The following is a 144,179-nucleotide window of genomic DNA, read 5'->3' as shown; positions in this document are numbered from 1 at the left end:
ATGGGGAATCTGCCTGCCGCAATGTGTAAAAAGGGGGAATCTGCCTGCCGCAATGTGTAAAAAGGGGGAATCTGCCTGCCGTAATGTGTAAAAAGGGGGACACTGTCTGCCGTAATGTGTAACAAGGGCACGCTGTCTGCCGTAATGTGTAAAAAGGGGACGCTGTCTGCCGTTATATGTAAAAAGGGCACGCTGTCTGCCGTTATGTGTAAAAAGTGTACGCTGTCTGCCGCTATGTTTAACAAGGGCGCGCTGTCTGCCGTTATGTGTAAAAAGGGGACGCTGTCTGCCGTTATATGTAAAAAGGGCACGCTGTCTGCCGTTATGTGTAAAAAGTGTACGCTGTCTGCCGCTATGTGTAACAAGGGCACGCTGTCTGCCGTTATGTGTAAAAAGTGCACGCTGTCTGCCGTAATGTGTAAAAAGGGGGACGCTGTCTGCCGTAATGTGTAAAAAGGGAACGCTGTCTGCCGTAATGTGTAAAAAGAGGAATCTGTCCGCCGTAAGGTGTAAAAGGGTCTCTACCTGGTGTAGTGGTGCTACTGTGAGGCGTAATTTGAATAATGGAGACTACTGTGCACAGTTTTATGAATTGGTATTATTTTGTGGCCACACCCCTTCCCCACAAAGTCCCTTTTGCATGCAGGGGTGGGGCTCTGATGCCGTTTCTTGCACACAGTGCTAAAATGTCTAGTTACGGCACTGTTGCTAGGTATCCATTTCTCTGGCCCTGAGCAGGTCCCCCTCACCAGATCCTCTCCAGGGGTGAGGGGGTGGACTTGGATGGGATGGGGGAGTGGGGGGGGCCCAAAGCATTTTGACGCACCTGGGCCCACTGCTCGCTAGTTCCGCCACTGATTATACAGATCTTGCTGAGCAATATTGTTACCCACCATATATGAGGTGATACTTGACTCTTGTTTTATGCAAATAAATATCTTAATTCATAAATACTGTAACATAAAAACGTTGTAGAAAATCATAGGTATAAGCTTATTGGTTGCTATGGGCAATTTATCTACTCTTTAGAAAGCTTGAACCATCACCCTCTATATATTTTGAAACAGTTGATTACTAAATGGAGGTTGTAGAAGTATAAGTAACAGTAATGAATAGATCTTATGCATTCTGGAACTCATCATAAATTGCTGGTCAAATTAGGAGTTATACAGTTCTGTATAATAGATCAGTGGGCAATCTGGCCATACAGAGGGAGGGTCATATTGTGCCCAGGGCCAGACTGCCCATCTGGCAATTCTGGTATATGCCAGAAGGGATGATGGGCAGGTAGGCCTGTCCGGTCCCAGAGAGAGCCTGGAAGGCCGCACGCCCCCGAATTGGAGCCCCAGTCCATCCATGATTGTGCCGATTTGGTTGCTTAGGATTAGACCGAAACACCAGGGTCCTCTGTATTATGGGTTTTAAATGAAGGCATACATATGATATATTCATCATGTAGTGTACTAAGGTTTCATGTACAGAACCCCAGAGTGATATTGGGATTGATGTATCACGCAGTGAAAAAAGTGGTGAAGTGGATCAGTGGAGAAGTTGCTCATGGCAACCAATCAGCTCTGAGGTAGCATGTATCAAGTACATTCTATAAAATGATAGGTAGAGGTTGATGAGTTGCCATGGGGAACTTATACACTGATCCATTTCTCCATCCTTTTCCCTGTTTGATACATAAACACCATTGTTCCAGACAGGTTGTTGAGATGTGTAGTGAGATTCAGTATGGGATCCCGGTGGCGAGCGCAGCGTGTCCCCTCGTGGGCTCGCTACGCTTGCCACGCTTTGGGCCCAGTGGTGAGCTATGCCCCCCACTAATTTATTGCCCCTCGGGGGGTGGCATGGACCATCCTCCGAATGGGTATTCCAGACCCCGGTCGGGATTCCGACCGCTGGGATTTCCCAGGACAAGCATTCGTCCTGGGGATAGCTAGATGTCGTTGCACAGAGGACATCTGGACAACCTCCTCCGGTAGGTTAGGGGCTTCTGGTGCTGCTCCTGTGCCCAAAGTCCTATGCTGGGTGACTTTGTGGCATAAAAAGTTATGTAGGAAACAACAAGCGGTCACCACCCAGTCAATTATTCCCACCTGCAGGTTGATTGCAGTATGGAAAACGCGGAAGCAGTTGGAGCGTATTCCAAAGGCATTTTCCACAATACGGCGTGCCCTGAATAACCTGTAGTTGTATATCCGCTTCTCCTTAGTCAGGTATCTTTGCGGAAAGGGCTTCATAATGTTCTCATGTAGCGTGAAGGCCACATCCTCCACGAACACAAAATTGAGGCCATGCTTGGTTGCCTCCCTAGTAGGCAACTTTAGGGTCTTTGCGGTGAGTCTCTCGTAGAACATTGTATTCTTCAGAGAGCCACCATCTGAAGCCCATCCATTTTTACCAACATCGATAAAGATGAACTGGTAGTTGGCATTTAATTGTAGTACACAGATCCACTATTGGCAGGAGGTGTTATGCGGATGTGCTTGCCATCAATCGCTCCCCTGCAGTTAGAGAAATGCCACCTGTTTTCCTACTCCTCTGCCATGGCTTGCCACTCTTCCATGCTTAAAAAAAGAGAAGTAATGATTAAAACGTGATGAAACTGTGATTTTTTTTAACAAACAGATGGAAAGTTCTGAGGTGGATGTCCCAGCACCTTGGATTTAAGTATGCTTGGGGATAACGAGGAATCCAGCACCACTCCTGTGCCTACACTGACAGAAGAAAGTACCACAACAGCTCCTTCTGCATGGCCACATACCCAGGCTACAAGGAAGTGCAGCAGGAAGCAGAAAAACACAGAGGACAAAGAGGACCTCATATTTGAGCAACTGAAACAGTCACTATCAAAACCACCTGACCGTTTTGATCAGTTTGCTGTCTACATGGCAAACTCCATGAGAGAACTGTTCCCCGACCAGGCCCTCCAGTTTGAAAGGCTAATTTGGGAAACCATGTACAAAGCACGGCAAGGACTCCTCAGCGATCAAACCACTTTGACCGAAACTCCCACCCAACCCCAAGCTGTTCTTACCGCCCAACCCCAGTATACCACCCCACCCACCTGCTCCTCGGCTATTTATAGCGCCATGTTGGCAGAAGAAGAGGAGCTGCCCGATTATTCATCTTTGTAAATATCAAATAATTCCCCATAAATATGGTGCTGTATGGGTATACGGTGTCTTGGTTGCGGATTTTTGATGGCTGGAGATGGATTCAGCCTGGGGTACTACTGACAGACACTGATTTTTCTTGTATGCACCAATATACAGTATTAAGAGTGCCAACTGTAACTATTTGAATTATTGTCACACAGACCCCTTCGGACTTATTGGGGGGAGATTCAAATGTTTGAAAGTTGGTTGGGTGTCTGCTTTTTCCTGTCTATTAGATAGGAAAAAGCAGACACCCAACTGACTTTTCAAACAATTGAATCTCCCCCATTATATATCTACACGTTGAATACATTAAAAGTTACATTTCAAATACTGGGATAGATGCATCATCGCTTGGAAAGTAATAAAATGGAGAGTGAAAAAGTACCAGCCAATCAGCTCCTAACTGCCATTTTTCAAACACAGCCTGTAACATGGCAGTTAGGACCTGATTGGCTCCATTTTATCACCGCCCAAGCGATGATGCATCTAGCCCACTATCTTGATTATAATATCTATATTCTAAAGGCTGCACCCCAAAAAAGAGTCTTCTGTCTCTCCTTATTTTATTATTCAGTTATTCATACTGACTCAGGGTGCACCACTTAATACTCATTCAAGAGATACTTATCATAGGTTTCACTATGTAGGTTACTTACTATATTTGCCTTTTAATGACTGGACATGAATCCAAAATACCCACTTCTTAAAAAAGCCTATTATAAGGGAATCCCCTGGTATTAGTCCACATTCTTCAGTGGCAAACGCAGGATTTCTAGAGGGGGGTTTCCAAATGCAATCTCCATATATTCCACTCTGCGGAACATTATAGATGATCTATAGCAGTGGTTCTCAACCGTGGTGCTCAAGTACCCCCTACAGTTCATGTTTTTCATGTCTCCTAACTAGAGATGAGCGGGTTCGGTTTCTTTGAATCCGAACCCGCACGAACTTCACTTTTTTTTTCACGGGTCCGAGCGACTCGGATCTTCCCGCCTTGCTCGGTTAACCCGAGCGCGCCCGAACGTCATCATGACGCTGTCGGATTCTCGCGAGACTCGGATTCTATATAAGGAGCCGCGCGTCGCCGCCATTTTCACACGTGCATTGAGATTGATAGGGAGAGGACGTGGCTGGCGTCCTCTCCATTAGAATAGATTAGAAGAGAGAGAGAGAGAGAGAGATTGTGCAGACAGAGTTTACCACAGTGACCAGTGCAGTTGTTGTTAAGTTAACTTTTATTTAATATATCCGTTCTCTGCTATATCCGTTCTCTGCCTGAAAAAAACGATACACAGCAGTCACACAGTGTGACTCAGTCTGTGTGCACTCAGCTCAGCCCAGTGTGCTGCACATCAATGTATAAAAGCTTATAATAATTGTAGGGGAGACTGGGGAGCACTGCAGGTTGTTATAGCAGGAGCCAGGAGTACATAATATTATATTAATTTAAAATTAAACAGTGCACACTTTTGCTGCAGGAGTGCCACTGCCAGTGTGACTAGTGGTGACCAGTGCCTGACCACCAGTATAGTAGTATATTGTTGTATACTATCTCTTTATCAACCAGTCTATATTAGCAGCAGACACAGTACAGTGCGGTAGTTCACGGCTGTGGCTACCTCTGTGTCGGCAGTCGGCACTCGGCAGGCAGTCCGTCCATCCATAATTGTATAATTATATACCACCTAACCGTGGTATTTTTTTTTCTTTCTTTATACCGTCGTCATAGTCATACTAGTTGTTACGAGTATACTACTATCTCTTTATCAACCAGTGTACAGTGCGGTAGTTCACGGCTGTGGCTACCTCTGTGTCGGCAGTCGGCAGGCAGTCCGTCCATCCATAATTGTATTATTATAATATATACCACCTAACCGTGGTTTTTTTTTCATTCTTTATACCGTCATAGTGTCATACTAGTTGTTACGAGTATACTACTATCTCTTTATCAACCAGTGTACAGTGCGGTAGTTCACGGCTGTGGCTACCTCTGTGTCGGCAGTCGGCAGGCAGTCCGTCCATCCATAATTGTATTATAATATATACCACCTAACCGTGGTTTTTTTTTCATTCTCTATACCGTCATAGTGTCATACTAGTTGTTACGAGTATACTACTATCTCTTTATCAACCAGTGTACAGTGCGGTAGTTCACGGCTGTGGCTACCTCTGTGTCGGCAGTCGGCAGGCAGTCAGTCCATCCATAATTGTATTATAATATATACCACCTAACCGTGTTTTTTTTTTCATTCTTTATACCGTCATAGTCAGTCATACTAGTTGTTACGAGTATACTACTATCTCTTTATCAACCAGTGTACAGTGCGGTAGTTCACGGCTGTGGCTACCTCTGTGTCGGCACTCGGCAGGCAGTCCGTCCATCCATAATTGTATTATAATATATACCACCTAACCGTGGTTTTTTTTTCATTCTTTATACCGTCATAGTGTCATACTAGTTGTTACGAGTATACTACTATCTCTTTATCAACCAGTGTACAGTGCGGTAGTTCACGGCTGTGGCTACCTCTGTGTCGGCAGTCGGCAGGCAGTCCGTCCATCCATAATTGTATTATAATATATACCACCTAACCGTGGTTTTTTTTTCATTCTTTATACCGTCATAGTGTCATACTAGTTGTTACGAGTATACTACTATCTCTTTATCAACCAGTGTACAGTGCGGTAGTTCACGGCTGTGGCTACCTCTGTGTCGGCAGTCGGCAGGCAGTCCGTCCATCCATAATTGTATTATAATATATACCACCTAACCGTGGTTTTTTTTTCATTCTTTATACCGTCATAGTCAGTCATACTAGTTGTTACGAGTATACTACTATCTCTTTATCAACCAGTGTACAGTGCGGTAGTTCACGGCTGTGGCTACCTCTGTGTCGGAACTCGGCAGGCAGTCCGTCCATCCATAATTGTATTACAATATATACCACCTAACCGTGGTTTTTTTTTCATTCTTTATACCGTCATAGTCAGTCATACTAGTTGTTACGAGTATACTACTATCTCTTTATCAACCAGTGTACAGTGCGGTAGTTCACGGCTGTGGCTACCTCTGTGTCGGAACTCGGCAGGCAGTCCGTCCATCCATAATTGTATTACAATATATACCACCTAACCGTGGTTTTTTTTTCATTCTTTATACCGTCATAGTCAGTCATACTAGTTGTTACGAGTATACTACTATCTCTTTATCAACCAGTGTACAGTGCGGTAGTTCACGGCTGTGGCTACCTCTGTGTCGGAACTCGGCAGGCAGTCCGTCCATCCATAATTGTATTATTATAATATATACCACCTAACCGTGGTTTTTTTTTCATTCTTTATACCGTCATAGTGTCATACTAGTTGTTACGAGTATACTACTATCTCTTTATCAACCAGTGTACAGTGCGGTAGTTCACGGCTGTGGCTACCTCTGTGTCGGCAGTCGGCAGGCAGTCCGTCCATCCATAATTGTATTATAATATATACCACCTAACCGTGGTTTTTTTTTCATTCTTTATACCGTCATAGTCAGTCATACTAGTTGTTACGAGTATACTACTATCTCTTTATCAACCAGTGTACAGTGCGGTAGTTCACGGCTGTGGCTACCTCTGTGTCGGAACTCATCAGGCAGTCCGTCCATCCATAATTGTATTACAATATATACCACCTAACCGTGGTTTTTTTTTCATTCTTTATACCGTCATAGTCAGTCATACTAGTTGTTACGAGTATACTACTATCTCTTTATCAACCAGTGTACAGTGCGGTAGTTCACGGCTGTGGCTACCTCTGTGTCGGCACTCGGCAGGCAGTCCGTCCATCCATAATTGTATTACAATATATACCACCTAACCGTGGTTTTTTTATACCACCTAACCGTGGCAGTCCGTCCATAATTGTATACTAGTATCCAATCCATCCATCTCCATTGTTTACCTGAGGTGCCTTTTAGTTCTGCCTATAAAATATGGAGAACAAAAAAGTTGAGGTTCCAAAATTAGGGAAAGATCAAGATCCACTTCCACCTCGTGCTGAAGCTGCTGCCACTAGTCATGGCCGAGACGATGAAATGCCAGCAACGTCGTCTGCCAAGGCCGATGCCCAATGTCATAGTACAGAGCATGTCAAATCCAAAACACCAAATATCAGAAAAAAAAGGACTCCAAAACCTAAAATAAAATTGTCGGAGGAGAAGCGTAAACTTGCCAATATGCCATTTACCACACGGAGTGGCAAGGAACGGCTGAGGCCCTGGCCTATGTTCATGGCTAGTGGTTCAGCTTCACATGAGGATGGAAGCACTCAGCCTCTCGCTAGAAAACTGAAAAGACTCAAGCTGGCAAAAGCACCGCAAAGAACTGTGCGTTCTTTGAAATCCCAAATCCACAAGGAGAGTCCAATTGTGTCGTTTGCGATGCCTGACCTTCCCAACACTGGACGTGAAGAGCATGCGCCTTCCACTATTTGCATGCCCCCTGCAAGTGCTGGAAGGAGCACCCGCAGTCCAGTTCCTGATAGTCAGATTGAAGATGTCAGTGTTGAAGTACACCAGGATGAGGAGGATATGGGTGTTGCTGGCGCTGGGGAGGAAATTGACCAGAAGGATTCTGATGGTGAGGTGGTTTGTTTAAGTCAGGCACCCGGGGAGACACCTGTTGTCCGTGGGAGGAATATGGCCGTTGACATGCCAGGTGAAAATACCAAAAAAATCAGCTCTTCGGTGTGGAGGTATTTCACCAGAAATGCGGACAACAGGTGTCAAGCCGTGTGTTCCCTTTGTCAAGCTGTAATAAGTAGGGGTAAGGACGTTAACCACCTCGGAACATCCTCCCTTATACGTCACCTGCAGCGCATTCATAATAAGTCAGTGACAAGTTCAAAAACTTTGGGTGACAGCGGAAGCAGTCCACTGACCAGTAAATCCCTTCCTCTTGTAACCAAGCTCACGCAAACCACCCCACCAACTCCCTCAGTGTCAATTTCCTCCTTCCCCAGGAATGCCAATAGTCCTGCAGGCCATGTCACTGGCAAGTCTGACGAGTCCTCTCCTGCCTGGGATTCCTCCGATGCATCCTTGCGTGTAACGCCTACTGCTGCTGGCGCTGCTGTTGTTGCCGCTGGGAGTCGATGGTCATCCCAGAGGGGAAGTCGTAAGCCCACTTGTACTACTTCCAGTAAGCAATTGACTGTTCAACAGTCCTTTGCGAGGAAGATGAAATATCACAGCAGTCATCCTACTGCAAAGCGGATAACTGAGTCCTTGACAACTATGTTGGTGTTAGACGTGCGTCCGGTATCCGCCGTTAGTTCACAGGGAACTAGACAATTTATTGAGGCAGTGTGCCCCCGTTACCAAATACCATCTAGGTTCCACTTCTCTAGGCAGGCGATACCGAGAATGTACACGGACGTCAGAAAAAGACTCACCAGTGTCCTAAAAAATGCAGTTGTACCCAATGTCCACTTAACCACGGACATGTGGACAAGTGGAGCAGGGCAGGGTCAGGACTATATGACTGTGACAGCCCACTGGGTAGATGTATGGACTCCCGCCGCAAGAACAGCAGCGGCGGCACCAGTAGCAGCATCTCGCAAACGCCAACTCTTTCCTAGGCAGGCTACGCTTTGTATCACCGCTTTCCAGAATACGCACACAGCTGAAAACCTCTTACGGCAACTGAGGAAGATCATCGCGGAATGGCTTACCCCAATTGGACTCTCCTGTGGATTTGTGGCATCGGACAACGCCAGCAATATTGTGTGTGCATTAAATATGGGCAAATTCCAGCACGTCCCATGTTTTGCACATACCTTGAATTTGGTGGTGCAGAATTTTTTAAAAAACGACAGGGGCGTGCAAGAGATGCTGTCGGTGGCCAGAAAAATTGCGGGACACTTTCGGCGTACAGGCACCACGTACAGAAGACTGGAGCACCACCAAAAACTACTGAACCTGCCCTGCCATCATCTGAAGCAAGAAGTGGTAACGAGGTGGAATTCAACCCTCTATATGCTTCAGAGGTTGGAGGAGCAGCAAAAGGCCATTCAAGCCTATACAATTGAGCACGATATAGGAGATGGAATGCACCTGTCTCAAGTGCAGTGGAGAATGATTTCAACGTTGTGCAAGGTTCTGATGCCCTTTGAACTTGCCACACGTGAAGTCAGTTCAGACACTGCCAGCCTGAGTCAGGTCATTCCCCTCATCAGGCTTTTGCAGAAGAAGCTGGAGGCATTGAAGAAGGAGCTAACACGGAGCGATTCCGCTAGGCATGTGGGACTTGTGGATGCAGCCCTTAATTCGCTTAACAAGGATTCACGGGTGGTCAATCTGTTGAAATCAGAGCACTACATTTTGGCCACCGTGCTCGATCCTAGATTTAAAGCCTACCTTGGATCTCTCTTTCCGGCAGACACAGGTCTGCTGGGGTTGAAAGACCTGCTGGTGACAAAATTGTCAAGTCAAGCGGAACGCGACCTGTCAACATCTCCTCCTTCACATTCTCCCGCAACTGGGGGTGCGAGGAAAAGGCTCAGAATTCCGAGCCCACCCGCTGGCGGTGATGCAGGGCAGTCTGGAGCGACTGCTGATGCTGACATCTGGTCCGGACTGAAGGACCTGACAACGATTACGGACATGTCGTCTACTGTCACTGCATATGATTCTCTCAACATTGATAGAATGGTGGAGGATTATATGAGTGACCGCATCCAAGTAGGCACGTCACACAGTCCGTACTTATACTGGCAGGAAAAAGAGGCAATTTGGAGGCCCTTGCACAAACTGGCTTTATTCTACCTAAGTTGCCCTCCCACAAGTGTGTACTCCGAAAGAGTGTTTAGTGCCGCCGCTCACCTTGTCAGCAATCGGCGTACGAGGTTACATCCAGAAAATGTGGAGAAGATGATGTTCATTAAAATGAATTATAATCAATTCCTCCGCGGAGACATTGACCAGCAGCAATTGCCTCCACAAAGTACACAGGGAGCTGAGATGGTGGATTCCAGTGGGGACGAATTGATAATCTGTGAGGAGGGGGATGTACACGGTGATATATCGGAGGGTGAAGATGAGGTGGACATCTTGCCTCTGTAGAGCCAGTTTGTGCAAGGAGAGATTAATTGCTTCTTTTTTGGGGGGGGTCCAAACCAACCCGTCATATCAGTCACAGTCGTGTGGCAGACCCTGTCACTGAAATGATGGGTTGGTTAAAGTGTGCATGTCCTGTTTTGTTTATACAACATAAGGGTGGGTGGGAGGGCCCAAGGATAATTCCATCTTGCACCTCTTTTTTCTTTTCTTTTTCTTTGCATCATGTGCTGATTGGGGAGGGTTTTTTGGAAGGGACATCCTGCGTGACACTGCAGTGCCACTCCTAGATGGGCCCGGTGTTTGTGTCGGCCACTAGGGTCGCTAATCTTACTCACACAGCTACCTCATTGCGCCTCTTTTTTTCTTTGCGTCATGTGCTGTTTGGGGAGGGTTTTTTGGAAGGGCCATCCTGCGTGACACTGCAGTGCCACTCCTAGATGGGCCCGGTGTTTGTGTCGGCCACTAGGGTCGCTAATCTTACTCACACAGCTACCTCATTGCGCCTCTTTTTTTCTTTGCGTCATGTGCTGTTTGGGGAGGGTTTTTTGGAAGGGACATCCTGCGTGACACTGCAGTGCCACTCCTAGATGTGCCCGGTGTTTGTGTCGGCCACTAGGGTCGCTAATCTTACTCACACAGTCAGCTACCTCATTGCGCCTCTTTTTTTCTTTGCGTCATGTGCTGTTTGGGGAGGGTTTTTTGGAAGGGCCATCCTGTGTGACACTGCAGTGCCACTCCTAGATGGGCCCGGTGTTTGTGTCGGCCACTAGGGTCGCTAATCTTACTCACACAGCTACCTCATTGCGCCTCTTTTTTTCTTTGCGTCATGTGCTGTTTGGGGAGGGTTTTTTGGAAGGGACATCCTGCGTGACACTGCAGTGCCACTCCTAGATGGGCCCGGTGTTTGTGTCGGCCACTAGGGTCGCTTATCTTACTCACACAGCGACCTCGGTGCAAATTTTAGGACTAAAAATAATATTGTGAGGTGTGAGGTATTCAGAATAGACTGAAAATGAGTGTAAATTATGTTTTTTGAGGTTAATAATACTTTGGGATCAAAATGACCCCCAAATTCTATGATTTAAGCTGTTTTTTAGTGTTTTTGGAAAAAAACACCCGAATCCAAAACACACCCGAATCCGACAAAAATAATTCGGTGAGGTTTTGCCAAAACGCGTTCGAACCCAAAACACGGCCGCGGAACCGAACCCAAAACCAAAACACAAAACCCGAAAAATTTCAGGCGCTCATCTCTACTCCTAACAGGACTGCAAGTGAAATTATTAGCTCCACCTGTGTCTTTTAAAATGTGTCAGTGAGTAATAAATACATCTGTTCAACTGCTAGGTGACCTGGAAACCATGAACTGTTGGGGGTACTTGAGGACCCAGGTTGAGAACCACTGATCTATAGTATAGGCTGTAAGAAACATACTTAAATTATATAAATAATATAAGTGGTCTGGAAAAGGTTAAACATACTATAATAAAGGCACAAACATTATGGAACTAGTACCTCACTTTCTAAGCACACATTCTCCCATCTCATGGTAAGGCTCCTGTCTCTTCTTTCTGGTAGCTACTCTTTGGTCCAGTGCACTGAATGAGGGCTCAGAACCACACACACAGCAAACTTTGTAGAAAAAGCTGCTACTGGGTACGTGCAGCAGCCGTGCATGATGCGGCGGCAGCTCTAGTAATCCTATTCTATACCATTGCTATTGTTGTCATAGTTTGCCACTTGCCAAGGGGAGGGGGGGGTTTCTGGGCAACCAGAACCCCCCCCCCCTTCCTGCGTGTGCCTATGTTCTTGTTGCTTGTGGTTTTCATTTCAGTGAGCTCAACCAATACAGTAAATGCACACACACGCAACAGAGATATAGGGAGGGCGGGGGAGTGAACCAGATCAGAGAGGTACTAAATCTGCCTAACATCAGCTAAGACTCCACAAACTCCTCGCCTTACGATCCTATAGGACAGGAGAAAACCAAACTCAGTGCCGTAACTAGGCACTTTTGCGCTGTGTGCAAGAAACAGGATTGGCGCCCCCCCCCCAGAGCCAGCCCTAGGCATAGGCAAACTAGGCAACTGCCTAGGGCATTTGGCATGCCTAGGGGCACCAGCAGCTTCTGCTGATTAAAATGATATGTGGCATGCCTATATTCTGTGTGTAGCATTTCGTATGCAGATACAGCCACAGTCGCACACAGTATATAGGCATGCTGCATACCATTTTATTCAGCAGAAGCTGCTTGTGCATCCTAGCCATACAGAAATGCAAAGAAGATGTATTTTCATTTAAAAAAAAAAGGTGTCCGACGTTAGGAGAGCTGCCAGCTGACTCACACAAGGCATCTCCTGCTGCATGGTGTATTGAGGCAAGATGTATGAGGACACATCTGTATCCAAGCAGAGGCAGAGATCACAGTGTTAGCAGCCATGTAAGTGCTGTATGCAGGTAGGTTGATTGTGCAATAGTATTCAGCATAAGAGACATTGGGGGTCATTCCGAGTTGTTTGCTCGTTGCCGATTTTCGCTATACTGCGATTAGTCGCTTACTGCGCATGCGCAAGGTTCGCAGAGCGCATGCGCTTAGTTATTTTACACAAAAGTTAGGTATTTTACTCACGGCATAACAAAGCTTTTTCATCGCTGTGCTGATCGTAGTGTGATTGACAGGAAGTGGGTGTTTCTGGGCGGAAACTGGCCGTTTTATGGGAGTGTGCGGAAAAACGCAGGCGTTCGAGTTGCAAAACGCAGGAGTGGCTGGAGAAACGGGGGAGTGGTTGGGCAAACGCTGGGTGTGTTTGTGACGTCAAACCAGGAACGAAAAGGGCTGAGCTGGTCGCAATGGCTGAGTAAGTCTGGAGCTACTCAGAAACTGCTAAGAAATTTCTATTCGCAATTCTGCTAATCTTTAGTTCGCACTTCTGCTAAGCTAAGATACACTCCCAGAGGGCGGCGGCCTAGCGTGTGCAATGCTGCTAAAAGCAGCTAGCGAGCGAACAACTCGGAATGAGGGCCATTATGCGTGTCATGTGTATAAATGCATTAATAATGTGCAGCAAATGTGTAAGGGACATGGGGGTGTCATTTCGAGTTGATCGCAGCCAGCAACTTTTTGCTGCTGCTGCGATCAACTAATCCCCACCTATGGGGGAGTGTATTTTAGCATAGCAGGGCTGCGATCGCTTGTGCAGCCCTGCTATGCTTAAAAAGTTTCTTGCAAAACTAGACCAGCCCTGCAGCTACTTACCCAGTGCGACGGATCCAGCGATGAAGGTCCCGGTCCTGACGTCAGACATTCGTCCTCCGTTCGCCTGGACATGCCTGCATTCTTCTTACCACTCCCCGAAAACGGCCTCCAACAGTGAGTATCCGCCCCGGAACGCCTCTCCGCTGTCAATCTTCTTCCGTCCAGCGATGCATCTTTTTTTTTCGCTGGGCGCTCCGTTGCCTGGCGACGTCCGTCGCCGGGCAACGACACACGTGCGCAATGCGCATGCTGTGCATGTGCAGTTCCAACCCGTTCGCACCGCAACGAAGAACCGCTGCGTGCAAACGGGTCGGAATGACCCCCATTATGTGTAAGGGCATTAATAAAGGTTGACAGAATGTGTAAGGCACATTATGTTTATAAGGACATTAATAATGTGTGTCATATGTGTGAGGGGGCATTACTGTGTGGTATTATGTGTATAAATGCATTACTAATGTCTGGCATTATGTGTATAAAGTGCTCTACTGTGTGGCATAATGTATAGAAAGGGCACTACTGTGTGGTCTAATGTGAATAAAGAGCAATATGATGTGGTGTAATGTGAATAAGGTGCAATTCAGTGTGGTGTAATGTGAATAAAGGGCACTACTGTAAGGAGTAACGTATATATTGTAAAGTGGTGCTACTGTGTGATGTAACGTGAATAAGGGACACTATTGCATAATAAAATGTGAATAAAGTTCCACCACTGTGTGGCATAATTTGAAGTGAGGGTACTATTGTGCGCCCATGCCCCTTGCCAGCAAAAACACACCCCATTTTGGGCTGTGCGCAGAATGTGCACACTGTTCCTATTTTAAATATAGGTGGTAGGAACATGAAAATGAGGCATGCTATGAGTGAGGGGTGATGGTGCTGGAAAAGGGGAACAGGGTCAGAGGCGGAAATAGCGGTGGTGCTACGGGGCACCAGACAAAATCTTGCCTAGGGCATCATATTGGTTAGGGCCGGATCCCCCCCCCCCCATACTTAAAATAGGGCCAGTACGTGCAACAAAAATATAGGGGTGTGGCTTCATGGGAAAGGGGCATGGCCACAAAATAATGCCAATTCATATTGCTCTGTACAGTAGTCTCCATTATTCAAATTACGTCGCACCGTAGTGCCACTTACACACATTACACCAGGTAGAGTGCCTTTTACACATTACACCAGGTAGAGCCACTGTCACACATTACACCAGGTGGAGCCCCTGTCACACATTACACCAGGTAGAGCCCCTGTCACATATTACACCAGGTGGAGCCCCTGTCACACATTACTCCAGGTAGAGCCCCCTTTTACACATTACGGCAGTTAAAGTCACATTTTACACAGTACTGCAGGTAGAGTCTCCATTTACACATTAGACAGGCAGGTAGAGTCTCCTTTCACACATTACAATATATCTATAAGCCCCCCCAGATATCCTGCGATTGCCCCTGTGCCTGCCCACCATCCCCTCCTGTCCCATGCTGTGCTGATTGCTAAGTTTACCTTATGTCCCTTCAAGTTCGGACTATAGCAGCTGGGGGAGCAGGCGGATCGCAGTTTACACAGGACGGGCACTGTAGCACATATCAGTCTGCACACAGAGGGGCCAGGCGCCCGGCGATGCAGAAAGATCCTGTGGGTGGGGGGTCGGGCATTGCTGCTCATGGTTTAGCGTTGTCACGAGGAGGGGGTCGGCCATTATGCGCGGCTCAACGTTACCACGAGGGGGGGTTTCGGGCATTAATGCTCGCGGCTCAGCGTTACCACGAGGGAGGTGGTTCGGGCATTAATACTTGCTGCTCAGTGTACCACGATGGAGGGGGGTTCAGGTATTAATGCTCGTGGCTCAGCGTACCACGAGGGAGGGAGGGGATTCTGGCATTAATGCTTGCGGCTCGGTGTTACCACGAGGGAGGGTTGGGTGTTCAGCCATTAATGCTCGCGGCTCAGCGTACCACGAGGGAGGGGGGTTCGAGTATTAATGCTCACGGCTCAGTGTTACCATGAGGGAGGGGGGGGGGGGTCGGCCAATACTGCCCATAGCTGCACTGTAAGCTCCGGCTTGGGGGAAAGGGAAGGCAGAGCTGACATTCAGGGACCTGTCAAATATAGATTGTGGTGGTTGCTGGTTGCGGCCCGGGTCATCCAGTGCACATACCTAGTAACGGCCCTGCCACAACTAACTCTCTCGATCTTAAAACAACTCCAGCACATTAAAGAGGCAATACAAAGAGAAACTCCTCATAGTTAATCTCTGTCATGTTTATTTAAATTCATTACCTCCAGTCATATTGAAATGTCTCTGAGTCAGGGGCGTTTCTACAGAGGAGGGGGCCCGTGTGCACCTCCGGGTGGGCCACCTCCTCTAAACGGTGCTGTAAACTCCGGCATTGTGCCGGAGTCTACTGCACATGTACAGGTCTCCGGAAACATGGCGCCTGCCATGATCCGGAGACCAATTTGGCAGCAATTTCTGCCGCAATCGCTGCGTCTGCCGCTGGACTCCGGCAAGGTAAGTATTTAAATGGGTGCAGTGTGTGCGGTGTGGCCCCCCTCTGGACCCAGGGGCCCATATGCACCGCACATATTGCACCCATTATAGAAACGCTAATGCTCTGAGTGTACTTTGTATGTTTTAATATGTTTAGTCTATCTATATATATTCAGATTTAACAGGAATAATAAGCAGTAAAAATGTGGTGGTATTATTATTATTATTAACAGTTTCTTATATAGCGCAGCAAATTCCATTGCGCTTTACAACTGGACACAATGATAAGACAAAACAGGGTAATAACTAACAGTCATAGAGGTAGGAAGGCCCTGCTCGCAAGCTTACAATCTATGGATTTATTGAAAGATGTAAAATAAATCATATCAAATATTAATAACTTTGGATTGGTAATGTTTGAGAGCATTAAATTATGGTTGATCAAGGTTTCTAATACATAGCAATGTTTCACAGTATTAATATAATAAGTAGGATTCAATTTAAAACATCAATGCAAACCCCCTCCCCCCCCCCCCCCAAATAAAAAACAAAAAAACAACAACATTGGTTTAACAAAAACAACAATAAAAAAGTTTAAACAAAATGTTTTATTTGCTTTAAAAACATGTTGTTTCTTTCCAACCCTGATTTAGACAAGTTAAAACACATGACAAATTAAAACACAAAGCAGGGAAAAAAAATTAAATGTTAAAATAAAATTGCATGAAGGCTTTTAAACCCTGCTTGTATTATCTCTTCATTGCATTGTATATCACTTTCTTTTCCCATTTATGTACCAATGTTTTACCCAGACCACATACTGTATCATGCAAGACAGCAGTTTAGAAAAAATACATCTTAGGTATTTTTAACTGATTTGTGGGTGATTCATTTTCTGTTAAAGGACTGCCCTCTAGATGTCAAAAATAAAACTAGGTAAAGTTGGTTATACTGTGTGTTCTAATTTTTTATACACAAATTCTAAACAAATTGTCTTACATTTAATAATAAGTTTATGTATATTTATTATTTTAAATTGTGTAAAAAAGCAATAAAAAGCTAAATATAATAATAATAATAATAATAATAATAACTAATGTAAAAATGCAAAATTGCACTGACATGCTTGAAACGTATAACTTCAGCCAATTCACCATGGACAGACATTTAATTGGAAAATAATTAAATGTATCTACTTATTGATTACCACTTCCTGAACAGAAAAAAAAATCTCCATAACCTTGCAAATCTTAAAACGGGCACTGAAAACCCACCTGTTCATCAAAACGTACCCTTCCACATAACCTAGTCTTGAGGCCGCTCTCCCGACCCCCTGCCTCATGCTTTAGCCATCTCTGCCTCGCTTTCTTCCTGACATCAGGCCACATTCTGCTTGCTCACTCCTCATGTCACCTGTCTGTCTCTCAACTCCCCCTAGATTGTAAGCTCCTTGGAGCAGGACTCTCTTCTCTCCTGTTCTCACAAACCTCTTCTCTCACACTCCAATTACAGCTCTCTTACTCAGCGACCGTCTACAGCCACATCTCCTCTCGCTTGTTACTGTTAATCTCTTCCAACGGCTGCCTGCCCCTAGTAGTACGCTGATTACTCCTTTGCTTCCTTTATTGTGTATTGAAAATTGTGGTGCTTATTATTTCCTGTATTCTGTTTTACTTTTTCAGTTACTGTATTGTTAAGTTTTGTGTACCCTGTATTGTTCTAATGTGTGCCGTATGTATGGAGCTACGAAACACTTGTGGCACCTCTCAAGGCCTCTCATGTGTGTAATGTTCTCTATTTCATTCTAATTTCCCACCAGTCCAGAGCCAGTAGACCACTGCTTCCCTTCACTGCCATTAAACTTCTTTTATCAGTCATACTGTCTCAACATCAGGTGTAAGATGGCGGAGCTGACGGGAACATGGTCACACATTGAAGTACATAGTATGATTACATTTCTGCATCCAAAGGGCACATCAGCAGCTAAAATTCATCACCAACTTGTTGAGGAGTACTATGATAACGTTATGTCATGGAAACAGGATTGGGTTTGGTGCACTGCCTTTGAAGCGTAAGTTGTTACAGTGCTACCATTGAGGGGTACTGGACCATCCTCTTACAACTATGAGCTGGCACTTAGTAATTTCCATTTCTGTGGACTATTGAAGAAGCGCCTGGGTGGAAGACGATTCGCAACAATTGTTGAAGTTCAGCAAGCCGCCATGTCCTGGCTTCAGTTGCCACTGATTTCTTCTATGCCAGGATAGATGCCTTGGTGTACCGTTGGAACAAATGCTTAGACAAGTATGGAGACTATGAGGAAAAATAATCTGTACCAAGGCCACACTGATTGATTATACGTATATGCACAAGTTTATTAAATTTACGCAATGAGTGGTCTAGTTACCTTATTTAATGAACCACCCTTATGTATATAAATATACACTCTTGCATATATACAGTATGTGTATGATGGAGACTGGACAGACTAGGGATGGTGTGACCATCATTGATAGCAAACTATACAGTGAAACTATGATTTCATCTAATGATGGTCATCCCTGCTCAGAACCTGCGGATGCCCCATCTGAGGTGCACTGGTGGTCAGAGCTAGGATCAGTGTCCCAATACCAACTAGGAGGAAAAAAATTCATCAGGGGCTCTGTAGCATTGGTTGGTGCAGACCTATTGGAACTCCGCCATTGATAGCAAAATGATCTAATATTATTGTTTAACCAACGATGGTCAATGGATAACCCTAGTACAGACCATCCACGATTTTAAATTTAAATATATATATATATATATATATCCCAAATGTGATGCTGCATGAGTAGAAAACATAGGTTGACCTCAAAAGGTTGACAGGGACAACGTTGACACCTGAAAAATGGGTGGGGGAACAGTCGACACCGGAAAAGGTTGACATGAGTTTTTAAAAAAATGTTTATGTTGTTTACTCTAGCAGGTCAACCTGCTAGAAGGTGCTGGTCACCTGACTATTATTGCATTACAAGACCTGTGAGTGCCGCCATTCAAAGACTGTATGTATATATATATATATATATATATATGTAAAATAAATAATTCGAATAGGCGGCAGTCACATGTAGGTGAATTCAAAGTACCAGTGCCCTCCAGGAAACCCAATGCTGGGTCCACGATACACCATACCCTTGGCGGCACTCGAATAAATAAATGGCAGGACACGCTGCTGGAAGTTCGATCAGTGTTTCGAAGCCACTTTATTGCCTCGTCATCAGGATAAGGAATACAGACCACGTAACATTGCATTATAGCACACCCCTCACCACGTGTTCAACTTCATTAATTGGGAGCAGGTGAAACAGCATCCAACTGAAGTGACGCCATCATCACCCGCCTCCAAGTCCTGAGGTATACACAATTAACATATATAACATATCAAGTGCATAATATACAAAAAACAAATACAATAGCGTGCAAATATATGACACTATCACCAATCAGAAATACACATGAAACTAGTTAAAAATTTACGGGTGCTCCAGGTATCACATACTGGTAATCAATGTAGCAAAAGTCAACATGAAATACAAGTAATAACAATAGTGTACACATGGTAACATTGTATCAGCCAGAACCAGTGGCGTAAGTTTGTCACAGTTGCCCGGAGGCTAGATAAATATTGGTGCCCCCCTATTTCCAATATTAAGATAAATGTATGTATGTATGCATGTATGTATGTATGTATGTATGTATGTGTGTGTATATGGAGTGTTCTGAAAAAAATGTATATACTGTATTTATACATTTAATTGTCTTGTATTTTAAATCACACATTTCTTAGCAGTCATACCCAGGATTAGAACCCATGACCTGTTACACTAACAGCAGACACTTTACTGATGGAGTTATTTGCTCCTATAGAGGAAGCATGAGAATTCTAACGATATGAAGTTACGTGTAATTGTCAGAGAAGTATCTTCATATAGTTAAAATTCTTATATTTCCTATACAGGAGCGAACAGCTTCATCAGTAAGGTGTCTGCTTCCAATGTAATCCTGGGTGTGATACTTGTAAAATGTGTATATTCAGTATAATAAAGAGGGTGTGATTTGTAAGGTGCAGGGACCAGTGAGGAAGTTGGCCACTGAAAAGAAAGCGACAGCTATCAATTAACTTAATTCAATGGTGTCACAGAATGGGAGGAGAGGTGCCCCCCTTCAGAGCAGGAGCCCGGCGGCAGATGACTCCGTTGCCTCCCAGAGTTCAGCCTCTGGCCAGAACACATACAGTGTTCTGGTTACAGCAATATATAGCTTTCATCCTGCCCCAATTGCAGTCGCTATATGCAGCAACTAAACTGTTATCTGATCATTATAAATGACCAATCTCAATCTGATGCAACCACTATCATAAGAAACTGTGCAGACCTCTTTGTTCATTTAACCCTTTCGGCACCAAAGTCCCGAGCCTGTGTACAGAGCCGGCCCTAAACAATATGATGCCCTAGGCAAGATTTTGTCTGGTGCCCCCTAGCACCACCACTTGTTCCGCTTCTGACCCTGCACCCCTTTCCCAGCACCATAACCACTCACACATAGCAGTCCTTATTTTGGTGTTCCTACCACCTATACTTTAAATAGGAGCAGTGTGCACATTCGGCGCACAGCCCAAAAAGGGGCATGTTTTTGCTGGCAAGGGGCATGGCCACACAATAGTACACCCAATTCAAATTACACCACACAGTACTGCAACTTTTTTCATATTTTATCATGCGATAGTGTCCCTTATTCACGTTGCATCACACTGTAGTACCAATTTACCTTATAAACATTACTCCTCATAGTAGTGCCCCTTATTCATATTACACCACACCATATTGCTCTTTATTCACATTGCACCACACAATAGTTCCCTTTCGATACATAACACCACACAGTAGAGCACCTTTATACACATAATGCCACACATTAGTAATGTCTTTATACACCTAATACCACACAGTAATGCCCCTAACACGTATGACAAACACTAATGTCCTTATAAACATAATGCACCTTACACATTATTCCAACCTTTATTAATGCTGTTATACACATAATGTCCCTTACACATATGCCGCACATTATTAATGCATTTATACACATGACACGCATAATGCCCCTTACACATTTGCCGAACACTATTGCACAACAAACCTACCCACAAGCACAGCACTCACATGGCCGCTAACACTGTGATCTCTGCCTCTGCTTGGATACAGATGTGTCCTGATACTGCCTCAATGCGCCATGCAGCAAGAGATGCCTGGCGTGAGTCAGCTGGCAGCTCTGCTAACGTTAGGCGCCTTTTTTTGATGAAAATGCATCTTATTTGCATTGCTATGTGGCTAGGATGCACAAGCAGCTTCTGCTGATTAAAATGATATACAGCATGCCTATATACTGTGTGCGACTGTGGCTGTATCTGCATATGAAATGCTACACACAGAATACAGGCATGCCGGATATCACTTTAGTCAGCAGAAGCTGCTGGTGCCCCTAGGCATACCAAATGCCCTGGGCATTTGCCTAGTTTTCCTATGCCTAGGGCCGGCTCTGCCTGTGTATCCAGGTAGCTTCACATTGTAATAGTCTTAGGGCTTTGTTACCACCTCTTATTGATGGTGGGATGTAATCAATTATGATATATGGCATGGTTGCCAAACTGTGACCATGGCTGGCATAATGCCAGACCACAGGTTAATCACTATGTCCTGTTTCGATAGCCGCCTTTATGGCGGACCTGTGCAATGCCATGTGTTCACGTAATGTCCTCTCAGGCTTCCCGACATATGACAGTCCGCACGGACATGTCATCATATAAACTATAAAGCGAGGGGTGCTTGGCAAACGGTGTCTAATCCATTATTTTTTGCCACTAGATGGATGAAGAAAGTACACACCTGCTGTCATATACCTACAAGTTTAAGTAGAAGTCTTGGTTATCTAACTTGTAGGTCTATGACAGCAGGTGTGTACTTTCTTCATCCATCTAGTGGCAAAAAATATTGGATTAGACACCATTTGCCAAGCACCCCTCACTTTATAGTTTATATGATGACATGTTAGACAGAAGGAGACTAAGAAGGTAATCAGATGTGCAAAGGCACAAGCTGAGGAGAAAATGGCCCAGTCAGTGGGTAAATGAGGCAAAACTTTTTTTAGGTATATAAGCGAAAGGAGAAAACCAAAAAGCGGAATAATAAAACTAAAGACAGAGACTAGGAGTCTTGTTGAGGGAGACAATGTAATAGCAGATCATCTTAATAATTATTTTTGCTCAGTGGGCCACAGTTAAGTTGCAAGGATATTCAGGAAAATGAAACAAGTACATTTACAGAGGAGAAGGTCCTAACAGAACTCTCAAAGCTGAAAGTGGATAAATCAATGGGGTCAGATGGGATACATCCAAGGATATGAAAAGAACTTAAAGAGGTGCTGGTAGCACCATTGACAGAATTATTCAACCAGTCATTAGCTACAGGCGTAATTCCAGAGGACTGGAAAAGAGCGAACGTAGTCCCACTGCACAAAAGTGGAAGCAAAGAAGAGCAAAACAACTACAGACCGGTGAGTCTTACATCAGTAGTAGGGCAATTGATGGAAACATTCTTAAAAGAAAGAGTTGTAGATTATCTCAAACCCAGCAATTCGCAGGATCTCAAACAGCATGGATTCACTGGGGGAGATCATGTCAAACAAATCTTATTGACTTTTTTGACTGTGTGACTAAAGTGATGGATAAAGGTGGAGCCGTGGATATAGCTTATCTAGACTTTAGTAAGGCTTTTGACACTGTTCCACATCGCAGACTGCTAAATAAACTTGGAAGCTTGGGATTGGATACTAGGATTATTGAATGGATAAGATCTTGGTTGCAGGATAAAAAACCTGGTAAATGGTAAATGGAGTGCATTCACAGGAGGGAGATGTTACGAGTGGTGTACCCCAGGGATCTGTACTTGGACCAGTGCTTTTTAATATTTTTATAGTGCGACATTGCAAATGGCATTAAAGGGAAAGTATGCTTTTTTTGCAGATGACACAAAGGTCTGCAACAGGTTAGACACACCAGGTGGGCTAAAACAAATGATTGAGGATCTAGGTAGACTAGAAGAATGGTCAAGAATGTGGCAATTACAGTTTAATGCCAAAAAATGCAAAGTCATGCACTTGGGTCTCAAAAATCCAAAGGCTAAATATAGTATATGGCATTATACTAGAAACTACTGAGAAGGAAAGGGATCTAGGACTCACTATTTCAGGTGACTTAAAGGCAGGTAAGCAATGTAACAAAGCAATGAGGAGGGCTAGTTAGATGCTTGGCTGCACTGGGACAGCAGAAAGAAAGAAGTAATAATGCCACTGTATAGGTCATTGGTACGACCTCATCTAGAATACTGTGTTCAATTCTGGAGGACATATCTTCAAAAGGATATTATTACATTAGAGACTGTACAAAGAAGGGTAAGTAAAATGGTGCATGACCTACATCACAAAACATACCACTAAAAGACTAAAAAAATCTCAATATGTATAGTTTGGAGCAGAGAAGGGAAAGGGGGGACATGATAGAAACTTTCAAATATATGAAGGATTTTAACAAAGTCCAGGAGGGAAACATTCTCCAAATGAAAAGAAGCAAGAGGACACGAGGACTTGCACTGAGACTGGAGGGAGGGGGGGGGGGGGAGGTTCAGGGTAAATATAAGGAAAAATTACTTCACAGAAAGGGTAGTGGACAAGTGGAATAGCCTCCCATCAGAGGTGGTAGAGGCTAAGACAGTAGAGCAATTTAAACATGCATGGGATAGGCATAAGGATATCCTTAGAAAGAAATAAGGATCAAATAAGGTTTGAGATAAAAAATACGGTAAAAAAAAGGGGCAGACAAGATGGGCCAAGTGGTGTTTATCTGCCGTCAAATTCTATGTTTCTATGTCCGTGAGGACTGTCATATGTTTGGAAGCCTGAGAGGACATTATGTGAATGGATGGATGGCATTGCACAGGTCCGCCATAAAGGCGGCTATCGAAACAGGACATAGTGATTAATCTGTGGCCTGGCATTATGCCAGCCATGGTCACAGTTTGGTAACCATGCCATATATCATAATTGATTACATCCCACCATCAATTAGAGGTGGTAACAGAGCCCTAAGACTATTATAATGTGAAGCTACCTGGATACACAGGCTCAGTACTTTGGTGCCAAAAGGGTTAAATGAACAAAGCGGTCTCCACAGTTTCTTATAATAGTGGTTGCATCAGATTGAGATTGGTCATTTATAATGATCAGATAACAGTTTAGTTGCTGCATATAGCGACTGCAATTGGGGCAGGATGAAAGATATATATTGCTGTAACCAGAACATTGTATGTGTTCTGGCTGATACAATGTTACCATGTGTACACTATTGTTATTACTTGTATTTCATGTTGATTTTTGCTACAGTGATTACCAGTATGTGATACCTGGAGCACCCGTGAATTTTTGACTATTTTCTTGTGTATCTCTGAAACTTGGTGATAGTGTCATATATTTGCACGCTATTGTATTTGTTTTTTGTATATTATGCACTTATTTGATATGTTATATATGTTAATTGTTGTGTATACCTCAGGACTTGGAGACCGGTGATGATGGCGTCACTTCGGTTTGATGTTGTTTCACCTGCTCCCAATGAATGAGGTTGGACACGTGGGGAGGGGTGTGCTATAAAGCAATGTTACATGGTCTGTATTCCTTATCCTGATGACGAGGCAATAAAGTGGCTTTGAAACGTTGATCGAACTTCCAGCAGCGTATCCTGCCATTTATTTATCCAAGTGCCGCCAAGGGTATGGTGTATATATATATATATATATATATATATATATATTTATTCAGTAATTTATTCAGGTGTCATACAAATCAATGGCACCTGAATAAATTACCAAATCGTGCCCCTGTGAGTGCCATGCTGATTTGGAGGACATATGCATAGACACATCTAGTAATATTATGTGCAGTACTTTATAGAAGAGGGTGGTATTCATTATGCCGGCTGTTGGGATCCTGGCGCTCAGTATACCGGCGCCGGAATCCCAACACCCGGCATACCAACAACTATTCTCCCTCTTGGGGATCCACGACCCACCTGGAGGGTGAATAAATAGCATCGCGCCACCATGCCCGCAGCGTGGCGAGAGCAGCGAGCCCACAAAGGGCTCATTTACGTCGCCCTGCTGCCAGCATGCTGGTGGTCGGGATCCCGGCGCCGGCATAACATACTACACCCATAGAAGACTGTACAGGTGGATATGTATATGTGTACATACAGAATACACTACACACTGAAGGCGCTCTTTGTTACCCATCCTTTGCAAACTAATTTTGGTGATTTTAGATGCAGTCATATCTGAGGAAGTCAGTGGACACCTCACTGTTAGATGCAGTGTATTTTATTACAAATATATATATATATATATATATATATGTGTATGGGGTGAACTGACAGCGCCAGAAAAATTTGTAGATATAGTTTTTCACAGTATGTCTATTATACTCCCCTGTGGAATGTTATTTCTCTATGATACCACTCCCCTTTCTTTATGGGGTGTCTGCTCAATCTCAAATAAAACCTACACTTGTACGTGTGTAGGATAAAAGAAATTTAGAAAAAGCGGATAAGATCAGAGCGACCACCGGTGGTAAAAAAGTATAAAACTAGAGATATATATTTAAAAGCACAGGCGGGATTTATTCAAAACAAACGTAATCAGTTAAAAAAAAATTTTTTTTGACACACATGTCAATATATAAAAAAAGGGGGTTATTTTTTCCAACAAAGTTTTCTGTTTAAAAGTGAACAGTAAAACATATATTCAGAGAAAAAGGCATAAAAAGGACATAAAAAAACATAAATGAGTGCTAAAAACGGGCCCTCATGGTAATAATAAAGGTATTGTGCAAAGTATAGATATATCTAAAATCAATTAGAACAAGAGAAGTAATGAATAGAATGAGTAGCTTATCTTTGGATTTTCAGTAATAGCAGGAATCACCCAACGCGTTTCGTCTTGTTTGACTTCATCAAGGGGTATATATATAAACAAAATGGAACAGCCCGGCACTCCACTCCAACGATAAGCAACTGCTGCGGTGCCCTCCCGATGGGGAACACGAAGTCCCAGATAGACAAGCAGGGTGGTGAGGGCGGCACTCAGACAGACTTCTCAACATGTAAAAAGATACTTTATTCGGCCAACATGTTTCGGGGACCAAACCCCGTCCTCAGGGCCAGACAAGGCTCAATGATTAACACAAACACTTATATAAGCAAATACAAAACAGACATTAGTGCAAATCGGACTCACCTGCTCCACGGCGCTGCCGCCCGCCAATCCGTCCGGCCACGCTGACACGTCGCCGAGCGATGACGTCACAGAGCGCCGTCCAGCAGGAGAGTAACCTAGGTAACCGAACGCTACCTCCGCTCGGTCACCTGAAAAGTGCAGAGAGTGCAAGATAAAAACAACATATAAGAATACCATAAAAACATAAGTGCATACTACATTAAGGAATCAGGGGCAATTGATATAATGGCCATATAAAGCATAGACCCCTTGCCCGCGTAATAATGAAGGAACACACAAGTATATAACAAGCATTAGACATTTAAACAATAATTTGTTAAGGAAATGATGGGTAAACAGAACCAGCGTGGCCGGACGGATTGGCGGGCGGCAGCGCCGTGGAGCAGGTGAGTCCGATTTGCACTAATGTCTGTTTTGTATTTGCTTATATAAGTGTTTGTGTTAATCATTGAGCCTTGTCTGGCCCTGAGGACGGGGTTTGGTCCCCGAAACATGTTGGCCGAATAAAGTATCTTTTTACATGTTGAGAAGTCTGTCTGAGTGCCGCCCTCACCACCCTGCTTATATATATAGTATATATATATTTATTTATTTTTGTCTAGAACGTTCCTTTTTTTTTTTTTTTTTAATATTTTTATTGAGGTAACAAAGATGATACAAGCATATCACAATAGTTACAATGTTGCTTTGATACTTCTAGTAACAACATGCGGTTTAAGCTGAATTAGTACATTAACACAGATTCTCATTATAGTAAAATCTATGATGCGAATAAGTCAATCTGAATATAACAGTAAATGTTCAAGGTGTACATCTCTAGATGTCGAGGAAATCTGTAATCGTCAACAGCTATGTCTCAAAATTAAATTCTGAACACAGAAACACCAATAAGACTGCGAGTCCTGAATCTCAATAATAGCCCATATGTACGAGTAGGTGTCTCTCTACGCCAAGGTTATCGGCGGGTCATGGGTTATCAGCCTGGTAAGATACCAAGTGGTGTCTTTAAGACTATGATGAATCTGATTTCTAGTGGTAAGTGGGAGCGTGTCTATGTATGACTCCCAGAGTGAAAAGAAACGCTCCACTTCTCTTTCCTTATGCAGGAGTGTCTCTACCCAGTCCATTCGGAACAGAAAGTACAGTTTATTAAAAAACAATGGTAACTGAGGGGGTGAATTATCTAGCCAACTTTGTAATATAGTTTTTTACCCGCTGCGCTTATGGCTAGTAGTAATTTCTTACTACCCGGGGTTATTCGATGCATAGGGTTAACCATTCCGAAAATTGCCCACTCCGGGGTAAATGGGACATAATTTGTCAGTTTCAATTCAGCATATCTGCGTATTAAATGCCAGAAATATTTTACAATAGGGCACGCCCATAAGCAATGGTAATTATCTGCCATCTCCTGATGACACCTCGGACAGTTATGAGTCGCGGAGGTACCTATATGATAGAACGTTCCTTAACCTCTTTGGACAATATTACTTTTCTTTTAGAAATTTGTATAGAGTTTATTTAAGTTTCCATTTGGAGCATTATATATAGATAATTTGTTGCACTGTTCACACACATATCTTAGTTAATATAAATATCTGTATATATATACTGTATATATATATATATATATACTGTATATATATATATACACTGTATATATGTAGTTGTGTGTATGTGTGTATATGTTACACTAACAAACAAAAAAAGAATCCAGAAAATATTGTCAATGCATTTTTCCCAGGACATATACGTGAATTGTCCTTCCTTAAGTATTTTATGTCTCAGGGCTCTCTTAAATTTCTGCTGTTACGACAGAAAGGATGTTCATAACAAGTTTTTCCTGTGTGATGTCACTGTGCTGCAAGCCTTTATATATACTGCAAAAAAGTTGGGAAGCATCTAAGCCTCAGACTTGAGGACAGAAGATCACATTTCACCAGCATCTGTCCCAAGAAGATAAAGACATGTCCAGCATCAGGCAAGGCATTAGGCTGAGGCTCTTCCTATTTGCCCTGTGTAGTTTAAAGGTCAGTGTTGCATTTCCCAATTCCTCTCCAGTAGTAAATTCAGGATGGGGAACACCAGACAGACTGATGCACCTGTACACAGCGACGGAATGGAACAGCTTCCACCTGCAGATCAATCACGATGGGCATATTGATGGATCGCCTCATCAGACCATTTACAGTAAGTCTGATCATTGTTATTGCACCTGACGGTCAAAAAATATATCACTAATCTATTGCTGTTATTTTTTTAATACTGATCTCTTTTAAGAACACTAATTGAAAAAGTAATTAAAAAGTTAAAAAAAGTTACACCAGTATAAAATTTTTATCTCTGTATACATACATACATACATACATACATACCTACATACATACATACATACATACATACATACATACATACATACACTGGATACTTACACATTAAACAAATACGATAATTATTCTTTACTGTCACATATTTTATTTTTAATGTTCTTTTATAGCTGAAAAAAGTCTGTATATATTTGACATTAAGAGAAATATTACTAGGATGAATTATCATTATCTTTTAGTTATATAGCACCAACAAAATACACAGCACTTTACAATCACAGAATTTTTATTCATTCACATTAATCTCCACTTTCTATAACATACACTAATTTATTCAGAAACCAATTAACCTGACTATATGAGATTTTAAGGACCTTGTTGGAAACTTTAGGAAATTGTACAAAGTGTATAATAGTATTGTGACAGCTTATTGTTAAAATGGAAAAAAATATTTGGAAGATTCTCTCAGTTGATGATATTGATTTTCCAACGCTTGCCCTGGTGGTTTCATTTATATAATAATTGGCTTGGCTATGACCTGTCCCATCCCCGTCATACACAGTGGGAGTAAGGGGCAAGAGGCAAGGAAGCCAAGGGGGAGGTGGGATAGACATCCTCAACCCAACTATTAATGGGTCAAAAATTCTACTCTGATAAAAAACTTTTTAAAACTAACAATACTCTAAGTCTAAGGGGTATATTTACTAAAGTGTGGATTTGTTGCCCATAGCAGATTCTAGTTACTATCTTCCAGAAGGCGATTGATGAATGACATGTAGAATCTGATTGGTTGCTATAGGCAAAATCTCCACTTCTAAAAATGTTAGTAAATATACCACTAATAGATTACATTTGCAGAATTTTTGCAGGAATGGGCTTGAGTGCTTCTTTTGACAATATTGAAGAGTTTCACACCCTTGATTGTGCAGTTATTCCAGAAATGTATTTCCCAGTAATTATAAGATCTAGAACATTTACTTTTCAGTTAACAGAGAACTCTAAGTCGGTATTTGTGTAGGGGAATTTCTGAAACAGGCAACTAAAGAAGAATCCTCAAGGTTCTATCTAGAACATTTATTTCCCATGGATGTAAAAGTTCTAGAAACTACCACTAATTACTAATAAGAGAACTCAAAATCAGGTGTTTCCAAGTATATGACATTTGCACAGCAGTTACGCACTAGGGAATCTGTCCTGATGTGCTATACCAAAGCATACATCACATTTAATGAAAGATAGGCTACAATAGCCAATTGGTGTACCATCAATATTCCATATTCTTATAATATACTGTATACTGCAAGATATATTGATGTTATAAGTCACCAAGATGTTTCATGATTGTAGAAAAGCATGAGGCTGCATGACTTCATACAGCTCTCTAAGGTCACTTCAAATATCAGAATTTACCATATAATGCACAACATTCATAGGGGGTAATTCTGAGTTGATCGCAGCAGGAACTTTGTTAGCAGTTGGGCAAAACCATGTGCACTGCAGGGGAGGCAGATATAACATGTGCAGAGAGAGTTAGATTTGGGTGGGTTATTTTTTTCTGTGCAGGGTAAATACTGGCTGCTTTATTTTCACACTGCAATTTAGATTTCAGTTTGAACACACCCCATCCAAATCTAACTCTCTCTGTAAATGTTATATCTGCCACACCTGCAGTGCAAATGGTTTTGCCCAACTGTTAACAAATTTGCTGCTGCGATCAACTCGGAATTACCCCCATAGTTAGCAAGGGTGGTCCTTGCGTATTTGCTAATACAATGCATACATTAAACTACATCAAAGCTACTAATCTGATAAAAGCTTTCCAAATTTGGACTTTAAAACAGAGCCTTTTTTTAAATCAAATGAATTGCCTCCGTTCTGCTAACCAGAGACAGCTTCCTCATGTTGGGACATAATAGGCAAATCTCTGATTATCAGCTAATTTTATAAATCGTCCATGGAGTTTTCTGTCCTTATGAAATTAAAGCATTCTCTCTCTTTCATTTTCCCTCCTGCTCTCTCTCTCTCTCTCTCTCTCTCTCTCTCTCTCTCCTGCAACACCCCCCCCCCCCCCCCCGTTCTTTCTCTCTTTCTCCTCCCTCCCTTCTATTTCCTCCCTTCTCTCTTTCTCTCTGTCTCCACCACTCCCCCTCATTCCCCTCTTTCTTTTTCTCCCTCTCTCCCCTTTGTTACACTAGAGATTAATTCACTGGTGACTTGTAATATCTTTATAATAGACAGCAGGAGAGTAAATATCCCTCATGTAATATGTTGCACTTTTATCCCACATTCTGAGATGTAACATGATGAAATATTACATTTGAGACACTGATTGATTGATTGATTGATTGATTGATTTAATTGTATTGCCTTTACAATGTATACATATGTTTTATTTTGTGTGTTTTCTTCCCTACAGGCGCATTAATGATTAAATCAGAGTCTCCCGGCAAGGTAATCATCACAGGTGTTAAAAGCGGACGTTACCTGTGTATGGATAAATCTGGCAATGTCTTTGGATCTGTAAGTAAATATGATAATAATAATAATAATAATAATAATAATGTTTATTTATATAGCGCTTTTGTCCAAAAGGATTCAAAGTGCTTTGCATAAAGTTTTTAGTAATACACAGTATTGTCTGGTCAGGTGCCATGTTAAATGCTGAACAATTATGTTGTAGTATATAATAAAGAAAAATACTAGAGGTAATAAATATTTTGCGAAAAACGTAATGCAGTGTTTACTTACATAATACCTAATATAGTTATGTAATATCTGGTTGTTGCATTTTTCTCTTGAAATCATTAGAGTTTGATGTTGCTTAATGGATGTTGAATTAGGATGATGCTTTGAAAAAACAGGAAAGTCTTAGCAGAATGAGATAAAGCCATATAACATAATGCTGAGGACTGTGGAGATTAGATTTGCATAATAATAATGCCCTTTATGTTTATAATGTCCATACAATTACATGTAGCACTTACAGTACATGTTTGTGCCACACAGAGAAAATAGAAAATGCAGGTGCATACTCTAAACACTAAGGAAACTGTCAATCAGAACAATTATAAAAAACTCTGCAATTTAACACAGAGTAAAGTTGAGGTTCTAAGCATAATTTTGGCCAAAAAATATGGGCCCCATCTGCCATGACCAGGTAACCTCATCTGGTGGGTCCCTAACATTTCTAAGGATCAAGTCCAGAGCACAGGATCCTCTGGGCCAGCACAACCAAACCATCCCAAAGTATCACACTAGTGAGAAGTAGCAGTTTAACTACTTGCCTGGCATGGTCGCATCAGATGCGACCATACCAGCCAGTGTTTTATCTGACCTGGTTGCACAGGATGCGACCAGTCAGATAAACAGTGTTTGCAGTGGCAGGGAAGAGAAACTTCCCTCCGCTGCTACTGTCTGAGGGGCCAGTAGGTCCCTCTGCCTCCCTGCACCCTCCCCCAGTGTTTGCCGTGCTGCCGATCATTGCTGATTGGTCAGCACGGCAGGACCCCCCACCCAGCGGCTGCAGACTATAGCAGCCGCGGGGAAAGTGTAAACCCCCCCCCCCCCCCTCCTAGCCACCCCCAACAACCACTACGTACCTGGCAGCTGTCTTGGGGGTAAAAAGTAACATTGCGATGGTCGCGATGTTACCGCTCTTGCCGACCGAAGTTCCGATGTTTTAGAGAACTGATATTTGAAAAAAAATTTTTACATTTTACCTTTTTTTGACTAAAATCTTTTGGATAAGGTTACATTTATGTTCTTCACCTAATTCACTCATAAAAAAACGTCAATTTTGGAGCTTTTTTTGGTAAAAAATCGTCAGTTAAGTGGTTAAGTGTCAAAGGTATTGAATTAATAGGAAGTATGAGCTCAGTACTAAAAGTGTTACATAGGTGAGAAGTAGTAATTAGAGTGTTAAAAAGTGTTATATAAGTGAAAAGTAGTTTAGGTACTAAAAAGTATTAGATTAAGTGTTACATTAATGATGCCCTGAAGCAGCCCAGCCACACCAACCCAGGGGGCCCCACACCCTGGACCCATTCCTAATACTGACATATTATATACATTTATCCAGGACTTACCATTCGTAGAGCCTATTCCAATATGTAGTTTGCAAATGCAAGGACCCTATACTAATTAAAAACACCCAAGGCACTTTTTAATACCTAAACTACTTTTCACCAATGAAACACTTTTTAGCACCCTAATTACTACGTCTCACCTATGTAACACTTTTAGTACTGAGCTGTTACTTCTTATCAATGTAACACCTTTTAATACTTAAACTGCTACTTCTCACTAGTGTGATGCCTTAGGCCGGTTGGGTTGTGCTGGCCCAGGGAGTCCAGTACCCTGAACTTGAACCTTAGGAATGTTAGGGACCCATCTGCTGAGGTCACCTGGAGATGGTAGATAGGCCCATATTTTTTGGACAAAAATTATGCTCAGAATCTTAATTTTAGTCCATGTTAAATTGCAGAGTTTATTATAATTGCCAGTGTTCTTAGGGGCCTATTTATCACCATCAGTATGACAGGTGATAAAATCGCCCAAACTCGCACTGCGATAATTGATTACATCACAGGGATGTATCAATTATCGCATGCAGGGACAGAGCTTGCGGTCAAGCTCTGTCCCTACGATGACACTCCGCAGCATCATCGTGGTATTTTTTTTGTCTTGCTGCACACGCAACTTCCGCCGCCTGGTCGACCCCCCCCCCCCCCCCCCGTCGCAACTTCCCCCGTGCACCAGGGACCCCCCTCCCAGCAGATCAATAAAGTTTCCTGTCCAGGGAGCCGGTCCACGCTGCTCCTGCTGGGCACCGGAACCTGTGTGCTGCGGTGACCCCTGGTGCTGTAAAGTGCGCTGCCGCTTTGCAGCGTCACTTTACTGCACCAGAGTCACATTGCAGCACATGGGCACCCGGCAGCGCTCACCGGAGCACCGGACACCGGCTCCCTGGACAGGTGAGTATGGTTTTTGGGGGGGTTTTCCATTTTTTTTTCCTTTTTACACTTTGATCAGCTTCTGTGTCCATCAGACACGCATAACTGATCACTGGAGCTGGGTCCCGATCAGCTTTCTCTGCCAGGTGCAGAAATAGCTGGGAAAATTTCTCCCTATCACAGTGCTGCCCTGTGATCTCGCCAGCCTGAAATGGCGAGATTATCACAGGGCACACTGCGGTATTTTTTCACTTTTTTTTTTTTTTTTAGTAAATTTGGCCACATCACATTTCCCATTATAAGTATGGGGAATGCGATGTGGCTTACTAAAAAAAATAAGATTTTACTTACCGATAAATCTATTTCTCGTAGTCCGTAGTGGATGCTGGGACTCCGTCAGGACCATGGGGAATAGCGGCTCCGCAGGAGACAGGGCACAAAATTTAAAAGTTTGACCACTAGGTGGTGTGTACTGGCTCCTCCCCCTATGACCCTCCTCCAAGCCTCAGTTAGGATACTGTGCCCGGACGAGCGTACACAATAAGGAAGGATTTTGAATCCCGGGTAAGACTCATACCAGCCACACCAATCACACCGTACAACTTGTGATCTGAACCCAGTTAACAGTATGACAAACGTAGGAGCCTCTGAACAGACGGCTCACAACAATAACAACCCGATTTTTTTGTAACAATAACTATGTACAAGTATTGCAGACAATCCGCACTTGGGATGGGCGCCCAGCATCCACTACGGACTACGAGAAATAGATTTATCGGTAAGTAAAATCTTATTTTCTCTGACGTCCTAGTGGATGCTGGGACTCCGTCAGGACCATGGGGATTATACCAAAGCTCCCAAACGGGCGGGAGAGTGCGGATGACTCTGCAGCACCGAATGAGAGAACTCCAGGTCCTCCTTAGCCAGGGTATCAAATTTGTAGAATTTTACAAACGTGTTCTCCCCTGACCACGTAGCTGCTCGGCAGAGTTGTAATGCCGAGACCCCTCGGGCAGCCGCCCAAGATGAGCCCACCTTCCTTGTGGAATGGGCCTTGACAGATTTAGGCTGTGGCAGGCCTGCCACAGAATGTGCAAGTTGAATTGTGCTACAAATCCAACGAGCAATCGTCTGCTTAGAAGCAGGAGCACCCAGCTTGTTGGGTGCATACAGTATAAACAGCGAGTCAGATTTTCTGACTCCAGCCGTCCTTGAAATATATATTTTCAATGCTCTGACAACGTCCAGCAACTTGGAATCCTCCAAATCGCTAGTAGCCGCAGGCACCACAATAGGCTGGTTCAGGTGAAACGCTGAAACCACCTTAGGCAGAAAGTGAGGACGCGTCCGCAGTTCTGCCCTGTCCGAATGGAAAATCAGATATGGGCTTTTATACGATAAAGCCGCCCATTCTGACACTCTCCTGGCTGAAGCCAGGGCCAGTAGCATGGTTACTTTCCATGTAAGATATTTCAAATCCACCGATTTGAGTGGCTCAAACCAATGGGATTTGAGAAAATCCAAAACTACATTAAGATCCCACGGTGCCACTGGGGGCACAACCGGGAGCTGTATATGTAGTACTCCTTTTACAAAAGTCTGGACTTCAGGAACTGAAGCCAATTCTTTCTGGAAGAAAATCGACAGGGCCGAAATTTGAACCTTAATGGACCCTAATTTGAGGCCCATAGACAATCCTGTTTGCAGGAAATGTAGGAATCAACCCAGTTGAAATTCCTCCGTCGGGGCCTTCCTGGCCTCACACCACGCAACATATTTTCTCCAAATGCGGTGATAATGTTGTGCAGTCACCTCCTTCCTGGCTTTTACCAGGGTAGGGATGACCTCTTCCGGAATGCCTTTTTTCCCTTAGGATTCGGCGTTCAACCGCCATGCCGTCAAACGCAGCCGCGGTAAGTCTTGGAATAGACACGGTCCCTGCTGAAGCAGGTCACATCTTAGAGGTAGAGGCCACGGATCTTCCGTGAGCATCTCCTGAAGTTCCGGGTACCAAGTTCTTCTTGGCCAATCCGGAGCCACGAGTATCGTTCTTACTCCCCTTTGCCGTATAATTCTCAGTACTTTTGGTAATAGAGGCAGAGGAGGAAACACATACACTGACTGGTACACCCATGGTGTTACCAGAGCGTCTACAGCTATTGCCTGAGGGTCTCTTGACCTGGCGCAATACCTGTCCAGTTTTTTGTTGAGGCGGGACGCCATCATGTCCACCATTGGTCTTTCCCAATGGACCACAATCATGTGGAAGACTTCTGGATGAAGTCCCCACTCTCCCGGGTGCAGATCGTGTCTGCTGAGGAAGTCTGCTTCCCAGTTGTCCACTCCCGGGATGAACACAGCTGACAGTGCTAACACATGATTTTCTGCCCAGCGGAGAATCCTTGCAGCTTCTGCCATTGCCCTCCTGCTTCTTGTGCCGCCCTGTCTGTTTACGTGGGCGACTGCCGTGATGTTGTCCGACTGAATCAACACCGGCTGACCCTGAAGCAGAGGTTTTGCCAGGCTTAGAGCATTGTAGATTGCTCTTAGCTCCAGTATATTTATGTGAAGAGACGTCTCCAGGCTTGACCACACGCCCTGGAAGTTTCTTCCCTGTGTGACCGCTCCCCAGCCTCTCAGGCTGGCATCCGTGGTCACTAGGACCCAGTTCTGTATGCCGAATCTGCGGCCCTCTAACAGATGAGCACTCTGCAACCACCATAGCAGAGACACTCTTGTCCTTGTGGACAATTTTATCCGCTGATGCATCTGCAGATGCGATCCGGACCATTTGTCCAGCAGATCCCACTGAAAAGTTCGTGCATGGAATCTGCCGAATGGAATCGCTTCGTAAGAAGCTACCATTTTTCCCAGGACTCTAGTGCATTGATGCACAGATACTTTTCCTGGTTTTAGGAGGTTCCTGACTAGATCGGATAACTCCCTGGCTTTCTCCTCCGGAAGAAATACCTTTTTCTGAACAGTGTCCAGAATCATCCCTAGGAACAACAGACGTGTCGTCCGGATCAGTTGGGATTTTGGAAAATTCAGAATCCACCCGTGTTGTTGGAGCACTACTTGGGTTAGTGCTACTCCGACCTCCAGCTGTTCTCTGGATCTTGCCCTTATCAGGAGATCGTCCAAGTAAGGGATAATTAAGACGCCTTCTCTTTAGAATCGGTCTTACCGAGCCGTCCGGCTTCGGTACCACAAATAGCGTGGAGTAATACCCCTGTCCCTGTTGTAGGAGGGGTACCTTGACTATCACCTGCTGAGAATACAGCTTGTGAATGGCCTCCAATACCGTCGCCCTGTCGGAGGGAGACGTTGGCAAAGCAGACTTTAGGAAACGTCGAGGAGGGGACTTCTCGAATTCCAACCTGTAACCCTGAGATACTACCTGCAGGATCCAGGGGTCCACCTGCGAGTGAGCCCACTGTGCGCTGAAATGTTTGAGGCGACCCCCCACCGCCCCTGAGTCTGCTTGTAAGGTCCCAGCGTCATGCTGACGCCTTTGTAGAAGCCGGGGAGGGCTTCTGCTCCTGGGAAGGAGCTGCTTGTTGCAGTCTCTTACCCTTTCCTTTGCCTCGGGGCAAATAGGAATGTCCTTTTGCTCGTTTGTTCTTATAGGAACGAAAGGACTGCGGCTGAAAAGCCTGCGGCTTTTTCTGCTGGGAGGTGACCTGGGGTAAAAAGGTGGATTTTCCGGCCGTTGCCGTGGCCACCAGATCCGATAGACCGACCCCAAATAATTCCTCCCCCTTATACGGCAATACTTCCATATGTCGTTTGGAATCCGCATCACCTGACCACTGGCGCGTCCATAAACTTCTTCTGGCAGATATGGACATCGCACTTACTCTTGATGCCAGAGTGCAAATATCTCTCTGTGCATCTCGCATATAAAGAAATGCATCCTTTAACTGCTCTATAGTCAGTAAAATACTGTCCCTATCCAGGGTATCAATATTTTCAGACAGTGACTCCGACCAAGCCACGCCAGCACTGCACATCCAGGCTGAGGCGATTGCTGGTCTCAGTATAACACCCGTATGTGTGTATATACTTTTTAATGTATTCTCCAGCCTCCTATCTTGAGGGCGGCCATATCAGGAGACGGTAACGCCACTTGCTTTGATAAGCGTGTGAGCGCCTTATCCACCCTAGGAGGTGTTTCCCAGCGCGCCCTAACCTCTGGCGGGAAAGGGTATAATGCCAATAACTTCTTTGAAATTAGCAGTTTTCTATCTGGGGTAACCCACGCTTCATCACACACTTCATTCAGTTCCTCTGATTCAGGAAAAACTATCGGTAGTTTTTTCACACCCCACATAATACCCCTTTTTGTGGTACTTGCAGTATCAGAGATATGCAAAGCCTCCTTCATTGCCGTGATCATATAACGTGTGGCCCTACTGGAAAATACGTTTGTTTCTTCACCGTCGACACTGGATTCAGTGTCAGTGTCTGGGTCTGTGTCGACCGACTGAGGTAAAGGGCGTTTTACAGCCCCTGACGGTGTCTGAGACGCCTGGACAGGTACTAACTGGTTTGCCGGCTGTCTCATGTCGTCAACCGACTTTTGTAGCGTGCTGACACTATCCCGTAATTCCATAAACAAAGCCATCCATTCTGGTGTCGACTCCCTAGGGGGTGACATCACCATTACAGGCAATTGCTCCGCCTCCACGCCAACATCGTCCTCATACATGTCGACACACACGTACCGACACACAGCAGACACACAGGGAATGCTCTGATAGAAGACAGGACCCCACTAGCCCTTTGGGGAGACAGAGGGAGAGTTTGCCAGCACACACCCAAGCGCTATAAATATATATAGGGACAACCTTAATAAGTGTGTTCCCTTTATAGCAGCTCAAATATTATAAATATCGCCAATAAGTGCCCCCCCTCTCTGTTTTTACCCTGTTTCTGTAGTGCAGTGCAGGGGAGAGTCCTGGGAGCCTTCCTCGCAGCGGAGCTGGGCAGGAAAATGGCGCTGTGTGCTGAGGAGAATAGGCCCCGCCCCCTTTTCGGCGGGCTTCTTCTCCCGGTTTTTTTGGAACCTGGCAGGGGTTAAATACATCCATATAGCCCCAGGGGCTATATGTGATATATTTTAGCCAGAATAGGTATATTACATTGCTGCCCAGGGCGCCCCCCCCAGCGCCCTGCACCCTCAGTGACCGCTGGTGTGAAGTGTGCGGAGAGCAATGGCGCACAGCTGCAGTGCTGTGCGCTACCTCATGAAGACTGAGACGTCTTCTGCCGCCGGTTTCTGGACCTCTTCTCTATTCGGCATCTGCAAGGGGGTCGGCGGCGCGGCTCCGGTGACCCATCCAGGCTGTACCTGTGATCGTCCCTCTGGAGCTAGTGTCCAGTAGCCTAAGAAGCAAATCCATCCTGCACGCAGGTGAGTTCACTTCTTCTCCCCTAAGTCCCTCGTTGCAGTGAGCCTGTTGCCAGCAGGACTCACTGAAAATAAAAAACCTAACAAACTTTTTCTAAGCAGCTCTTTAGGAGAGCCACCTAGATTGCACCCTGCTCGGACGGGCACAAAAACCTAACTGAGGCTTGGAGGAGGGTCATAGGGGGAGGAGCCAGTACACACCACCTAGTGGTCAAACTTTTAAATTTTGTGCCCTGTCTCCTGCGGAGCCGCTATTCCCCATGGTCCTGATGGAGTCCCAGCATCCACTAGGACGTCAGAGAAAAAGTGAATTAAAGGGTTTGGAGCAGTTTTTCATGAAAACTGCTCCAAATGCCCCTTAATACATTCAGGTGATTCTAAAATAATGTGAAACGGGTGTGAAAACACCCTTTTTCACATTATTTTAGTAAAAATAATGTTAATAAATAGACCCCTTAGTGTTCAGAGTGTGCACCTGCTTTTTTCTCTTTTTTCTGTGTGACACTACAAGTATCAGCATGGTAGCACCTCTTATTATGTTTAGAATTAGGGTGTGCAGTCCATCCCTCCCTCCCAGTAAATGTTGATGCCAGGATTACAGGAGAAGAATGTCTTGTCCAGCACAACTCTCAATGTCATTTTAATACAGTTAGTACATAAAACACTATGAACTTGTACTGTTGAACACACACACCTGTTTGAGGAGCGTATAGTGTTGAGGAGCGCAAACCACAAACTGAGAGTGCACAAATTCGGGCAAAGCGGAATTCTACACATTTCTATTGCATCTATACTTACAACAGAAAAGGTGTAACTGGACAGTAACGTGCAATTTGGCGTACAGGACCATTGAGAACCAACAAGTGCTCGGGCACTGTGGTGTGGGCAAAATTTGGGAGATGTGGCCATGTTCCTTAAAAAAAAATATTGGTACCACATGCTGTAAAAAGGGGGAAAATGTTCCCCTCAGCAACTGATCTAGGAGTCTTAGGACGTACAGTGTAGAGAGACCACTGATAGCTGAATTTCATTCACTTTCTCAAAATAATACAATTTCTTTTCAACTTTCCCTATTAGTATACAGTGGGGGATTATTTATAAAGTTTAATATAAGGTAATAAATTAAAAATGTACTTTAATTTTCTAAACTAAGCTAGAAAAACAAAAATGATTTGTTACTCTTATCTCTACCACACTAAGGTCAATTAATGTGATTGTTTTCCAGCACTACTTCAGCTATGACGACTGTGTATTTAAGCACGAAACGCTGGAAAACCGCCATGACGTTTACCATTCTCCAACACACAGTTACCTGCTGAGCCTGAAGAAGCCAAAACAGTTTTTCCGCCCAGGAATGGACTTACCGCCCTATTCTCAGTTTTTGTCCATGGAGAACAAAATCCCAATCACCAGATTTATCACTCCGGAGCCTGTTCGACACACTAGAAGTGCTGAATCATTTCCCGATCCATGGGGTATAGTAAAAGCAGGCAGGACAACGCTAAATTACCCAACACCCAAGAGTCCCCAAGATGTCAAAGATTACTTTGCTAAAGAGCATCTAAGACATAGTCAGAATAAAAAGGTGGACCCTGATGACCCAATAGAAATTGTTATCGCAAGGAAAGCCCATCCACGCCAATACTTTTATGAAAATAACCATTCAAACCGAGCACCAACCGATTTAATTTATACATGAGTAATGGATACCTAACATATAGTAGGTACTATAGTTGAAACTATTTCTAAGAAAAGTCATGTCCTCCTTGATAAGATGATTTACAATCATTGTCACCAATTTTTTTTTCTAATTTACCTATGTTTAAAATAGAATACTTCCAAACGCTGGTGTCTATAACACAGAATTCTATCATTAAAATATGCAGTAAGAAAGTATTAGAAGCTTTCACAGCCCCTAGACCTTCTAGTACCTTTGAATTATTCATTACAATAGGCAGCCAGCCCTTATAGCTGAGAGCTACTTTCCGCTCTGGAACATTTTAAACCTTTAATGCTGCAAAGTAACGGAGACATCTAAATGCTGTATTTCTACCATAAGACAACAGAAAACTAAATGACAATGTTTTGTACACATTGTATTTTATAAATAGGGTATTTTAATAAAACAGTAAGTAGACATGTACTTAAAAAACTGTAAAAACACACACATGGGGTCAAATGTAATAGAGTGAGAGTTTCAAAAAGTGAGAGATTTGGTAAGGTTTTGCAGTTTCTTTTAAAGTGGCAATCATTTACACAGCAAGATCAACCTGGTTTTGCAGTGTAAATGATTGCCACTTTAAAAAAAACTGAAAAACCTTCCCAAATCTCTCACTTTCTGAAACACTCACTCTATTACATTTGGCCCATAGTGTTTATACATGCATGTACAGTGGCCCTCATTCCGAGTTGTTCGCTCGCAAGGCGAATGTAGCAGAGTTACACACGCTAAGCCGCCGCCTACTGGGAGTGAATCTTAGCTTCTTAAAATTGCGACCGACGTACGCGCAATATTGCGATTACAAACGAGTTAGCAGTTTCTGAGTAGCTTCAGACTTACTCTGCCTGTGCGATCAGTTCAGTGCTTTTCGTTCCTGGCTGACGTCATAAACACACCCAGCGTTCGCCCAGGCACTCCCACCGTTTCTCCGGCCACTCCTGCGTTTTTTCCGGAAACGGTAGCGTTTCCAGCCACACGCCCCTAAAACGCCGTGCATCCGCCCAGTAACACCCATTTCCTGTCAATCACAATGCGAACGTCGGAGCGATGAAAATGCCGTGAGTAAACTTACTTTCATCATAGTAAAGTTACTTGGCGCAGTCGCAGTGCGAACATTGCGCATGCGCACTAAGAGAATTCTCACTGCGATGCGATGAAAATCTCCGAGCGAACAACTCGGAATGAGGGCCAGTGTGTATATACAGATAATATAAATACACATTTTAATAACATACAACCATGCAAATATAAACACTATTTGTGTGTTTACTATTTTTTTAAGTACGTGTGCCTACATTTTTAGTAGTATCGAATACATACACATAACTAGGCTACGCACAGTTCCATAGAGTAGCGTTTTGCCACAACAAGTCTCCTATAACATTAAAAAAGAAGACATAACATGCATTTAGTTTATCTTTATTAAATTAGTTGCAGTTACAGGGGGAGATGTATCAAAGATTGGAGAGAAATAAAGTACTGACCAATTCACGCAACACTGTCAAACACAGCTTGTAAAGTAACAGTAGCTGATTGGCCGGTTACTGTCACACACAGCTTGTAAAGTGACAGTAGCTGATTGGCTGGTACTTTATCTCTCTCCACTTTTTCTCTCTCTCCTAGGTTTATTACATCTACCCCACAATAACATAGAGAGACATTTGGTTGTAGTTTGCAAACATTCTTGATCAATTCATACATAAGTCAAAGCAATTAGTTGTCAGGCTTCATGACAACTTTTGAGCGGCATGGAGATTATAGATATGGGCCTTATGCTAACCATTGCACAGAATGGAAATCCATTCACTTTACTTTCAAATATTGCACTAGATTTGTGAAGAGAAACATTTTGTTCTTTGTCAATTAAATAGTATATTTATTTAATATTTATAAAATTAAAATATAAGGGAGAACTAGAAAGATAATACAAAAAGAAAACAAAAATATACTGTATAATATATAACCAAATAATTTTGAGGCATGATAAACGGTATTTTATACAGAACAAAGGTAGCTAACCTTTGGTTCTATATGCGTCACTATTTCCCAGCATGCACTGCCAGCCTCTGTGATTACCATTATAATGTATAAGTGCCTTTACATGTCTGGAGCTGGAATTTGCTTAATAACCTCTTTATTTCGACAAATCAACACACATACACTAGAATATTGCACTTGTATAGCGAATAATTGCTGTTCTATGGAGAAAGCTGCCATACTGGCTATTGTTATAGATTATAAAGCAAAACGGAATATGCTGTCGCTTATAAGTAAATGTCAATAAATGAATAAAAGCCATACAGTAACCCATAAAGCACTTTTCTAGTCTTTGCTCACTTTCTGTGAGGCAGTTTACATTCTAGTTGGTTAAATATATCACCTCAAAACAGTGGTGGTAGCCATCTTGTGTACTGAAGTGACATACATGATAGTGCAGCTAATCAGTTCACAAGGAACCAGGGCTTCATGGGTATTGCTCACAAAAGTGCCTCAGTGATATCACTATTGTTACGCATCTGGCCATTCACACTGCGATGTCGGCCAGTTTGTCCAATATTGCAGTGTGTATGGCCCAAAAATGAATTCAGCGACTATGGATGACAGCAGAATGTGCCAGTGATGCTGGATGGGATCAGGGGCTTTAGGAACAATCTGGTCCAATTACATCACCTATGTGGCAAGTATGACATTAATCAGCCCATATAGTGCCTGCTTTAGTTAATGAATTGGATAAATAGTAGGGACTACGAGGTCTATTCATGAAGTGAAAAGAGTGGAGAAGTGAGCCTGTGGAGAAGTTGCCCATGGCAACCAATCAGCTCCGTCCAATTGTATAGTATGCAAATTATAAATGTTACTTCAATGCTGATTGGTTGCCATAGGTAACTTCTCCACAGGCTCACTTCCTCACACTTTTCACTGATTCATGAATAGACACCTATTTGTACTTTTTGTAAGTGAGAAATGCTATTTAAAGCCAAAAACATTCCATCTGCTTTAACTTTTTAAAACTATTTTACACCAATACGAAAATCAGCACTTGAAGGGTGCTATATTCTACTAATTGCAATTAAAATCAGTTTACATTAAAAAAATGCCAGATTCCTGGATTTGAACCAGAAATATAGCAAGAGAAGTGGCTGAATAGTGAGTTCGTTATTTGAAACATACGAAGACAACTTTAAAATAGAATTGTAAATTAGTTAATAACTGCAGAATGTATTTCTACACTGTTTTAAAATAAGCGATTTTCTTTAATAAGTGAATATTTTTTGATCAAATTATATTGTTTGGGTGCCAGGAGCTAGCATGAGACATTGCAAAAAAAATGTTTAAAACAATGATACAATCTTGCACTATTTATATAATGTATGTATGCACATTTTTAACACCTGTGTCCTTTAATAATATATTTGGGTGTAATTCAATACCCACCTGCCTTTCATCAGGGAGTATTAGTCTCCTTCATAATTCAATACCCACCTGCCTTTCATCAGGAAGTATTAGTCTCCTTCATAATTCAATACCCACATGTCTTTCACCAGGGAGTATTAGTCTCCTTCATAATTCAATACCCACCTGCCTTTCATCAGGAAGTATTAGTCTCCTTCATAATTCAATACCCACATGCCTTTCATCAGGAAGTATTAGTCTCCTTCATAATTCAATACCCACCTGCCTTTCATCAGGGAGTATTAGTCTCCTTCATAATTCAATACCCACCTGCCTTTCATCAGGGAGTATTAGTCTCCTTCATAATTCAATACCCACATGCCTTTCACCAGGGAGTATTAGTCTCCTTCATAATTCAATACCCACCTGCCTTTCATCAGGGAGTATTAGTCTCCTTCATAATTCAATACCCACCTGCCTTTCATCAGGGAGTATTAGTCTCCTTCATAATTCAATACCCACATGCCTTTCACCAGGGAGTATTAGTCTCCTTCATAATTCAATATCCACCTGCCTTTCACCAGAGAGTATTAGTCTCCTTCATAATTCAATACCCACATGCCTTTCATCAGGGAGTATTAGTCTCCTTCATAATTCAATACCCACATGCCTTTCACCAGGGAGTATTAGTCTCCTTCACAATTCAATAACCACCTGCCTTTCATCAGGGAGTATTAGCCTCCTTCATACAGTAATTCCAATATGTGTATGTCCAACTTAAGATGTGACCAAACTTCCTCCAGAACGGGAATGCCTACATCACAGTGGTCGGGGTCATAGTCACCAAGTGCGTATTCACATATCCAGCACCTGTCCACCCTCAAACCCGGACTGTCCTGCCACAAGCAGAGTGAATTGTGTCACCTTGGCCCTCTCTGTGAAACGACATATACTGCCGCAAGAGTTGATTTGCACAAAAGTTTGCCACAATTTTGTTTGTCTCTGCTTACAGTTTAGCCTTCATGAGGCTGCTTGGGGTATATTGTCATATGCATTATGAACTATTTAGGGGTAGTATGTTTAAATGCCCCTTTTTTTACATTAGGCTCAAATATTGGGGTTGATTCAATTAGGTGCAAGCGGTGCGAAGTGCCGTTGCAATGGCAGAGAAATGCTGGCAACGGAACCTTATTTAATCCCAGATTCATAGATCAGCGAGTCTTGGGCTGCCATAAGTGCCGCATATGTGCACAATAACTTGTGCTGTAATCTGATTCATGGCTAATTTGAAGTGACTCCATTGTGTTTGCAAATGCTGGCCTTTTAGGTTAGGTTGCACATATATGGAAATCCAGTTGTAGATTAATAAATCAACAGTTGGTTGAGAATTATAAGTACCTCCCAACATTCCCTCTTGTTGGTGGCATGCTCACAATTCCTGCACCCAGCAAGGGGTGTGGCCTTGCTATAATAAAAGGGATGCAGGTTGGGGGCTTCTGGGTGTGCTGTGGTTGGGGCTTATTTATACCAATCTTGCTTTTTTACAATATTGTGAGGTGTGTAGCATGGGTAGGGCATGCATACACTGTGGCTTTTCACAGGCAGTCCTGCTTTGCCATTAAAAGTCAATAATAAAAAATACTGTTTTTCAAAGTGTATATATATATATATATATATATATTTTAATTGGTAGGTGACCGGCACTCACAAACAAAGTCCAACTTGCCATCAAAAGAAATTGTAACAAGTGGGGGAAAGCAGCGGCACTCGCAGGTCTTGAATCCATGCAGTAGATAGTTAAACCGTCAGGTCTCAATGTCAAGGTCTCAATTTATTACATACATTTTTGTCAGGACAGTAATAGGGCACACTGTAAATCAGAACTAAAGCTGAAACGTTTCATACTTCTCCCAGAATTTTCTTACATTTCCCTGGATTCGTAGGAGCGTAGGCCACCCTCCCAATTTCTGCCCATTCTGAAAAGTAGGCAAATATGAACTAGAAGGTTTCTGGGAAACATGCAAATGTGACCGCATTATAGTGCATACCCTCCAACTGTACCTTTTTGCAGATACAGTACCTTTTTTATGGTCTGTACCTGTCAAAAAGGGCCTTGTACCGATTTTTGACTCTCCCAATTAACATTGAAAGTATAGGAAAGGGGGTGTGGCCATGCCCATTTACCCGTGGCCACACCCCCTTTCTTAATTTGTACCGGTTTTCATGTGTAAAATGTTGGAGAGTATGACAGTGTATGTGTCACCAACACGCAGCGGAAGCAGCCATCTTGTGGGAGGAACCCAGTATGTAGCCTACTAATTGCTAGAAACCAGTTCTGTCTCCTAGTAAAATTAATGGCCACATTCTCATAAATATTAGTTCTGTCCACAGAGTGTCTGCCTCCATTATGTGTAGGTACTATGTCCACTATTACCAATAATTCCATTGTTACAGTACTTCCATACTGCCACCTGCAGGAGAGGAGGTCGAAATAGATAACTGCTACAAGGCATGTTCAGTATACATGAATGTGGGGTTTTCCAGATTATGTTGTGGATGGGTGCAGACGTCTGTCAGCTTTTAGAAAAACTAAAACTTTTATTCTGGGGGAGGGTTGCAATATTTATTTATTTATTTGTAGAGTTGCAAACGATGTCATAAGCTGTATTTATAGATATTTCTGATGTATTGCACTAATATGATGCTTTTGTTCTATGCAAATAAACCGCTCTTCACAAACATGACAGTTTCGGATATTATTTTCATAACAGTGAAATGGATTAAGGGCCTAATTCAGTAAGGATTGCAGATTCTGCTTTTTACAAAATTGACAAAAGTATTGGAGTGCAAACGCCTTCTTGCTAATTTTACTAAATACAATCCTTTTCATAGTAGCGTCTTCTGCACATAATCACTTTGCATTCTGGTCTGAATTCTCAGTGGCTTCAAGTGTTGGCAGACTCTGGCAAGTCCCTCTCCGGAATGACCGCAGAGAGGGAGGTTGAGGTGGGCATGACACCCTTCCCATTAATTCTGCCGCTTTTCCCAGATTTGCCTCGCCCCTTGTTCAGACCGCTTCATCTGAGAAGTGTTGGCGTCTGCAGGTTGTGGGAGACTTGCCCAGTTTTCCATAAACCAGAAGACTCTCTCCAAGTTGGGGAGTCTCCCAGATGTTTTGGTAGATTGGACAAGTAAGCTTATAATTCATAATTTCTCAAACTCTGTCCTCAAGACCCCACACAGTACATCAGGGGTGGGGAACCTTTTTTCTACCGAGGGCCATTTGGATATTTATAAAATCCTTCGGGGGCCATACAAAAATTCTCAACTTAAAAAATTACCCTGCCCCCCAGTAGGTCTGCCCCTTAGAGGTACTGTGTGTGCGCGCCGGAGGCGCACACGCACCAAAGAAATGGGTGTGGCCAGTTAAAATGGGACGTGATACACATATGCCCCCAATAGTGCGGTGCCAGATCCACAATTGCCCCCACAGTGCCAGGTATACAAATGCCCCCACAGTGCCAGGTATACAAATGCCCCTCACAGTGCCAGGTATACAGATGTCCCCACAGTGCCAGGTATACAGATGCCCCCACAGTGCCAGGTATACAGATGCCCCTCACAGTGCCAGGTATACAGATGCCCCCACAGTGCCAGGTATACAGATGCCCCCACAGTGCCAGGTATACAGATGTCCCCACAGTGCCAGGTATACAGATGCCCCCACAGTGCCAGGTATACAAATGCCCCTCACAGTGCCAGTTATACAGATGCCCCCACAGTGCCAGGTATACAAATGTCCCCCACAGTGCCAGGTATACAAATGCCCCCCACAGTGCCAGGTATACAGATGCCCCCACAGTGCCAGGTATACAAATGCCCCTCACAGTGCCAGGTATACAGATGCCCCCACAGTGCCAGGTATACAAATGCCCCTCACAGTGCCAGGTATACAGATGTCCCCACAGTGCCAGGTATACAGATGCCCCCACAGTGCCAGGTATACAAATGCCCCTCACAGTGCCAGTTATACAGATGCCCCCACAGTGCCAGGTATACAAATGCCCCCACAGTGCCAGGTATACAGATGCCCTCCCCCCTCCCCTCCGTGCTGCTTACCGTGCTCCTTTCGGGACACGGAGGAGAGCGCGGCTGTCGGGTGAGAGCGGCGGCGTGTAGTACTTCAAACCAGCCGCCGGTTCGAGAGCCAATCAGAGCTCGCGCACCAGCAGCCGCGGCTCCTGATTGGCTGCCGGTCCGCGAGCTCTGATTGGCTCACGGACCGGCGGCTGGTTTGAAGTACTACACGCCGCCGCTCCCAGCCAACAGCCGCGCTCTCCTCCCTGTTCTGACAGCTGAGACACGCTGCCGCCGGACTGAGCGGCAGCGTGTCTCACTGACACAAGCTGGTGGGCCGGACCAAACGGCTTCGCGGGCCGTATACGGCCCGCGGGCCGGAGGTTCCCCACCCCTGCAGTACATGTTTTCCAGGTCTCTTCACAAAATCACAGGTGAAATATTTAACTCCATTTGTGGATCTTCTGAAATGTGTCAGCCAGTAATGATTACACCTGTGCACCTGCTAAGTGACCTGGAAAACATGAGCTGTCTAGGGTCCCGAGTACCGAGTTTAAGAACCTGTGTTATAGTTGATCAGATTTCCTGGTCACTACATGTTCTTTACCGCTCAATATTCAGAAAAAAAACAAAGCTGCAAAGCCATTTTAACCATATTCAAGAAACAAATTTCCAAGTTATCAGGAAAAAACAAAAAAATTACTCTTGATCATCGCAGTTTTAACCAGTTCTGCACAGGTACTCTTACCCTGCTTCCCTATGACCCTGTAACTGTTCCTATACCTGCTGTCACTCTCCCTGTCACTGTCCCTGCTGTCACTCTCCCTGTCACTGTCCCTGCTGTCATTCTCACTGTCACTGTCCCTGCTGTCATTCTCCCTGTCCCTGCTGTCACACTCTCTATTGCTGTCCCTGCTGTCTCTCTCTCTCGGAGGGGGGTGTAGTCGGTGGCGGAGCAGAGTTGAAGGCCCTGGGCAGCGGAGGTGAGCGGCGGCGGCAATGTGCAGGACGTGGCCGGCGGCAGTGAGCAGGATGTGGCCGGCGGTGGTGAGGAGAATGGCAAGCTGCAAGCGGTGTGTTTGAGTCAGCAGGGGAGAGGGATGCGATCATAACTGTGCCATGGCGGAGTCTTCTTGCTGCAGGCGGGGGTGCGATCGTAACTGTAGTGCTTGGTGCCAGACGCAAATAGAGCACTGCAGTTACAATCGCCCCCCGCCAATTCAAAATCATACACCCCCGCCTACAAGAAGATTCCATCCGCCGCGGCACAGTTACGATGACACCCAACACCCCCCTCCCCAAGCAGGTGCAAGTGCGCCGCGGCCAGGTCTGTGCTGACACATTGACAGTGTCAGTGACAGTGTCATGAAGGGAATGCAGCAGGTGCGAGGTGTGCGGCTCTTGTTTGGTGTCACCCGGGTGCGGGCCGCCCCCCCCTCCCCCCACCACCACCTCATGACGCCTCTGGGTGAGGGTATGTATATGGGGTTCAGTATGATTCACCCGGCATCAGTATTTAGAGCGCCGGGATCCCATCTGTCGGTATCCTGACTGCATCCCTGCGTAGGCATGCCATACCATCCATTTAAACTGCAACACTAATAAATGACACAGGATCTGTGGTTGCCTTACTTCAAGCCTGCATTTTACCTGCTTTTAATCAGCCATAGATCCTGTGTTTATCCATGAGTGTCCCAGTTTAAATGGATGGTATGGTAAGCCTAGGTATGTACAGAAATGGAGACCTATTACACAGAAAGCCATTGGCTGGAGGAAGGTAAGTTTAATGTGGGGGACTATGGACATGCTCCATAGATATATTTTGTTTTTCAAAAGAAAGTATTTAAATTCATTTTTAAAGATGCTTAACTTAAATTAAAATAATAATAAACAAACTGCTTTTGAGGGACATTTGATAAAACAATCCTCAGTTAAATGGTTAAAACAGTGTTTCTCAACCTCGGTCCCCAAGGCACACTAACAGTCCAGGTTTTAGTGATATCTGTGCATGATAGATGGTTATTTTACAGATGGTTAAATCAAAATAACTGAGGTACTAATTGAGCAACCTTTACTCATGTACGGCTATCCTTAAAACCTGGACTGTAAAGGGCCCCATACACTAGAATGATAATGCCCGATTTCATCCAATTCGGGACGATATATCGAGTGAAATCGGGCATTTTGGATGTGTTTTCGATCCGATCCGTGAGGGTCGGATCAGCTCCCCTAGATCGTTAGTGCTGCACTCATGATATGTCGGTTTCCGCAGGCATGGCTGAGATCGCATACGATATATCGCATGCAAAATGTACCAAATCATATGGAACCAGTCCCGGGAAGATCCCGGGAGAGTTTAAGGGAAACCGCCTCCGACTTCAGCCTCAGACATATCGTTGTAGTGTATGGGGCCCTTAAGTGTACCTTGGGAACTGTGGTTGGGAATCCCTGGGTTAAAAAATGAAACTTTATCTGATGTAAAGTATGTACATGCTGCCCTCCGGTGGGCCATGAAAAAACTGCATGGAACAGAATTGCACAATTTACATTGCACTGAATATAGGCCCTCATTCCGAGTTGATCGCTCGTTATTTTTCATCGCATCGCAGTGAAATTTCGCTTAGTGCGCATGCGCAATAGTCGCACTGCGACTGCGCCAAGTAACTTTGCTATGAAGATAGGATTTTTACTCACGGCTTTTTCTTCGCTCCGGCGATCGTAGTGTGATTGACAGGAAATGGGTGTTACTGGGCGGAAACACGGCGTTTTAGGGGCGTGTGGATGAAAACGCTACCGTTTCCGGAAAAAACGCAGGAGTGGCCGGAGAAACGGGGGAGTGTCTGAGCGAACGCTTGGTGTGTTTCTGACGTCAATCCAGGAACGACAAGCACAGAACTGATCGCACAGGCAGAGTAAGTGTGGAGCTACTCTAAAACTGCTAAGTAGTTTGTGATCGCAATAATGCGAATACATCGGTCGCAATTTTTGGATGCTAAGATACACTCCCAGTAGGCGTAGGCTTAGCGTGTGTAACTCTGCTAAATTCGCCTTGTGACCGATCAACTCGGAATGAGGGCCATAAATTGTACTTTAACTATGCGTAAATGTTATCTGACTGGTATCTGGTTAGAAGAGACATGCCTACAGTGGTTGCGAACAGAGTAATCATTCTTATATTGTTTTATATCACACTGGACTTTTATTGTAAACTTTGCCCATAATGCATATCCATTATCAAAGGATGTGTACTATTATTTATTAATTAGCAGTTATTTATATAGCGCACACATATTCCGCAGTGCTTTTCAGAGAATATTTGGCTATTCACAACAGTCCCTGCCCCAGTGGAGTTTAAAATCTATATTCCCTACCACATGTACACAGACACATTCACGCTAGGGTTAAGTCTGTTGGGAGCCAATTAACCTAGCAGTATATTTTTGGATTGTGGGAGGAAACCGGAGTACCCAGAGGAAACCCACGCAAGTACAGAGAAATTATACAAACTCCACATAGTTAGAGCACAGTTGCCTACTCTACCGGAAATCGGGAGACCCTTCCCCCGGAAGAGCAGGCAAGTCTCCCGATTTCTGTGGTCCCCCTGCCCGTCCGCCCACTTAGTGAGTAAAGTGGTCGGTCCGGGCAGTCGATGACGCGATTCTTGTTGAATCGCATCATCATAGCCACGCCCCCTGCAGTGTAATGCTGGTAATAGGGGCATTACACAGCGGGGGCATGGCTTAACTGTCGCAATACATCAGCCACACCCCCACCTTCGCCCCATCCCTGCTCCGCCCCCTCTGCTTGTCACTACCCCGATCCGCCCCCTGCTGAGCCGACCTCGTGCTCTCTCCTGGAGAGAGCAACCATAAAGTCAGTAAGTATGAGTTAGAGCCATGGTGAGAATCGAACCTATGTCCTTAGTGCTGTGGTGCAGTAATGCTAACCAAAACCAGCACCAGGCTGAACCAGCCAGGGGGGAAATGCCATTGCAGGGGAGACACTCAGTGTGGGGTCCCACTGCCATCACATTAACCCCCCAAACCAGTTAGCCCTTGGCTAGAATTCCTCGGAAAGTGGGGACCCCAGAAAAAAATTAATGGAGTCCCCCCCTCCCGAGCAACAACCAGCGCCCAATGCTATGCCCGGTTTTCCTGGTGGCGGTGGGTGCGGGGTTCATGATGTACTAATATTGTTCTTTACAGGTGGCATACAGGTCCCAGCAAGCCTGCCCCAGCATGCCGGCACTTGGTGAACCACAAGTGCCTGCATGCCCGGACATTCAGGGCCAGCTGGCACCTGTAGTCCTCCTGTAAAGAAAATATTAAAATAAATACAAGACACATTTTATTTTAAAAAGTTTATTGTACACGGTCTTCACCTGGGGGGCGGCGGCCTTTGGGCAGCTCTTTTTCATGGCCGCCGCCTTCCCAGGACTTCCGGAGTCTTCTGTCTTCACCTGGGGGGCTGCCGCCTCCCCACGGCTTCTGCGTCTTCACCTGGGGGGGCGGAGGCCTTTGAACAGCTCTTTTCCATGGCCGCCGCCTCCCCTGGGCTTCCCGGTGTCTTCTGTCTTCGGGAGCTCTAGCATGCTCCCTCCCCGCCGGCGGACTGACAGCCAATGCCTCATGCTGGCTTCTATATGCCAGCCCAGAGGGGAGGAGCGATGACGCGGCGAGCCGTGATTGGCTCGTAGTAGCCACCTTAAATGTAAAAAATGACGCTAACAGCACCATTTTTTAAATTGGAACTGCTCCGCTCCACTGTCGAACTCTGCAAAATGACAGGCAGATCCAGGCCTGCCATCATGCCAACTATCCCCGCCTGGTCCTGCCGCCGCTAACACCCGCATCTCCACCGCACATCCTGTTACCCAACGAGTGATGACAGCGAATCCATCACTGGACATCTGTATCCAGTGACAGATCCGCTGTCCAATCACATCTGCCTGACTGACAGGGGTGTGCTGTCATGTGCAGTGAAAGCACGTCCCTGTCACCGAGGCACTTAAACTAGTGCCGCTTTACATGTTATTTTCAATGGGCTTTTACTGCCCATGGCTTGGCCCTGTCCCTGACTGCCCCCCGCTCCCGCACCTTTCCTATCGACAACGGGAGGCACCACTATCGGTGCGGTGCCTCCCAAACCTAATTTTAAGGTAAAAATGGCTAGTATAATACAAAGCAAATACTTATGAAACAGATTATGTGTCATAAGTATCTTCTTTGCAGAGCCAAAACTACATGCGTGCCAGGTGTGCCTGGCACACAGCGCAGTCGCCCTGAGGGCGCAACTGCCCACATTCCAAACCAGCGGCTTGTAATGAGTCAAATTGACTCATTACAAGCCGCCTGTGTGTGGCGGAGGAGGAGAGGGCGAGGAGCAGCTCCGGAGGCAGGGGAGAAGGAGGAGGAGGGAGGGGGACTCAGGAGCCACAGCAGCGCTATGTAATTGGTGGTGGCGCCGCTGCAGCTGTCCCTCTCCTTCCGCATAGGCTGGCCGCTGCCGTTGTGAATGCTAGGATGCGCTTCCCTCATCCCAGCATTCACAGCGGCGGCGGCCAGCCAATGCGGAAGGAGAGGGACAGCTGCATGCGGCGGCGCTACCAATCACACTGCGCTGCTGCGGATCCAGAGTCCCCCTCCCTCCTCCTTCTTCCCTGCCTCCGGAGCTGCCAGCACCGGGGAGTCGGACTGTCTGAGCCAGCGGAGAGATGGTAAGTATCTATCTATCTCTCCTGTCTACCTAATGTGTAAAAAGGGGACGCTGTCTGCCGTAATGTGTAAAAAGGGGACACTGACTGCCGTAACGTGTAAAAAGGGGGACGCTGTCTGCCGTAATGAGTAATAAGGGGGACGCTGTCTGCCGTAATATGTAAAAAGGGGACGCTGTCTGCCGTAATGTGTAAAAAGGGGACTCTGCCGTAATGTGTAAAAAGGGGACGCTGTCTGCCGTAATGTGTAAAAAGGGGACGCTGTCTGCCGTAATGTGTAAAAAGGGGGACGCTGTCTTCCGTAATGTGTAAAAAGGGGATGCTGTCTGCCGTAATGTGTAAAAAGGGGGACTGGCAGCCATAATGTGTAAAAAGGGGGACTGGCTGCCATAATGTGTAAAAAGGGGGACTGGCTGCCATAATGTGTAAAAAGGGGCTCTACCTGGTGTAGTGGTGCTACTGTGCGGCGTAATTTGAATAATGGAGACTACTGCGCACCGTAATATGAATTTTAATTATTTTGTGGTCACACCCCTTCCCCATGAAGCCACGCCCCTATATATATATTTTTGCGCGCCCTGCCTCCATTTTATATAAGGGGGGGGGGGCGGACAATGTCAACTGTTACGATGTTGACTGACAAAATATTGATCAGTGAAATGTCAACATTGTCAGACAGTAGGGTTAGACTGTGGGAGGGAGGGTTGGGGCTGAGCTGGAGGGGGTGGGGTTAGGCACTACTGGGAGGGTTAGTGATAGGACAATATTTTTTTTACCTACACATGACCGCCGGAACCAGGGAGATGCCACTGCAGCCACTAGGAGAAAGTAAATCACCACTGGCCAAGCATGAATAAACATTGCACCCATAGCGTTAGAGTATCTTGAGGACAGAGTTTGGGGTGATGAATGTTGATATTTCTTAAGGGCCCCATACACTACAACGATATGTCTGAGGCTGAAGTCGGAGGCGATTTCTCTTGAAGTCTCCCGGGAGTTTCCCGGAACTGGTTCCATACGATTTGGTACATTTTGCATGCAATATATCGTATGCGATCCTAGCCATGCCTGCGGGAATTGACATATCACGAGTGCAGCACTAACGATCTAGGGGAGCCGATCCGACCCTAACGGGAATGCGCATCGGATCGGAAACGCATCCAAAATGCCCGATTTCACCCGATATATCTGCCCGAAATGGGATGAAATTGGGAATTATTGTTCTAGTGTATGGGGCCCTTTACCCAAGCCACAAGGGGATGTAGTCAAAAGGTTGACAATAACACTGCTGAGGAAGACATTGATGAACCCCTATCAGGTAGAAGCAGTCTGTAGGTGGATAGTCAGCTTTAAGCCAGGCACACATTACAAGGACTTGGATCGAGGCCAACCGATGTAACGATACATTGGTCACCTGTACAGACAGAACGATATAGCGTTCCACCATTCTCCTGGGTTGTCACATCTGACATACAGAACATAAGATGTGACATCGCTGAGGACCCTTGGGAGCATGCAATTGAGGGTACACACTACACAATGTGGACGATATGTCGCTTCGATCTGTATTATCAGATGACATATTGTCTTAATGTGTACCCACCCTAAGTCCACATCATGGAAATGGCTTGTGGTGGATCGGGCCACCGGAGAAGTGGGAAAGCGCCCACTGGGCCAGCCACATTCTCCGCTCTGTCGGGCCAACTCACACTGCATGCCGGCCCGGGCTGATCAGACACAGATGTAACATAGTATGAGTGTATTGTTGAAAGTGGATGTGTATAGTGACGCTGAATCGCTTACATCGGAGGCCATTCTCAGACGGATGATCTGCACCTAGCATAGGGCTGGTAAAAGTTTCAATGGTGCAACCGATGGTGGCATCTAAAGATGCACAAAGCATGATTGCAGCCCCTGTAGACACTGAAAGTGGGCATCTCAGTCCTTGCACATTTCAGATGTATAGATGTACCCCAAGAAAGGTCATTGTAGTGGCATCAGCATAAAGTTGCAGACACAACTGAAGCAAAAGCAACATGAAAGGTTACAACCACGGCCAACTAAGAAACAAGCCCTGTGAGGAGGAATCACACCCCCCTCGGCAGACCTCACCCTCTCAACAGACCCCACCCCCATTAGGGCTGCTTCCAAAAATTTCTCAAGCTGATTTTCCATCCCAATCCACCCCTGGAAATGGCTGTCACATAAAGGGCCTCCTCAGGCGACAGCTCCTGTACTTTCTTACTAGGCATAAGGTTTAAAACTGTCCTGGGTCTAGGTGGATTTATCCGTGAGCCAGTGACTGTCACTAGCAGCGGTTTTCATATAAAGTAATGCAATATTTTACTTCCAGCTCTCTAAGAAGACGGCAATGTTATCTATGGCAGAGGTCTTAGGTCTATGTGCATCATTATTTTTCTTTCTGACTCCTCACATTTCATACCGTGTGTCATGTATCCCACATAGCTGAAGGAGAGGAACATGTCATACAATCCAGTTATGCCAAATATACTTCCTGTGAATATCTGCCAGGGACACAGGCTTATTAATACTGCTCACATAATTATACCGGCTGCACCCATGGAATCTGACTTCATTGCTTTCTAATGGAGAACTAATTTTAAAAATATAAAATAAACATTTTATCCTGGTCACCATAGCGCCCCCGACACAGTCCCAGCTATCTCATGATTGTCGATATTTGCTGAATGCACCTACTTAATTTACAGGCAACGGGTACCTGTAACAGTCTAATGTATATCCCCAGATATTTTACCCAGGCAAGCAGCCAGCAGTTGTCTGGACCGCGCCCCACCAACGGCGTTCTAACGCCGTTGGCACGACCCCTCCAGCCCAACAACCGCCTGTCAATCAGGCAGAGGCAATCACAGCAGGGAGATGCTTTTGCATCTCACTGGGTGCACACGCACAGTGTGACCGCTGCGCGTGCGCACTAGACATAGGGCATCAGGCTACGATCGCTGCCGCTGCAGCAATTGGGTCTGAGTTAGGCCCAAGATGTGGTACAGCAGAAAAATAGTTTCATTCATATTCGAGTGGCGCTAACAATAAGAACTTTTATTAGTTACTGCTTCAAGCCCAAAACATAAAAATATTCTCACAAGAGTCATGGAGGTACAACGTTCAGTGCCACCAGCTTTCCACTGTATGAATGTTAAATAGTAAAGTGTAATGGAGTATCTGCTCCCCCTTCACATCTGATCACACCTGCCATTCCTGAGCAAGCTCTGCACTAGTGGTGCCCCGATCCCGCAGCTGAATCAACTTTAGGAGACGGTCCTGGCGTTTGCTGGACGTTCTTGGACACCCTAAAGCCTTCTTCACAACTATTGAACCTCTCTCCTTGAAGTTCTTGATGATCCGAGCAGCAATATCCTTGCCTGTGAAGCCCTTTTTGTGCAAAGCAGTGATGACTGCGCGTGTTTCCTTGCTGGTAACCATGGTTAACAGAGGAAGAACAATGATTTCAAGCACCACCCTCCTTTTACAGCTTCAAGTCCATTATTCTACCTCAATCAGCATGACAGACTGATCTCCAGCCTTGTCCTCATCAACACTCACCTGTTTTAACGAGAGAATCACTGACATGATGTCAGCTGGTCCTTTTGTGGCAGGGCTAAAACGTAGTCGAAAAGTTGATTTTGTGATTAAAGTCCTAATTCAGCATGAGTTATAGTTTTGCGCAAGTTCCCAAATCTACAACTCATTCCACTAACATGTGGGGGGCCCCCTAGCACAGGAAAAGGCCTCTCCACATTCCTGCCCCCCCCTTTCCCCTGCTTATTTACGAGTGCTTCGCTAAACAGCGAAGTACTCGCATGGCTAGAGTAGCCCCTGCCTCCGCAGCCTAGCTTTGAAGGCAGTCACTGGGATGCCATGTTTTGGGTCGCAGCGGCTGCGGGTGACGTCACGCAGCCCCCGCGGCTCGCTCCGCAAACGCCTCTATCAGGCAGAGGTGTTCACATAACTGAGATGCCGTCGCATCTCACTGTGTGCGCACACTGCACGGGGGCTTCAGCATGCGAAGGCATCGCAGATGCATCTCATGCTGAATTAGGCCCTAAGTTCATTGTCATGGCAAAGAGGGACTTTGCAATTAACTGCAATTCATCTGATCACTCTTCATGGCATTCTGGAGTATGTGCAAATTGACATCATAAAAACTGAGGCAACAAACGTTGTGAAAGCCAATACTTATGTCATTCTCAAAACTTTTGTCTATGGCTGTACACATCCGATGTTTCATCATGGCTTTGTTTTTAATAAAAATATATTTTTTATCTCTTTGGTTTTAAATAGTGTTTAATAAAACCTTTGCATTTATGCAATTTTCCACGGTTTTCCTTAAATATATTTTTTTGATTTGATATTACCTATTGAGAATAAACACATAGCACTACTACCAGTCATTCTTAAATGGGATTTCATATTTGCTATATTATTTTTGACATCACCATTCCGGAATCTAAATGCACTAATCTGTAGCAAGCTTTCCTGTAAAGATGGCGTGCAATCTGGTCACCCCATTGAGGGGTTGCCCAAAGTACCATGTAGATAAAATGATATATTGATTTACTTAAATCTGCTACTTTTAATTATCATTTAGCTCAGTAATACACAGGCTTTAATAAGAATGAATTACATGCTCGTTAAAAGAAAATCCCACGGTCAATCAGGTGGTTTCCACTAAATATGATAGGAACAAACAAATATTTAGGGAGTTTTCATTAAGAATAAGCAGCAATGCCTGTCCTTCTGGAGGGTAATAATGTTTAGTATGTTTGCTATGGGTAATAAGTATTGTTATGTATCCATAGGCTGCCCCCTCCCTCTTTACGCTCCATATTTATGCATCTTCTCTGCAGGCATTCACCTTGTGCGGTAGCAGATGTAATGAGAAAGCTTGGTAGTGGGGACAAATACCCATTAGAACTGCAATTAGATGCACATGTATAATTATGTGAATTGTTATGAACTGCCATAATCACTACCAGCTCCCCTTCCCCACTGTAACTGCATTCTGAAAAGGCAGAAACGTACGTTGTCATTCACACACGCTCCTACAAAAGGTATTTACAGAGTAATAATGCTAGAATAAAAAACACGGACACATTTCTCGGACAATTATCAGCTTTATGACATATTAGTTAATCATGGTATAATCATTTAACACTGTCCCTAGAACGGTTATGTCCTGCTTGTAAGTTACAGTCAGGTATAAATACTTAATTAAACCTGTTTTTCCCATACTATATAGTCTGGTATATAAACCTAAAGGTTATCAAGTAAAGTCAGTGTTACAGTACTGCCATGTACCTTTCTTTATTAAAATAAATTGCAAAAAAGCTCAAATGACATCTCACTGCTGAGCAGCATTAGAATCAGAGATGCTCCAATAATTCAAACGGTTTTGAAATTCAGTCATACTTGGCCAGTAAATGTTTATGGTAAAAGCAGCCAGTTTCGTCCAGCTTGGCCGCAGTGGCTGCCCTGGACATGCAAACTCCCGTGCACAGTCTAAAATGTCACATATGTTGACCACGTTTCTGTAAGACGTGATCACATTTCTTTAACTCGTTAAAATAAATTGTATGTGTCAGAGACAGATTACAGACAAGGCGGCACAGGACATCACCACACAGTCCAGCTGTCTCAATAGTTAATAAGACCCGTCAGCTACATGTAGGGACTGAGCATCAGGGAACACTGAGTGCACTGCATTGCTGAGAGTGGAGTAGATCCATGAGACTGAACAAAAAAGGCCAGAGAGGCATGTTCTGAGCTCTGCTTGCTGGAGCTCAACACATGCTTTTCTGACCCATGGAGGAGATTAGCAGCAGCCTCATGGGTGGGACTCATCAGAGTGAGGCAATGCCTGGTGGGACTGTGTAACGTTTGCTGACTGCTGAGGAAGAATAGAGTCCACCGTAATGAATTGAAGCAGTGAGGTATTTACTAGGTTGGATACAAAGATGTACACAGCTGTATGTGACTTATTAGAGGATAAAAAGTTTAGAGAAACGAGTTTTCATATATTTCTTTTTTTTACCATATTTTCCAACTCACAATACACACTATTGACACCTCCTGCAGTACAGGGTGTTCAAAAAGTTACGCAACTGTATGGGAAAAAGCACGTAATGGTTTTGTTTTCTAGGTGGTGAAGAACATTGAATATTGGAACTAAGGACCCATGGGGTACACGTTTCAGCAGCATTCATGGTCACGCAGTACATCTACTCTGGCGGTTATGCCCGGACACAGGAGACCTTAACAGAAAAGTACGGAACAGTTTGCTCCAAACAAAACAAGAGGGTATACGACAAGTTTCAGGACAGGGACGACTGATTTCATGGGGGTTGTGGCCAGCGTAATCTCTGGATTTAACACCCCTCGACTTTTTCTTGTGGAGGTACCTGAAGGATGCTGCCTACGCAACTCACCCTCACAGTATTCCAGAATTGCAAGCAAACATTCAGAACGGTGTCGATGCAATTTTACGGGAAACATTGCAAAGGGTGTTCAAGAGCATGATTAGCCGTGTCCATTTGTGTGACGCACAGAACGGTGACCACTTTCAGAAATTACTTTGAAATAAATATTTTCCCCATACGGTTGCTTGAATTTTTGAACATCCTGTATTTTGAACAGCCTGTATAAATGTGTAGCTATTTACATGGTACAGCCTACTGAAATCTGGTGTTTATTTGGCTGTGTTTGTTTTTTTAAGAACTTTTTGCTGTTTTTTTTTGTGATAAGGTGAAGTTTGAGCACGTCATCCTCCCAGCATAGTGTGTGTAGTGGTTTTGGATAATAATGCTCATGTGTGGCATGAATGCAATGTGTACCACACATATTGTGCTACACTTAATGCATTATTCGTTGTTGCACGACTTTCTGCATTGGAGGGATTGGGAGTCCCTATGTCTGTATCTGGGTGGAGTCTGACGTCGTAGTCACTAAATGTGCGTGCTCGTTTGTACATAAGGCGGCCACATGGCGCAGAGTTTGCAGCGTTTGATACAGTATGTATATATATTTTTTTTATCTTTGAATTATTTCTGCAGAATATCTGCAGTGATGTGTGTGTGCAGTACAAGGGTGCACACAATGTGTTTGTTCTATGGCTGATTGTGTTGCGCTGATTGCTGGAGAGGGGAGTGTATATAGGTAAAAGACTCTGGTCATGGACTGCACAGTGAATCCTGCATCATTACCCAGCACATGTTTATACTTCACTGTGGTTTAAATTATTTGTGGGGTGGGTTAGTTTCATTTGTCTGGAAAAATTAATTTTGAGGGGATGAATAGGAACGGTGAGAGCCCCGAACTCACGTAGGGCCCTATGGGGTCTTAATCCGGCTCTGGTAAGTGTTGCCTGTTCAAACAAATGGTTACATTTTGTAGTATTTTACCAGTTTCATTTTTATTTGACCAGCAAATATGATCATGTTCACATTCTAATTTTGCATGGATGGAAAATGTTTAAAAACTATATACAACGTAGCCATTATGTACCTCACTCTGAGTTCAGGCGGATTTTTCATGTAACCTAAAGTTCAAGAAATTATTGTGAATTTTCTCAACTCCAGAATAAAAGTTAAGTAGCAATTCTCTATTCTAGTTAGAATTCAGCCATTAACGACCACTAGAGGGCCAACATGTCTCTGCATTGTTACTACAACGGACAGCTCACAAGGCTATTTGCTCCCTTTTACTATGGAAGTTGTTACTGACTATAGAACGTAACATTAAATCTTGGCCAAGGGGTGAAGTGAAAGAATACAAGAGGTATACTTATCAAACTGAACACACATGGCATAAAAACAGGCTAATGGTTTGACTTTACATTTACACACCACATTGATACATTTAAATTAGCCCTTTTGAATAATATTTACAATTTCAGTTTCAACAAACACTTCCATGCAAAATCAAAAAACAAATAAATAAAACAAAAACAGCAAATGAAGAAACACAAAGATAAATAGACAGAAAATAATCGTGTAGTCGTTATACTTGAATGGATATGGTGACTAAACCCTTCATACAGCCATATTTAGACATTTACAGAAAGGATAGTGTGCAACGGATTCAACATAGAGACAATCAGTCTGTTAGTCCTCGCTACTGTTAAGGAGCTTCAGTTTTAAACCGCCGATTGACACGTGGATTAAAACTAATGACATTCAACATTGGCTGCAGAGGAACAGACCGTCTTTAGGAGTTGGACAGTGGACCAAATGTGGTCCTTCAAAACAGTTTTTGAGGTTTTTGTTTATTTTGCTCTGATTCTCCAAAGACCGTCATAGACTATATAACAGTTTAAGAGTTTAGAAACATGCAGCCCATCATCTGAGAGACATGCATACTGTCAAATGTCATTTTCTTTTATATCTAAAAAAGTCAAAGTCACGATTCCTTTCCTCAAATATAAATAATAGGCAATGGTGTAAAGCAAGCCCTGGGTTCCCAGCTGTTGTTAAACTACAACTGCCAGCATGCCCTGCCAGCCGGGCACACTGATAAGTGAGGTCAGTGCACATTATACCACATAATGGCTGGTGTCCGCATTCATGTCTGCCAAGTGATCGTGGCGATTAATACAAATGCAACAGACGTCGGGTGTAGTGACTTCTTCAGGCTTAAGACTGATAATGAAATGACTTATGCCAGTATTCGGGCTAACGGACAGTTCTCGCAGCTTCTTCAGGTCAGGCGGAAAAGTGAATTGCAGGTCTTCTACAAAGTACTTCATCCAGTTCCTCATGTAAGCTCCGTGACTCACCAGCAGAATGTTAGCGTCCAGCGTGACATCGCTGCTGTCGGGGAAGCCAGCCTGAGTCTCACTCTTGTGATTTGTAAATGGGGCCAGGTTGAGCACAGTCATCCGCTCTCTTCCCGCGGCACCGAGCTCGGACTGGTCTCTGGAAGTCGTTTCATCCATTACCAGATGGCAGAGAAATTCAAAGAAATCTTTGGCACGCGCTCTGACCTATTACACAGTGAGGGAAAAAAACAACCCTTTGTGATTTATTTCAGAATGCTTCTTCAGTTTTACTTCATCACCTCCTCAGTCACAGACCAGATTTCTCAATAAAAATCCATAGCAACAGCTCTCCTTTTTAGATACTAAACATCAACTCTTTTCTTGATTCTATGGGGTAAATGTATGAAGCAGTGATAAGGGGATCCGGTCTGAAGATCGACAGTGTCTAGGTCGACAATGTTTAGGTCGACAGTCACTAGGTCGACAGGGTCAGAAGGTCGACATATTCTAGGTCGACAGGTCAAAATGAGGTTTTTTTTTTTTAAATATAATTTTTTTTACTTTTTCATACTTAACAAACCAGGTAGATTACGATTAGAACGGTAATCTGTGCCGAGCGAAGCAGTAGCGGAGCGAGGCACCTTGACCGAAGCATGGCGAGCGAAGCGAGCCATGCGAGGGGACACGGTGCACTAATTGTGGTTCCCGGTCACTCTACGAAGAAAACGACACAAAAAAAACATATAAAACTCATGTCGACCTTTTGACCTGTCGACCTAGAACATGTCGACCATCTGACCCTGTCGACCTATAGTTGTCGATCTAAATATTGTCGACCTAGACAATGTCGATCTAATGATCCATACCCGTGATAAGAGCGGAGAAGTTGCCTATGGCAACCAATCAGCATTGAAGTAACATTTATAATTTGCATACGGAAAAAATTACAGAGTAGCTGATTGGTTGCCATGGGCAACGTCTCCACTGGCTCACTTCTTCACTTATCACTGCTTCATACATTTACCCCAGTATGCCATAGGCACTACATTGTTGGTGGTGTATATGGGACAGTATTTAAGCTATACCACGCATATAAAATATGGATGTTCTTCATGATGCCAATCATGGTGATATATTTATATACGTCATTGTATCTCGCATCCCTTGTATGATGTACAGGATATATGTAACTTACATTTATTAGGTCACAATTCTCTGTGCATTAGGGCTCTCTATCACATAGGGTGATAACATTTGACACTCTATACCCATGAAACTGAACAGCACGTCCCTATTATTCTGGAAGCTTTAAAACACTGCTGGCGTGAAGTCACTGCTTATTGAATAGGATATTACAAAGTAAAGGACTCCATATGCTAACATTACCGACATGCTTTACATTGATGTTTTGCAAGTACATCAGGATTCTGAGTTCTGACACCGATGTTACCTGTTCCAGGGTCTCTCCGCCGGGAGGGGTGTATGAAGGACACTGCTCCCCAGATTTCTTTGCCATGGTTTTCAGCTCACTAAGAGGCCGTCCCTCTGCAATGCCGTATTTCTGGAATGTATAACATTTGAAGCCGGCAATTATTACATCTGCTGATCTCATAGGGAGAACATCATGCATTTAAGAGTAATAGCAACAAACTACTTTTTCTAAACTATAGAGTCAGGAACACGAGTCAGGCTTACATAACACTATACAGAGGTCTATACACTATATATAGAGGTCTTTAGCTCACTGGGACCTAATCCATATTAAAGATGCAGGTGCCCTCAACATCCCATTATCACCCTGTGTTCATTCAGGGTGCAGATAGAATTGCCTAAAGGCAAGACAATGGACCTGGGGGGTGATTCAGACCTGATCGCTGCTGTGCGTTTTTCACACAGCAGGCAATCAAGTCATAACTACGCATGTGTATGCACCGCAATGCACACGCGTGTCGGACAACAATGGGCATCGCCGGTCAGCGAAAGGATGGTGAGAAAATTACGATCGCACGGCGTTCGCAAGGTGATTGACAGGAAGACGCCGTTTGTGGGTGGTAACTGACTGTTTAGTGGGAGTGTCCGGAAAAACGCAGGCGTGCCCAAGTGTTATCAGGGAGGGTGTCTGATGGCAGCTCCGACCGCGATCAGCCTCTTATGATCATACTGTAGGAGTAAGTCCTGGGCTGCGCAGAGACTGCACACAGTGGATTATAGCAGCTTGGCATACACATAGGATCGCACACTTGCACGGTGAATACACACTCCCCCTGGGGGCGGCAACTATCTGAACGCAGGACAGCAAAATAAGCAGCCCAGCGATCAGGTCTGAATCACCCCCCTGATTCAGAGGTGGACACAAATGCCTCAACTACTGTGATCCTGTACGCAGTGGATCTGTGAAAATATCCTAATGCCGCAACTCTATGCTTGCTCAGAATGATCACTGGAATTAAAACGGAGGGGCCAGCACAACTACCTACAAATCGTCAGTCAGCGGCTGAGACAAGCTCAGGAAACGTTCGTGGCACACCCACACATTTGAGCTCAGGAAACGTTTGTGGCACGCCCACATTTGACAAGCCACCCGGTTACCTCCAACAAACACTCACTAGCTGTCACTCACTTTGCAAATAAGTCATCACTGAGTACGTACTCGCTAATTAATCACCACATACAGTGTAACCGTGACACATGTGCAGTCCAAAACACCTCTGAATCAGGCCCTAAGTACAGTACTTACTACGTTATCCCTACGCTGGCTGTGACCAATTATGTCCTTTCAAGGTGAAATCTGGCCTGCCCATTTGGAGGTACAAATGTGGCAGCAAAAGGGTCAAATTACCAAAGCAAGGATATTGGAGAGGGCGGGATGTAATAAGCATCGCATCCGCGATGCAGTACATCCCACCAGTTATCAGGTACATGGTATATACCATTTATGCCGGTATGTACCAAGAAATTCACAAAGGACAGTCCTCCCGATGAGAGTGATATTGAAGAGATCCTAATAATATGTTGAGCAAGATTTGTAATCTTTCTATTCTGCCACTTACACAGCACAATTCAGTTGCCTGAGCTTAGATCATCATTACACGTCCTTTTTAAGTCTGAGAATAATAAAAAAAAATAAAAAAAGCAGTAAACACTACATGTACTGTATATCTGGTAAGAGCTTACCCTCTCCCGCAACCTGGGGTCATAGGTAATGTTAATGTCCTCACTATACTGGTTATTCTTCATGATGGTGTAGGCCGTCTGTAAAGAAAAATAACGATTACTAATATTGTTTATAGGTCGTTTGTAATTTACTAGATGATTTTACAATTTCAGATAATCAGCATTAATCAATAACCATAATCAATTATTAAATCTATTAGGAACCAATCCAAGATTCAAAGTCTAAAGTTTTTAAGTTTAAAATAAATAAATTATTATGATTATTATTATTATTATTAAAAACAAAAAGTTCAACTTCAAATATTTAGGTGTATATTTACTAAGCTTCTAAAATTGAAAAGTGGTGATGTTGCACATAGCAACCAATCAGATTCTGTGTATCATTTTCTAGGATGCACTAGAGAAATTATAGACATTATCTGATTGGTTGCTATGGACAACATCACCACTTTCATTTTCAGAAGCTTTAGTAAATTTACCCCTTAGCAATTAGTGGTGATGCTCAACCAGTACTTCGCTGTCTGCGGCTACTTTTACTGAGGGCAGCAGTACAGACAGCTACACATTACAAAAAGAGAAAGAAAAATAAAATGCATACATAACAATGTTGAGATTTTTTGTTAAAGATTCAAATTTAAGTTAAAATGCAATGTTCACAAATATATGACAAGCAAAGGGCTAATTTAGGGATGAACTTATGCCACCTTGTTTTGCATCAGGGCATTACTGTACTGTGTACAGAGCCGGATTAAGGGGGGGCCCTGGGTGTAAGTACCCCGGGCTCCCCTTTCTAAATGGGCCCCCTGCCATCCGCCAGAGGTCGGATCTTTACCGATCTGATCTGCAGCGCTCAAGGATTCCCGCGGCACTAGCAGGCAAACTCGTAGCTGCCGGCGCCGGCCTAATAGAAGACAGGACAGCTGAGCACAGCAGGAGGCAGCCTGCTGCACTTATAGATGCTGCTCCCGTCCCTGCTGGAGCCCCGCCGGGCGCCCACGTGCTATGCGCCCGGCACTCGTCCCTGGTGCTGCCGGGCTCCCACGTCGGTGCTCCCAGTTCTTGTTCCTGCCGCCGCTGGGCTCCCACATGGGTTGCACGATGCACCCGGTTCCTGCTACCACTGGTGCCACGCAGTGCGCCTACTGGTAGGCTTTTAATATTAGATAAAAATCAAATATGTTCCTCTCCCACCCTGCACAAACACCTCTCACCCTGCTTCCTCTCCCAACCTGCACACCCCCCTCTCACTCTGCATCCTTTCCCAACCTGCACATCCCCCTCTCACCCTGCATCCTCTCACACCCTGCACATCCCCCTCTCACCCTGCACCCTCACCCTGCATCCTCTCCCACCCTGCACATCCCCCTCTCACCCTGCGTCCTCTCCCAACCTGCACACCCCTCTCACCCTGCACATCCCCTTCTCAAACTGCATCCTCTCCCACCCTGCACACCCCCCTCTCACCCTGCGTCCTCTGCCAACCTGCACACGCCCCTCTCACCCTGCGTCCTCTCCCAACCTGTACACCCCCCTCTCACCTTGCATTCTCTCCCAACCTGCACACCCCCCTATCACCCTGCGTCCTCTCCCAACCTGCACATCCCCCTCTCACCCTGCGTCCTCTCCCAACCTGCACATCCCCCTCTCACCCTGCGTCCTCTCCCAACCTGCACATCCCCCTCTCACCCTGCGCCCTCTCCCAACCTGCACATCCCCCTCTCACCCTGCATCATCTCCCACCCTGCACACCCCCTCTCACCCTGCATCCTCTCCCACACTGCACACCCCCCTCTCACCCTGCACCCTCCCTCTCACCCTGCGTCCTCTCCCAACCTGCACATGCCCCTCTCACCCTGCGTCCTCTCCCAATCTGCACATCCCCCTCTCACCCTGTGTCCTCTCCCAACCTGCACACCCCCTTCTCAACCTGCATCCTCCCATCCTGTGTCCCCCCTCTTCCCCTCACCCCAATTTGTTCTATTCACACCCTGCAGACCCCCTCTCAACTGGTGCCCCTCTCCCACTCTGCAACCCTCTCCAACCAGTGTCCCAATGCTCATTATGTCCTCCTCCCACCCTGCATCCCCCCTCTCACCCCATGCCCCAGACCCCTCAGTCCTTCCTCCGCCATATGTCCTCCCTCTCATCCAGTGCCTCTTAAGGACACACCCCTTTTTCGGAGTGCACGCCTTTGACGTATGCAACAGTAGACCCTGGACAGTACACCCCTTTAAATTTTCCATACCCTCACTTCAAAATTCCCACCTCGACCACTGTATATGTATATATATATATGTGTGTATATATATATATATAAATAAGATTTTAAACCTACCGGTAAATCTTTTTCTCCTAGTCCGTAGAGGATGCTGGGGACTCTGTAAGGACCATGGGGTATAGACGGGCTCCGCAGGAGACATGGGCACTATAAAGACTTTAGGATAGAATGGGTGTGCACTGGCTCCTCCCTCTATGCCCCTCCTCCAGACCTCAGTTAGAGAAACTGTGCCCAGAGGAGACGGACAGTACGAGGAAAGGATTTTTGTTAATCTAAGGGCAAGATTCATTCCAGCCCACACCATCCACACCGTATAACCTGGAATATACGTAACCAGTTAACAGTATGAACAAAACAGTATCAGCCAACGACTGATCTTAACTGTAACATAACCCTTATGTAAGCAACAACTATATACAAGTCTTGCAGAATTTTGTCCGCACTGGGACGGGCGCCCAGCATCCTCTACGGACTAGGAGAAAAAGATTTACCGGTAGGTTTAAAATCTTATTTTCTCTTACATCCTAGAGGATGCTGGGGACTCCGTAAGGACCATGGGGATTATACCAAAGCTCCAAAACGGGCGGGAGAGTGCGGATGACTCTGCAGCACCGATTGAGCAAACATGAGGTCCTCATCAGCCAGGGTATCAAACTTGTAGAATTTTGCAAAAGTGTTTGAACCCGACCAAGTCGCCGCTCGGCAAAGCTGTAAAGCCGAGACGCCTCGGGCAGCCGCCCAAGAAGAGCCCACCGTCCTAGTGGAATGGGCCTTTACCGAATTTGGTACCGGCAATCCAGCCGTAGAATGAGCCTGCTGAATCGTGTTACAGATCCAGCGAGCCATATTCTGCTTAGAAGCAGGAACGCCAACCTTGTTGGCATACAAGACAAACAGAGCTTCTGTTTTCCTAATCCGAGCCATCCTGGCTACGTAAAGTTTTAAGGCCCTGACTACATCAAGGGCTTTGGAATCCTGCAAGTCTCCCGTAGCCACAGGCACCACAATAGGTTGGTTCATATGAAACGATGACACCACCTTAGGCAAAAATTGAGGACGAGTCCTCCACTCTGCTCTATCCACATGGAAAATGAGATAGGGGCTCTTATGAGACAAGGCCGCCAATTCGGACACCCGCCTTGCAGATGCCAAGGCCAACACATGACCACCTTCCAAGTGATAAACTTTAATTCAACCGTTTGAAGAGGCTCAAACCAGTGAGATTTTAGGAACTGTAACACCACGTTAAGGTCCCATAGTGCCACTGGGGCCACAAAAGGGGGGCTGGATGTGTAGCACTCCCTTTACAAAAGTCAGGACTTCAGGGAGAGAAGCCAATTCTTTCTGGAAGAATATAGATAGGGCCGAAATCTGTACCTTAATGGAGCCTAACTTTCCTGTCTGTAGAAAGTGGAGAAAACGGCCCAAATGGAAATCTTCTGTAGGAGCATTCTTGGCTTCACACCAAGAAACATACTTCCTCCATATACGGTGATAATATTTCGCCATCACCTCCTTCCTAGCCTTTATCAGAGTAGGGATGACTTCTTCCGGTAAACCCTTCCCAGCTAGGATTCGGTGTTCAACTGCCATGCCGTCAAACGTAACCGCGGTAAGTCTTGGAACACGCAGGGCCCCTGCTGCAACATGTCCTCCCTGAGAGGAAGAGGCCATGGATCTTCTGTGAGCAGTTCCTGAAGATCTGAATACCAGGCCCTTCCGAGGCCCATCTGGAACAATGAGTATTGTCTGCACTCTTTTTCGTCTTATGATTCTCAATATTTTGAGATGAGAGAAAGAGGAGGGAACACATAGATCGACTGGAACACCCATGGTGTCACCAAGGCATCCACCGCTACTGCCTGAGGGTCCTTTGACCTGGCACAATACCTCCGAAGCTTCTTGTTGAGGCGTGACGCCATCATGTCTATATGAGGAAGTCCCCAAAGACTTGTTATTTCTGCAAAAACTTCTTGATGAAGTCCCCACTCTCCTGGATGGAGATCGTGTCTGCTGAGGAAGTCTGCTTCCCAGTTGTTCACTCCCGGAATGAATACTGCTGACAGAGCGCTTACGTGATTTTCTGCCCAGCGCAAAATCCTGGTGGCTTCCACCATTGCCACTCTGCTCCTTGTCCCGCCACGACTGTGACGTTGTCTGATTGAATCAGAACCGGTAGGTTCCGAAGAATATTCTCCGCTTGTCGTAGGCCGTTGTATATGGCCCTCAATTCCAGTATGTTGATGTGTAGACAAGTCTCCTGGCTTGACCACAGTCCCTGAAAATTCCTTCCTTGTGTGACTGCTCCCCATCCTCGGAGGCTCGCGTCCGTGGTCACCAGAACCCAGTCCCGAAAGCCGAACCTGCGACCCTCTAGAAGGTGAGCACTCTGCAGCCACCACAGGAAAGACACTCTGGCCCTGGGGACAGGGTTATTTTCTGATCAATTTGAAGGTGGGACCCGGACCACTTGTCCAGAAGGTCCCACTGAAAAGTCCTCGCATGAAACCTGCCGAAGGGGATGGCCTCGTAGGTCGCCACCATTTTCCCCAGTACTCGAGTGCATTGATGGACTGACACTCTTTTCGGTTTTAACAGGTCTCTGACCATGTTCTGGAGTCCCTGGGCTTTTTTCATTGGGAGAAAAACCCTCTTTTGTTCTGTGTCCAGAATAATGCCTAAGAAAAACAGCCGAGTCGTTGGACCCAACTGTGACTTTGGTAGATTTAGAATCCAGCCATGTTGCAGTAGTACTCTTAGGGAGAGCGACACGCTTTTCTGCAACTGTTCCTTTGATCTCGCTTTTATCAGGAGACCGTCCAAGTACGGGATAATTGTGACTCCTTGCCTGCGCAGGAGCACCATCATTTCCGCCATTACTTTGGTGAACATCTGAAACTGGTAATGACAGTCCCGTACAGCGAATCTCAGGTATGCCTGATGAGGATATATGGGTACATGACACCATAAAATCCCCCCCTTCCAGGCTGGAGAGAACTGCCCTGAGCGATTCCATCCTGAACTTGAACTTTTTTAAGTACAGGTTCAGGGATTTTAAATTTAGAATGGGTCTGACCGAGCCATCCGGTTTCGGGACCACAAATAGGGTTGAATAGTACCCTTTTTCCTGATGTATTAGGGGAACCTTGATAATCACTTGCTGTTGACACAGCTTTTGAATTGCAGCTAAAACACTCTCCCTCTCTGGGGGAGAAGCTGGTAGAGCCGATTTGAAGAATCGGCGAGGAGGCACGTCTTCGAATTCCAGCTTGTAGCCATGGGATACTATTTCCATCGCTCAAGGATCCACGTCCGACTGACCCCAGACGGGGCTGAAGAGTCGAAGACGTGACCCCACCGGTGCGGACTCCCTCAGTGGAGCCCCAGCGTCATACGGTGGATCTAGTAGAAGCCGGGGAGGACTTCTGTTCCTGAGAACTGGCCGTAGCAGGCATTCTTTTCCCTCTACCCTTACCTCTGGCGAGGAAGGAAGAGCCCCGACCTCTTCTGGACTTATGCGACCAAAAAGACTGCATCTGATTCTGTGGTGTTTTCTTTTGCTGTGGGGGAACGTAAGACAAAAAAATAGATTTATCCGCGGTAGCTGTGGAAACCAGGTCCGCGAGACCTTCCCCAAATAAAACCTCACCCTTGTAAGGTAAAACTTCCATATGCCTCTTTGAGTCGGCATCACCCGTCCATTGGCGGGTCCACAATGCTCGCCTAGCCGAGATCGCCATGGCGTTGGCCCTTGAACCTAGTAGCCCGACGTCTCTCTGGGCGTCTCTCATATATAAGACTGCGTCTTTGATGTGACCTAAGGTCAGCAAAAAGGTATCCCTCTCTAGGGTATCAATATCAGCTGACAAGGTATCTGTCCAAGCTGCTACCGCGCTACAAACCCAAGCCGATGCTATTGCCGGTCTGAGCAAAGCACCCATATGTATATTGGCGACTGTAGCGCCACCTTCTTGGATAAGCGCATTAAAGCCTTGTCCACCCTGGGCGAGGATTCCCACCGTACCCTGTCCTGTGCAGGGAAAGGATACGCCATAAGAATTTTTTTGGGAATCTGCAGTTTTTTGTCTGGAGTTTCCCAAGCTTTTTCAACTAATGCGTTCAGCTCATGAGATGGGGGAAATGTTACCTCGGGTTTCTTTTCCTTAAACATGTGTACCCTTGTGTCAGGGACAGAGGGGTCATCTGTGATCTGCAAAACATCTTTTATTGCAATAATCATATAATGAATACTTTTGGCCACCCTTGGGTGTAACCTTGCAACATCGTAGTCGACACTGGAGTCAGAATCTGTGTCGGTATCAGTGTCTACTATCTGGGATAGGGGACGTTTTTGAGACCCTAAAGGGCCCTGTGACACAATTAAAGCTATGGATTGACTCCCTGCTTTTTCCCTGGACTCTGCTTTGTCCAATTCTTTTATGTCATTTAAAACATTCCACATGCCCAACCAATCAGGTGTCGGCGTTGCCGACGGAGACACCACAATCATCTGCTCCACCTTCTCCTTAGATGAGCCTTCCGTTTCAGACATGCTGACACACACGTACCCACACCCCCACACACTCAGGGATATATCTATATGGAGACAGTTCCCCCAATAAGGCCCTTTGGAGAGACAGAGAGAGAGAGTATAGACAACAAAAGAAAAATAAGAATTTACTTACCGATAATTCTATTTCTCGGAGTCCGTAGTGGATGCTGGGGTTCCTGAAAGGACCATGGGGAATAGCGGCTCCGCAGGAGACAGGGCACAAAAAGTAAAGCTTTAGGATCAGGTGGTGTGCACTGGCTCCTCCCCCTATGACCCTCCTCCAAGCCTCAGTTAGGTACTGTGCCCGGACGAGCGTACACAATAAGGAAGGATTTATGAATCCCGGGTAAGACTCATACCAGCCACACCAATCACACTGTACAACCTGTGATCTGAACCCAGTTAACAGTATGATAACAGCGGAGCCTCTGAAAAGATGGCTCACAACAATAATAACCCGATTTTTGTAACTATGTACAAGTAATGCAGATAATCCGCACTTGGGATGGGCGCCCAGCATCCACTACGGACTCCGAGAAATAGAATTATCGGTAAGTAAATTCTTATTTTCTCTATCGTCCTAGTGGATGCTGGGGTTCCTGAAAGGACCATGGGGATTATACCAAAGCTCCCAAACGGGCGGGAGAGTGCGGATGACTCTGCAGCACCGAATGAGAGAACTCCAGGTCCTCCTTAGCCAGGGTATCAAATTTGTAGGATTTTACAAACGTGTTTGCCCCTGACTAAATAGCCGCTCGGCAAAGTTGTAAAGCCGAGACCCCTCGGGCAGCCGCCCAAGATGAGCCCACCTTCCTTGTGGAATGGGCATTTACATATTTTGGCTGTGGCAGGCCTGCCACAGAATGTGCAAGCTGAATTGTATTACACATCCAACTAGCAAAAGTCTGCTTAAAAGCAAGAGCACCCAGTTTGTTGGGTGCATACAGGATAACAGCAAGTCAGTTTTCCTGACTCCAGCCGTCCTGGAACCTATATTTTCAGGGCCCTGACCACATCTAGCAACTTGGAGTCCTCCAAGTCCCTAGTAGGCGCAAGACACCACAATAAGCTGGTTCAGGTGAAACACTGACACCACCTTAGGAAGAGAACTGGGGACGAGTCCGCAGCTCTGCCCTGTCCGAATGGACAAACAGATATGGGCTTTTTTGAGAAAAAAACCACCAATTTGACACTCGCCTGGTCCAGGCCAGGTCCAAGAGCATGTTCACTTTTCATGTGAGATGCTTCAAATCCACAGATTTGACTGGTTTTAAACCAATGTGTTTTGAGGAATCCCAGAACTACGTTGAGATCCCACAGTGCCACTGGAGGCACAAAAGGGGGTTGTATATGCAATACTCCCTTGACAAACTTCTGGACTTCAGGAACTGAAGCCAATTCTTTCTGGAAGAAAAATCGACAGGGCCGAAATTTGAACCTTAATGGACCCCAATTTGAGGCCCATAGACACTCCTGTTTGCAAGAAATGCAGGAATCGACCGAGTTGAAATTTCTTCGTGGGGCCTTCCTGGCCTCACACCACGCAACATATTTTCGCCACATGTGGTGATAATGTTGTGCGGTCACCTCCTTTCTGGCTTTGACCAGGGTAGGAATGACCTCTTCCTGAATGCCTTTTCCCTTAGGATCCGGCGTTCCACCGCCATGCCGTCAAACGCAGCTGCGGTAAGTCTTGGAACAGACATGGTACTTGCTGAAACAAGTCCCTTCTTAGCGGCAGAGGCCATAAGTCCTCTGTGAGCATCTCTTGAAGTTCCGGGTACCAAGTCCTTCTTGGCCAATCCGGAGCCATGAGTATAGTTCTTACTCCTCTACGTCTTATAATTCTCAGTACCTTAGGTATGAAAAGCAGAGGATGGAACACATACACCGACTGGTACACCCACGGTGTTACCAGAACGTCCACAGCTATTGCCTGAGGGTCTCTTAACCTGGCGCAATACCTGTCCCGTTTTTTGTTCAGACGGGACGCCATCATGTCCACCTTTGGTAATTCCCAACGGTTTACAATTATGTGGAAAACTTCCCCATGAAGTTCCCACTCTGCCGGGTGGAGGTCGTGCCTACTGAGGAAGTCTGCTTCCCAGTTTCCATTCCCGGAATGAAACACTGCTGACAGTGCTATCACATGATTTTCCGCCCAGCGAAAAGTCCTTGCAGTTTTTGCCACTGCCCTCCTGCTTCTTGTGCCGCCCTGTCTATTTACGTGGGCGACTGCCGTGATGTTTTATCCCACTGGATCAATACCGGCTGACCTTGAAGCAGAGGTCTTGCTAAGCTTAGAGCATTATAAATTTACCCTTAGCTATATTTATGTGGAGAAAAGTCTCCAGACTTGATCACACTCCCTGGAAATTTTTTCCTTGTGTGACTGCTCCCCAGCCTCTCGGGCTGGCCTCCGTGGTCACCAACATCCAAAACTGAATGCCGAATCTGCGGCCCTCTAGAAGATGAGCACTCTGTAACCACCACAGGAGAGACACCCTTGTCCTTGGATATAGGGTTATCCGCTGATGCATCTGAAGATGCGATCCGGACCATTTGTCCAGCAGATTCCACTGAAAAGTTCTTGCATGAAATCTGCCGACTGGAATTGCTTCGAAGGAAGTCACCATTTTTTTACCATGGCCCTTGTGCAATGATGCACTGATTTTAGGAGGTTCCTGACTAGCTCGGATAACTCCCTGGCTTTCTCTTCCGGGAGAAACACCTTTTTCTGGACTGTGTCCAGAATCATCCCTAAGCACAGGAGACTTGTTGTCGGGATCAGCTGCGATTTTGGAATCTTTAGAATCCACCCCTGCTGTTGTAACAGTATCCGAGATAGTGCTACTCCGACCTCCAACTGTTCCCTGGACTTTGCCCTTATCAGGAGATCGTCCAAGTAAGGGATAATTAAGACGCCTTTTCTTCGAAGAAGAACCATCATTTCGGCCATTACCTTGGTAAAGACCCGGGGTGCCGTAGACAATCCAAACGGCAGCGTCTGAAACTGATAGTGACAGTTCTGTACCACGAACCTGAGGTACCCTTAGTGATAAGGGCAAATTTGGGACATGGAGGTAAGCATCCCTGATGTCTCGGGACACCAGATAGTCCCCTTCTTCCCGGTTCGTTATCACTGCTCTGAGTGACTCCATCTTGATTTGAACCTTTGTAAGTGTTCAAAATTTTTTTAGATTTAGAATAGGTCTCACCTAGCCTTCTGGCTTCAGTACCACAATATAGTGTGGAATAATACCCCTTTTCTTGTTGTAGGAGGGGTAATTTAATTATCACCTGCTGGGAATACAGCTCGTGAATTTTTTCCCATACTGCCTCCTTGTCGGAGGGAGACCTTGGTAAAGCAGCCTTCAGGAGCCTGCGCAGGGGAAACGTCTCGACATTCCAAACTGTACCCCTGGGATACTACTTGTAGGATCCAGGGGTCCTGTACGGTCTCAGCGTCATGCTGAGAGCTTGTCAGAAGCGGTGGAACGCTTCTGTTCCTGGGAATGGGCTGCCTGCTGCAGTCTTCTTCCCTTTCCTCTATCCCTGGGCAGATATGACTCTTATAGGGACGAAAGGACTGAAGCTGAAAAGACGGTGTCTTTTTCTGCAGAGATGTGACTTAGGGTAAAAACGGTGGATTTTCCAGCAGTTGCCGTGGCCACCAGGTCCGATGGACCGACCCCAAATAACTCCTCTTCCTTTACACGGCAATACACCTTTGTGCCGTTTGGAATCTGCATCACCTGACCACTGTCGTGTCCATAAACATCTTCTGGTAGATATGGACATCGCACTTACTCTTGATGCCAGAGTGCAAATATCCCTCTGTGCATCTCGCATATATAGAAATACATCCTTTAAATGCTCTATAGTCAATAAAATACTGTCCCTGTCAAGGGTATCAATATTTTTAGTCAGGGAATCCGACCAAGCCACCCCAGCTCTGCACATCCAGGCTGAGGCGATCGCTGGTCGCAGTATAACACCAGTATGTGTGTATATACTTTTTATGATATTTTTCCAGCCTCCTGTCAGCTGGCTCCTTGAGGACGGCCCTATCTATAGACGGTACCGCCACTTGTTCTGATAAGCATGTGAGCGCCTTATCCACCCTAAGGGGTGTTTCCCAACGCGCCCTAACTTCTGGCGGGAAAGGGTATACCGCCCATATTTTCTATCGGGGGGAACCCACGCATCATCACACACTTCATTTAATTTATCTGATTCAGGAAAAACTACGGTAGTTTTTTCACATCCCACATAATACCCTCTTTTGTGGTACTTGTAGTATCAGAAATATGTAACACCTCCTTCATTGCCCTTAACGTGTGGCCCTAATAAGGAATACGTTTGTTTATTCACCGTCGACACTGGATTCAGTGTCCCTGTCTGTGTCTGTGTCGACCGACTAAAGTAAACGGGCGTTTTAAAACCCCTGACGGTGTTTTTGAGACGTCTGGACCGGTACTAATTGTTTGTCGGCCATCTCATGTCGTCAACCGACCTTGGCGCGTGTTGACATTATCACGTAATTCCCTAAATAAGCCATCCATTCCGGTGTCGACTCCCTAGAGAGTGACATCACCATTACAGGCAATTGCTCCGCCTCCTCACCAACATCGTCCTCATACATGTCGACACACACGTACCGACACACAGCACACACACAGGGAATGCTCTGATAGAGGACAGGACCCACTAGCCCTTTGGAGAGACAGAGGGAGAGTTTGCCAGCACACACCAAAAACGCTATAATTATATAGGGACAACCTTATATAAGTGTTTTCCCTTATAGCATCTTTTTTATATATTTCTAACGCCAAATTAGTGCCCCCCCTCTCTGTTTTAACCCTGTTTCTGTAGTGCAGTGCAGGGGAGAGCCTGGGAGCCTTCCCTCCAGCCTTTCTGTGAGGGAAAATGGCGCTGTGTGCTGAGGAGATAGGCCCCGCCCCTTTTTCGGCGGCCTCGTCTCCCGCTCTTAACGGATTCTGGCAGGGGTTAAATATCTCCATATAGCCCCCGGAGGCTATATGTGAGGTATTTTTAGCCAAAAAAGGTTTTCATTTGCCTCCCAGGGCGCCCCCCTCCCAGCGCCCTGCACCCTCAGTGACTGCCGTGTGAAGTGTGCTGAGAGGAAAATGGCGCACAGCTGCAGTGCTGTGCGCTACCTTAAGAAGACTGAGGAGTCTTCTGCCGCCGATTCTGGACCTCTTCTCGTTTCAGCATCTGCAAGGGGGCCGGCGGCGAGGCTCCGGTGACCATCCAGGCTGTACCTGTGATCGTCCCTCTGGAGCTAATGTCCAGTAGCCAAGAAGCCAATCCATCCTGCACGCAGGTGAGTTCACTTCTTCTCCCCTAAGTCCCTCGTTGCAGTGATCCTGTTGCCAGCAGGACTCACTGTAAAATAAAAAACCTAAGCTAAACTTTTCTAAGCAGCTCTTTAGGAGAGCCACCTAGATTGCACCCTTCTCAGCCGGGCACAAAAATCTAACTGAGGCTTGGAGGAGGGTCATAGGGGGAGGAGCCAGTGCACACCACCTGATCCTAAAGCTTTACTTTTTGTGCCCTGTCTCCTGCGGAGCCGCTATTCCCCATGGTCCTTTCAGGAACCCCAGCATCCACTAGGACGATAGAGAAAGAGCCAAGCGCTCATGGGTTCATGCTAATATTCAAATAAACGTATTCAGAGCCGGTAATTATATTTATTAAAAAGATTTGTTTATTAATACTTATAATAACATCGATAGTTAATATCCTAAAATATTGAATGCACCTTATACAATGAATTGATACTTTTCCTTGCTGGCCAGCAGTTTTGTTATTGGCAAAAGAGAATCAGCTTCCCTCTATGAGGAGTATTTCACTTCAGAGGCTGCGTTGTAACACTGTCAGTATTTGAAACTTAGTATCAGTCAGTATGGTAACTGTTGCACATGAAAAGTGTAGCGGTGTAACGGCTGCAGAAAGCGTTTAAATGTATCCAATTACCTCCTTTGTAAATACAGAGAGAGAGTATGCCAGCACACACCCAGCGCCACCGGACTGGAATAAAATCCCAGTAGTACAGCGCTTTTATAGTAACATATATATATATAAAAATACACTTCACTGCGCCAATTACATGTGCCCCCCCCCCCTCTTTTATGCCCTCTGTAACCGTGTGCAGCAGGGGAGAGTCCGGGGAGCCAGCTTCTGCAGTGTGCTGTGGAGAAAATGGCACTGGAGAGTGCTGGAAGGATCAAGCCCCGCCCCCTCACCGGCGGGCTTCGGTCCCGCTCAGATTATTTATACTGGCGGGGGATTATTAATATACTGCCTCCGCAGTATCTATTGTATATGCCAGTGTCCCTTGAAGTTAATAATGCTGCCCAGGGCGCCCCCCCTGCGCCCTGCACCCGTACAGTGCCTGTTGTGTGTGATCTGTGTGGGAGCAATGGCGCGCAGCGGTTACCTCAGTGAAGATCATGAAGTCTTCTGCCGCCTTTGAAGTCTTCTTTCTTCTCATACTCACCCGGCTTCTATCTTCCGGCTCTGTGAGGAGGACGGCGGCGCGGCTCCGGGACGAACGGCGAGGGTGAGACCTGCGTTCCGACTCCCTCTGGAGCTAATGGTGTCCAGTAGCCTAAGAAGCAGAGACTATCATTTAAGTAGGTCTGCTTCTCTCCCCTCAGTCCCACGATGCAGGGAGCCTGTTGCCAGCAGTGCTCCCTGAAAATAAAAAACCTAACAAAAGTCTTTTTCAGAGAAACTCAGGAGAGCTCCCCTGTAATGCATCCAGTCGCCTCTGGGCACAGAATCTAACTGAGGTCTGGAGGAGGGGCATAGAGGGAGGAGCCAGTGCACACCCATTCTATCCTAAAGTCTTTAGAGTGCCCATGTCTCCTGCGGAGCCCATCTATACCCCATGGTCCTTACGGAGTCCCCAGCATCCTCTAGGACGTAAGAGAAATATATATATATATATATATATATATATATATATATATATTTTGGGGGTTTTTTGTTTTTGTTTTTTTATTTTGTTTTTTTCATCTGCCTGCCTCTTTATTAGGGGCCCTATTGTCTGAAGTGCCCCGGGCCCCCCACAGCCTTAATCCGGCTCTGACTGTGTACACTGCCATAGGTATAAGGGGGTTGGGCAGAAGTGGGTAAGCGTTAGCAAAGAACAGAAAGGGTGTGCTTATCCGTTCTGGGTAAGAATAGCCAGTGACTACAAATATTTCTGCAGACACCGAAGAACTGGTGGAGCATCACAACTGAGCGGTCTATTTACTACGCTTTAAGGGCCCCATACACTACAACGATATGTCTGAGGCTGAAGTCGGAGGTGATTTCCCTTGAACTCTCCCGGGAGTGGTTCTATACGATTTGGTACATTTTGCATGCGATATATCGTATGCGATCCCAGACATGCCTGCGGGAGCCGACATAACACGAGTGCAGCACTAACGATCTAGGGGAGCTGATCCGATGCTCACTGGGCCGCACATCGGATTGGATACACAGCCAAAATGCCCGATTTCACTCAATATAATCGGCCTGAATGCCCGAATTGGGCTGAAATCGGGCATAATCGTTCTAGTGTATGGGGCCCTTTAGATAGAGGTAAAATGGACTGAGATAACGTACCAGCTAATCAGCTCCTAACTGCCATGTCACAGGCTGGGTTTGAAAAAATAAGATTTTACTTACCGGTAAATCTATTTCTCGTAGTCCGTAGTGGATGCTGGGGACTTCGTAAGGACCATGGGGATAGACGGGCTCCGCAGGAGACATGGGCACTTTAAGAAAGAATTTAGGTTCTGGTGTGCTCTGGCTACTCCCTCTATGCCCCTCCTCCAGACCTCAGTTAGAGAAACTGTGCCCAGAAGAGCTGACAGTACAAGGAAAGGATTTTGGTAATCCAGGGCAAGATTCATACCAGCCACACCAATCACACCGTATAACATGAGTTTATAACAACCAGTCAACAGTATGACAACAACAGAGCATCAGGTCCAACCCTGATGCAACCATAACATAACCCTTATTGAAGCAATAACTATATACAAGCATTGCAGAAGAAGTCCGCACTTGGGACGGGCGCCCAGCATCCACTACGGACTACGAGAAATAGATTTACCGGTAAGTAAAATCTTATTTTCTCTAACGTCCTAGTGGATGCTGGGGACTCCATAAGGACCATGGGGATTATACCAAAGCTCCCAAACGGGCGGGAGAGTGCGGATGACTCTGCAGCACCGATTGAGCAAACACAAGGTCCTCCTCAGCCAGGGTATCAAACTTGTAGAACTTTGCAAAAGTGTTTGAACCTGACCAAGTAGCCGCTCGGCAAAGCTGTAATGCCGAGACCCATCGGGCAGCCACCCAAGAAGAGCCCACCTTCCTAGTGGAATGGGCCTTAACTGATTTTGGCAGCGGCAATCCATCCACAGAATGAGCCTGCTGAATCGTGTTACAGATCCAACGAGCAATAATAAGAATTTACTTACCGATAATTCTATTTCTCGGAGTCCGTAGTGGATGCTGGGGTTCCTGAAAGGACCATGGGGAATAGCGGCTCCGCAGGAGACAGGGCACAAAAGTAAAGCTTTCCGATCAGGTGGTGTGCACTGGCTCCTCCCCCTATGACCCTCCTCCAAGCCAGTTAGGTACTGTGCCCGGACGAGCGTACACAATAAGGGAGGAATTTTGAATCCCGGGTAAGACTCATACCAGCCACACCAATCACACCGTACAACTTGTGATCTAAACCCAGTTAACAGTATGATAACAGCGGAGCCTCTGAAAAGATGGCTCACAACAATAATAACCCGATTTTTGTAACTATGTACAAGTATTGCAGATAATCCGCACTTGGGATGGGCGCCCAGCATCCACTACGGACTCCGAGAAATAGAATTATCGGTAAGTAAATTCTTATTTTCTCTATCGTCCTAGTGGATGCTGGGGTTCCTGAAAGGACCATGGGGATTATACCAAAGCTCCCAAACGGGCGGGAGAGTGCGGATGACTCTGCAGCACCGAATGAGAGAACTCCAGGTCCTCCTTAGCCAGGGTATCAAATTTGTAGAATTTAGCAAACGTGTTTGCCCCTGACCAAGTAGCTGCTCGGCAAAGTTGTAAAGCCGAGACCCCTCGGGCAGCCGCCCAAGATGAGCCCACCTTCCTTGTGGAATGGGCATTTACAGATTTTGGCTGTGGCAGGCCTGCCACAGAACGTGCAAGCTGAATTGTATTACACATCCAACTAGTAATAGTCTGCTTAGAAGCAAGAGCACCCAGTTTGTTGGGTGCATACAGGATAACAGCAAGTCAGTTTTCCTGACTCCAGCCGTCCTGGAACATATTTTCAGGGCCCTGACAACATCTAGCAACTTGGAGTCCTCCAAGTCCCTAGTAGGTGCAAGGCACCACAATAAGCTGGTTCAGGTGAAACACTGACACCACCTTAGGGAGAGAACTGGGGACGAGTCCGCAGCTCTGCCCTGTCCGAATGGACAAACAGATATGGGCTTTTTTGAGAAAAAACCACCAATTTGACACTCGCCTGGTCCAGGCCAGGGCCAAGAGCATGGTCACTTTTCATGTGAGATGCTTCAAATCTACAGATTTGACTGGTTTTAAACCAATGTGATTTGAGGAATCCCAGAACTACGTTGAGATCCCACAGTGCCACTGGAGGCACAAAAGGGGGTTGTATATGCAATACTCCCTTGACAAACTTCTGGACTTCAGGAACTGAAGCCAATTCTTTCTGGAAGAAAATCGACAGGGCCGAAATTTGAACCATAATGGACCCCAATTTGAGGCCCATAGACACTCCTGTTTGCAGGAAATGCAGGAAACGACCGAGTTGAAATTTCTTTGTGGGGCCTTCCTGGCCTCACACCACGTAACATATTTTCGCCACATGTGGTGATAATGTTGTGCGGTCACCTCCTTACTGGCTTTGACCAGGGTAGGAATGACCTCTTCCGGAATGCCTTTTTCCCTTAGGATCCGGCTTTCCACCGCCATGCCGACAAACGCAGCTGCGGTAAGTCTTGGAACAGACATGGTACTTGCTGAAGCAAGTCCCTTCTTAGCGGCAGAGGCCATAAGACCTCTGTAAGCATCTCTTGAAGTTCCGGGTACCAAGTCCTTCTTGGCCAATCCGGAGCCATGAGTATAGTTCTTACTCCTCTACGTCTTATAATTCTCAGCACCTTAGGTATGAGAAGCAGAGGAGGGAACACATACACCGACTGGTACACCCACGGTGTTACCAGAACGTCCACAGCTATTGCCTGAGGGTCTCTTGACCTGGCGCAATACCTGTCCCGTTTTTTGTTCAGACGGGACGCCATCATGTCTACCTTTGGTATTTCCCAACGGTTTACAATCATGTGGAAAAACTTCCCGATGAAGTTTCCACTCTCCCGGGTGGAGGTCGTGCCTGCTGAGGAAGTCTGCTTCCCAGTTTCCATTCCCGGGATGAAACACTGCTGACAGTGCTATCACATGATTTTCCGCCCAGCGAAAAGTCCTTGCAGTTTTTGCCATTGCCCTCCTGCTTCTTGTGTCGCCCTGTCTGTTTACGTGGGCGACTGCCGTGATGTTTTTCCCACTGGATCAATACCGGCTGACCTTGAAGCAGAGGTCTTGCTAAGCTTAGAGCATTATAAATTTACCCTTAGCTCCAGTATATTTATGTGGAGAAAAGTCTCCAGACTTGATCACACTCCCTGGAAATTTTTATTCCTTGTGTGACTGCTCCCCAGCCTCTCGGGCTGGGCTCCGTGGTCACCAGCATCCAATCCTGAATGCCGAATCTGCGGCCCTCTAGAAGATGAGCACCCTATAACCACCACAGGAGAGACACCCTTGTCCTTGGATATAGGGTTATCCGCTGATGCATCTGAAGATGCGATCCGGGCCATTTGTCCAGCAGATCCCACTGAAAAGTTCTTGCGTGAAATCTGCCGAATGGAATTGCTTCGTAGGAAGCCACCATTTTTACCAGGACCCTTGTGCAATGATGCACTGTTTTTAGGAGGTTCCTGACTAGCTCGGATAACTCCCTGGCTTTCTCTTCCGGGAGAAACACCTTTTTCTGGACTGTGTCCAGAATCATCCCTAGGCACAGCAGACGTGTCGTCGGATCAGCTGCGATTTTGGAATATTTAGAATCCACCCGTGCTGTTGTAGCAGTATCCGAGATAGTGCTACTCCGACCTCCAACTGTTCCCTGGACTATGCCCTTATCAGGAGATCGTCCAAGTAAGGGATACTTAAGACGCCTTTTCTTCGAAGAAGAATCATCATTTCGGCCATTACCTTGGTAAAGACCCGGGGTGCCGTGGACAATCCAAACGGCAGCGTCTGAAACTGATAGTGACAGTTCTGCACCACGAACCTGAGGTACCCTTAGTGAGAAGGGCAAATTTGGGACATAGAGGTAAGCATCCCTGATGTCCCGGGACACTATATAGTCCTCTTCTTCCTGGTTCGTTATCACTGCTCTGAGTGACTCCATCTTGATTTGAACCTTTGTAAGTGTTCAAAAAAATTTTTTAGAATAAGTCTCACCTAGCCTTCTGGCTTCAGTACCACAATATAGTGTGGAATAATACCCCTTTTCTTGTAGTGGGAGGGGTAATTTAGTTATCACCTGCTGGGAATACAGCTTGTGAATTTTTTCCCATACTGCCTCCTAGTCGGAGGGAGACCTTGGTAAAGCAGACTTCAGGAGCCTGCGAAGGGGAAACGTCTCGACCTTCCAATCTGTACCCCTGGGATACTACTTGTAGGATCCAGGGGTCCTGTACGGTCTCAGCGCCATGCTGAGAACTTGTCAGAAGCGGTGGAACGCTTCTGTTCCTGGGAATGGGCTGCCTGCTGCAGTCTTCTTCCCTTTCCTCTATCCCTGGGCAGATATGATCTTATAGGGACGAGAGGACTGAGGCTGAAAAGACGGTGTCTTTTTCTGCAGAGATGTGACTTAGGGTAAAAAACGGTGGATTTTCCAGCAGTTGCCGTGGCCACCAGGTCCGATGGACCGACCCCAAATAACTCCTCTTCCTTTATACGGCAATACACCTTTGTGCCGTTTGGAATCTGCATCACCTGACCACTGTCGTGTCCATAACATCTTTTGGCAGTTATGGACATCGCATTTACTCATGATGCCAGAGTGCAAATATCCCTCTGTGCATCTCGCATATATAGAAATGCATCCTTTAAATGCTCTATAGTCAATAAAATACTGTCCCTGTCAAGGGTATCAATATTTTTAGTCAGGGAATCCGACCAAGCCACCCCAGCTCTGCACATCCAGGCTGAGGCGATCGCTGGTCGCAGTATAACACCAGTATGTGTGTATATACTTTTTATGATATTTTTCCAGCCTCCTGTCAGCTGGTCCTTGAGGACGGCCCTATCTATAGACGGTACCGCCACTTGTTTTGATAAGCGTGTGAGCGCCTTATCCACCTTAAGGGGTGTTTCCCAACGCGCCCTAACTTCTGGCGGGAAAAGGTATACCGCCCATAATTTTCTATCGGGGGGAACCCACGCATCATCACACACTTTATTTAATTTATCTGATTCAGGAAAAACTATGGTAGTTTTTTCACATCCCACATAATACCCTCTTTTGTGGTACTTGTAGTATCAGAAATATGTAACACCTCCTTCATTGCCTTTAACGTGTGGCCCTAATAAGGAATACGTTTGTTTATTCACCGTCGACACTGGATTCAGTGTCCCTGTCTGTGTCTGTGTCGACCGACTAAAGTAAACGGGCGTTTTTAAAAACCCCTGACGGTGTTTTTGAGACGTCTGGACCGGTACTAATTGTTTGTCGGCCGTCTCATGTCGTCAACCGACCTTGCAGCGTGTTGACATTATCACGTAATTTCCTAAATAAGCCATCCATTCCGGTGTCGACTCCCTAGAGAGTGACATCACCATTACAGGCAATTGCTCCGCCTCCTCACCAACATCGTCCTCCTACATGTCGACACACACGTACCGACACACAGCACACACACAGGGAATGCTCTGATAGAGGACAGGACCCACTAGCCCTTTGGAGAGACAGAGGGAGAGTTTGCCAGCACACACCAAAAACGCTATAATTATATAGGGACAACCTTATATAAGTGTTTTCCCATATAGCATCTTAATATATATAAGCATATCGCCAAATTAGTGCCCCCCCTCTCTGTTTTAACCCTGTTTCTGTAGTGCAGTGCAGGGGAGAGCCTGGGAGCCTTCCCTCCAGCCTTTCTGTGAGGGAAAATGGCGCTGTGTGCTGAGGAGATAGGCCCCGCCCCTTTTTCGGCGGCCTCGGCTCCCGCTCTTAACGGATTCTGGCAGGGGTTAAATATCTCCATATAGCCTCCGGAGGCTATATGTGAGGTATTTTTAGCCAAAATAGGTATTCATTTGCCTCCCAGGGCGCCCCCCTCCCAGCGCCCTGCACCCTCAGTGACTGCCGTGTGAAGTGTGCTGAGAGGAAAATGGCGCACAGCTGCAGTGCTGTGCGCTACCTTTAGAAGACTGAGGAGTCTTCTGCCGCCGATTCTGGACCTCTTCTTACTTCAGCATCTGCAAGGGGGCCGGCGGCGCGGCTCCGGTGACCATCCAGGCTGTACCTGTGATCGTCCCTCTGGAGCTGATGTCCAGTAGCCAAGAAGCCAATCCATCCTGCATGCAGGTGAGTTCACTTCTTCTCCCCTCTGTCCCTCGTTGCAGTGATCCTGTTGCCAGCAGGACTCACTGTAAAGTAAAAAAACCTAAGCTAAACTTTCTCTAAGCAGCTCTTTAGGAGAGCCACCTAGAATTGCACCCTTCTCGGCCGGGCACAAAAATCTAACTGGCTTGGAGGAGGGTCATAGGGGGAGGAGCCAGTGCACACCACCTGATCGGAAAGCTTTACTTTTGTGCCCTGTCTCCTGCGGAGCCGCTATTCCCCATGGTCCTTTCAGGAACCCCAGCATCCACTAGGACGATAGAGAAAGTTTGCTTTGAAGCAGGAGCACCAAGCTTGTTGGAAGCATACAGGATAAACAAAGACTCTGTTTTCCTGACCCTAGCCGTTCTGGCTACATAAACCTTCAAAGCCCTGACCACATCAAGCAACTCGGAATCCTCCAAGTCAGTAGTAGCAACAGGCACCACAATAGGTTGGTTTATATGAAAGGATGAAACCACATTCGGCAGAAATTGTGGACGTTCCGCAATTCTGCTCTATCCGCATGGAAAACCAGATAGGGGCTTTTATGTGACAAAGCCGCCAACTCTGACACACGCCTAGCCGAAGCCAAGGCTAATAGCATGACCACCTTCCACGTGAGATATTTCAACTCCACCGTTTTGAGTGGTTCAAACCAGTGGGATTTCAGGAAACTCAACACCACGTTAAGATCCCAAGGTGCCACTGGAGGCACAAAAGGGGGCTGAATATGCAGTACTCCCTTTACAAACGTCTGAACTTCAGGTAGAGAAGTCAACTCCTTTAGAAAGAAAATGGATAGGGCCGAAATCTGGACCTTAATGGAACCCAATTTTAGGCCCAAAATCACTCCTGACTGTAGGAAGTGAAGGAAACGGCCCAGCTGGAATTCCTCCGTAGGGGCATTCCTGGCCTCACACCAAGCAACATATTTTCGCCATATACGGTGATAATGTTGAGCTGTTACGTCCTTCCTAGCCTTTATCAACGTAGGAATGACCTCATCCGGAATGCCTTTCTCTGCTAGGATCCGGCGTTCAACCGCCATGCCGTCAAACGCAGCCGCGGCAAGTCTTGGAACAGACAGGGCCCCTGTTGCAACAAGTCCTGTCTTAGAGGAAGAGGCCACGGGTCCTCTGTGAGCATTTCTTGCAGATCTGGATACCAAGTCCTTCATGGCCAATGTGGAACAATGAGTATTGTTCTCACTCCTCTTTTTCTTATTATCCTCAGCACCTTGGGTATGAGAGGAAGAGGAGGGAATACATAGACCGACTGGAACACCCACGGTGTCACCAGGGCGTCTACAGCTATCGCTTGAGGGTCTCTTGACCTGGCGCAATACCTCTGTAGCTTTTTGTTGAAGCGGGATGCCATCATGTCCACCTGTGGCAGTTCCCACCGACTTGTAATCTGTGCGAAGACTTCCTGATGAAGTCCCCACTCTCCCGGGTGGAGGTCGTGTCTGCTGAGGAAGTCTGCTTCCCAGTTGTCCACTCCCGGGATGAACACTGCTGACAGTGCGCTTACGTGATTCTCCGCCCAGCGAAGAATTCTGGTGGCTTCCGCTATCGCCACTCTGCTCCTTGTGCCGCCTTGTCGGTTTACCTGAGCCACTGCGGTGATGTTGTCTGACTGAATCAGAACCGGTTGGTCGCGAAGCAAGTTCTCCGCTTGACGCAGGGCATTGTATACGGCCCTTCACTCTGCAGCCACCACAGAAGAGACACCTTGGCCCTGGGGGATAGGGTGATTAACCGATGCATCTGAAGATGTGATCCGGCCCACTTGTCCAGTAAGTCCCATTGAAAGGTCCTCGCATGGAACCTGCCGAAGGGAATGGCCTCTATGATGCCACCATCTTTCCCAGGACTCGAGTGCAGTGATGCACTGACACCTGTTTTGGTTTTAATAGGTTCCTGACCAGTGTCATGAGTTCCTGAGCTTTCTCTATCGGGAGATAAACCCTTTTCTGGTCTGTGTCTAGAATCATGCCCAGGAAAGGCAGACTAGTCGCAGAAACCAACTGCGACTTTGGAATATTTAGAATCCAGCCGTGTTGCCGTAACACTTCCAGAGAAAGTGCTACGCTGATCAGCAACTGCTCTCTTGATCTCGCCTTTATGAGGAGATCGTCCAAGCATGGGACAATTGTGACCCCTTGCTTCCTCAGGAGTACCATCATTTCCGCTATTACCTTGGTAAATATTACCTTGGTGCCGTGGAGAGACCAAACGGCAACGTCTGAAATTGGTAATGACAATCCTGTACCACAAATCTGAGGTACTCCTGATGAGGTGGATAAATGGGGACATGAAGGTATGCATCCTTTATGTCCAGAGACACCATAAAATCCCCCCCTTCCAGGCTTGCGATGACTGCTCTCAGCGATTCCATCTTGAACTTGAACCTTTTCAGGTATATGTTCAGGGATTTCAAATTCAATATGAGTCTGACCGAACCGTCCGGTTTCGGGACTACAAACATGGTCGAATAATAACCCCTTCCCTGTTGAAGGAGGGGAACCTTGACCACCACCTGTTGTAGATACAATTTGTGAATTGCAGTTAACACTATTTCCCTCTCGTGGGGGGAAGCTGGTCGGGCCGATTTAAGGTATCGGTGAGGGGGCATCTCTTCGACTTCCAGCTTGTATCCCTGAGACACAATTTTTATTGCCCAGGGATCCACCTGGGAGTGTTATGGCTGAAATTTCGAAGACGTGCCCCCACCAGGCCTAGCTCCGCCTGTGGAACCCCAGCGTCATGCGGTGGATTTTGTAGAGGTCGGGGAGGACTTCTGTTCCTGGGAACTAGCTGTGTTGTGCAGCTTCTTTCCTCTGTCCCTGCCTCTGGCAAGAAAGGACGCACCTCTGACTTTCTTGCTTTGTGATCGAAAGGACTGCATTTGATAATGTCGTGCTTTCTTAGGCTGTGCGGGAATATAAGTCAAAAGATCAGAATTACCAGCTATAGCTGTGGAGACCAGGTCCGAGAGCCCTTCTCCACACAATTCCTCAGCCTTGTAAGGTAAACCTTGCATATGCCTCTTTTAGTCGGCATCACCTGTCCATTGCATGTTCCACAGGACACGTCTAGCAGAAATCGACATAGCGTTGACTCTAGAACCCAGTAGACTAATGTCTCTTTGGGCATGTTTTATATATATATATATATATATATATATATATATATATATAAAAGACAGCATCTTATATATATATATATATAGATAGATAGATAGATAGATAGATAGATAGATAGATAGATAGATAGAAAACAAACTGGTAACCGGCACTCTCACTTCATCATCATCCTGCCGCGGTGCACATTAATATGGTACATACATTCCTCCAAGATACGGCACTCAGCGGACTCGTTCAATAAGTAAACTTCAACAACAGTTGTAGCAGCTGCTACAACTGTTGTTGAAGTTTACTTATTGAACGAGTCCGCTGAGTGCCGTATCTTGGAGGAATATATATATATATATATATACATACATATGTATACACATACTAGAGTCTCAATGTCTGCTGATAAGGTATCTGTCCACGCTGCTACAGCGCTATAAAACCATGCCGACACAATCGCCGGTCTGAGTAGTGTACCAGCATGTGTGTAAATGGACTTCAAAGTACTTTTACTGCATGCTATCTGCAGGATCTCTGAGGATAGCTGTTAAGTCAGCGCTACCTTTTGGGTAAACGTGACAAGCTTTGTCCACCCTAGGGGAAGATTCCCATCGTATCCTGGCCCTAGTAGGGAAAGGATACTCCCTGAGAATTCTTTGTGGGAAGCTGTAGCTTCTTGTCTGGAGATTCCCGCTCTTTTTCTTCATGAGAGGAGGGAGATTTACCTCAGCTTTCTTCCCCTTAAACATGTGTACTCTTGTGTCAGGGACAGATGAGTCATCAGTGATATGCAAAACATCTTTCATTACAATAATCATATATTGGAATACTTTCCTGCCATTTTGGCTGTAACTTTGCATTATCGTAGTCGACACTGGAGTCAGACTCCGTGTCGATATCAGTGTCTATTATTTTGGATAGTGAGCGTTGTGAGACTCTGAATGTCTCTGCGACATAGGGACAGACATGGGTAGATTCCCTGTCTGTTCTCTAATCTTTTGTGGAATAAATTTACCTCAGCACTTAATTTCACATATCCAATCAGGTGTCGGCGTTGTCGACGGAGACACAACACACACACACATTTGCTCCATCACCTCCTTAGGAGAGCCTTTTACCTCAGACATGTCGACACACACGTACCGACACACCACACACTCAGGGAATGCTCATCTGAAGATAATTCCCCCACAAGGCCCTTTGGAGAGACAGAGAGAGAGTATGCCAGCACACACCCCAGCGCTATATGACCCAGGAAAAAACACAGCAATTTAATGTTTACCCAGTAGCGCTGTTATTATCTGCGCCGAATTATGTGCCCCCCCTCTTCTTTAAAACCCTCTCTTCTACCGTGGTATAAGCAGGGGAGAGACTGGGGAGCTTCCTCTCAGCAGTGCTGTGGAGAAAAAACATGGCGCTGGTGAGTGCTGAGGAAGAAGCCCCGCCCCCTCGACGGCGGGCTTCTGTCCCGCTTAAATATACATTTTCTTGGCGGGGGCTCATACATATATACAGTGCCCAACTGTATATATGTTTACTTTTGCCAAAAAGAGGTCCAAATGCTGCCCAGGGCGCCCCCCCTGCGCCCTGCACCCTTACAGTGACCGGAGTATGTGAGGTGTGTGGGAGCAATGGCGCACAGCTGCAGTGCTGTGCGTTTCCTCAGTGAAGAACGGAGTCTTCTGCCGCCGATTTGAAGTCTTCTTGCTTCTCATACTCACCCGGCTTCTGTCTTCCGGCTCTGCGAGGGGGACGGCGGCGCGGCTTTGGGATCGGGCGACGAGGGTGAGATCCTGCGTACGATCCCTTTGGAGCTAATGGTGTCCAGTAGCCTAAGAAGCAGGACCTAGCTTCAGAGAGTAGGGCTGCTTCTCTCCCCTCAGTCCCACGATGCAGGGAGTCTGTTGCCAGCAGAGCTCCCTGAAAATAAAAAATCTAACAAAATACTTTCTCTCAGCAAACTCAGGAGAGCTCACTGAAAAGCACCCAGCTCGTCTGGGCACAGTATCAAACTGAGGTCTGGAGGAGGGGCATAGAGGGAGGAGCCAGAGCACACCAGAACCTAAATTCTTTCTTAAAGTGCCCATGTCTCCTGCGGAACCCGTCTATCCCCATGGTCCTTACGGAGTCCCCAGCATCCACTAGGACGTTAGAGAAATGACAATTAGGAGCTGGTTGGCTGGTACTTTATTTACGTCCACTTTATCTAGACCAGGCATGTCCAAACTGCGGCCCTCCAGCTGTTGAGAAACTACACATCCCAGCAAGCCCTGAAACAGCTTTAGCATTCTCTGACATCAAACCTGTGTCAGGACATGCAGGGATATGTAGTTTCACAACAGCTGGAGGGCCGCAGTTTGGACATGATTGATCTAGACCAAAGGCTTAATAAATAGACCCCTGAATCTTCAGAAGGATATTACTACATTAGAGACTGTACAAAGAAGGGCAACTAAAATGGTGCATGTCCTACATCACAAAACATACCCAGAAAGAAAGATCTTAACATGTATGGCTTGGAGCATAGAAAGGGAAAGGGGAAAACATGATAGAAACTTTCAAATATATCAAGGGTTTTTAACAAGGTACAGGAGGGAAACATTCTTCAAATGAAGAGAAGTATTAGAGCACGAGGACATGCACTAAAGACTGGAGGGAAGTAGAATCAGGGGAAACTTTACTTCAAAATAACTTCACAGAAAGGGTAGTGGACAAGTGGAATAGTCACCCATCAGAGGTGGTAAGGGCTAAGGCAGTAGAGCAATTTAAACATGCATGGGATAGACATAAGGATATCCTTACATAGAAATAAGGCTCCAATAGGGTTTGAGGTAACAATATGGTTAGAAAAGGGGCAGACAAGATGGGCCAAGTGTTTCTTACCTGCCATCATATTCTATGTTTCTACACCTACAACACAATTACACTTGGGCGCATCTACATGTAAGGCTTCTAGAAGGCGTATTTCTTACAGCTACAACGATATACAATGATGCTGACTATCATCATCATTATCTCAATGCTTCTGGCTGGCTGACTGCTTATAAGCAATAGATTAAAAAAAAAAGACTGGTGGAAACAGCTTCCTACAGTCACTGTGAGGAGCACTGCTAAACGAGGAGGCGGCCACTTGAGGCAATGGGGGGATTCAGAGATTGGCGCCAAATGCAATGCGGCTGTGTCATTGGATGCAACCGTGATGTTAAAATATGTTAATGTCGCAGGAGCTGTCTCAGGGCAAAAGATAATAAATACAAAGGGGGCGGTATCTGTAACTGCGCACAAAATAACGGTGTATATATGTTCACCCAACATATAAGTTCAAGAAATGCAAAAAATAGATAACACAGTCAATAAATTCACGCTCACTAAAATACGTATATGTATAAGATGAAAAAGTCCTCACATCGTTTCTTTTTGTGTGACTTACCTTATACCTTGGAACATACTACACTATGGGGGTCATTCCGACCTAATCGCACGCTAGGTTTTTTCGCTGCGCTGCGATCAGGTCAGAACTGCGCATGTGTATGCACCGCAATGCACAGGCGCATCGCATGGGTATAAAGCGGATCTTTGCTGTGCGATGGGTTTTACAAATACTCCATTCGCACAGCCAATCGCAAGGAGATTGACAGGAAGAAGGCGTTTGTGGGTGGCAACTGACCGTTTTCTGGGAGTGGTTGGGAAAATGCAGACGTGTCCAAGCGTTTGCAGGGCGGGTGTCTGACGTCAATTCCGGTCCCGAACAGGCTGAAGTGATCGCAGCGGCTGAGTAAGTCCTGGGCTACTCAGAAACTGCAAAAGATCTTTTTGTAGCACTCAGCTGCACATGCGATCGCACACTTGCACAGCTAAAATACACACCCCTGTAGGCGGCGACTATCTGATCGCAACGCTGCAAAAAACTGCTAGCGAGCGATCAGGTCTGAATGACCCCCGTTATACGGCTGTTTTGTTTTTTCTGCTTACATGTTATTGAGGAGACCTTCTTCTGGGATATCCGTGGACTTTTGTCTACCATAAGGGAAAATCGAAAGCCTCAAAGTATATTTATAAGGACTTTTTCATCTTATTATATACATATTTTAGTGAGCGCAAATTTATTGACTGTGTTATCTATTTTTTGCATTTCAGGGCAAAAGATTCCTACTGCTGCCATCACAGATCTGAGTGCTGTGTCCAAAACGCAGCATTGGACCACCATCATGACCATCACACTGTTTACAGGATCGGCCACCTGATAAGCCCAGGCTACTCATATTGTCTGCCTCGTCCATACTACTAGGGTCAGTAAATCTGTGTTGGATGACGCAGACACTGACCTCAGCACTCCCAGAAAACAGGGTCAACACGTTGCCATTTTTGGGACTGCTGCCTAGAACCACCTCTTCCCCGACCCCAAAGAGCCACAGCCTATCAATCATGCTGCAGCTTTGGGGTACCGCGTGCGATAATGCAGGATCCAATGTGCACATGCGCAGAATCACCGCGTTTGCGTACAACTACGCCCAATATGAGAAAAGATCAGTGAATTAGGCCCTCTCGCCTCTTTGTCAATCATGCAGTCTTGTATTATTACTCGTTTGTTCCCAATTGTAAAGCGCAATGTAACATGCTGGCGCTAAATAAGTAAATCTTACTAAATAAACGTGGGGACTCCACAGTTAGCGAATCATAGAACCTAGAACAGCTGCGAGAGCCTAACCGTTGGCTGGGGACTTTTGTAAGCCAGATGAAGTGAGAAAATATCTGCTCCATGAAGCTTTGTTAGTGATGGCAGCACCGACCCCAAGCCCTATAAAATATGCACCCCATGCTGCCCAGGTTGCCCCCTACGCTATTCTCCGTGTAGGACAAGGCCATACTTCTGTAATAACTCAGTGGCCACAATTAGCATTCAGCTTAGGCCATATACTGTAGAATCCCCACAGACTTAAATAGCATGCTGAACTATTGCACTGACATGCTGCTTCAGAGCTATGGAGCCTCCCCCATGTCGGTAGAGGAAGGGGATTTTGCTACAAGTTACGGGAAGCCTGTAATTTATAAAATAAAGCCTGTCCCAGAGGCAAGAGCTTCTACGTATACAGAAAGCAGCACATGGACATATAGCTCAATCGGCAGAATAAAATGATAGTACGGAACAGCACTTGCTTGCTTAGCACGAATGAGGTCACTTGAGAAAACATGAGTGAATTTGACAAGACTCAGGAATCGGCCAGCGGCGTCCGCCTGCTTGAACCCTGTTTCAGAAAGAGGCTCGTCTATGCCTTGCCCTGTGGAAACAAGATACACAATGAGAGGATTAGCAGCACTCTGTAATGTTACATGGTTTAGTTTAACAATATAATACTGGGCTACACTAGAGGTTTGTGTTAGGCAAGACAAATCGCAGGGAGGTAAACACTGACAGCAAGGAGATTTCCTTCTGATGTTAGAACGTACTTGCAGTACTATTTGTCCTAGTGGGATATAAATCACAATTGTGAGGAATGCACGGGGGCAAACTACCATAAGTACCTCTATAACTGTATATGCAGGCTGGAAATATCACTAGGTGAGACTGACGCTGTTCCAGGCTCTTTTAAAAAAAAAAAAAAAAAGAAGAAGAAGCAATTGCAAATTATTTTTCTATATTTAACTTTTTTTTTCTACCCAAAGATGACAATCCAATTAGCTGCCCATTCAGTAACATAGTCAGCTTTCCTCTGGATAGGTGAGTACTGTGTCACAAACTCAATCTCCCCCAAGTATCTATTACAATGACAGAGCCTATGGGACAAGGAACTCTTAACTCATTAAGGAGTTTACAGTGTATAGGCATATTAACAAAAATAAAATAGTACCATCATGCACATACAGTGCATCCGGAAAGTATTCACAGCGCATCACTTTTTCCACATTTTGTTATGTTACAGCCTTATTCCAAAATGGAATAAATTATTTTTTCCCCTCAAAATTCTATACACAATAAATAGGTATGACATCATGCTCCATCTGACCTGGTCGCACAGGATGCGACCAGTCAGATAGAGACTGTTAGCCGTTGGCAAGGTAGGGAAACTTCCCTCCGCTGCTGCTGTCAGAGGGACCGGAAGGTCCCTCTGCCTCCCTGCACTCTCCCCCTGTGTCTGCCGTGCTGCCAATCACTGCTGATCGGTCAGCATGGCAGGATACCCCCCTCCAGCGGCTGCATACAATGGCAGCCGCTGGGGAGTGTAAATTAACCCTCCCAAGCCACCCCCAGACCCTCCCTGTATACCTGGAGGCTGTCCCGGCTTCAATATTAAAGCCGCGATGGTCACAATGTTTCCGATGGTCGAAATGTTCCTGATCGATGTTTCGATATTTGAAAAAATATATATAATTTTTTAAATAAAATTATAACTAATATATATATATATATATATATATATATATATATGTTTTTTTCTTTTTTTTTTAAACTAAAATCATTTGGGATAGGGTTAAATTCATGTTCTTCAACTACCGTATATACTCGAGTATAAGTCGACCCGAATATAAGCCGAGGCACCTAATTTTACCACAAAAACCTGGGAAAACTTATTGACTCGAGTATAAGCCTAGGGTGGGAAATGCAGCTCTACCCGTACACAGACCTCATAGTGCCAGATATGCCCCACAGTGCCAGATATGCCCCACAGTACCAGATGTGCCAGATATGCCCCACACTGCCAGATATGCCCCACAGTGCCAGATATGCCCCACAATGCCAGATGTGCCAGATATGCCCCACAGTGCCAGATATGCCCCACAGTGCCAGATGTGCCAGATATCCCCCACAGTGCCAGATATGCCCCACAGTACCAGATGTGCCAGATATGCCCCACAGTGCCAGGTGTGCCAGATATGCCCCACAGTGCCAGGTGTGCCAGACATGCCCCACAGTGCCAGATATGCCCCACAGTGCCAGATGTGCCAGATATGCCCCACAGTGCTAGATACTTACCCTCCGTCGCTCCTGCGCTGTCTTCTGAAGGAGGGACACGGAGAGCGCAGCGCGCGGCTCTCCTGTGTCCCTCCTGCGTCAGCGGCGTGTGTTAAAGGAAATGCCGGTTCGTGCACTTCCTATAACACACGCCGCTGCCGCCGGAGATGCAGGAGGGACACAGGAGAGCCGCGCGCTGCGCTCTCCGTGTCCCTCCTAACGCTGACTCGAGTATAAGCCGCGGTGGCTTTTTCAGCACAAAAAAAAGTGCTGAAAAAGTCGGCTTATACTCGAGTATATACGGTAATTCACTCATAAAAAAACCCTGACAATTTCGGAGCGGTTTTTGGCAAAGTAAATCATCAGTTAAGTGGTTAAACTATACAACACACTCAATGCCATGTCACAGTCTAGTTTGTCAACAGACAACGGATTGCAATGACACACACGAGTATCAAGAGTCAGGAGGCATAGACACTGGCGCCACACAGATCTGACCTCACCTTGGGCTGACCTTGGCTAAATGATCCTAATATAGCTATAGCAGTCACCTTATAACTCACAATATGTTCTATGCAGCTTACCAACAAAAGTTATGTAATTAAAAAGGTACTTTAGTGATTATTATAAATTATTTATAGTTACATTTATGAACTGGGTAGCTGTATTACTACATTTCTTTCCTTATGTGATTTTCATTTTTTTTTTTGCAATCATAGTAGTGTGCAATTGTATTGGTGCATCAGTTATGTAAAGTAAGTACAGTACTAAGGGCCCAATTCAGACCTGATCGCTGTTGTGCGAATTCGTACAGCAGCCGATTATCGAATAACTGCGCAAGCATATGCACCGCAACGCGCAGGCACGTCGCCAAACAGCGTCAGGATGGTGCAAAAAATTTTCATCCCAAGGCATTCGCAAGGTGATTGACAGGAAGTGGACGTTTGTGGGTGGTAACTGGCCGTTTTCTGGGAGTGTCAGAAAAAACGCAGGCGCAGCATTTTCAGGGCGGGTGTGTGATGTCACCTCCTGCCCCACACACCAAACCAACTTTTTCATCTGACAAGCCAACCCGCAAACTTTTTCATCAGGCCAGCCAACTTCTCCAACTTGTGATGTCACAGAAGTCTGCCTACTTTTGCATGTTTAAAAAAAACAACTTGCATGTCTATTTATTACAGTAAAAGCTTTTTTTTCGCTTTTATTTCACACCAAACATTAATTGGTATATATAAAAATATTTTATTATATTAAAAATGGAGGTTGCATCCACATCAAGTAATTCAATAAAGAATGTGCCTAACAGACTAAAAATAGGATTTTAATTACCTGCCGGTAAATCCTTTTCTCGTAGTCCGTAGAGGATGCTGAGGTCCATATTAGTACCATGGGGTATAGACGGGTCCACCAGGAGCCATTGGCACTTTAAGAGTTTAATAGTGTGGGCTGGCTCCTCCCTCTATGCCCCTCCTACCAGACTCAGTGTAGAAACTGTTCCCGAGGAGACGACATACTTTGAGAGAAGGAATTACACAGATAGTGGCGAGATTCATACCAGCTCACACAAACATGCGAATCCGGCCAACATGCCGGAACAACTGCAGCAACAGCTGAAACAGTAAATAACGCAGAACTTACCTAGGAACCAGGTAACACCGAACCATAAAACCAATGCAGGAAAACGAAGCGCAGGGTGGGGCGCCCAGCATCCTCTACGGACTACGAGAAAAGGATTTACCGGCAGGTAATTAAAATCCTATTTTCTCTTACGTCCTAGAGGATGCTGGGGTCCATATTAGTACCATGGGGATGTACCAAAGCTCCCAGTACGGGAGGGAAAGCGCGGAGGCTCCTGCAATACTGCCTGACCAAACTTGTGGTCATCAGAGGCCAGAGTATCGAACTTATAAAACTTGGCAAACGTGTTCGAACCAGACCAAGTAGCAGCTCGGCACAGCTGTAGGGCCGAGACACCCCGAGCAGCCGCCCAGGAAGAACCCACTTTACGAGTAGAGTGGGCCTTAACCGATTTCGGACACAGCACTCCTGCCGTAGAATACGCATGCTGGATAGTGAGCCTGATCCAGAGCGAAATCGACTGCTTAGAAGCAGGACACCCAATTTTCTTGGGATCGTAGAGGACAAATAGAGAGTCAGATTTCCTATGAAGAACAGTCCTCTTCACATAGATCATCAAAGCCCGTACTACATCCAAGGCCTTTGAAGCAATTGAGGAGGCAGTGGCCACTGGCACCACAATAGGTTGGTTGATATGGAAAGCCGATACAACCTTAGGCAGGAACTGTGGACGAGTCCTAAGTTCCATCCTGTCTTCATGGAAGATCAGATAAGGACTTTTGCAAGACAAAGCCCCCAATTCCGACACGCGTCGGGCAGAAGCCAAGGCCAACAGAGTTACCGCCTTCCACGTGAGAAACTTGATGTCAGCCTCCAGTATAGGCTCAAACCATGCCGATTGTAGGAACTGCAACACCACATCTAGATCCCAGGGTGCCGTTGGCGCCACAAAGGGAGGCTGTATGTGCAGAACCCCTTTCAAAAAGGTCTGAACCTCAAGGAGGACAGCCAATTGTTTTTGAAAGAAGATGGACAAAGCAGAGATTTGGACCTTAATGGATCCCAATCTCAGGCCCTAATCCACTCCTGCCTGCAGGAAAAGGAGAAAACGTCCAAGTTGAAACTCCACCGCAGGAAACTTCCTGGCTTTACACCAAGAAACATATTTCTTCCAAATACGGTGGTAATGTTTAGACGTCACCCCCTTCCTAGCCTGAATCAGGGTAGGAATGACCTCACTCAGAATACCTTTCCGAGCTAAGATCTGGCGTTCAACCGCCATGCCGTCAAACGTAGCTGCGGTAAGTCTTGATAGGCGAACGGCCCCTGCAGCAGCAGATCCTCCCGAAGAGGTAAGGGCCTTGGATCTTCCAGCAGAAGATACAGTAGATCCGAATACCAAGCCTTCCTTGGCCAGTCCGGAGCAATGAGGATTGCCAGAACCTTTGTTCTTCTTACCAGCTGAAGGACCTTTGGAATCAGAGGAAGTGGAGGGAACACATACACTGACGTGAACACCCACGGTGTTACCAGTGCGTCCACCGCCACTGCCTGTGGGTCCCTCGACCTGGAACAGTACCTCCCCAGCTTCTTGTTGAGGCGGGAGGCCATTAAGTCTATGTGAGGAACCCCCCACCAACCGGTTACCTCCTCGAACACCTCCGGAGTGAGGCCCCACTCCCATGGATGGAGATCGTGTCTGCTGAGGAAGTCTGCTTCCCAGTTGTCTACTCCCGGAATGAAGACTGCCGACATCGCTACAGCGTGCCTTTCTGCCCAGAGGAGGATTCTTGACACCTCTGACATGGCAGCCCTGCTCTTCGTTCCGCCTTGTCTGTTTCTGTAGGCCACTGTGGTCACGTTGTCAGACTGCACCTGAACAGCCCGATCCTGTAGAAGGTGTGCTGCTTGCAGAAGGGCGTTGTACATGGCCCTTAGCTCCAGGATGTTTATTGGGAAAAGAGATTCTTGATTCGACCACCTTCCTTGGAAGGTTTCCCCCAGAGCGACTGCTCCCCAACCTCAAAGACTTGCATCTGTGGTTAAAAGAATCCAGTCCTGAATTCCGAACCTTCGGCCTTCCAGAAGGTGAGGAAGTTGTAGCCACCAGAGGAGTGAAATCCTGGCTTTCGGAGACAGGCTTATCCTCTTGTGCATGTGTAGGTGAGAGCCCGACCACTTGTCCAATAGGTCCAGCTGAAAAGGTTGAGCATGAAACCTGCCGTACTGCAGAGCCTCGTAGGCGGCAACCATCTTCCCCAGAAGGCGTATGCACTGATGAACCGATACCCGGGTAGGCTTTAGGACATCCCGGGCCATTGATCGAATCACCAACGCATTCTCCACCGGGAGAAATACCCTCTGCACTTCCAAGTCGAGGATCATTCCCAGGAAAGACATCCGCCTTGTCGGTTCCAGATGAGACTTTGGGAGGTTTAGGATCCAACCGTGCCTCCTGAGCAGTTGTGTCGTGAGCGCGATGGACCGCAACAACCTCTCCCTGGACGACGCCTTGATCAGGAGATCGTCCAGATATGGAATCATGTTCACCCCCTGTTTGCGGAGGAGAACCATCATCTCTGCCATAACCTTGGTGAAGATCCTTGGTGCTGTGGAGAAGCCAAACGGCAGCGCCTGGAACGGACAGTGATCGTCCAACAGTGCAAACCTGAGATATGCCTGATGCGGCGACCAAATGGGAACGTGGAGGTAAGCATCCTTGATGTCCAGCGACACCAGGAACTCCCCCTCCGTGAGTCCTGAGATGACAGCTCTCAGAGATTCCATCTTGAATTTGAACTCCCTGAGATAAGGGTTCAAAGACTTTAAATTTAGAATAGGCCATACCCATCCGGTTTTGGTACCACAAAAAGGTTCGAATAATAACCCTTGTTCCACTGCTGAGGTGGAACTGGAACAATGACCTCTGACACCATCAATTTTCTGATGGCCTCCAGAAGAATTGTTCTGTCCGCCAGCAGAGCTGGCAAGCCTGACTTGAAGAAACGTTGAGGTGGGGGATCTTGAAACTCCAGTCTGTACCCCCTGGACACTATATCCAGGACCCAGGGTCCAGGCCAGACGACACCCAGACATGGCTGAACTGCCAGAGTCTTGCCCCCACCTGACCTTCTTCCAGGCCTAGCTGTCCACCGTCATGCGGAGGACTGAGGGGTATCAGAAGCGGCCTTCTGGGCTTGGGAACCTGCGGGAGCAGGTTTCTTTCATTTGGCACGACCACCTCTGAAGGTGTTCGAAGGCTTGTTCTTTCTAGACCTCGTGGGCCGAAAGGACTGTGACGTGGCTGGTGTAAAAGGCTTCTTTGTAGCCGGTGCAGCTGAGGGGAGAAAAGGAGACTTACCCGCGGTAGCCGTGGCACGCCACGCATCCAGCACCTCCCCAAAGAGAGCATGACCTTTGTATGGTAGGCCCTCCACACACTTCCTGGATTCCGCGTCCGCAGACCAGTTGCGCAGCCAGAGACCCCTGCGAGCCGAGACGGACATGGAGGAGATCCCCGCAGCCATGGAACCCAGGTCTTTCATGGAATCCACCAGGAACCCTGCAGAATCCTGAATATTACGTAAAAATAAATCAACGTCACCTTTGTCCAGCGTAGTCGATTCCTCCTGCAGAGTGATTGACCACCTGGCAATAGCTTTAGCAATCAAAGCACAGGCTATAGTAGGCCGCAATATAGCCCCAGAAGCCGTGTAAATGGTTTTCAGCGAGGCATCTACCTTGCGATCTGCCGGGACCTTTAACGCGGTGGATCCCGGGACCGGTAATACCACCTGTTTGGACAGCCTGGACTATCGGTGGAGACTCCCATCTCTTCCTATCCTCCTCAGGGAAGGGAAAAGCCACTCTCTTGGGAATCTGGCATTTCTTTTCTGGAGTTTCCCATGCCTTTTCAAAGATAGCATTTAATTTTTTGGATGCCGGGAAGGTGAAGGGGGCTTCTTATTACCTCCACCTGTTCCGGAGCTGTGTCCGAAATGTGTAAAACATCCCTAACAGCCTCAATCATCAACTGCACCCCCTTGGCAAGTGATGCCATCCCCCTCGACACATCCCCGTCACCGTCAGAGTCGGTGTCCGTGTCATCCTGCATAATTGCAAGTGCATGTTTGTGAGAATGTACCGCAGGGTACCCCGAGGAGGCAGTATCAGACTATACAACCATAGAGGACTGGAGGACCTGAGTGGCATGCTCAGTCCTAGCCACCTTATCAGAAATCTGAGAAATAGTCCCCCTCAGAGAGACTAACCATTCTGGCTCTCTAGCTGGGATCTGCGCTAAAACAGTGCAATCCTGATTACATGGTATCCTCTGCAGCATATGAAACAGTGTCCCTAGACATGTTGTCACACACCCTCAAACACACAGGGTATTATGTAGACAGAGTTTCCCCCCAAGAGTGGCAGAGAGACACAGAGATTGAAGCCAACCCACACACAGCGCTATTTGAGTATAGGGAGACCCTAAACCCGCGCTGGCTGTGCCCCTTAATAGGTGACACAGCCTAATATAATACAGCCACCCCCCCCCCCCCCCCCTTCCTTCTACAACCCCCTGGTACCGTACAGATAGCTGGAGATTGCTCTGGAGGGACCTGGATCCACTTGGCAGTGAGTGCAGGCAGGAAAAATGGCGCTGAACGCTGATGGGTCCGCTCTGAGAAGCTCCGCCCCCTCAATGGCGCTGTCTTCCTACTCTCTGAATGATTATAATGGCCGGAGGAGTTGTGCTGGACTGGATCTGCAGACCCCGACAGGGTTCATGTGACCAGTGTAGGGTCGGGAGCTGGCCCAGGGCGCCCCCCCCAGCGCCGCACCGCAGTACCCACTGAGCCTTCCAGGAGCGCGGTTAAGACCGCGCTCCTACCCACTAGCCGCCCTCTTTACACTGTCCCCCCGCTTGCAAGGGGGAATAGTGACTCACTCGCCACTTCTACAGCACCTGAGGGTGTGGCGGCTGGCTGCCGGGGCGAGCGTTCCCCTGTGGCGGGGCGTGATCAGACCCCTCTGGAGCGAACGTCCAGTCAGCGGGAGCAGTGGCTCAAGACCCCGCAGGGCGGACATTGCTAACCCCCCCCCCCCCCCCCCCCCCCAGTCCCTCGCTGCAGGGAGGCTGTCGCCAGCAGCCAGCAGCCTCCCTGTAAAATAACAAAACCTGAAAAGAAATAAAAAACTCTTTTTTAAGAGAATTCTGTAGAGCTCCCCTAGCTGTGACCGGCTCCTCCGGGCACATTTTCTAAACTGAGTCTGGTAGGAGGGGCATAGAGGGAGGAGCCAGCCCACACTATTAAACTCTTAAAGTGCCAATGGCTCCCGGTGGACCCGTCTATACCCCATGGTAATAATATGGACCCCAGCATCCTCTAGGACGTAAGAGAAATACTAATTATATGGCAATATATAAATTTCAGATAACAGAATAATATGTTGCAATTGATTGAAACATTTATATGCTGTTCAATAATGAAACTAAGATGTTGTCATATACTAAAAGAAATCTTTTGCACATAGAATAGAAATATATATCATCCTATAAGGGAATGAGTGCACTTAAAATCTTAAGTATTTTGACGTACATGGGGGTGGGAGGGGGATTGGAGGTGCCATCTGTGGTAGGGGGGGATCGGAAGTGTTACCTGTTAAGGGGAGGGTGGGGGTGCAGGTGAGGTTGTAAAAATAATAATATTCAACTGATTGCATTGTCCGTAAAGTGCCCTCTAGGGAAGACCCACAGCCATCGCTGATGACATGGGGGACCCACAGCCGCCGCTGATGACACGGGGGACCCACAGCCGCCGCTAATGACACGGGGGCACCTACAGCTGCCACTGACGACAGGGGACCCACAGCCAGCGTTGATGACAGGGGGGACCCACAGCCGCTGCTGATGACAGGGGGCACCTACAGCTGCCACTGACGACAGGGGACCCACAGCCAGCGTTGATGACAGGGGGGACCCACAGCCGCCGCTGATGACACGGGGGCACCTACAGCTGCCACTGACGACAGGGGACCCACAGCCAGCGTTGATGACAGGGGGGACCCACAGCCGCTGCTGATGACAGGGGGCACCTACAGCTGCCGCTGACAACAGGGGACCCACAGCCACCGTTGATGATAGGGGGGATCCACAGCCGCCGCTAATGACACGGGGGCACCTACAGCTGCCACTGACGACAGGGGACCCACAGCCAGCGTTGATGACAGGGGGGACCCACAGCCGCTGCTGATGACAGGGGGCACCTACAGCTGCCACTGACGACAGGGGACCCACAGCCAGCGTTGATGACAGGGGGGACCCACAGCCGCCGCTGATGACACGGGGGCACCTACAGCTGCCACTGACGACAGGGGACCCACAGCCAGCGTTGATGACAGGGGGGACCCACAGCCGCTGCTGATGACAGGGGGCACCTACAGCTGCCGCTGACAACAGGGGACCCACAGCCACCGTTGATGATAGGGGGGATCCACAGCCGCCGCTGATGACAGGGAGGAACCCACATCCGGCGCTGATGACAGGTGTACCCATAGCCGGCGTTGATGACAGGGGGGACCCACAACCGGCACTGATGACAGGGGGGACAGGGGGACCTACAGCCGGTGCTGATGACAGGGGGGGACCCACAGCCGCCGCTGATGACAGTAGGACCCAGAGTCGGCCCTGATGACAGGGGGACCCAGAGCCGGCGCTTATGCCACATATGCTTTATATTTACAGTATGTACCCTACCTTACTGTAATGTGATACATAGTTGCAGGCACTGTATGTAGGGGATGGCTGCCAGGGGAGACAGAGTTGCTGCTGTATGTGGGGGGTGCTGCTGGTATGGCAGACTGTGCTGTTGCAGCTGGAGCTTTTCACCACAGGTCCCTACCAGCAGGAGGATGGACTGCAGTGAGGAGGCCCTTGCAGCCGGAGGGGCCTCCTGCAAAGACCCCGCTACTGCACCCCCGGCTTCGTCTAACTGGACGGAAGATACTTTGGTGGTCCTACGTCATCACACGCCAGCCCACATCTGTTAGACCATCTATAGCCCAGACCCCTTTATGTGAAAGACTGGGGAGGGGACTGAACCCTCCAAGAACTGCAGGACTCTCATGTCTGGCTTCAATTACCTTAATTAGATCAAAGTCCTCCATCAACTGAATGTTATACAGAAAATACACCAAATGCATGTCAATGGCACGGAAAGGCGCAGGCATATCGGTGCAGCAGTGATCGTACGTAATCTGTAAATTGTCCAGGTGACCTTCTCACACCGGTGGGAAGACTGATCAGGTCACTGAAAGAATTGCATTCACTGGTAGTAGTGATCTGTCAACACGGGTTAGCAACGTAATTCCCATCCTGACGGCCATTTACAACCCCAGCGTGGCCAATTTCAGCAAATTCACAAATCTGTATCTTGAGGAATGGGGCAGAGTTATCCGTGGAAGTTTGTCCACAGGATCCCATTCTCTACAGCCATAGTCAGAGACACACAGCTATCTGACTGGGAAGATATCGGCCAGACAACGAGATAAGGAATCTGTCGGTCAGTGACGTGGTACAGGGTCCGTTCATCATCAATCTATTATGTGACTGCCCTCTGCTTGGCGTGGTGCTGTTCAGTCTCACAGCAGCAGTGTGGAGCATTGGTTAGTAGTAATATTACATCTACCACAAGCCATGAGGAGGTCTTCAAGATCCTGGACCATGCCAGCCCACATCTGTGATCCTCCCTCCACTTCCCCGACCCCTACCAATGATGTATTCCTGGACCTGGGCAGCACAGCTTTCCCAAACCAGGTAGTGAAAGTGCTACTGTCGATGGTGATTGCAGACGGGCGGATTCAGGTGCCGGGTGTCCGCCGGTGATGGGGTGTGGGCATGGGGACACTTGCTGTGGGTGGTGATCGCGCCTAAAAGGGGGGAGGGAGGGTAGGTGCTTGGTGACCTCTAATGGGTTTCATGCTGCAGTCTGGTGGAGGCTGACTGCGGGTGCCGGCAGGAGGAGAAGGGGGTTTGCGAAAGAGGTGACAGGGAGACTGACATACAGCAGCAGCTCCTGTCCTCCTCCCATTCCCCTGCCGGGGTGACAGGAGCAGCCCCAGCCGGCAATGATGGGGGTGACAGAAGTAGGTGCACACTGCTGGCCAGTGTCCGCCTACTCCTAACTAGTTGGCTGGCTGGGACAATATCGTCTTGATGTATAGCTAGCATAAGTCCTGGGTGACCAGAATGGAAAAATAATTTGATGGTGAGTGAGTTGCGAACGGATTTGCAGCTGTCCGCTGTCTGGTGGAATGTTCACACGGCGTACACATGCATTCAAACAGTTGCACAGGGCGGGTTTTCACTCTCTATGGGCGGAGGCTATCTGATCCCAGACTGCTGCAAAAACGCAGAGGAGCGATCAGGTCTGAATCGGGCCCTACATCAGTTCTGTGTGATATCAAGTCAGTGACTTCCAGCCATTTCATCATAATAACAGACATAATGGTGGCAATTTAAATCTCTGAAATGTGTCTCTACAGCAGCTGTAGAAGTTCTGCCCACAAATAATCTTTCTGAGACTTTCTAAGCAGGGGGTCTCTTAGCGGACATCTTCATGGAGCTCTGAAGGGTGTAACGTCAATAGTAAAGTCATTTCTTATTTGCATTACTTACAATGCGTCAATTCATGGTAACTTAAACTGGTAAGAGAGCAGCATTTTATCCACAATTGATGATTAGGACTTACGTGAGGGCCTTACTTATGGGTTTGCGATATCAGGGACATTACCCCCTCTGTCTGTATAATACTTAGGAGACCATTACTCATATAGCATAGGCAAGGCTCCCAAACTTTTTTTTATTTTTTCTTAGAAGTGAGAACCTGATGAATCTGCATTTTCAGAATAAGCAAAACATAGCGGGTAGGATGTACTATGCATCGCATCGGTGATGCAATACATTCCACTACTTATCAGGTACATACCAGCGATAATAATGCTGGTATGTACCTAGAAATGCGGCTAAAATCTCAAAGGTCAGCTCTCCCGATAAGAGCCGTCCTTTGCGATAGGAGGACTTCCAAGGTTTTATGACCCAGGAAGTCCTTCTGCACATGCACAGAATAATGCACCCCAACGCAGGGGTCGCTAAGATGGATCTGATTGGATCCCTCTCAGAAGGAACATGATAAGAAGCCCATAGGCTACTATTGGGTAACCCCATCCCCACCGGGACCAAGCTTCGTAATGTATCGAATTCCGGAGTTTGGTACATATGAGATAGGGATGCAGTTAAACTGCCAGCAGTAGTGATCTTGGCGGTCCGGATACCGACGCCGGAATCCCGACTGCTGACAGACGGAATCCCAGCTCACAGGGGCTATTCCCACTCGTGGGTGTCCACGACACATATAGAGTGGGAATAGAACCTGTGGTGAGCGCAGCGAGCCCGCAGCGTGCCCACAAGTAAACCCTTTGTGCTCGCCACCTGCCGCCATACTAGCGTTCGCTATGTCGTTGTCTGCATACTGATGGGCGGCATCCCGACCGTTGGTAATTCACACTGTTCCCACGCAAAACTCTGAATGCTGAGTTCTGGACGCATTTTTAGGCTTAGTACATCCTGCCAAGGGACTGGTGCATAGCTGCACATTTGCAGGAAGTTTTCTTGGTATGCTCTGTAACCAGTGATGCAGAGCGTTTCCATTTGTTACTTATAAGGGGCAATCTCACTAGACAATGGGCCTAATTCAGACCCGATCGCTAGGTTGCGTTTTCGTACAGCCTGCGATCAGGTCTGAACTGCACATGTGTTTGCACCGCAATGCGCGCGTTGGTCTGCAGCGACAAGGATCGGCGGGCAGCGACGGGATGTGCGAGAAAAGCGATCGCCGCGATCGCAAGGTGACTGACAGGAAGAGGCCGTTTGTGGGTGGCAACTGACCGTTTTTAAGGAGTGTCCAGAGAAACGCAGGAGGGACCAGGCGTTTGAAGGGAGGGTTTCTGAAGTCAGCACCGGCCCCGATCATCGCACTGGAAGAGTAAGTCCTGGGCTGTGCAGAGACTGCACAAACTTCTGTTTGTGCAGCTCTCCTGCACAGCGGTTTCCCCCTCCCCCTGTAGGCGGCTACTACCTGATCGCAGGGTTGCAAACAACGCACCCTAGCGATCAGGTCTGAATTAGGCCCAATGTTCGGTGGAATGCGTGTTTATGCGTAATAACACCTCATTTCACACTTATTTTCTAATGCATGAAGTAAAGATGTAAGATGTAAAGATGTAATGGAAGTGCCGATGAGGAGGACAGGTGTGATACCAAGTACAATAATTCCATGCAAGAAAAGCTGGAGCAATTACATCTGACATGCGTTCAACTCAGCGTCAGCCCACAGAGGTAAATATCTAAAATGAAGCAGAACTGGGGACTGTTGTAACAGTGACTATTTAAATAGTTTTGAAAACTTGTGCCAGGTCCATGCGTGACCAAGTGCCCTTGTATACAACAAGAGGATTTTGGTACTTACCGATAAATCCATTTACTGACATACAAGGCTATTAACCAAACTGCACCAACATACATCTCTTCACTCATCTCAAAATATCTCCCAACCCGACCTCTCCGCTCTGCACAAGATCTACGTCTCTCATCCACATGCATTACTTGTTCACACTCAAAATTACAGGACTTTATCCGGGCTTCACCAACTCTGTGGAATGCCCTCCAACGCACAATAAGACTCTCCTCTAGTCTCCAAACCTTTAAATGTTCCCTGAAAACTCACCTCTTCAGACAAGCCTATCAAATTCCAGACCCACCCACATAACCTTCAGTGCTTCCCTATCTAATTACATCCCCTCTGTACAGTATACATAACATCACATATCTTGTCATTCTTTACTCTTACACCCTCCTGACACTTGGCCAACATTGCGGGGTATCATCATACAACCCATTAAGAACCTAGCAATCTGGTGGACCATTATGCAATAGGTAGCATCTATCCTTGTGTATCTATGCCTATTTCCCTATAGATTGTAAGCTTGCGAGCAGGGCCTTCCTACCTCTATGGGGTCAATTCTATTCGGCAACTAAAGAATAGCGCCGGGAATTAGCTCCCGACGCTATTCAATTCAGCTAAAGTTAAGTCGGCGATGTCCCGTTCTCGCCGACTTAACAGGTAGTTTTGTCGGGAGAACGGGCATTCTCCGACTTAACTACCCGGCGCGAGGCTGATTCCCGACAGAATCAGCCTCGCGCCGGCCGCGAGGCAGCACTTTTGTCGGGTTTATTCTCTCATCCCCCGGGGATGAGAGAAGAATTCCCGACAATTGCGGGCAACTAGTAGCAGAATTGAATAGCGTCGGGAGCTAATTCCCGGCGCTATTCTTTAGTTGCCGAATAGAATTGACCCGTATGTCTGTCTGTTTTTAACCAGTATTGTTCTATTACTGTTGCTCTAATTGTAAAGCGCAACGGAATATGCTGCGCTATATAAGAAACGGTTAATAAATAAAAATAATAAATAATTTCTCTGAATCCACTCAGGGACACTGGAGATCTAGACAGCTGGGGTGTGAAGGATGCAGACTGGGGTGTGAAGGATGCAGACCTGACTGTAGCTGTGCGTTTTCGCACAGGGGGCGATCAGGTCTGAACTGCGCATGCACAGTACTTGTACGGGGGGGGGGGACTAATTTTTTTAACATTATTATTACATTGGGGGTAATTCAGAGTTGATCGTAGACGTACTAAATCTTTGTAGCCTCCTTTAAGGCCATGTGGCTTTTTGTTCCTCACTGATGGTTTATGTATGCTGCTGCCATCACATTGTCCGACTGCACTCTTCCGTGCTGAGCCCATACTAGGTCTTCCGCCAGAAGAAGTGCATTGTAAATGGCTCTTAGCACCAGTACGTTTATTGGAAGGCTGCTCTCGTATGGTGACCATCTTCCTTGAAATTTACGGTTGTCCAGCACTGCCCCCCATCCTCTGAGAGTGGCATCTGTAGTCAATATTTTCCAATCCCAGATTCCAAACCTTTTTCCCGCTGCTAGGCTTTTGTGGACCGACCACCAAATCAACGAGGTCTTGGCCTGAGGCGACAAGCAAATCCTTCCATGCCTGCCCCCTGAGTAATCAGATTTAGCTGAAACGGTCTGGAATATAGTCTGCCATATTGGATCGCTTCGAAAGACGCTACCATCTTCCCTAGAAGCCGTATACAAAGATGTAGAGAGACCGTTTGGTTCTGTAGAACCTGACGTACCATTTCCTTGATGTCTCAAATCTTGTCTTCTGCAAGGAACACTCTCAGTTGGATTGTATCTTAGATGAGACCCAGGAATTGAATTTTCTGTGTCGGTTGCAAATTGGATATGTTGAAATTCACAATCCAGCCGTGTTGAATCAGAAACTGATGAGCGATCTGAGCATCCCGGATCAACTGGTCCTGAGAGGGAGCTTTGATAAGAAGGTCGTCCAGATACGGTATTATCGTTACCCCTAATGATCTCAATTTCGCTACCATGGCTGCCATGATCTTTGTGAAGATTCTCGGGGCCGATGATAGGCCGAACGGTAGAGCTCTGAATTGGTAATGATTCTTGCCCACTGCAAACCGTAAATAAGCTTGGTGTGGAGACCAAATTGGGACATGGAAGTACGCATCATTTATGTCCATCGCCACCATGAACTCCTGTTGCTCCAGGCTCGCAATGACTGACTGTATCGATTCCATCCTAAATCTGTAAACCGTCAGGAATTGATTTAACACCTTTAAATTGAGGATTAGTCTGACAGAACCATCCGGTTTTGGCACTACAAAAAGATTTGAATAAAATCCCGTTCCTTTTTGAGAAACCGGAACTGGCATAATTACTTCAGTCAGAAGTAACTTTTGAATAGCCGTGTCTAATGCCGTCGCTCTTTGAGGACACGGAGGTAGGCCTGTCATAAAGAACTGACTGTGAGGTCAGTTCAGAAAATCTATTTTGTATCCATGGTAAATAATACTGTTGATCCAGACTTTTGGTGAGGTTTTGGCCCAGGCATCCTGAAACCTTTCCAACCGTGCACCCACCATAGGAGACCGAAGGTGAGCTGGGAGACCGTCATGCCATGGTCTTGTCAGCAGACTTAGTGTCCTGTTTTCGGTCTGTGGACTGAGAACGGCCTCTGCCTCTGTTTCCACGTGCTTGACTGCCAAACCTTCTATCCCTGGCTCGAAAGGACTGAGACCTAAATGAATTGAACACCGGACCAGAGTAATTTCTTCTTACCGGTGGCGTAGTTCTAGGATACTTAGTAGGCAGAAAAGTAGATTTTTCCCGCCGTGGCCTGTGAAATCCAGTTGGCTCATTCAGGACCAAATAAAGCCTCCACTGCCTTCTTTAAATCTGAGTCCACCTGCCAATCTCTGAGCCACAGAATCCATCTGGCCGATATAGCCGAAGCCGAGATGCTATACTGCTAGCATCTTTTGTAGCTTGGCAAATGTACGTGGCCAACTCTCAGATATGTTCCGCTAGTCTAACTATCTCTTCCTGGCTATTATCTTCCACCACTGCTTGCACTATTTGACCAGCCCACGTGACAATAGCCTTATTAACGAAAGCACTGATAATCGTAGGTCTCTGTGATGCTCCTGCAGCCACAAAGATGGATTTAAGTGCCGTATCCAACTTACGGTCTGACACATCCTTTAGTGTAGCCACGTTGGTATTGGTAAGATTGTCTTCTTTGACAGTCTAGCCAGGGAGGCATACACAATCGGAGGAACCTCCTATTTGGACATGACTCCCTTGGGTAGTGGGTAATTATCCGTGAACTTTTGAGGAATTTGGAAGCGTCTATCTGGCTGCTTCCATGCTTCTCCCATTTGATCTTGGAGAGTTTGAGGAATCGGAAAAACTGCTGCTTGCGGTTTCTGAGACTCAAATAGATCAAAGACTTCAAGTTCCTTAACCTCCTCCTCTTTGAGGTTAAGGACATGTTTAACAGCTTCAATAAGGGATTCTAACTCCTTGACCTCAGTGTCCTCCCCCTGAGGACTGACATCAATTATTACCTCAACTGACTCCCCCTCATCCTCATCCTCCAGGAGACCTTCCTCCTCTTCCTGCAGGAGAGGGAGGGGTCTCTTTACCGCTTTATGCACATTCTTTTCTACCTGTGCGGGCGGAGTAATTCTAATTAGGAATTCCTCCATAGTTTTGAAAAAACCCGCAGCCCATTCTAAATGTTGCTTGCGGGATTCTGCCATTTCCTTCGAAATATCTGCCAGCGCATTTTTCCATGACCAGGATGGACCACTGCTCCTAGGTTGAGGGTCCATTCCCAAACATGTGTCGCACACCCGGAGGTGCCAATATTAGTGCTATTTTTCTCACATTTTGAACATACATAACAAGTCTTTGTGGTCTTGGTTGGTGCTTTAGACGCCATGTAAAAACACGCACACCAATCAGCAGTGCTTTCACCCTATTAGAATAGGAGGAGAAAGACCGTAGGGATATAGGGAGCAATGAAAAATAAAGAGTCACACAGCTGGAATTATATTTTAAAATTAGTTTAAAAAAATGAACCAGCCTGACGTTTACAACCCGCACACCGCCAACTGTTGATACAGCTTGAGTTGACAGGGTTGAGAATTCTGGTGCTCCCCCTCCACAGGACCTGCCAGCAGTGTCCCTTTGAAGACAAAACATATAGGGGTATATGCAATTCACGGCGAATCGCGGCAATTTTTCGCCGTTTTTTAATTCGACTAAATTCGACAGGTGAATTCCGGAAGGTGGCTTCCGGAATTCACCATATTCAATGAAAAACGGATTCGCCAGAATCGCGGGCGAAAATCGGCCGATTTGGCGGATTTTGCCGCGATTTTAGAAAACGGGAAAAAACGGGAAAAACCCGGAAAAAAAAAATGGCGTGGGGTCCCCCCTCCAAAGCATAACCAGCCTCGGGCTCTTCAAGCTGGTCCTGGTTCTAAAAATGCAGGGGAAAAATTGGGCAGGGATCCCCCGTATTTTTAAAACCAGCACCAGGCTCTGCGCCTGGTGCTGGTGCCAAAAATACGGGGGACAAAAAGAGTAGGGGTCCCCCGTATTTTTAACACCAGCATCGGGCTCCACTAGCTGGACAGATAATGCCACAGCCGGGGGTCACTTTTATGCCGTGCCCTGCGGCCGTGGCATTAAATATCCAACTAGTCACCCCTGGCCGGGGTACCCTGGGGGAGTGGGGACCCCTACAATCAAGGGGTCCCCCCCCCCAGCCACCCAAGGGCCAGGGGTGAAGCCCGAGGCTGTCCCCCCCCATCCAATGGGCTGCGGATGGGGGGGCTGATAGCCTTTTGTGATAATAAAAAGATATTGTTTTTTCCAGTAGTACTACAAGTCCCAGCAAGCCTCCCCCGCAAGCTGGTACTTGGAGAACCACAAGTACCAGCATGCGGGAGAAAAACGGGCCCGCTGGTACCTGTAGTACTACTGGAAAAAAAATACCCAAATAAAAACAGTACACAGACACCTTGATAGTAAAACTTTATTACACACTACCGACACACACATACTTACCTATATTGACACGCCGACTGCCACGGTCTCCGACGATCCGAGGGTACCTGTGAAAAAATTATACTCACCTTCCAGCGTCCAGAGGTACATCCAGGTCCAGAGATAATCCACGTACTTGGCAAAACAAAAAAACGAACACCGATCCATACCGGACTAAGAAAGGGGTCCCATGCTTTCACATCAGACCCCTTTCTCCCGAATCCCGGGACATCACGTGACTCCTGTCACTGAAGTCCCTTCAGCCAATCAGGAAGCGCTACTTCCGTGGCGCTCACCTGATTGGCTGTGCGCTGTCTGAGCTGTCAGACAGCGCATCGCAAAGCCGCTCCATTACTTTCAATGGTGGGAACTTTGCGGGTAGCGGTGGGGTTAACCCACGGTCAGCCGCTGACCGGCGGGTGACCTCACCGCTAGCCGCTAAGTTCCCACCATTGAATATAATGGACTGGGCTGTGCGATGCGCTGTCTGCTCAGACGCGCAGAGCCAATCAGGTGAGCGCAACGAAGTTGCGCTTCCTGATTGGCTATAGAGACCTTTCTGTGACAGCTGTCACTGACAGGTCTCTCTGCATTCGGGGATAGGGGTCTCATGTGTCAGCATGGGACCCCTTTCAGTCCGGCATGGAGCGGGTATTTGCGTTTTGTTTTTTTCTACAAGTACGTGGATTTATCTCTGGACCATGGCTGAGGTGAGTATATTGATCTTTTATTTTCAGGTACCCCTGGATTCTACATGGAGAAGAGGACCGATGTCGGCGTGTGAACATAGGTAAGTATGTGTGTGTCGACGTATGAAATAAAGTTTTACTTTCACGGTGTGTGTGTCCTGTTTTTATTTGGGTATTTTTTTTCCAGTAGTACTACAGGTACCAGCGGGCCCGCTTTTCTCCCGCATGCTGGTACTTGTGGTTCTCCAAGTACCAGCTTGCGGGGGAGGCTTGCTGGGACTTGTAGTACTGCTGGAAAAAACAATATTCTTTTCATGATCACAAAAGGCTATCAGCCCCCCCATCCGCAGCCCATTGGATGGGGGGGGGGACAGCCTCGGGCTTCACCCCTGGCCCTTGGGTGGCTGGGGGGGGGACCCCTTGATTGAAGGGGTCCCCACTCCCCCAGGGTACCCCGGCCAGGGGTGACTAGTTGGATATTTAATGCCACGGCCGCATGGCACGGCATAAAAGTGACCCCCGGCTGTGGCATTATCTGTCCAGCTAGTGGAGCCCGATGCTGGTGTTAAAAATACGGGGGACCCCTACGCTTTTTGTCCCCCGTATTTTTGGCACCAGCACCAGGCGCAGAGCCCGGTGCTGGTTTTAAAAATACGGGGGATCCCCTGTCAATTTTTCCCCCGCATTTTTAGAACCAGGACCAGCTCGAAGAGCCCGAGGCTGGTTATGCTTTGGAGGGGGGACCCCACGCCATTTTTTTTTAGGATTTTACCGTTCCAGCAATAAAAAAATAAAAATAAAAAAATAATATTTTAAAAAATATATAAATAATATTTGTGCCTCCAAAAAAAAAAAAAAAAGTACCTAATCCCTTCTAATATAAATAGATCTGCTATTCCCCCCCAAAAAAACACAAAAAAAACATGTTTAAATTTTTTTTATTTGTTTTCACCCTCCAAAGTGTGGCGGATTGAAAATGACGAATTTGCTGTCTAAAAGCACTGCTGTCGAATTTCCAAACTTGAATTGAATATGCTTTGGTCGAATTGCAGCACTTGTATCATTGCAGAAAAGTCGAATTTGCAAAAATTCGAATTTCAAAAAGTCGAATTTTGAAAGTCCGTTTTTTGGTCGGAAAGCACTGAATTGCATAGGCGAATTTTTTTTTTGGTCGAAAATGACCCGAAATTCGACAATTTCGGGAATTCGACCGCAATTGCATATACCCCATACTCTTCATCAACTTAAATTTAGAAAAAATAAGATTTTAAATCTACCGGTAAATCTTTTTCTCCTAGTCCGTAGAGGATGCTGGGGACTCCGTAAGGACCATGGGGTATAGACGGGCTCCGCAGGAGACATGGGCACTATAAAGAACTTTAGATGGGTGTGCACTGGCTCCTCCCACTATGCCCCTCCTCCATACCTCAGTTAGAGAAACTGTGCCCAGAGGAGACGGACAGTACGAGGAAAGAATTTTTGTTAATCTAAGGGCAAGATTCATACCAGCCCACACCATCCACACCGTATAACCTGGAATATACACAACCAGTTAACAGTATGAACAAAACAGAATCAGCCAACGACTGATCTTAACTGTAACATAACCCTTATGTAAGCAACAACTATATACAAGTCATGCAGAATTATGTCCGCACTGGGACGGGCGCCCAGCATCCTCTACGGACTAGGAGAAAAAGATTTACCGGTAGGTTTAAAATCTTATTTTCTTTTACGTCCTAGAGGATGCTGGGGACTCCGTAAGGACCATGGGGATTATACCAAAGCTCCAAAACGGGCGGGAGAGTGCGGATGACTCTGCAGCACCGATTGAGCAAACATGAGGTCCTCATCAGCCAGGGTATTAAACTTGTAGAATTTTGCAAAAGTGTTTGAACCCGACCAAGTCGCCGCTCGGCAAAGCTGTAATGCCGAGATGCCTCGGGCAGCCGCCCAAGAAGAGCCCACCTTCCTAGTGGAATGGGCCTTTACCGAATTTGGTAACGGCAATCCAGCCGTAGAATGAGCCTGCTGAATCGTGCTACAGATCCAGCGAGCAATAGTCTGCTTAGAAGCAGGAGCGCCAACTTTGTTGGCTGCATACAGGACAAACAGTGCCTCTGTTTTCTTAATCCGAGCCGTCCTGGCTACGTACATTTTTAAGGCCCTGACTACATCAAGGGACTTGGAATCCTCCAAGTCTCCCGTAGCCACAGGCACCACAATAGGTTGGTTCATATGAAATGATGACACCACCTTAGGCAAAAATTGAGGACGAGTCCTCAACTCAGCTCTATCCACATGGAAAATGAGATAGGGGCTCTTATGAGACAAGGCCGCCAATTCGGACACCCGCCTTGCAGATGCCAAGGCCAATAACATGACCACCTTCCAAGTGAGAAAGTTTAATTCAACTGTTTGAAGAGGCTCAAACCAGTGAGATTTTAGGAACCGTAACACCACGTTAAGGTCCCATGGTGCCACTGGGGGCACAAAAGGAGGCTGGATGTGTAGCACTCCCTTTACAAAAGTCTGGACTTCTGGGAGAGAAGCCAATTCCTTCTGGAAGAATATAGATAGGGCCGAAATCTGTACCTTAATGGAGCCTAACTTTAGGCCCATATCCACTCCTGTCTGTAGAAAGTGGAGAAAACGGCCCAAGTGGAAATCTTCCATAGGAGCATTCTTGGCTTCACACCAATTTTGGTACTTACCAGGTAAATCCTTTTCTTTGAATCCATAGGGGGCACTGGAGTACTCTTGGGATATGGACGGTTCCACAGGAACTAGGCACTGAATAAATAAAAATTTGAGACTACTCCTCCCCTCCATATCCCAGAGTACCTCAGTGTTTTTTTACTGAGCCGAACAGGAGCTATAGAGGTTGACAATGGAGAAATACATATAACCAAAACAGACAACAATAAAGTTGACACATAACGATACTGACAACAGTTGACACCAACCCGATAGAATTTCTAATTTGAAACAGTCGGTAAGAGTGTGTTACCATAAGATTTTCTGAACCTACCACAACCAGGTAAAACTGCTCTGGGTGGGCGTCCAGTGCCCCCTATGGATTCAAAGAAAAGGATTTACCTGGTAAGTACCAAAATCCTATTTTCTTTTTCATCCACTAGGGGTCACTGGAGTACTCTTGGGACGTACCAAAGTTTCCCCCGTGGGCGGGAGAGCTGTTTGGCACATGTAACACTAGACGGCCAAAGCTAGATGCTGATGCCGCAAAAGTATCAAACTTATAAAAGCGCACAAACGTGTGCACTGAAGACCATGTAGCCGCACGGCAAAGCTGTGTCGTAGAAGCTCCACGACCAGCTGCCCATGACGTTCCTACAGAACGTGTGGAATGAGCTGTTACTGATGTAGGCGGCTGTAACCTAGCATGAAGGTAAGCCTGACGTATGGTCAGTTTTATCCATCTGGATAAGGTCTGCTTAGAAGCTGGCCAACCCAACTTGGCCGCATCATAGAGGATAAACAACGTATCCGTCTTACGAACTGTAGATGTTCGGGATACATAAACGCGTAATGCGCGTACCACATCCAAGGTTCCAGATTCTCCTGTTAACACAGGAACTACTATTGGTTGATTGATGCGAAAAGAGGACACTACTTTTGGTAGGAAAGCGGGATTCGTCCGAAGTTCCGCTCTGTCATCATGAAACACTAAATACGGTGGCTTGCATGACAAGGCACCCAAATCTGAAACACGCCTTGCCGAAGCCAAGGCTAGGAGAAAATTGTTTTCCAAGTGAGAAACTTAATATCCACTTGTTGTAAGGGTTCAAAATAAAAAGACTGTAAGAAATCTAAAACCAGATTCAAGTACCATGGCGCAGTAGGTGGAGTGAATGGAGGCTGTACTCTGAGGACACCCTGCATAAAGGTGTGTACCGACGGCAATAGAGCCAATCTTCTTTGAAAATAAATTGACAACGCAGATATCTGCACTTTTAGTGTGCATAAACGCAGACCTCCATCTAAACCCATCTGTAGAAATAACAAAAGACGGGATAACTTGAAAGACGATGTCGGAAACTTCCGAGCTTCACACCAACCTATATAGGCACGCCAAATTCTGTAATAATGAGCTGCCGTAACCGGCTTCCTAGCTCGTAACATGGTTGGTATAACTGATTCTGGAATGCCCTCTCTTCTTAAGAGGGCGGTCTCAACAGCCACCCCGTCAAACGCAGCCGCGCTAAATCTGGGTAAAGGAACGGACCCTGTTGTAACAGGTCCGGACGTAGTGGGAGCGGCCAAGGATCGTCTGTGAGTAGACCGCGGAGATCCGAAAACCAAGCTCTCCGAGGCCAATGAGGCGCCACTAATATGACTGTGACGGACTCTCTTTTGATCCGTTTTAGCAATAGAGGGAGCAGCGGAAACGGTGGAAACAGATACACGAGACTGTATGGCCACATGATTGTGAGAGCATCCACCGCCACTGCCTTTGGATCTCTCGTTCTGGACACGTACTGGGGCGTTTGATGATTGTGGCGAGATGCCATCAGGTCCACCTGTGGGTAACCCCACTTCTGGACCAACATGTGAAACACTTCTGGATTTAATGCCCATTCTCCTAGATGAAAATCCCGACGGCTGAGATAATCCGCCTCGCAGTTGTCCACTCCCGGAATTAATACTGCCGACAATATCACTTGGTGATATTCTGCCCAATTGAGGATTCGAGCTACTTCCCGCATTTCCATGCGGCTTTTCGTTCCTCCTTGTTTGTTGATGTATGCGACCGCCGTCGCATTGTCTGACTGCACCTGAACAGCCTGAGCCTGCAGCATGTGCACTGCTTGTCGTAACGCATTGTAAATTGCCCGGAGTTACAGGACATTTATAGACAGCAATCTTTCGTGATCCGCCCAGAGACCCTGGAGCTGATAATTTTGAACTACTGCTCCCCAACCTCTGAGACTCGCGTCCGCCGTGAGAATTATCCAATTCCAGGCGCCGAACCGTTTCCCTGCAGTTAGATTCTGTACTTTGAGCCACCAGAGTAGAGACACTCTGGCCCTTGGAGACAACCTCACCCTGTGGTGAATCTGCAGATGCGAGCCCGACCACTGTGTGAGCACATCCAGTTGAAAAGGACGTGAGTGAAATCTTCCGAACTGAAGCGCTTCGAAAGCCGCCACCATTGTGCCTAAGAGGCGAATGCACAAATGAACCGAGACTGTGCGTGGCTTGAGCACTAACTGTACCAGATGACGAATGACCTGTACTTTCTGTTCGGGTAGGTAAATTCTTTGATTTACCGTATCGAGAACCATACCTAGGAATTGAATTCGTTGAGACGGAATTAGATGTGATTTTTTGAAGTTGACAATCCAACCGTGGTGAACCAGTACATTGTATGTCAGCAATGCCTGTTGAAGGAGGATTTGTTGAGACAGGGCTTTGATGAGTAAATCGTCCAAGTACGGAACTATTATCACTCCTAGGGATCTGAGATGAGCTATCATCACAGACATCACTTTGGTGAATACCAGAGGCGCTGACGAGAGGCCAAACGGTAGAGCCTGAAACTGGTAATGGTTCTGTCGTATTGCAAACCGCAAGAACCTTTGATGAGGTGGCCAAATCGGAATGTGTAAGTACGCATCCTTGAGATCCAGCGCAATCATGAATTCCTGTGGCTCTAGGCCTGCAATTACTGACCGCAGAGATTCCATCTTGAATCTGTAGTAAGTGACGTACTGATTGAGGCCCTTTAAGTTCAATATTGGCCTGACCGAGCCATCCGGCTTTGGTACCACAAACAGACTGGAATAATAACCCTGACCCTGTTGGTGTACAGCAGGGGTGGGGAACCTTCGGCCCGCGGGCCGTATAAGGCCCGCGAAGCCGTTTGGTCCGGCCCACCCGCTCCTCTCAGTGAGACACGCCGCCGCACAGTCCGGCGGCAGCATGTCTCAGCTGTCACCACACGGAGGAGAGCGCGGCTATTGTCGGGCGGCGGCGGTGTGTAGGACTTGAAACCAGCCGCCGGTTCGTGAGCCAATCAGAGCTCGCGGACTGGCAGCCAATCAGGAGCCGCGGCTGCCGGTCCACGAGCTCTGATTGGCTCTCGAACCGGCGGCTGGTTTCAAGTCTTACACGCCGCCGCCCAACATAGCCGCGCTCTCCTCCGTGTCCCCGCCAAAAGGAGCGGTAAGCGGGACGGGGGGGGCATCTGTATACCTGGCACTGTGAGGGGCATTTGTATAACTGGCACTGTGGGGACATCTGTATACCTGGCACTGTGGGGGCATCTGTATACCTGGCACTGTGAGGGGCATCTGTATACCTGGCACTGTGAGGGGCATCTGTATACCTGGCACTGTGAGGGGCATTTGTATACCTGGCACTGTGAGGGGCATTTGTATACCTGGCACTGTGGGGGCATCTGTATACCTGGCACTGTGGGGGGCATTTGTATGCCTGGCACTGTGGGGGCATCTGTATGCCTGGCACTGTGAGGGGCATTTGTATACCTGGCACTGTGGGGGCATCTGTATACCTGGCACTGTGAGGGGCATTTGTATACCTGGAACTGTGGGGGCAATTGTGGATCTGGCACTGCACTATTGGGGGCATATGTGTATCACGTCCCATTTTAACTGTCCACACCCATTTTTTGGCGCGCGCGGGGGGCAGACTAGTATGGCCCCCGAAGGATTTTATAAATATCCAAATGGCCCTCGGCAGAATAAAGGTTCCCCACCCCTGGTGTACAGGGACCGGAATCAAAACTGCTGCATCCAGCAGAGACTGAATGGCAGTTTGCAGAATAGCCAATCAGGAGCCGCGGCTGCCGGTCCACGAGCTCTGATTGGCTCTCGAACCGGCGGCTGGTTTCAAGTCTTACACGCCGCCGCCCAACATAGCCGCGCTCTCCTCCGTGTCCCCGCCAAAAGGAGCGGTAAGCGGGACGGGGGGGGCATCTGTATACCTGGCACTGTGAGGGGCATTTGTATAACTGGCACTGTGGGGACATCTGTATACCTGGCACTGTGGGGGCATCTGTATACCTGGCACTGTGAGGGGCATCTGTATACCTGGCACTGTGAGGGGCATCTGTATACCTGGCACTGTGAGGGGCATTTGTATACCTGGCACTGTGAGGGGCATTTGTATACCTGGCACTGTGGGGGCATCTGTATACCTGGCACTGTGGGGGGCATTTGTATGCCTGGCACTGTGGGGGCATCTGTATGCCTGGCACTGTGAGGGGCATTTGTATACCTGGCACTGTGGGGGCATCTGTATACCTGGCACTGTGAGGGGCATTTGTATACCTGGAACTGTGGGGGCAATTGTGGATCTGGCACTGCACTATTGGGGGCATATGTGTATCACGTCCCATTTTAACTGTCCACACCCATTTTTTGGCGCGCGCGGGGGGCAGACTAGTATGGCCCCCGAAGGATTTTATAAATATCCAAATGGCCCTCGGCAGAATAAAGGTTCCCCACCCCTGGTGTACAGGGACCGGAATCAAAACTGCTGCATCCAGCAGAGACTGAATGGCAGTTTGCAGAATCGCCTTCTTGTCATCCGGCACAGGCAGTCCTGTCCTGAAAAACCGCATTGGCGGGAGACAGTCGAACTCTATTTTGTAACCTGTTAAAAGTAACTTGCGGATCAACCCATCTGTGGACGTCTGAAGCCACGCCAACTGGAATGACTGAAAGCGTGCTCCCACAATAGGAGATCCGAGATGGGCTGGGAGCCCGTCATGCCACCGGCTTGCCAGTGACTCTAGTATCCTGACGAGTGGTATTGGTTTGTTGGAAACCACGTCCCCGACCTCGTCTACCAGGTGTGGCCGTTCCCCTGCCACGCCCGCGAAAGGACTGAGGTCTAAAGGATTTGAACGCCGGTCCAGAATACCTCTTTCTAGGTACTGTTGGAGGTAATGGTAAGAAAACCGACTTTCCTCCCGTGGCCTCAGAAATCCATTTGTCCAATTCAGGACCAAATAACTTCTCGCCCTCGTAAGGTAACGATTCTATACCTTTTTTTACCTCTGCTTCCGCTTGCCAAGAACGTAGCCAGAGCGCTCGTCGTGCTGTAACTAGTGATGATGAAAGGTGAGAAGTGAGCTGACAGACGTCAGTAGAAGCTGTACATAGATAGTCAGCAGCTTCCCAGATTTGATCAGCGAGAAGTATAAGGTGATCATCAGTTAAGGCAGACCTGAGTTCTGTTATCCATACCATTAGCGCCTTAGTTACCCAAATGCCACTCAACCCAGGTCTAAGCAGCACTCCTGCTGCTGTATACATGGACTTTAGCATAGCTTCTATTTTACGGTCCGAAGGGTCCTTAAGTGTAGTAGCAGCTGGTACTGGTATGGTTCATTTCTTTGTAAGTCTAGACACAGATGAATCCACCAACGGCGGATTCTCCCATGTAGCTGTTACTGAGTCTGGAAACGGATAACTAGACCTAAATCTGTGAGGTATAGAAAACCGTTTATCCGGATTCTTTTTTGTTTCTAGTAACATTTTATTAAGAGATTCCGAAACAGGAAAACCCATTGGAGTTCTCTGTCGTTTAGTAAAGACGACCTCATCATTTGTCAGAGGCTCCTCAGTTTCTGTAAACTTCAGAGACTGACGCAGCGCTCTGATGAGATTATCAATGCCTGGGCTGTCAAAATCGTCACTATCTGACTGCTGGTCTACTTCGCCCTCCTCAACCTCATATTGTACAGTGAGGTTTGGCGTAGAATCGTCAGAAAGTAACATAGCAGAAACCGGTAATTTATAAGAGAAATTAAACTTATCCCCCTTAACCAAAGAGGATTTTGACTTTTGGTAAGGCTGAGACCCCTCCGGTAGTTCTAGCGGACTCACCCTAGACTCAGATCTTGCCGCCTCTCGCTCCTGCCGAGAGGCGGCCAATTCTGATTGCAATCCAGCTAGGACATCTGCTAACATAGCCCATGGCGGGTCCGGGGTTGAAATTGGATTTGAAACCGGAGCAGAAATTGTATTTGTTTCTGAATTTACAAAACATACTTTACATGTGGTAGATTCATCCGGAAATACACCCTTACAGACATTGCAGTGAAACTGCTTTTTGGACTTTGCTGGTGTCTTACTCATTATGCAGACAGACAATACAAAATACAAAGACAGACAACTTGCGCGACTCAGTAAATAGCACTAAGGTGTCTCTAAAATATATATATCTGGCCAAGTGCAGTGCACGCCAGCAATATGCCTGATCCCAAATTCCCCCTAACATCCCTGCGCCTTCAATGGTGGAGAGATGTAATACAGGAAATTCTGGAAATACAACAGGAAAAACAGGAAGCATGGTTAATATGTACCCATGCTCACAGTATAACACAAAGTGCAGACTTATAATATGTCAGCAGATTTAATAAACCTCTTATATTGCATTAACCCTGCACATATAATTTGTTCCTGTTTAACAAAGGCTTAAAAGCCTATTTATGCAGCGCTGCCTGAACATGCTTTCACCCCTGCGGGTAACATCAGACCTGTATATAATATAGAACCCTGAATATAGTAACATCAGACCTGTATGCTTATTATTAGTGTGCCTCCCCCCCCATGCTCCGTGTACCGCCTCACTATACACGGAGGCCGGCTATGCTGAGAGGGAGCCGGAAGCGGCATCGGAGCAGGGGAGCGTGCCGCATAGAGCCGTGGAGCGGCCTATGCATAATCAACTGGCCGGCGCGGCTCAGAACGGCGGGGGAGGCAGCATAACAGCGGCGCTGGAAGCGGCGGCGGGCGGCTGTAGGCAGCGGCGGGCGGCACACACACAATATCCCATCCAGCGGGGCGGCAGCGTGAGCTGACCGCCCCGTTCAACATACCTGGACCCTGTGGTGAGGGCTATGACGGGGTTTCTTCTGTAAGCTCCGTCAGCCTTTTCTGCAGGCGTCCTGCACGTGGTGGTGAGGGAGCTCTTTCCGAGAGGCCCGACACCCACAGCTACTTCAGCAGCTTCCACTATCCCGGACCCTCGCCTTTCTGGAAGGGGGGAAAGGATGTGGCCTTGAAAATTCAATAATTGTGGACTAACTCCACAAGCCTTGTTGCTCGGTGAGCACCGAAAAAACAAAGGTACTCTGGGATATGGAGGGAAGGAGTAGTCTCAAATTTTAATTTATTCAGTGCTTAGTTCCTGTGGAACCGTCCATATCCCAAGAGTACTCCAGTGACCCCTAGTGGATGAAAAAGAAACATATTTCCTCCAAATACGGTGATAATGTTTCGCCGTCACCTCCTTCCTAGCCTTTATCAGAGTAGGGATGACTTCCTCCGGACTACCTTTCCCAGCTAGGATTCGGTGTTCAACCGCCATGCCGTTAAACGTAACCGCGGTAAGTCTTGGAACACGCAGGGCCCCTGCTGCAACAGGTCCTCCCTGAGAGGAAGAGGCCATGGATCTTTTGTGAGCATCTCCTGAAGATCTGAATACCAGGCCCATCGAGGCCAATCTGGAACAATGAGTATTGTCTGCACTCTTTTTTGTCTTATGATTCTCAATATTTTTGAGATAAGAGGAGGGAACACATAGACCGACTGATACACCCATGGTGTCACCAGGGCGTCCACCGCTACTGCCTGAGGGTCCCTTGACCTGGCACAATACCTCCGAAGCTTCTTGTTGAGGCGTGACGCCATCATGTCTATTTGAGGAAGTCCCCAAAGACTTGTTATCTCTGCAAAAACTTCTTGATGAAGTCCCCACTCTCCTGGATGGAGATCGTGTCTGCTAAGGAAGTCTGCTTCCCAGTTGTCCACTCCCGGAATGAATACCGCTGACAGAGCGCTTACGTGATTTTCTGCCCAGCGCAGAATCCTGCTCCTTGTCCCGCCTTTCTGCCCAGGAGCCACTCTGCTCCTTGTCCCGCCTTGGCGGTTTACATGAGCCACAGCTGTGACGTTGTCTGATTGAATCAGAACCGGTAGGTCGCGAAGAAGATTTTCCGCTTGTCGAAGGCCATTGTATATGGCCCTTAATTCCAGTATGTTGATGTGTAGACAAGCCTCTTGGCTTGACCATAGTCCCTGAAAGTTCCTTCCCTGTGTGACTGCTCCCCATCCTTGGAGGCTCGCGTCCGTGGTCACCAGAACCTAGTCTTGAATGCCGAACCTACGACCCTCTAGAAGGTGAGCACTCTGCAGCCACCACAGGAGAGACACCCTGGCCCTGGGGGACAGGGTTATTTTCTGATGTATTTGAAGATGGGACCCGGACCACTTGTCCAGAAGGTCCCACTGAAAAGTCCTCGCATGAAACCTGCCGAAGGGGATGGCCTCGTAGGTCGCCACCATTTTCCCCAGTACTCGAGTGCATTGATGTACTGACACTCTCGTCGGTTTTAACAGGTCTCTGACTATGTTCTGGAGTTCCTGGGCTTTTTCCATCGGGAGAAAAACCCTCTTTTGTTCTGTGTCCAGAATCATGCCTAAGAACGACAGCCGAGTCATAGGAACCAACTGTGACTTTGGTAGATTTAGAATCCAGCCATGTTGTTGTAGCACTCTCAGAGACAGCGACACGCTTTTCTGCAACTGTTCCTTTAATCTCGCTTTTATCAGGAGATCGTCCAAGTACGGGATAATTGTGACTCCTTGCCTGCGCAGGAGCACCATCATTTCCGCCATTACCTTGGTGAAAACCCTCGGGGTCGTGGAAAGCCCAAACGGCAACATCTGAAACTGGTAATGACAGTCCTGTACAGCGAATCTCAGGTATGCCTGATGAGGATGATATATGGGAACGTGAAGGTATGCATCCTTTATGTCTAGTGACACCATAAAATCCCCCCCTTCCAGGCTTGAGATAACCGCCCTAAGCGATTCCATCTTGAACTTGAACCTCTTTAAGTACAGGTTTAGGGATTTTAAGTTTAGAATGGGTCTGACCGAGCCATCCGGTTTCGGGACCACAAACAGGGTTGAATAGAACCCCTTTCCCTGCTGAATTAGGGGAACCTTGATAATCACTTGCTGTTGACACAGCTTTTGAATTGCAGCTAAAACTATCTCCCTCTCTGGGGGAGAAGCTGGTAAAGCCGATTTGAAGAATCGGCGAGGAGGCACGTCTTCGAATTCCAGCTTGTAGCCTTGGGATACAATTTCCATCACCCAAGGAACCCAGACGCGGCTGAAAAGTTGAAGACGTGCCCCCACCGGCGCGGACTCCCTCAGTGGAGCCCCAGCGTCATACGGTGGATTTAGTAGAAGCCGGGGAGGACTTCTGCTCCTGGGAACTAGCCGTAGCAGGCATTCTTTTCCCTCTACCCTTACCTCTGGCGAGGAAGGAAGATCCCCGACCTCTTCTGGACTTATGCGACCGAATGGACTGCATTTGATACTGTGGTGTTTTCTTTTGCTGTGGGGGAACATTAGGCAAAAAGGTAGATTTACCCGCGGTAGCTGTGGAAACCAGATCCGTGAGACCTTCCCCAAATAAAACTTCACCCTTGTAAGGCAAAACTTCCATATGCCTTTTTGAGTCGGCATCACCGTCCATTGGCGGGTCCACAGTGCTCGCCTAGCAGAAATGGCCATGGCGTTGGCTCTCGAACCTAGCAGCCCAACGTCTCTCTGAGCGTCTCTCATATATAAGACTGCGTCTTTAATGTGACCTAAGGTCAATAAAATGGTATCCCTATCTAGGGTATCAATATCAGCTGACAAGGTATCTGTCCAAGCTGCTACAGCGCTACAAACCCACGCCGATGCTATCGCCGGTCTGAGTAAGGCACCCATATGCGTATATATTGATTTTAAAGTCGTTTCCTGTCTGCGATCAGCAGGATCCTAGAGGGCTGCCGTGTCTGGAGACGGTAGCGCCACCTTCTTGGATAAGCGCGTTAAAGCCTTGTCCACCCTGGGCGAGGACTCCCACCATACCCTGTCCTGTGCCGGGAAAGGATACGCCATAAGAATTCTTTTGGGAATCTGCAGTTTCTTGTCTGGAGATTCCCAAGCCTTTTCAAATAACGCATTCAGCTCATGAGATGGGGGAAAGGTTACCTCAGGTTTCTTTTCCTTAAACATGTGTACCCTCGTGTCAGGGACAGAGGGGTCATCTGTGATATGCAAAACATCTTTTATTGCAATAATCATATAATAAATGCTTTTGGCCACCTTTGGGTGTAACCTCGTATCATCGTAATCGACACTGGAGTCAGAATCCGTGTCGGTATCAGTGTCTGCTATTTGGGATAGGGGACGTTTTTGAGACCCTGAAGGGCCCTGTGACACCGTCAAAGCCATTGATTGACTCCCTGTATTATCCCTGGACTCTGCTTTGTCTAATCTCTTATGTAACAAAGTCACATTTGCATTTAAAACATTCCACATGTCCAACCACCACAATCATCTGCTCCACCTCCTCCTTAGATGAGCCTTCCGCTTCAGACATGCCGACACACGCGTACCGACACCCCCACACACACAGGGATATATTTATATGGAGACAGTTCCCCCAATAAGGCCCTTTGGAGAGACAGAGAGAGAGTATGCCAGCACACACCCAGCGCCAACTGACACTGGAAACAAAATTCCCAGATAACAGCGCTTTTATATGATTATCTATATATACCTATACACTCACTGCGCCTTACAAGTGCCCCCCCCCCCTCTTTTTTGCCCTGTGTCACCGTGTTCAGCAGGGGAGAGTCCGGGGAGCCAGCTTCTCTGCATGTGCTGTGGAGAAAAATGGCGCTGGTTAGTGCTGTGGGATCAAGCTCTGCCCCCTCAGCGGCGGGCTTCGGTCCCGCTCAATTTGTTCAATACTGGCGGGGGATTTAATATATATTGCCACCTCAGCTTATATATGCCTTTTAGCCAGTCCTAGAGGTCTTTTATTGCTGCCCAGGGCACCCCCCCTGCGCCCATCCGTGCCTGCAGTGTGTGTTGTGTGTGGGAGCAATGGCGCGCAGCGTTACCGCTGCGCATTACCTCAGAGAAGATCTGAAGTCTTCTGCCGCCTTTGAAGTCTTCTTTCTTCTTATACTCACCCGGCTTCTATCTTCCGGCTCTGCGAGGAGGACGGCGGTGCGGCTCCGGGACGAACGGCGAGGGTGAGACCTGCGTTCCGACCCTTTGGAGCTAATGGTGACCAGTAGCCTAAGAAGCAGAGCCTATCATTTAAGTAGGTCTGCTTCTCTCTCCTCAGTCCCACGATGCAGGGAGCCTGTTGCCAGCAGTGCTCCCTGAAAATAAAAAACCTAACAAAATTATTTTTCAGAGAAACTCAGGAGAGCTCCCCTGTAATGCACCCAGTCTCCTCTGGGCACAGGATCTAACTGAGGTCTGGAGGAGGGGCATAGAGGGAGGAGCCAGTGCACACCCATCTAAAGTTCTTTATAGTGCCCATGTCTCCTGCGGAGCCCGTCTATACCCCATGGTCCTTACGGAGTCCCCAGCATCCTCTAGGACGTAAGAGAAATCTCAACAGTACAGCTCCTATAAATCTCTGTTTTTTTCCGGAGCTGGCACCAGTAGGGCATTATATGCACTGCATATGAGGGAAAAATACTAACATGGCTGCAGTATAAGCCTCTATACATGACAGAAACTTCTAGCATGTCTGACCCCATCAGTGAGGATTGCCCAATCTACCTGCGCGCCTGACAGAAAAAAACAAGATGGCCACAACTGAATTTTTTTAGTCACCTCGCTGCCAACTAATTTTACTACAAGGAGACTATGCCTCTATTAGCCCTCACCTCCTGCGCACCCACAGGGAGCCATCCAAATCAGTTACCTCAGTGGCTCTCTGCTCCTTTACCAGTGCGACTTCCTGTCGATCTCTCCCCACGCTAGTGCGCTGCCGTCAGATACCAATCCTCTGACCGCCGCTCCGGAGCCTTCCGCCTGACTGCTTGCTCCGGCTGCCTCAGCTTTGTTCTTAAACTACCCCTCGCATGCCTGCTGCCAGCGGGGAGAATAGACACCTGAGCCTACTAGGGGGATTTAGCCGCCTTTCCCTTAACTATCTGTCCCAGTTACTCACTGTTGCAGATCTTCTGAGAGAGATGCTGATCACTTCCACCGGGATCTTTGTCTCACTTATACCGAAAAGTAGTTGGGGAACCCTTCACCCTCCTTTCAGTTAGGTTGGATCGGCCCACTGAAATAATTAGAAGAAAAACCTCTTTTGGAGCAGGAGCTCCTTTCCTGTGCTGCTACCTCCAAGCACAATTTTTCAAACTGGAGGGATGGGGGAGTGTGAAGGGAGGGGGGGGAGCCAGCTGTGCATAATTTATTTATTTTTTTTTACTACATTGCATACTTGCCTACCCTCCCGGAATGGCCGGGTGGCTCCCGAAAATCGGGTGACCCTCCCGGCCCCCCGGAAAGGTGGGCAAGCCTCCCGCTTTCCCCCTCGGCCGCCCGCAGCAGAGAACAAGCGGGCGGTCCGAGGGGGTCCGATGACGCGATTTGCGCTGAATCGCGTCATCGTAGCTCCGCCCCCCGCTATGCAGCGGCTCGTTTCTCGGCACCGCACAGCGGGGGGCGGAGTCACGATGACGTGACCCTGATGTAACGCCCCCGGACCGCCCATCCTGCTGTCGGCCACGCCCCCGGACCGCCTATCCTGTGCCGGCCACGCCCCCCCCATACACCTACAATGCTGCCTCCTCCCGGAAGAGGAGGCAGCAAAGTAGGTAACTATGCTACATTGTGCTACCTCCGGTCTGCATCCTTCACACCTCAGCTGTCTAGATCACCAGTGTCCTCTAGTGGATGATAGAGAAATTTTAGAACCCAAATATTATGGAATGTACAGATTTCTAGCTTATACCGGTATATTGGATCTAGGTTAATGAAATCTAAAGAGAAGAAAGATCAAAAATGTCCCTTTTGCAGGCATTTCCCTACCATTTATAAAGGTGCTAATATGCCTACTCATGCTACGAGTTTGATGGCCTATCTATTTTTCTACAACAAACTGTATGTAGGCATAGCATGACTGTAAGTCTCAATATCTGATTAGGAGCAGTTTCATTTTGTTTTTGAACGGAGGGAAAATACAGATGGACAATGACTGACTCTTCCCTGTATCCCTCCTTAGTCACGTGATAATCCCCTCACAATCCAGCATTACAGTACTTGAGTGTCAGGTGGAATATCTGACATCATTGGGGAATGATAGACAAAAAGTGAGAGAAGAAGACTCTTGTTTGGGTGCCAGAGGGACTCAGGAAGATACTGTGGCTCCTTGGAAGTGAACAAGCCCGTTTAGCGGGTGAAACGCGTTTTCCACATGGACCCGATTCACCGAACTGTCTACATTGAGGCACAACTATCTTGACATGCCCAGGACTTGGGCATCATTTGGTATTTTGTATCTTTTACATTTACCTGCCATTGTTGCTCACAGTGTTACTCTAAATAATTAGCTCACCTACCTCTCTATTTGGATGATTACATCTTATGGATAAGGGTGGTCATTCTGAGTTGATCGCAGCCAGCAACTTTTTGCTGCTGGTGCGATCAACTAATCCCCGCCTATGGGGGAGTGTATTTTAGCTTAGCAGGGCTGCGAATGCTTGTGCAGCCCTGCTTAGCTAAAAAAGTTTTGTGTAAAGGTAGACCAGCCCTGGACATACTTACCCTGTGCGACGATCTCAGCGATGATGGGGCCGGTTTTGACGTCAGATATCCGCCCTCCGTTCTCCTGGGCATGCCTGTGTTTTCCTTACCACTCCCAGAAAACGGCCGCCAACGGACAGGTGATGCCCCGGAACACCTTCCTTCTGTCAATCTTCTTGCGGGCGCCGCTGCGACTGCTTTCTTCGTATCCAGTGTCGTAGCCCAGCGACCCCTGTCGCCGGGCAATGACGCGCGTGCGCAATGCGCCTGCATGCGTATTCCAGACCCGTTCGCACAGCAGCGAAGAACCGCTGCATGCAAACGGGTCGGAATGACCCTCAATGATAGCTATCACTATTCTTTTTTGGTACACTGTTACCTAGTAACGTTCTCTTCACCTTATCAATATACAGTCCAGCCAATGCTGTTAATATCATGTAGATAAACTCAGGAGAGCAGTTACCCACTCTAAATAATGTTTGTCCCCATACTGACAATTTGATGCACTTGAGATAAAGCTCCCTGATGTCTATTTAAAGTGTATGGCATTATGATTTGGTCTTGAACTGTTTGGTCTTTCTTTTTAATACAATTCTAATTAGGTGCACACTTTATTCTGCGTGTATGCGGCTACCCATTTTCTGATTCTCAGGATAAGTCTACCACACACATAGGATTTCTTATTTGGAGGATTTAACCTACAGATCAATTTTTTCCTCATAATTTGTATCTTTCATTTTTGTGTACGGTACATATGACGCAAACCCTTTATCTTTCGTGTTACACTGACTTCTTTCTAAAACTCTTTCAGTGGACTCTCATCTGAGATTCAAAGGAGCGTAGGGTACGAACTTCTGTCTAACGCTGACAGCAGATCCACGACTTCTTCTTTCTTCCTTCTGTTTCTCCTTATCTATGTCTCTCTCATTCTACTCTACTCTAGCCGTTATTCAGGTGCACTCTCATTAGTGGTCAGAAATACCGGCGATACTTTTCCCTACTACCATACCCACACGCCTATGCCTAATCTCGTCTGATCTTGGAAGCCAAACATTGGAGGGCTAGGTTAGTACCTGGAAGGGGGACCCCTATGGAATACCTAGTGTAGTAGGGAGACACTTACCATTTCTTTCTGACAGTAACACTAACAGCAGTATCACCACTTCTTCTTTCCTGCCTTATTTGGCGACCTGGGGGGTAATTCTGAGTTGATCGCAGCAGAAAGTTTGTTAGCAATTGGGCAAAACCATGTGCACTGCAGGGGGGGCAGATATAACATGTGCAGAGAGAGTTAGAGTTGGGTGGGTTATTTCGTTTCTGTGCAGGGTAAATACTGGCTGCTTTATTTTTACACTGCAATTTAGATTTCAGTTTGAATACACCCCACCCAAATCTAACTCTCTCTGCACATGTTATATCTGTCCCCCCTGCACTGCACATGGTTTTGCCCAACTGCTAACAAATTTGATGCTGCGATCAACTCAGAATTAGGCCCCTCGCCTCCTCTAATGCAGTCATGTGCAATTCAGAAAGAGGTAGAATATGAAAATTTGAGATACATACATATCGCATTTGTTGAAAATTGCATCTGTGGTATTTTCAGTCCGGCATAAGGATTTTCCCTTATATAGATTGACCTATTTAGGTCTGATTAATACAAACTTAGGGGGTAATTCCAAGTTGATCGCAGCAGGATTTTTGATAGCAATTGGGCAAAACCATGTACACTGCAGGGGAGGCAGATATAACATGTGCAGAGAGAGTTAGATTTGGGTGGGTTATTTTGTTTCTATGCAGGGTAAATACTGGCTGCTTTATTATTACACTGCAATTTAGATTGCAGATTGAACACACCACACCCAAATCTATCTCTCTCTGCACATGTTATATCTGCCTCCCCTGCAGTGCACATGGTTTTGCCCAATTGCTAACAAACTTGAAGCTGCGATCAACTCAGAATTACCCCCTTAGTTTGTACTGATCCCAGGAAGACGGAGGTAGTACTGCTGGTGTCTACATTCCGGTCGTGAATTACAATTCGTTTCATGGATCAGAACATATTTTAGCTTTATATGCGAGTTTACTTTTAAATTACCGTATTTTTCGGACCATAAGACGCACTTTTTCTCCCCAAAAATGTGGGGGGAAAAGTATGTGCGTCTTATGGAGCGAATAAGACGTTTGCGGGTAGCGGCGGCCGGCGGCGGGTCCTGGATGCTGCTGCGGCCACATCTCAACAGCAGAGCCGGCGTCATGTAAACTCCCCCGCTCCCCCCCACCTCCTCAGGAGACGCTGGGAACCACTGGTACTGTCAGGTAGCGGCGGCCGGCGGGTAGCGGCGGGTCCTGGATGCTGCTGCGCCGTCATCAGCAGAGCGCAGAGCGGCCACATCTCAGCAGCAGAGCAGGTGTCATGTGACTCCCCCGCTCCCCCCCACCTCCTCCCTCCTCAGGAGACGCAGGGAACCACTGGTACTGTCAGTGTGTGTGTGTGTGTATGCTGGCTCTGATGTGTGTGTGTGTGTGTGTCTGTGTATGCTGGCTCTGACAGAAGGCTGCACTGTATTCTTGAGTCTGAGAAATCACAGAAATATCTCTTAGAGGTCAGAATATTTTTTTTCCAGTTTTCCTACTCTAAAAACTAGGTGCGTCTTATGGTCAGGCGCGTCTTATGGTCCGAAAAATACGGTAATTTTAAAGTTGTGGGATACAAGCCTTAGCTTATGTACTAAAGAAATAAGAGTTATGTCTTAATCTTATTACCTCTTATTATTTCTCATGAATACTACCAAGAGTGTGCACAAACAAGAGTCTTCTTCTCTCCTTTTTTGTCTTTGATAACTCTCTGACTTAGGGCGCACCACCAAGCAGACATATACACTATAGTTATCAACGCGGTATAAATTGTCTATTTTTGGTTATAAGAATTGATATTAATTCACTTTAGACTGGTGCAGAATCACAATCCCCCTTTTGTTACAATCATTGGGGAATGACTAAAGGCCCATACACACTTGCCGATAAAATGAGCGACGTCGCTAATTTTCCCCCTCCCTGAGCGACGTAGCTCATTTTATCGGCAGGTGTGTATGCCGCCAGCGACGACCGATGCGCAGACCCGCGGGTCGGCAACGATCGTCACTGTCGGTAGGGCATGCATGCAGGATCTGGACTGTCGTCCAGGACCTGCATGCACGGCTGGCGGAGGCGTGACGTCACTGAGCGATATGAGTGGTCATATCGCTCAGTGTGTACAGTCGGCCGCCGACCGGCCGGCCCGAGAGGAGAAACATTAGACGACGTCGCTCATAGAGCGACATCGTCTAATGTGTACGGACCTTAAGAAGGAGCTGTATCAAACCTGCCCACAACAACCACAGATTTATGATGCCCTAACAGCACAAATGTGGCAGTGCTTGCTGGGATGTGTAGTTCCACAACTACATTTTATAGACTAAACTTAATAAATGATAGCTAGAGTCTGATTGTTTGCTGATGGCAAACTACACCACTTTATCCATCCCAAAACTTTGACACATCTCCCCCTAAGTCTGAAAACAGTTACAAAGAGAGGGGAAAATGTGGCAGATACCCCTCTTCTCTGTCAGTGTAGAGAAGAGGAACTGAAAACTATGTGGCCTATGTATCAAACCTTCTAAAAAGGACAAAGCAACCAGATTCTAGCTATCAATTATCAAGTATATTCTATAAAAGGACAGCTAAACTCTAATTGGTTAATATGGGAAACACCTTGTCAGAAGGTCTGATACTTCGGCCCCTACTGTATATCCAGTATATGCTTTCAACCATCATAGGTTTAATTATGTGATATCAATTATTGCAACAACAATTATAGTGCCTTAGGTTTTACAATGTAGTATTGTTATTTCCTACCTTGGAGTAATTTTTCTTTGTTGTAACGTGTCTCCCCACTGCGTAAATAATGGGAATATATTATTAATACATAAAATAAATAGTTACAAATATTCTTCATATTGTGTTAATATTTTCCAGTAGTTTACTATTGTTAAACTAAGGGAAGTCAAAACTTTCATTACTGCATACAGTATATAGGGTATATTCAATATTACTTTACCAAATGTATACTTCATACAGATATTATAAGACAACAGTCATTTTAAATTATTGTAACACTCTGCAGAGACAGCAGGCGGAGAGATACAGCGCTCTGTGAACGATAGAGTGGGGAGTAGTTCTTGGGGTTTCCCGCTGCCCTAAATTGTTAAAAGAAGAGGAGATACCCCAATTATAATTAGGCCAGGCATTACCAACCTCCGTCTTTAAGGCATAACAGGCCAGGTTTAGTGATAACCATGCTTAAGCACAGGTGACTTAATTAGTACCTTAGTTATTTTGATTCAACTATCTATGCTGAAACCTGGATTTCATTAAAACGTGTACTGTTAAAGGCCCTACACATTAGGCGATATCACTGAAAGATATGAACGATATCGTTCATATCTTTCAGAGTGTAGACACCAATGAAGAACGATGCGCGGCCCTGCGCTCGTTCATCGTTGGTGCCGGGTCGCTTATACATGCATGCTAATATGGACGATCTCGTCCATATTAGCATGCATTGCTATGGGGCCTGGTGACGGGGGAAGTGAAGAAATTTCACTCCCCCCCGCTGCTGGGTCGGCGGCATCTCGCCTAATGTGTAGGGCCCTTTAGAGTGCCTTGAGGACCGAACGAGAATGCCTGAATTAGGGTCTATGGGCTTCAGAAAATTTAAGCAGCAAGTGATGCCCGGTATCGACACGGCAATATGCCGTGTCGAAACGGGTCAGTGTGCGATGTGAAAGCACTTTTGCCGAATTAGCGGGTCGCCTGACCCGGTAATTCAGCACGGTTAAAAAGAAAGGTTTTTACCGGGTTGAATACCTGGTCAGGTGCAGTGTGAATGGGAGCCGTTTCGATGCGACACGGCTCCCATTCACAGCATAGGGAGAGGCGGCGCAGGAGATCTCCCAGCGCCGACTCCACTCCCGCCCCCGCTGCTGGCCCCCCCGCTGCTATGACAACCGACCCGGTATACTGCCGGGTCGGAAAGCCAGCAGAGAAGAGCAAATGCCGGATCCCACCCGGTAAGGACACGTTTCTCTTACCGGGTGGGATCCGGCATTTGTGATGTCTGAAAGTGGCATTAATGTGTTCCAGAATGAAAATGCAGAACGGTCAGGGACAGTAAAATGCAGCTGGGTAGGAGGATTACTTGTATAAGAAACTTGCTTTAGCGGCCGTTCAATTCAATGTGATGGAAGCGATGTGCCATTTCGGGACTGCAACCACACTACCGGTGCTAAGGAAAGTGTCAGCACGCGTGGAAATGCCTATCATTCTCCCTTAGGGTCAATCCAATTAGCCGCGATGCACTCGCAGGTGTAAATGCAGCATATATGGCACAGGTGGATTCACAGATTTTGTTTACAGCAAAAACGGGGTCAACACAATTAAAAAAAACCTGCACACAAGAGGTCAGAGTTTCCATTGCGATGCCAAATAAACTTCGGCAATGCCAACAGAACCCCCCTCCCTTGGCCCTATCTCATCCTAGATTTGTGGATTTTTGTATGCAGCCCTGCAGAACTGCGCACAAAAATCTGCACATGCAGCAGCACCGTGACTGCGGCATATAGCTAATTGCGTTGACTCCATTGTGTCTAATCAAAATGTGTGCATTCTAAAGAATCATCCCCCTTCCCTTATTGCCAAATAAAAAGGGTAATAGAAGTCACCACGGAAATTCACACATACACACCACCAACAGTGGCAAACTTCTCATTAGGCACATGAGGCACAGGCCTAGGGGCAGCACTTGTTTCAGGGCGGCACTTGAATGCTTGTGTTGCTATGGTCAGCCCAAAAAGTACCAGTAACTGCAAAATACTTCACTGTACTGTACCATATGCCATACTGAATGGAGAGTAAACGGGTAGGACATGAACATACTGCCCCTGTAACCTGTCCCACTTAGTAAATATGTATACATAATTAAAACGTAATCGTTATACCCCTTTCAGACCACCACCTATGAACACGGGTTATTGGCATATGAGCGCACATAACCTGTGTACAGGTGCGGTCTGAAAGGTGCCAGGGCTGAAATACCAGGTCGAGCGACCCGGTATTTTAACCCTGGTCGCGAGCAGGGTTGAACTCGTGTTCAACCCGGCTCGCTGTGCAGTGTGAACGGGAGCCGGGACGATGCGACCCGTTTCCCGTTCACTGTGAGTGCACAGACGGCACTTGGAGATCACGTGCTCTCCAAGCGCCACCCCCGCTGACGTCACCAACCTGGCAATATGCCAGGTTGAAGCCAGCGGTAGCGGGGTGCCTGAGGCGGGTTGCACACTGGGAGCTCCCAGGTGTGACCTGCCTCAGGCAGTCTGAAAGGGGTATTAGTGGCTTTTTTATTATTCTATTAAATTGGTTATCATCAAATGAGGGCTTATAACAAATCAATAAAAACAATAAAATTAGGGAGACAGGGGGTCGACCGTTACTGTTATGCCCTCACACCTAAATCCGCCCTGCCCGCCAAATATTATAAACAATTGTTACCCCACACAATATCCACATAGAATACTGAATAAGAGGGTTATTCTTAGTGACCATTAAGTCTGGAGTCCTACATTACCTTACCCCGCCATGGTTATTGTAGACATTAAACAAAGTCACCTGCTCTTGTCCATTTAAGAGACTTTCGGACTTTACACTCCTATGCCTTACCTTGCACTGTCACTACCCTGCATCATTACCCTGCACTGTCCGTACACTACACTGTCACTACCCCGCACTGTCCTTACCCTGCACTGTCCGTACACTGTCCGTACACTGCACTGTCATTACCCCGCACTGTCACTACCCTGCACTGTCCGTACACTGCACTGTCATTACCCTGCACTGTCATTACCCCGCACTGTCACTACCCTGCACTAGCTGACACCCACTGTAATGTCACAAGCCCACAATAGAGCGTGATGCGCTTCCTGGGATCTGCTGTCTCTGGCATGCCCTTTCCCACTGCAGCCCTCCTCCCTGTCTGGGATATAGAGGAGTCACTTACTGTCTGACGATGGTCAATGCAAACCTTGCCATGGTGCCAGCCTGACACGCTGTGCCCGCTCTGTGACACCCGCTGCTCCGCATTGCGGGGCGAATCCGGCACAGATACAATGTGTCACAGCCTTCCACAGGTCCAGCCAATCACTGCGCAGCACACAGCCGGTCCTTAGCTTGGGAGAAGTAACGGATCTGCTGATTGGCTGCTACAAACAACGTGGACATTGATTGGCATCAGTGCACCTTCCTCTGTGTGAGCCTGTGGCGTCTTCTTTCCGTTGTGCTCATTGGATGACGGACAAGTAACTTGATAATATCATGCTGATGGGATGTAATACAGTATTATTAGAATGTTACCCTGGTAAATTAACGTGTAATAACCTCTGTCTCCATACAATGCTGTTCCCACTAGTAAAATTAGCCTATGATTCTGTAGCTGCGAGGAGAATAATAATAATAATAATAATAATAATAGTGATACCCTACATTATGTTTAATTTTTTTTTTTGGTCTATAATCTATGTTATTATTTTATTTCTTTTAAAGAGAACTGCTGCAAAAGGCTAATTATTGGTGTAGACATCAGTCGTCATCATTATTATTGGAAACAACGGCCTGACCCCAATTACCATAGTTTGGCTCCATTGGCTAACACCAGCCTCAGATGGCATTAACTGCTTTATGCCTATGGAAGCATTCTCGCAGAAGAGGGATCTTATGATCCCTGGGGGAGCTAATTCAGACTATATCGCTGCAACGGCAGCGATCGCAGTCTGATTGTTTTGTGGGGTGCGCACGTGCAGCAGCGCTGCAGCCGCACTGCGCGTGCACACACTGGGAGCCCAGTGAGATGCTAAAAGCATTTCTGGGCTGCGATTGCCTCTGCCTGATTGACAGGCAGAGGTGGTAGCGGGACGGGAGGGGGCGTGCCAACGGCGTTAAAACGCTGTTCGTGGGGCGCGGTCCAGACAATGGAGGCGTATCCGTACCATTGGAGGGGTGGGCCGTGGCGGCTGCGGGGGGGCCTGACATGCGGGGCGGACTAGCCCTGTATGAGTAAATGTTCGTAGTTGTGCTAAATTTAGCACATTTACGATCATATCTGAATGACCAAATCCCCCCTCTATGTCTCCAGCAGCATCTGACACTCTGTACATGTGCAGTGTCAGACACTTAAAAAGAGTCTTTCGAAAACGTGAAAGACTCCTCCGGTGTGGCCAGGATGTCACTTGGAGGGTCAGTGTTTGTAGCTGCCGCTGTCCCCACAAGATGACCGCACGGCGCCCGGGATTCAGCATAAACCATTAGTGTTAAGCCCGACCCCCCGGACTCCTATTGGCCGGGGGGCGGGCTTAACTGTGTAATAGTTTATGCTGATTCCCGATCCCTGGGCATTTTTGGGAATAGCAATCCCGCTGCACTAGCAATCCCCACTGCATTCATTTAAAAACACAGCCTGGGAGGTGTGTTTAAAAAAAAAAACAATAACCCACCACTGAAGGGGTTAATGGGGCTGATTCAATTGTTATGGGCATCTGTTTTTCCCATCTAAATGGGACTGTTTAGCCCACTAAACAATTGTCTGTATTCAACTGTGTTGGATGCCCATGCATATCAGGTATGTTGCACCCAAATAGACAGGGTATAGCAGCATATACCGGCTAAACCCGTCTAAAGTCCTGTTTATTTGGACGCCCAAAGTGCCGGGTTTCCACACTTTTTTTTTTTTGCGCCTCTGAAAGCTGCAAGAAAAAAAGATAAAAGTGTTCTTCCGTGGCTAATGTGGCAATTATAACCAGTAAATATACGTAATTCACACATTTTGGCATGAGCCTCCAATGGTGAGGAGATATTTTCTAATTTAGGGGGACATTTACTAAGCAGTGATAAGAGCGGAGAAGTTGCCCCTTCAACCAATCAGCAGCTCTGTATAATTTTATAGTATTCAAATTATAGATGTTACTTCAGTGCTGATTGGTTGTCATGGACAACTTCTCTACTGGCTCACTTCTCAGCTAGCCTATTATCACTGCTTAGTAAATGTCCCCCTTAATCTGAAAAGGTCAGAAGATAGTATATAATGTCTAATAAAACCTGGCATTAAAGTAGAGTGACCATTATTATTTATTACCAGTTATTTCTCTATCGTCCTAGTGGATGCTGGGGTTCCTGAAAGGACCGTGGGGAATAGCGGCTCCGCAGGAGACAGGGCACAAAAAGTAAAGCTTTTTCAGATCAGGTGGTGTGCACTGGCTCCTCCCCCTATGACCCTCCTCCAGACTCCAGTTAGATTTTTGTGCCCGGCCGAGAAGGGTGCAATCTAGGTGGCTCTCCTAAAGAGCTGCTTAGAAAGAGTTTAGCTAGGTTTTTTATTTTACAGTGATTCCTGCTGGCAACAGGATCACTGCAGCGAGGGACTGAGGGGAGAAGGAGTCAACTCACCTGCGTGCAGGATGGATTGGCTTCTTGGCTACTGGACATCAAGCTCCAGAGGGACGATCACAGGTACAGCCTGGATGGTCACCGGAGCCGCGCCGCCGGCCCCCTTGCAGATGCTGAAGTCAGAAGAGGTCCAGAATCGGCGGCTGAAGACTCCTGCAGTCTTCTAAAGGTAGCGCACAGCACTGCAGCTGTGCGCCATTTTCCTCTCAGCACACTTCACACGGCAGTCACTGAGGGTGCAGGGCGCTGGGAGGGGGGCGCCCTGGGAGGCAAATGAATACCTATAAAGGCTAAAAATACCTCACATATAGCCCCTAGAGGCTATATGGAGATATTTAACCCCTGCCTGATTTTTCTAAATAGCGGGAGACGAGCCCGCCAGAAAAGGGGCGGGGCCTATCTCCTCAGCACACGGCGCCATTTCCTCTCACAGCTCCGCTGGTCAGGACGGCTCCCAAGTCTCTCCCCTGCACTGCACTACAGAAACAGGGTAAAACAGAGAAGGGGGGGCAAATTTATGGCGATATTTTGATATAACAAAGCAGCTATAAGGGAGCACTTATTATAAGGCTATCCCTGATATATATATAGCGCTTTTGGTGTGTGCTGGCAAACTCTCCCTCTGTCTCCCCAAAGGGCTAGTGGGTCCTGTCTTCGTTAGGAGCATTCCCTGTGTGTCTGCTGTGTGTCGGTACGTGTGTGTCGACATGTATGAGGACGATATTGGTGTGGAGGCGGAGCAATTGCCAAATATGAGGATGTCACCCCCTAGGGAGTCGACACCAGAATGGATGCCTTTATTTATGGAACTACGGGATAGTGTCAACACGCTAAAGCAGTCGTTTGACGACATGAGGCGGCCGGACAATCAATTAGTGCCTGTCCAGGCGACTCAAACACCGTCAGGGGCTGTGAAACGCCCTTTGCCTCAGTCGGTCGACACAGACCCAGACGCAGGCACTGACTCCAGTGGTGACGGTGACGATTCAACCGTATTTTCCAGTAGGGCCACACGTTATATGATTTTGGCAATGAAGGAGGCGTTACATTTAGCTGATACTACAGGTACCACTAAACAGGGTATTATGTGGGGTGTGAAAAAACTACCTATAGTTTTTCCTGAATCAGAAGAATTAAATGACGTGTGTAATGAAGCGTGGGTTGCCCCTGATAAAAAGCTGATAATTTCAAAGAAATTATTGGCATTATACCCTTTCCCGCCAGAGGTTAGGGAGCGCTGGGAAACACCTCCTAGGGTGGACAAGGCGCTAACACGCTTATCTAAACAAGTGGCGTTACCCTCTCCTGAGACGGCCGCACTTAAAGATCCATCAGATAGGAGGATGGAAAATATCCAAAAAAGTATATACACACATGCAGGTGTTATACTACGACCAGCTGTAGCGACTGCCTGGATGGGCAGTGCTGGGGTAGTTTGGTCAGAGTCCCTGATTGAAAATATTGATACCCTGGACAGGGACAATATTTTACTGTCGTTAGAACAAATAAAGGATGCATTTCTTTATATGCGTGATGCACAGAGGGATATCTGCACACTGGCATCACGGGTAAGTGCTATGTCCATTTCGGCCAGAAGAGCTTTATGGACGCGACAGTGGACAGGCGATGCGGATTCAAAACGGCATATGGAAGTTTTGCCGTATAAAGGGGAGGAGTTATTTGGAGTCGGTCTATCAGATTTGGTGGCCACGGCTACAGCCGGGAAATCCACCTTTCTACCTCAAGTCACTCCCCAACAGAAAAAGGCACCGACTTTTCAACCGCAGCCCTTTCGTTCCTTTAAAAATAAGAGAGCAAAGGGCTATTCATATCTGCCACGAGGCAGAGGTCGAGGGAAGAGACAGCAACACGCAGCTCCTTCCCAGGAACAGAAGCCCTCCCCGGCTTCTACAAAAGCCTCAGCATGACGCTGGGGCTTCTCAAGCGGACTCGGGGACGGTGGGCGGTCGTCTCAAAAATTACAGCGCGCAGTGGGCTCACTCGCAGGTAGATCCCTGGATCCTGCAGATAATATCTCAAGGGTACAGGTTGGAATTAGAGACAGATCCACCTCGCCGTTTCCTGAAGTCTGCTTTACCAACGTCCCCCTCCGAAAGGGAGACGGTTTTGGAAGCCATTCACAAGCTGTACTCTCAGCAGGTGATAGTCAAGGTACCTCTTCTACAACAAGGGAAGGGGTATTATTCCACTCTTTTTGTGGTACCGAAGCCGGATGGCTCGGTAAGGCCTATTCTAAATCTGAAGTCCTTGAACCTGTACATAAAGAAGTTCAAGTTCAAGATGGAGTCACTCAGAGCAGTGATAGCGAACCTGGAAGAGGGGGACTTTATGGTATCCTTGGACATCAAGGATGCGTATCTCCACGTTCCAATTTACCCCTCACACCAGGGGTACCTCAGGTTCGTTGTACAAAACTGTCACTATCAGTTTCAGACGCTGCCGTTCGGATTGTCCACGGCACCTCGGATCTTTACAAAGGTAATGGCCGAGATGATGATTCTTCTTCGAAGAAAAGGCATATTAATTATCCCATACTTGGACGATCTCCTAATAAGGGCGAGGTCCAGAGAACAGCTAGAGATGGGATTAGCACTGTCTCAAGAAGTGCTAAAACAGCACGGGTGGATTCTGAATATTCCAAAATCCCAGTTAATGCCGACAACTCGTCTGCTGTTCCTAGGGATGATTCTGGACACGGTTCAGAAAAAGGTTTTTCTCCCGGAGGAAAAAGCCAAGGAGTTATCCGACCTTGTCAGGAACCTCCTAAAACCAGGAAAGGTGTCTGTACATCAATGCACAAGAGTCCTGGGAAAAATGGTGGCTTCTTACGAAGCAATTCCATTCGGCAGATTCCACGCAAGAATTTTCCAAAGGGATCTGTTGGACAAATGGTCAGGGTCGCATCTTCAGATGCACCTACGGATAACCCTGTCTCCAAGGACAAGGGTGTCTCTTCTGTGGTGGTTGCAGAGTCCTCATCTATTGGAGGGCCGTAGATTCGGCATACAGGATTGGATCCTGGTGACCACGGACGCCAGCCTGAGAGGCTGGGGAGCAGTCACACAAGGAAGAAACTTCCAGGGAGTATGGACGAGCCTGGAAACGTCTCTTCACATAAACATTCTGGAACTAAGAGCAATATACAATGCTCTAAGCCAGGCAGAACCTCTGCTTCAGGGAAAACCGGTATTGATCCAGTCGGACAACATCACGGCAGTCGCCCATGTGAACAGACAGGGCGGCACAAGAAGCAGGAGTGCAATGGCAGAAGCTGCAAGGATTCTTCGCTGGGCAGAGAATCATGTGATAGCACTGTCAGCAGTGTTCATCCCGGGAGTGGACAACTGGGAAGCAGACTTCCTCAGCAGACACGATCTTCACCCGGGAGAGTGGGGACTTCATCCAGAAGTCTTCCACATGCTGGTAACCCGTTGGGAAAGACCAATGGTGGACATGATGGCGTCTCGCCGCAACAAAAAACTGGACAGGTATTGCGCCAGGTCAAGAGATCCGCAGGCAATAGCTGTGGACGCGCTGGTAACGCCTTGGGTGTACCAGTCGGTGTATGTGTTTCCTCCTCTGCCTCT

The 144,179-nt window shown here is 46.7% G+C and overlaps 2 protein-coding genes and 1 pseudogene across 2 annotated transcripts; 2 read left to right on the top strand and 1 right to left on the bottom strand.

The window, feature by feature from the left end:
* The first annotated feature begins 28,362 nt into the window (after window positions 1–28,362).
* On the top strand, window positions 28,363–41,256 carry FGF23 (fibroblast growth factor 23). Its single transcript, XM_063930573.1, has 3 exons — window positions 28,363–28,585; window positions 31,139–31,242; window positions 40,313–41,256. Exons 1-3 carry the CDS (start codon window positions 28,363–28,365, stop codon window positions 40,784–40,786), a joined length of 801 nt encoding a protein of 266 aa, XP_063786643.1. The 3' UTR covers window positions 40,787–41,256.
* Window positions 41,257–59,123: 17,867 nt separating this feature from the next.
* On the bottom strand, window positions 59,124–138,282 carry TIGAR (TP53 induced glycolysis regulatory phosphatase). The gene is made up of 6 exons (XM_063928475.1): window positions 138,134–138,282; window positions 134,938–134,975; window positions 94,808–94,929; window positions 65,956–66,033; window positions 64,232–64,342; window positions 59,124–63,006 (listed from the first exon to the last, which is right to left on the bottom strand). The coding sequence occupies exons 1-6, from the start codon at window positions 138,214–138,216 to the stop codon at window positions 62,557–62,559; spliced, it is 882 nt and encodes a 293-aa protein (XP_063784545.1). The 5' UTR covers window positions 138,217–138,282; the 3' UTR covers window positions 59,124–62,556.
* Window positions 132,039–132,157, top strand: LOC134937779 (5S ribosomal RNA; annotated as a pseudogene).
* Window positions 138,283–144,179: the final 5,897 nt, after the last annotated feature.

Source organism: Pseudophryne corroboree, chromosome 6 (assembly GCF_028390025.1).
Source record: "Pseudophryne corroboree isolate aPseCor3 chromosome 6, aPseCor3.hap2, whole genome shotgun sequence".
In the NCBI taxonomy this organism is placed as follows: Eukaryota; Metazoa; Chordata; class Amphibia; order Anura; family Myobatrachidae; genus Pseudophryne; species Pseudophryne corroboree.
Note: the sequence above shows the minus strand (reverse complement) of the source record. Positions and strands in the feature narration are given on the sequence as shown.

Bases quoted from the DNA above. Each gene is read 5' to 3' on its own strand.
- FGF23 (XM_063930573.1), top strand. From the start codon at position 28,363: ATGTCCAGCATCAGGCAAGGCATTAGGCTGAGGCTCTTCCTATTTGCC. The intron at 28,586-31,138 runs GTAAGTCTGATC...TCTTCCCTACAG, and splicing joins GCCTCATCAGACCATTTACA to GCGCATTAATGATTAAATCA. The intron at 31,243-40,312 runs GTAAGTAAATAT...ATTGTTTTCCAG, and splicing joins CTGGCAATGTCTTTGGATCT to CACTACTTCAGCTATGACGA.
- TIGAR (XM_063928475.1), bottom strand. From the start codon at position 138,216: ATGCGGAGCAGCGGGTGTCACAGAGCGGGCACAGCGTGTCAGGCTGGC. The intron at 64,343-65,955 runs GTAAGCTCTTAC...TATACATTCCAG, and splicing joins ACCCCAGGTTGCGGGAGAGG to AAATACGGCATTGCAGAGGG. The intron at 63,007-64,231 runs GTAACATCGGTG...ACTGTGTAATAG, and splicing joins GCGGAGAGACCCTGGAACAG to GTCAGAGCGCGTGCCAAAGA.